We start from the raw sequence: 108774 nt of genomic DNA, 5'->3' as shown, positions 1-108774 counted from the left end.
TGCCTCCACTCCAGCCCTGACAGGATAAAGGTGACCACGGCTCAAGGCTTATCTTGCACAGCTGAGCTCCTGCAGTGATTAATCCTTGCCATGGCCTGAGTTTTAGGATGTTTTCCCTGCTCCTGACACATCGCTGTGCCCTCAAGGTGCACTGCTCCACTGGGCATCAGTGCCAGGAGCTGTGGGCCAGTCACACCCACCTTTCCCACCACTGGGAGCTGCAGCAGCACTGGGACAAGGGGTAGGGGTGCACGTTTTGGGAGAGGGTCACACTGGCCAACACCCACCGGCGGTTATGGCGTCGAAGAAGGAGTGGCAGTAATAGGTGCTGAGGCTCCTCTGCTGTCGGTCCCTGTCATAAAAGTCCGTGTTCCAGTCCTGGAAGTGAGTGAAGACCTTTCCTGGGAGCTGGATAGCCAAGCCCTTGGAGGGCTTCCCTGGGATGGGGCAAGGGGTGATGAGTCCAGAGAAGGAGCAGAGAAACAACTTTTCCCAAAAGACAGGGCTGGGGAACCATCCCAAAACTCCAAACACTGCTTGTCCTACTGTCTGGTTCCTATCCCACTCTGTATGATGGTGGCAAAAATCCCATGGTATCCCAAAAAACATGCACCAGCAGACAAGTGGGCAGCAAATCCAACTTTCCCCGTCCTGGAGAACCTGGTACCTGTCCCACCTCTCCTGCATTTTCCTCCCCAGCCACACAGCGATGGGGCCCATGTGATTGTAGTCCTGTCCCCTTTCAGGGACCTGCTCCCATCCCTACTGCTCGCTCTCCATCCCAAGGAACAGCCCTGGAGGAACCAAGGGCTGCTCAGGGAAGCCAGGCTCACCATACAAGTTCTGGATGGCCAAGATGTCATCCCAGCTGAGGACAAAATCCTTGCTGAGCTTCTTGTAGTAGGGAGACATCAGGGCGCTCTTGACGGGCGAGTGCTCCAGCCCCAGCGTGTGCCCGACCTCGTGGGCCACCACGATGAAGAGGTTGCGCCCTTTGCCGCTGTGCAGGGACCAGCGCTCAGCGCTGTCAAAGTGGGCTTCTCCTCGCCGGGGGAAGAAGGCATGAGCCAGGGCACCTCCTGGGGACACGAGAACCATCAGGGACCGTGGAGCAGCAGGCACAAGCAGCTCTGGTTTGCCCAATTGTGCAGTTTTAGGTGTTTTTGGAGGAGCCCACGTTTAAAGGGTGTTGTCAAATGGGGAGGGCTCCTTGAAGGCCTGTAAGGAACATCTCAGCCGCCTTGCTGGCAGAGCGGGAGGGGGGACTGATGCAAACTGGGCTAGAGGGACAGCAGAGCCTCCATCACCCCCAGCCCAGCCCATCAGAAGCCCAGCCCTCCTCCCTGCCGGGGAGCAGCCCATGTTGTAAAAGAGAAGCTTACGAGGGGGAAGAGACCAGCACCTGGCCCATCGAAGGCGTTGTTGAGTCCATCGTTGTGGTCGCCGTGGAAGAAGGTCAGGCGGATGTCAGCTGGGCCATCCCGCGCCTCCCAGAACACCAGGGAGGACACGTTGCTCCAGAGCTCGAAGGCGGCTCTCACGGCCAGGCGCACCTCGTGCTGGGGCAGGTAGGACGGCCAGTTCACCACGCGGTACGTCAGGTGCCGCTTGTACCACCGCCCACCTGCAACAGGGCAAGCTCAGCGTGCCAACGGCCACTTGGACTTGTCCTTCCACCCAGGGGCTGCCTAAGTGGAGGGAAACTTCCTGGAAATGTTGTGGTTTTCCCAAGCCAAAGCTGGAAGTCAAGGCAGGTGTGCCACCAGCAGCTGCAGCACCATGATTAAATCCTTCTGCCACACCACTAGAGCCCATCCAGGGCTGGAGTTGCAACCAAACCCTGAAACCTCTCTGAGGAGACAAGCTGGGACACTCAGTTTGAACTCCACCCTTGGCTCGCCATCCTCTCCAGAGCCAAATCCAGCATGGATCTGTGATGGAAGATCTCCTGCCTGATGCCAGCTTCAAGTCCAGAAGATGCAGTCCGAGGGCTGGATTTCAGGGAGAGGAATCAAAGCCACCTCTGAAAAGGTGGGACAAAGGCAAAGGAGTGGAAAGGGCTCTCAGCAGCACCTTGGGGCCACCACACCTTAGTGCCTAAGGCTTTCTTAAAAGCTTTCAGGGGAGACAGAGCCTGGATACCACCAGGACAGATGGGGACAAGGATGAAGGGGACAAGCCTTGTGACTCCCCCTAAGCTCCCAATCCTCCTCCAACACAGGAGTACAAAGATGAGAGTTCACACAGTCACTGAGCAGCATCACAGCCCCCTCCTCCTCCTCCACCTCCTCCACCTCCTCCTCCTCCTCCAGCACCCCTTGGCAGCTGTGGGACCCCAGAGCCCTGGGATTGCATTTATGCGGGGGCATCTGGGAGCAGGAAAAAAGCCATGGGGCCCTAGGGGGATGTGGGTGCCAGAGCCGGTGCTGAGGCGTGGGAGTGGTGACAGACCTCCAGCATCTGCCTCTGCTCCAGATGTGCAGGAAAACAGGGGGAACCGAGCTGGCAGCACGCTGGGGCTCGCTGCTCTGGCTCTGAGCCGAGCCTCCCGGCAAACCTGGCAGACCTCCCACCCCAGCTCTGCCTCCTTCTCCCCCACTTCTGAGCAGTCTGTGGCTGGGGAGACTCTGGGCTAACTGGTCACACTCCTGGGGACAGAACCAGTTCTCACTGCTTGTCCTCCAGCTCCAAAGGGACACAGATGAGCTTCCACTCTGCACAGCAAAAGCTAAAACTTGCCTGGATGGCTGCAGCCCTAAAACAAAGCCCTGGCATCCCATCCTTCCCTTCACAGGGGCAGAGCATCTACCACCAAAGAAGGACGGGCAAGGCTGGCTTAGCCAAGTGTGGCTGGCTCTTGGGAAGAGGAGGGCTTGGCTTTTGCCCCGTGCTGGCTCTGAGTGTGCCCCAAGCCAGCGGGATGACGGACACAGAGGCTGCCCAGGGAAGATCCCGCTGGGAGAAGGGTGGATAACAAAGCACTTTGTTGGCTCAGCTGCCAGGGTTTCCTGCTCCAAGCAGGATAAACAGACAAAGCCTCCAGCCTTCCTGGCCAGTGCCAGCAGCCCTGCAGGCACCCCTGCGTCCTGTCCAGCTTTCAGGTACCGATGTGATGCTGCTCCCATCCCCGCTGCCTGTGGCATCAGAGAAACAGCCAGTACCACACAGAGCCCTTTCCTGCCCTTTCCTCGAGCCATTGGGTGTCTCTTGCCACTCATCTATGGATTGTGATCCCCAAAAATGAACCCCATGAGCTGCAGGGCACTGGTTGCTTCTGTTTGCCCATCTCCTGCTGTATGTCCTGTCCTTCCTTCCTTCCTTCCTGCTCTGCCTCACTGCCCGCCTGTCCTAGGCACAGGATGGCTCCTGCAAGGGACAGGCTGCATGTTGGGGCTTCGGAAGGAAATCCAGAGGCTGGAGGGGGATGACAGGGCCCTCCTGGGGCCGTCCATCACCAGCCCTGCCAGATGCACAGACAGCCTGACACGGCACAGGGCCTTTTCTTAATCTCGCCTTCATTTTTCCCATGTCCTAAGCACAGCTGGTCCCGGCCCTCCTGCTCTCTAGGAATCCAGTTACTCATCTGCAAGCCCAAAGGGAGCTCACAGGGGACAAGAGGCCCAGTCCTGGACACACAGGAGCACAGAAGGATGCTTGGAGCAGAGTTAAACCCCTTAACATGGGTGAAATGACTCTTGGGTCAGGCAGCCAAGTGCTGGCAGGTTTTGTGGTTGCTATGTGTCCCTAATACGCATTAGAAGTCCCAAAGCTCAGCAAAACCTGGAGATAACTTCACTGTGTGCCAGCTGCTGCCCTCCAGATCATGCCAGCACAGCTGCGTGTGGGGCCATGGCGACTTTAGCGCTCCCTGGGAGATGTCCCAGTAAAGCCACCCCAGAGAGCCGAATTCCCCCACGAGTGGGAGTCGCATCTCTAACCACTGCTGACATCAAGCCACACAGAACAACTAAAAATAAAGAGGACTAAAAATAACCCACAAATGTGTCCTGGCCTGGACAGCAGCTTCCCCACGAGTCCCGGACGGGAGAGACGAGCACCCCAGACACCAAACCCCACCGGGACCCTCGGTGCCCGTGCTCACCGTGCTGTGCCGTGCGCCTGCGGCGCCGGGCGGGCGAAGCCCGGCGTGCCCCGGCAGCGCGGCTCTTCCCGTCGTCGGTGCCGCACCTCGGCAGAGCCATCTGATGGAGGGTGGGGGCATCCAGCACCCCGCTGAGCGGGAGGTGGGTCACCCGCTGGAAATCCCTGGGAAAGGAAGGGAGATATCAGCACCCACATCCAGACCCCCCCGTGGAGGGGTTTGGTTATGTTTGTGCCGGGGGTTTGGCTTGAGCCAGGATTTTCACCCCACAAGCTTCACACTCTAGCATCAGAACTTCAACCAGTCGGTAAAGCAAGAAGGATTTGGCTCTGCAGCCACAGCTGACCTGTAACTCACCTCCTAGCAGGGCAGAAGTAAATAAGGGAGCCTAAAAACGCCTTTTCCAGTTTTTAACCCCAGTTATGTGACTTTGCCTTTAATTTTGCATTTAGCTTTGTGTGAGGTCAGGCCTGGGATGCTCTCAGAGCTGAGGTGATGTCCCCAGGAGAAGTCCAGGCAGGCGCTGGCGATTTGCCCCCCCTGACATCTCCCAGCCGTCCCCAAGCTCGGCCTCCGCGCAGATTTTATTGCAAGGCTAGCACCGGGCCATAAAAGGCAAATAAAACAGCGAGAGCCGCGTGCCAGCAGCCGGCATCCAGCTGCGGGAGCCGGGCACGGACCCGCCGTTCCAAAAAGGACTGGCTGTGCTTTAGCATCAGACCGTGAGAGAGAGAGCCTGCAGCTGCGGAAAGACCCCTCTGGCTGCAAAAATCCCCTCGGAGTGCTGGCAGCACCCCTGCAGCCGGAGCTGCTGAGTTTTGCCTGCAGTGTTGAATAAAAGGCTCCTACCTCAGCGCCTCGGTGAACTCGGCGGGGCTGTGCGTGCCGGCCCCCTGCTCGCTAAAGTAGCCGTATTTCTCCAGGAAGAGCTGCAAGAAAAAAATGGGAAAGGTGCAGCTCAGAGCACGCGTTGGATTGGGAAAGGGGGAAAAAGGAGATGCGATGGCAAACAGTGCCGCAAACCCAAAATGCCCACTTAGTTTCTTCCTGAGAGCTCTGCACCTCAAGCAGCAGCACCTCCCGTGCCCGGACAGGTTCCTGTGTGTCTCCTCCCCACTATTTTTGATGGCTCTTGGGGTGTTTGGCCACGACACGATGGAGGGGTAGGAGGAAACGCTGCTGCCGAGAGACCAAAACACGCTGCTGCCGTGTCATCCGCAGCCAGAGGCGACCAAACCCACAGCTCTAATCGCCCCGGCTCAACACAGCGATTCAAACAAAGCCCAGAGTGCTGTGGCCGTCTGTAGGGCGGGGTGAGATGGGGTCAGGCTGCAGCCTCGCCCCATTCCCACGCAGGATGTGCTGCTGCAAAGTGGGGACGCTCCGGGGGCAATTTGCTTTGCCAAACCATTCTTCTTCTTATCGGCCATTGACATGGACGGAGATTGTCTCTCTCTGAACTTGCTCCAGCACTTAAATCGAATGTTAAAGAAAATAAACGGCTCGGGCTGCTCCGCAGCTTTTGGAGGAGTTAATAGCCCGGGTCACAGGAATGCTCCACGCCCGCCTGCCCCGCCGCCAGTGATGTCTGCGGGAGACAAACAAGCTGCCCAGCATCCTGTTAGTGCAGCAGAGCCGCGGTTACAGCAATGGATAAAAATCAGAATTAAAAAGTGAAAGCGGCGGCTTCCTTTCCCCGCATCCCTAAGGAGAGGTGGGCTGAGCGCCGGGAATGCCCCGGGCTGACCCAGATAGCGCGGCTGATGCCCTCTGGGGAAGCGGGTGTTTTTAAAGCTGTTTCCCTCCGTGCTCGTCTCGGGGCCGGGAAAAGGAGGGGGTTGGAGTGCTGACCTCCACTCAGCGCTGCTCCTGACTGTGGGTGACCCAGTTCCCCTTAATGTCCCCGCAGAGCAGGAAGCAGCCGTTCCTGGGCCTTGCCACCTGGCAAGGAGCAGGAATGGTTTGTGGATGTGGCAGTCCCGAGGTGTGCCAGGGCCTCTACCTCTCCTCCTCCTGCCCAAACCTTCTGCTTGCCATCAACAATCACCTTCCCGTCATCCCAAACACGTCAGCCCCGCGCTGCCACCTCCCCGCGGGCAGGGCAGGCCCATCCACGTGTGCTCTGCAGACCTCATCTCCTCCAATTTCATCTCCTCCTTTACGCCCCTTCTACCTGGAGCATCCCACTCCGGCTGAGGACCAGCACAGATTCCTGCCTGGACACGCTCTGCACCCAGCTCCACACAAAGAACTTGGCTGTTTTTCCCACCAAAGCTGCCTGTCTCAGCTGGAGGCACCAGTAGCTCGTTCCAGCAGCACTAGGCTGCAGCAGCAAGAGCCCGAGTGTGGCCAGAGTCACCCAGACACCTCACACTGGTCCAGCGAGTCAGGATAAATCAGGCAAGTGCTGCACTGGCAGGGAGAGCATTGGCTTGTTTGTCAGGAGAAGGCACAGGGATGCCCAGGGATGGGCCATCCAGCCTGGACTTGCTGTCCCCCAGCCACACCGGGATAACCCCACCTTTAGGTGGGTACCAGGAGGCAAAATCCAGCAGCAACTCAGGATGAGCATGCAAGGATGGGGGAGCATACTGGGGATGGGTGGCTTGGAGCTCTCTGAGAGCAGGCTGGAGAGGAGAAGGAATCTGGCCCTCTTTCTGTGCAGTTGTATTTGTATAAAGTTCTCCCAAAGTACGAAATCACCAGTTACATGGAAGGGTGCGGGGTGAAGATCCCAGTGGTGACATCACTGCAGATAAATGTGAGCTCAGAACACCTGAATGGAAAGTCCTGGGTCTCACACCACGGTCTGAACCTTTTCTAACACAATTTTACATTCACTCAGCACAACCTGAAGCTGTTTCCTTGCCTGTAACCCAACACAACCCCGTCCTTAAAGCATGAAAATGGTTTTTCCTCACCATGATCTCATTAAGGCTTAAAATTCCATCTGGACACGTCAAGGTGCACTGTGAAAAAAGCAACCCCTGTTCCATCTGCTGCTCTTGAGCAGCACCAGAAGGCACGGAGGCCACTGGCTTTATCATTCCTGCAGCTTTGCAAGTCCCAGCAAAGCAGCATTTTCCCTGTGGTTTCTGGCCTGTGCCACATCGAGGTTCTCACGCACAGGCACCCACTCTGGCTGCAAAACCATCAGGAGAAATTTTATTATATTTTCTAGACACAGCTACGGTCAGCTAAGGGTGATGGTGGTCCTGGGAACACAGAGCTGTAGGAGAGGGATGTGCTGATCCCCCACTCCATCAGGTATTTATCAGAGCTCAGAGCATACAAATCCAGGGAGTTTTTGGAGTCCAGGGGAACCCAAGAGCCCCATGCCACAGGGTCCTGTGCCCAAACCAGTGCTCAAGGCTCCCCCAGTGCTGCACAACCCCCCTGGAGCCCAGCCAGGCTCTGGCACCAGCCCATGAAACCTCTCCAGAGGCTGCAATGCAAAGCCTGGCCATGCTGGGAAAACCCTCTCCCTCCTGCCCCAGACGGGGAAATGCTCTTTTCCATACAATGGGAAAAGAAAAACAGCAGGAAACCAAGAGAAACATTAATATGAAATATGCCCAGCTCCCCCTGTGCATGAGGGAGGGAGCGGAGGACAGATCTGGCTGCCTGGGAGCCCGTGCTGGGGTAGAGAAGCCTCTGGGGCTGCAGCAGGGACAGCAGGAGGACAGTGTGGGAGAGACAGAGGGGCTCTTCCCACCTCAGGGTTCTGATGTGGAGCCTGTTACAACCCTGGAAATCATCCCTGCTTTGGCTAAAGCCAAGGAAACACCTTGCCCTCGACCACAGACATCCCGGGTGGAAGACAGCCAGCGGCAAATACAATTAACTCTCCCTGCCTGGAAACCGGGATAACGAGAGTGCCGAGACAGCAGGCTCCGGTCCTGCCGGCTCTCCCCTCCAGACACTCCAGTTCTGGCTCCTTTCCACCCGCTAAGTACTGGAGAAGCCTCACACTGGGCTCCTGCTGACCGTGGTCCCTCTGCTCTGCCGGGTACAAACCCCATCTGTCCCCTCCATCCCCCGGCAGCACAGGGAAGCGATCCCATCCTGCTGAAGGGTGGGCAGTGCATTGTGTCGTGGTTACAGAGGATGCCACCACAAACTGCACCTTCAAAGTCTTTTGTTTTAAATCATAAGACAGCCCAGGTAGATCCTAAACCCTGGTTCCAGCAGCCCTAGGCTCATCCCACATCATCTCACCACCAAGACTGACACAGTGGCTCCTGCTTTTCATCCTCAGTTTCCTCCACACAGACACAAGGAGAGCTGGCCCCAGGGCGTGTTTTGGCGTGGTCACAGAAGGAGCAGGGGCTGCTCCTGCCCACCGGGTCGCTGCTGCCTGCGAGCTGCCTCCAGAAGATGTCACAGCAATTAAAAACGCTCATTTGCTTCCGCTCATCCCTGCAAAGCCTCAGGCAGAAGCCTCGCGCCGCTTTTGTTTGTGTGTGTGTACAGGTATCTCTATAAACATTCTATCTATAGACACAGGGAGACACATGAGAAGGGGCATTAGCGAGCACAGAGCCTGGCTGTCCTCCTGCTGGAAAGGCAGCGAAACCTCAGCTGATTCTCTGCACTGCTGATGGAGGGTGGTTAAAGCCCCAGGCCCCTGTGATGTTCCCCTGCTGTGTCTAATCCAGTCCTGAAGGAATCTCTTCTCCCACCTACCACTCCTAAAGATCTGCTTTAGCAGCAAGTAATCCACTTGCCACTGAAGAAGCAGAGTTGGGGGTCTTCTAAACTCCTTTTATTTTCACACTCTTTCGAAGCTGAGAAGCAGCAAGCTGGGCCTAACTAAAACCCCTCCTGGTTTCACCAACCATTTGGATGTGGCTTGCAGCAACCTGGTCCAGGGGAAGTTGCCCCTGCCCGTGGCAGGGGGTTGAATGAGATGGGTTTTAAGGTCCCTTCCAACCCAAACCATTCCAAGATTCTGTGATAACTCACTGGGAACCAGCTGGCAGCTTTGCCCCGGCACCCCAAAAACCCCACACCCCGATGGGCTGCAGCACCAAAACTCCTCAACGCGACCCAAAGCACTTGGGGAAAACAGGCAAAACCACTGGGCTTGGTCAAACCTTCCCCTGCGAATACCAGAGCGGCTGACAAACCAGTTCGGTCACGCAGACTGGTTGTGTTTTCGTGTCTAAGGAGAGAAAGGAAACGAGCCTTGCCCTCCACCGGGGAGGGAGCCGGGGGAAGGCGACGGTCCCCGCTGCGGGCGGCCGCGGCCCCTGGCCCGGCGGGCGATATTTGCCCTAACAAGCGGGGATTGTTTTGGGGAGAAGCAGGAAGAAAGGCGGGCTGTTGGTGCTGCGGTGACTCACGGGGCTGTAAATCACACCGGGGGATTGCCGGGTGACTCGGAGCCACTCGCCACATCCGCGCCGGCGGCAGCGGCTCCGAGACGCGATCTCATGGATGCTGCAGAGCCCGGCGGTGCCTCACGGGGGTAATTCCTGCTCCTCTCCCCCTCTCCTTCCATCGCCGTGCTGAACAGTAGGACTTTTTTCACAGGAAGGAGAATTTCTTCGCCTTATTTCAGAAGGAAAATGTGGGGTGCTCTGTGCCCCAGCTGATCTCCGAGCCCCGCCGTGTGTGCGTGGTACCCGGGACCCTCTCTCCATCCAGCTGTGCTCAGCATCCTGCGTCCCAGCTGCTCCCTAAAGCAGCTCAGCCGGGCACTGGAGCACTTCCCAGCACAAACACAGCCCAGAGCCCTCAGTGTGAGACCCTGGTTTGATAAGGGGGAGGATAGTTAGAGTGCCTAAGACACTGCAAGGTGGGAAGGAGGAGGGCAGGACAGGGGGAAAAAATTGGAAGAAAAATCCAAAATGAGAATTATTCAGTCCCTTAGTCCAGCCCTCTGTTCCCATTCCCTGCTTTTCTCAAATTTTTCCCCAGATTTTCTTCCCACCACAGCAGACCTGGAGCTTCTCACACAAACCTCTGCAGGGACTTCATTGTCCTTTGTCCTTGGCTCCACCAGCACCTCACCGTGCTCCTCACTCCCAACACGGGCTGAGATCTCACAATGCTCCCTGTATTTTCCACGATTCCCCCGGGATCTGGGAATCTCGGGCATTACCACACCCCCAGCTGCTGTCTGAGCCAGACACCAGCTCTGCCAAACACTGCGCTCACATCGAGCCCTCTCCTATCTGTAGATGATAAGACGATTTCACATACAGATGTTTCAAATTAAATTTTCGAATTTTCCTTATTTTTTAATTTTTTTTTTAACTGCAATTGATACGGATGCAGTGAAAGCATGGGCACCAGCCAGGAAAAGCACACAACTGGACGTTTTTGCAGTCTTGTGCATCTAACTTTACACAACCTATTGTTGCTAACCGAGGCTTTTTAAAAAGAATTTTTAAAACAAAGCTTTAGAAGCAAAGCCTGGAAGTGCTCTGAAAGCCACAAGTCACCAGAACTATTTGATGTTATGTGAGAATTTCAGCTTCCTCCTAAAAGAAAATTAACTGCTCAGTTTATTTAGACAAGTTCCACGCCCCAGTCTCTGCATTTCCATTGTGTGTGTCTTCCCAAAGCCCCTGGCCAGCACAGCACATCCCCTTGGGGAAACTGAGGCAGGGAGACAGGAAAGTCGTTTTTCCAGCACTCCTCACCTGGGATTTGCCACAATCCTGGGATCTGCTCTGAGGCTTCAGAGGAAAAGAACTCAGAAGTCACCAGCGAGGGATGAAAAGGCAGCTTGGACCTTTTAATCCAGTTGTTCCTAATCAGCTGGTTTCCTTTTAAAGTGAATTTTGAATTATTGATTTCTGAGCATTAAAATCTTTGCAGATTTATTTTCTCCAGGTGGCAGGAGGGGCTGGGCTGAGGTTTGTGCACAGTGGGATAAGCACACCTATTAACGACCTCTCTGAAGCAGCATCTCCCAGCAGAAGAAGCCTGCACATCAAAACAAGCCTCTGAGCATTCCTGTGCCCTTTTCCTCCTAGAACATGTGTTCAAAATCCCAATTAATTCACCAGGAGTTGCTGGCTGGGGTTGAAAATTAAGCATCTGTGCAAATGTACACTGGATGGAGGCCTAAACAAGAAAAAATCCCCAACACGAACCTTTGTTCACCAGCCAAATCATACCTTGCCCTCCCAAAACAAACAGGAACGCACGGTGGCACGGGGTGACAATGACAGCAGGACAAACAGAAGAAATCCAAACAGAGGTGATAGGGACAGCCCTGGGGAGAGGCAGGCAGGGGAAGGACTGGCTTTTGTCCCCTCCTGATACATTGGGAGATTAAAAGGTTTCCTCGTAAATGAGTTCTGTCTTTGGAGCTGTGTGGCAGGGTGGGCTTGCAGGTGCACATCACCTGTGGGGACACCTGGACAAAGGCTGAGAGCTGGGGTTGTTCATCCTGGATGAGAGAAGGCTCCAGGGACACACAGAGCCCCATCCAGTGCCTAAAGGGGCTACAGGAAAGACAGAGGGACTTTGGACAAGGGCAAGGAGAGATAGGACAAGGGGGAATGGCTTTAAGCTGAAGCAGGGCAGACTTAGATTAGATATTGGGAAGGAATTCTTCCCTGGGAGGTTGGGGAGGCCCTGGCAGAGTTCACCCTGAGAAGCTGTGGCTGCCCCATCCCCGGGGCAGGTTGGATGGGGCTTGGAGCAACCTGGGATAGTGGAAGGTGTCCCTGCCCACGGCAGGAATGGGATGAGCTTTAAGGTCCACTCTAACCCAAACCAGTCTGTGATTCTCCGCCACAGCTCCACACGGCACACGTGGCCACACACCCCGGCATTCCAACACAACCCTATGGCACAGCCCCACACTCTGCATGTACCCAGGGCACACACGTGGATGCACAGGCATCAGGAGCCCATGGGCACTCACCTGTGGTGGGGATGTAGGCTGGGGACACATTCGTACCTACGGCACAGGCACACCAGGGACACAGTGACACCCGGGGCGTGGACACACCTGTAGCACAGGCACACAGGGACATGCGCACACCTGGCAGGACACGGGCACACCTATGGCATGGGCACACCAGGGACAGTCGCATCTAGAGCATGGGCACACCTATGGCATGGACTCAGTGGGGACACGCACAGCCGGGGCACGGGCACACCTATGGGCACGGGGACATGGGCGCACCAGGGACACGCACAGCCGGGGCACGGGCACACCTATGGGCACGGGGACATGGGCACACGCGGGGGACGCACACCCAGGACGCGCTCCCGCCCCGCCCCGCCGGTGCCGGTGCCGGTGCCGGTGCCGGTGCCGGTGCCGGTGCCGGTCCTACCTCTGCCTGCCGCCGCTGCCCCGCGGCCGGTGCGGGCCGAGCGGCCGCCAGCAGCCCCAGCGCCAGGGCCGCCCGCAGCGGTCCTGCCATCCCGGCTCCGCTCCCGCCGCTCCGCTCGGCGCCGGGCGCCGCCGCCCCAGCCGCCTCTCCCCGCCCCGGCCCCGGGGGCGGCCCCAGCCCCAGCCCCGGCCGAGGGCCGGGCTCCGCCAGCAGCACCGAGCGGCGGGGGCTGTCCCTGCTCTGGGAACCCCCCCGTGTCACCCAGCCAGGGGCCGCCACCGGGGGAATGATCCCGTGCATGCCCTGTCCCCCGGGAGCATCCCGCTGCCGGTGCTTCTCTCCGGGCTGCTCCTCCCGCCAGCTGGGACAGTGGCTCTGCCCGGTTTGAAGCTGTGGAAAAGAGGAGAAAGCAATTCCAGCTTTTCCTAAACCTGTGTTCATCCACGGCCCAGCACACACGGATGCAGGGTTTGGAAGCCGGGGGTCCTTGTGAGCCAGCACTTGCCACGAGCTCAGCAACACAGAAGGCTGGGCCAGCAATGCAGCCCCTCTTCAGGGGTCTGGCAAAATCTACACGTTAGACCAGTGTTTTCTCAAGCTTTACATAATAACCACACACTCGGGGTTGTGGTTTACACGCTTTATGCTTAAATTTCCCTCCCAGGCACGGGCCGTGGGGACCCGTGGGCAAGGAGGGGCCGTTTGCCATCCAAGGTGACACACTGCACCCGTGTCAGTGTCACAGCTCTCCTGCAGCTCACACACAGCTGATGATCTTGCAGGTTCCAGTGACAAGTCAACAGCTCTGCTTACTCACAGCAGTATTTTGTTTGACTATTTTGTTTTAATTTGACTAAAGCAAAAGGATGTTTTGATTCTGCTTTGGTTCAAGGGGAAAAAATAGGATGTGACTTGTATCTGCTTTTGTTTTCACGCCAGCTTCAACCCCACACCTCTTTTAAAGCTCCCAGGCTCCTTCCTCCACTTCTTAATCATGCCAAAACATGAAGTTACAGAAGCATCTGTTGAGTGCAGCTTGAAGAGAGCTGCAGGGATCCTGTGACACTTTGCCTTACAGCTGGACAGGGATGTAGGGAAGGGAAGCAGGATTTGAAAGAGAGAAAAAGGGATCCACATAACATGGAAAAATAGGGAAATCACTGAGCTACAAATTAAAAAAACATGGGAGAAATAAAGGTTTTGTGGCTGGGCCAGTAAGAACTGACTGAGGAACTGCTGGAGAGCACGGTGGGCAGCTGGCACAGACAGAGGGATGGTGTGAGGGATTCCCCTTGGAATAAAGAATTTATAAAGAATTCCCGAGTATTCACTCGGCCCTGGGAGGAGGGAGAGCCAAGGGATGGCCGCTCCTCACGCAGGTCAGCCTCACGCTTCCTTTCAAAACAAGAGCAGCTCTGTCTGCAAACGCATCCGTGTTTGCGTCGTATCTAGGAAGCAACTGATCCATCTGCTCTTCCACTTAAGAATATGGATGATGAGAAAGTGACTGGCTGGGCTCCAGAAGGAGCAGGAAACTCCCTCCTCTGCTCATTGTAATGTGGGGAAGCGACTGGGAGGGCACCTGCAGCCCCCGGAGCCGCCAGCTTTCCGACCGGGCATTTCCCGGGGCTGCTGCCTTAGTCCTCAGGGGTTTTGGCATTCAGATGGAGAAGAATTCAGCCCAGCCTTGGGGATGCCAAATCACAGCTCTCTGCAGACTTTTGGCTGGGAGTATAAAGATGTTTATCCAGCTGCTGTAATCAGAGCAGTATCAGGAACAGAAATACTATCTCATGGAAAGGTGAACAGACTTCCGGCTTTTGCAGCATTAGGTGAAAGCTCAGAAATGGGAAAAAAAAAAAGTTTCAATCCTCATAACTTCTAGCCCAAAGCTGAAACCTGACAAGTCAAGCCTGTGGCAGAGAACCAACAAAGATTTTAGTAAAACATTCACAAAGAGCATGATAAATAGATCCATACAAGCTCTGGTTGCCTAATCATTCCTGATTCCTTGGGTTTCTAGAGAAAACCCCTTCTCCCTTGAGTTTAACTCAAAAGATCTCAGGGCACTCAGTGAGATTGACTTCCATACTCGTTCTTAAGACACCTCCCAGCTTGGAGATCCAGAGTGTTCCTAATTTAATACCATTTGCATATTGACCTGTAAACACCACAGAGATCTAAATGCCATGACCACAGGTGTGGAGTCTGGAATGGGAGAGGCTGGTTTGTCCATAGGGGCACAGCAAGAGCAGCTGAGCATTGCAGAGAGAAGAGCTGAAGCACCAGCGGATCCCTGTCTGAGGTGAGATCCAAGAGTTCCTAAACCAACATTATGAAACAGCTCTTGTGACGTGAGCTTTCTCAGAGCAGCTCTGAGTGTTTATCATAACTGATAAGCAAATAGCAAGCCCATTACTCCTGTGTGGCAGTTCCTACCCAAGATGGAGGTGATGCACGAGAACCTACCATTAAAAACCTTTCATGCTCTGCACTGAGAACAGGTTCAAGTTGTTCCCTTTCCCCCTCTCAAGAACAGCCATTCTTCAGATGTTTGCTGCTGCACAGCAGCAGGATGGCTCAGTGGGTGCTCAGGAAATGTCCAAAATCCTCATCCAGCTGCTGGAAGGTGGCCAGAGCCAGGACTTCGCATCAGATCAGAGGGGCACTGTCACAGCTTTCCCTCCTAACTCCAGCCTGCAAGAGTCAAATTCTTTACCAAGGCATGAGCAGCTTAACGTTCCTTGGGCTGTCACAATGGTGAAGCTTTTCTGCTCAGACACTGTTTTCTGGGTACTTCATTCCTGCACAGCAAGTTCTCACAGGTCAAGGGACTTTCCTGTGTCCTTAAAATGTGTTAGAAAGTCTGTCTTGCCCTGTGTCCTGTCTCAAACAGAGCCAGGAACAGACACTTAGAAGGGTGTTAAAGAGAAAATGCAAAGTCTGCACAGACTTCCCTTGGCTTTACCTTTTGTGTGTGTGGAGTTCCTGGAAGTCATTGAGGTCAAGAAGCTGCATCCAGCTGGTGAGGCCTCCCACAAACACACCGATGTGTTGGAGCAGTTTGAATCTCCCTGGTATTTGCTCAGCTAACAGCCAAAACCATGCATCTCTTTCTAGGATCAGGGTGGTACCTGAGTTCCAGCAAACATCATCACCTCGGTATGAAAAGTGGAGTTTTAAGCAGTTTTGGGTGCATTCTGACAGTTGTGTTTTATTACAAGCAACTGCTACAGCAGCATTAGCAACATCATCTACTGGGACATCGTCACACGGGCTCTGTTACCCTGGAAATGGGAATTATCAGTTCTAGATTAGCCAAAGCAGCACTGGCTGGACCCTGGCCTCAAACCCCTGGAGACTTGAGAGTTTGGCTTCAGTCACTGCCCCCATATCTCTCTTTAGGACTTATGGTATTTCAGCAACTTAAAGTTGCATTTTTTCTCAGGGTGAGGTGGGTCTGGCTGCAGAGGGCCAGCATGGAAACTATTTGTGTCTCTGAAAACATTTAGCTATTATTTTATAGAGGAGTGGCATTTCAGCTCTGTAAGGATCACATGCCACTCCTGCATTGGCATCTCTCTTTTCTCCAGCAAGTCCTTGTTGAGCTTGGCAAGTGCTAGACCCGTTTTTATAAATAAACCACCAGCATTCCACACAGGACTGATTTTCAAAATGAAACTCTCACCACAAAGAAAATGTATTATTGGAGGATGGAGCATAAACAGGGATGAAGGCAGCAGAGCAGAACTGCTCCCAGCTATGCTGAGAACACCCCAAACAACCCAAACTCTGCTGGGATAAATTCTCCTGGTTTCCCACCTCCTGACAGGACAGATCTACTGTCCTTTCCCTTAGTCTGGAATTTTATTACAGAAGTCCTACCAAATTCTCACACAGCACTGGGAAGAACTAAAATCAATTCAATCCTTAATATACTAAATATTTAAAGCTTTTTACTTTCCTATTAACCTCAATTAAAACTTGTCCTGGCAAACTTTAGGCAGCTATGGAGAAAAACTGCAGGACCAAAGGACTTGGCAGATGCAGTTGGAGGGCAATGACATAGTTAAGCCATCATCTGGGTTTATATTTTTTACAGAACTTCCCAAGCCTCTCTGAGCTAATTTAACTCTCACTGCACCAAAGGCAAGTAAAACAACCCACCAGCTGTTTTACTTGTACAGTAAAACAGTTTTACAGTACAGTTTCTCTGTCCTGCTGATTTCCTGAAAGACCAAACAGCTGCTGAAGGTGTCTTAAAAACCATGCAGGAACTCGGGTTTTTTTACCCCAGCGCAGAACAGAACATAAACAAGTGTTCAGCATCACTGCCAGGCTGGAAAAGCTGAGAAGGTGGAGACAGCTCCAGTTTTGTGGCTCACTTGAAGAATTGTCTACTTGGTAATCCTGGGCAGTGACTCTTTGAAGAGGAAAGTGCTCTTACCCTGGGAGAGAAAGCAGGGTTAGAAGCTGCGCTGGCATTAAAGGCAGCTACAACTGCTGCTCCCAATACTGGAAGTAGCAGCTGTTTGAACCACCAAGCCCTTCTCCAGGAGGGAAAAAGCCAGAGCCCCACTAGGGAACTGGAGGGAGCACAGAGGGGCAATGCTGCACCAGCCCTGGGTTTTCAGCTCAGCTCAGCCATTCCCAACTCTGTGCTCAGCTCTGAGGGCTCCAGGTGCACCCTCAGGAGTTGTTTGTGCAGTGCAAGGTTGTCAGCTCTGCTGGGGAACAAACCTCAGCAGGGACAGAGGCTGTTCTCAGCTGCTGATTCCTGCTTTCCTTCCATCCCATCCAGCTGGCACCATTCCTGCATCTGCCAGCACAGCAGTGGGCAAGAGCACCCTCTAGCCTCTTCCCTCCAAACAGTAACTCCAGCTTCAAAACCATCAGCATCCAACTTTTCTAGGCCAGCAAAACACCAGATACTGATTTCATCAACTTTGTGAAACCTCACACACCATACATTGGATTTTACACTGTCACTAGTACATATATACCTCAAATTGCACTGTTTTAAGAGGAACAAGCAGTGCACAATCCATGATAAATGCCTTTCCCAGCAGAGCAGATGCTTTCCAGGAGAAACCTGAAAAAGGCCCAGCACAGTTACCACGTTTACAGCCCTGGGTAATGCTGATTTGAACCACAACCATGAATATACACCAAGCTGGGGAGGTGGCTCATAAACCTTAACAGAAGCCATTTCTGTTCATTTCTCAGTGAGATATTGCTCAGCTCTATGCCCAGTTTTAACTACAGACCCCAAGAACTTGTATTTATAGTGCTGCCCACTGGAATATTGGACAGTCAGAGGTTCTTTCTCTAAGGCCTGTGATGCAGAGGCAGCACTGACGTGAGCTGACTGGGGCAGTGCCACCTTCTCAGGTTGCTCACCTCTGCAGTGACCTATCTGAGGAGGGGGGATAATTGATCTCCCTTCTTTCCTCTCCCCTGGCTTCACAGCTGAATCCCAAATGCTCACAGTGCACCTGCTGAACCTCACCTGCTGAACCTCACCTGCATCTGACCTCCAAGATGAAGCAGCTGCACACACTTGTTTCCACACATTCCAAAAGCAGCAAGTACAGCAAAATGTAGCAAATATCTTTTTTTTTTTAAGCCATCCCACCTTGGATTTGGAGCTGCTGTGCCCCCTTGGAAGCAGCAGAACGCACCCTGCTGTCTGCCTGCTCCACTCAGGGTGCAGGGCAACCAAAGCAGGTTTGCAGGCACAGGAGGGAAACAGGAAAGGAGCAGGGGACAAGTTTGGGATAGAGGATATGGATAGCAAGGAGGCTCATCACTGACCTGCATGCAGATTTTGTGAATAGACAGAGCTCAGGTCAAAGCTGCAGTGCCACTCCAAACAAGTGCCTATTTACTGCTTAAGCCATACCACAGGAACACTGGGAATATGCAAGGAAATGCATGCAACTCAAGTAATTGAGAAACAGTAGGATTTCACAAATAAAACAATCAGCATTTATTGTTGTATTACAAAACACTTCATATTTTGGCAATATTTTACAGTTTATCCTTTTCCTTCTTAGGGCCTGTTGAAAAGGTATGGGGGGGAAGAAAAGAGGAGAATGTGGAAATTAGGATTAAATTTCAATGTCTTGCTTAAAAAAAAATCCTCCCAAACCACCCCAGTCCCTCCCACCAAAATAAAAATCTAGTTTCACTCAATTCCACTATCGAAAGAGGCCATGGGTGAAGCTGCAGGCAATTTCACTATCAAACGCATCAAGAAGACAAACAAAACATTCACAGTGGTCTTCAGTATGGTCTGTTGCGTTGATCATTTCTGAAATCATTTCTGGAAGGGAAGGAAAAGGTTCTAAGCAAATAACAAATGAAGCAAATAACAAATAGTCCCTTCAGTCAAACATTTCTACAATGACGTCTGTGTGCTGCTCTGTGTTTATAGAGAGCCTCATCCAGAAACATTCACAAAACTCAAGAAACTGAGAGACTCTCTCCAGAAGCTCCTATCTGTAGTTAATATTTTCATGGCAGTTGTGCTTGTACACATAAACAACCCTTTCCCCACAGTCCCTATCAACCCCACAGCCAAGCAAGGGCAAAGGCTCCTCTTACCTTCCTCCCATTTTGCCCCCATAGCCACCTCCCCGGTCCCCGCCTCGGCCGCCGCGCCCTCGATAGCCCCGCTCTCCTCCGTAGCCACCTCTCCCACGGAAATCTGGGCAAAAATACAGAAATATATCAGCTTTTTCAGAAAGATGCAGATGATATGAACACTTTAAACATCGAAGAGTGTAGCTGTTTTTACGCACCTCCTGATGGACGTGAATCTTCTGGTCTGGGCTCCCCGCACTGGTTGCAGGAATTCCTGCGAGCAAAGTTCATGTTGCCACAGGACCTGGAACAGACAAGGATCCCCCAGACTGAGCTGTGAAGATGAGAGCACACATGAAACAGCCCTGCCCAATTAAAATGACACTTACGGGTTAGGACAAACCCAATCACCATTTTTGGGTTCCCCACTTCTACCCTGGAAGCCCCCACCTCTTCCATAGCCACCTCGTGAACCTGCAGACAAAATTATAATCAGAATAAAATTCTGTGAACTGCACATGAGAAACAGGTATCAAAAATTGTCACTGCCTTCAGACCCCAAGTGACAGACAGACTTTTCAGGTGGAAGAACTGTTTAATGCAAATATATTCCCACTATTTATTACAAATTCTTTTTCAGCAGTAAAGGGAAACCTGATCTGCTTGAATTGCCGCTGGGTAAACATAAACACACTACATGCATTAATAAAATTTCAGAAAGATTTAACAAGGTTTAAGATCAGTCACATATGGCCAGATTTAGTCATAGAAAAAAAAAAATTAACAATAAAAAAGTCTGTCTGGATTAATCCCAGGATGCCTCTGACACAGACACGGGGACAACATTCTTGCTTTCTGCATCACAAGATTTGGAACTTTTATACCAGCTGAAATTGCTGAAGAATCCTTTTTCATCAGCCTACAGAACTGCCTGGTTTCAGAACTAGAATTTGCTGACAGTCACCGCCCAAAGCATGATTCCTGAAAAATGGTAATGAATACCCCGTGGATTACTGACAGAACCGTATATGCAGAGAATCGGGGAGATTGAGACGTCCTTAATGAAAGGAATCAGACACCCAACTGCTGCTCCAAGTCAGCAGCAGCTGAATTATGCACCCTGCTTAATACCAGCTGGAAACAGAGTATCTCAAAGCTTTGCTGTAACAAGCAAATGGTCACTGGGAATTCCCCCCTATATATGTGGGGCTGGTACAGCTCAACATTATTGTTACACTCTCTCTTTAAAAGCAACACTGAGACAAAATCTGGAGACTTTCCAGTTCTAAAAGAAAGCGTAAATTCTGTGCTGTGCAGAAGAGATTACAGATTTCAGTTTACTTAACTGGGTCCAATCCCTATTACTCCCTTTCCTGGCAGAATCCCAAAGGCTCATATATTTGATGAATCACTGCTTCAAAGTCAACTTCTCTTTAATAAATCAATCGTAGTGAAAAAGCATTTAACTATGCAAGAACAAGGATTCTACAGATTTTAGTCCCACCTCGACGCCCGCCACCTCCACCTCCTCTCATGAATTCAGGTCTTCTGGTTGCAAAAGAAACTTTGATAACATTGCCATTGAATTCTTTTCCTGTGGGAGGAGAGAAGGGATCAATACAGCTCCCAAGAACACAGCAGCAAGCCCAGCAGAACAGAAGTGATTTGCACACACAGACTGAACACAAAACTCTTGAGACACAGGGAAGCTGCAGGTTTTGAAAGCACTGGTCCAAAGGTGAGACGGAAACACTGAGGTACTTGTTAAACTCTCCACAGACCCACAGATATTTTAGCTTAAATGAGATCTGTAAGTTGCAATTTAAAGACATAAGAATGTTTAAAAGATTTTTGGCTATGCTCATGGAGAAGTAGTTTGGATGTCTGAACTGTCTGTAATTCCACCAAGGCAACAAGGCTTTTAGTAGCACTCAACAGCCAGCCCGAAACTTAACTCCCAAGTGTATTTAAATAAAGTTCATGGTTTTCAGAGACTGGCTTCTTCACAGATACAATGTTTATCACAGACAAACAGAACTGCACATGGGCCTAATATAGTCATATTTGCTTTACCCTCTTAAACAAAAATCAATTTGCATTTTATTAGCAAACACAAACATTAGACAAGCATGCTGTGCCAATTTTTTTTAAGCAGTATCATTTCACACCAGATGCAGAGTATGTCCTTTGGTTTCTACCCAATCTCTCTAAAATTCTGTGAACACACAAGGTGACAGGAGCAGGCACTTTTCCCTCACCCCCTCAAGTTTACTACTACAAGAGTGCCACTGTATTTCCTGAACTCTGAAGAGTTTTACATCAATGTATTTCTGGGATAAATCCATAATTTTAAAACCTTGTTCTTCACTGTGTATATACAGAGCACTCAGCACAAGATTGCCATAACCATCCCCAAACTCTAAAAATGCTCCCACAACACTAAAAAATATCAATGCAACACTGTAGGGAATCCCTCCGGCTGCTAACACAGATTACAGCTCTGTTGGTCTAAACAAGAAGTGACACAAACACCACCTCTTGTACCTTGTGCAGGGGTGACTGAGGTACAGCAGCAAACCCTCAGTTTCATTGTACATTTTTGGTCTAAATCACTATCTGCTGTTTAATGAAATGAGAGAAATCCAACACACACAAGAAACCATGAAATATAGGTCTTTGTTTAAAAAAACCAAACAACCCTAACAAAAAAACCCCAAAACAAAACAAAAAAATCCCAAGCCAAAAGCTAGATAAATAGCAGCATTGGGCCCCCAACAAGGTAATTGATTTGCTTCTTCCACTGCCTGTTAGATTCATAAATAGCCAAAAGAACAGGTAACTCTCACCCACCATCAAACCAGTCAATTGCTGCTTTAGCAGAAGGAGGGTCATCAAAAGATACCGTGGCTTCTCCCTTTGGTTTGCCGGTATCCTTGTCTGTGTAGAGATTTATCATGGGTTTGCCAGTTTTTTTGTTGGTCTGAAAAGAAAGGTTGTACACTTGGCATAGCAGGAACACCGGTGAAATCAGTTCAGAGCACAAACTGTAACACTAAGTATCTTTAGTGAGAATATTTTCTTGGAGCTGGCCTGCAGAAACAGAGGGATTTGACTGAAGGATACTGACTTGCTGTTCTCCATGAAGTAATGATGGGCACAATTTTAACAAAAAAATGAGGTCAAGTGCACAAAATCCTAATTTAGAATTGCAGAAACAGAAGCAGCAGCCACAGAACAGAGGCACATGTGCTGCACTATGAGGGTGGCACAATGGATAGAGTGTCAGGGCTATAAAGACTAAAGAAGAGACACAAAGCAATCTAAATGTCACTAGGACAAAGGTGCGAGTGCTGCCAGCTTACAAACGAGCTGTCAGCTGGGAACCCAGATAAAATATTATCTACAACTGCTGGGGAGTCAGAGAGAACTCTGCTTTGAACGATACCAGTACATTTCCAGTACAACAGCTCGACCAGTTCTCTTCCTTCTGACCCATGATTTCTCATTTCACATACCTTTATGATACCAATCTGTTTGAAATAGTCTGCCACTTGATCTGTTGAAACGTCCTCTCCGAGTCCTTGCACGAAGATGGTGTTGTTATCAGAGTTGTCAGACTCTGAATCTGGGGAAAATTAAGTTACATTTACCAGGTATTTTTGTGGAAGCAACAGCAGCAATATTTTAAGCTCAGCTCTGCGCTGCCCAGTAGCAGACCCTTAAATCCCAGAGACATTTTGTGTGAAATAAAAGAGGAGCAGGGAGCTTAATTTTGAGGTTAACACCATCAGCTGAGTACACCAGACAGCTGACCAGCTGCCTGCCTCACACCCAACTTCTATGCAGCTGGGCATCCCAACCCACCAGAGCAGTGTGTGTTTTAAATAACACAAGCTTAGCAGAACTGTGATGGCAGTGAAAGCAGCTGCTTGGCTCGAGCACATTCAAAGTTCATCAGGAAATTCTTACTTGCTGCATTAACATCCAAAAATTCACATGCACTTTAATTAAATACATTTCTTTCAAGGAAAGCATACTTCAGCTAGCTTTCTTATGAGCCATGGGAATTGCAGCCACATCCATCTTTCTAGACAAACATTTTAAAAGCAGTGACCTAAGAGCTACAATCCACTCCCACTCACTGCTTGTTTCCTTACCAGCATCTGATCTCGGTCCATAATCCCTTTGACCTATGATATGGGTTTGACAAAAAAAAAAAAAAGAAAGAAAAAAGACTATTTTTAGCACAACACATTCAAATGACTTTTTTAGCAACAAGAAAATACATAAAGAATGTATGCAATGCACCTAAGAGCTAAGATATGAACCAGAGATTTAGAGACTATTTAGATTTAAACGTTCAACAGAAGGTGTCTGTAGGACGTTAACGTGTTCTTTAACTTGCAGCATGTGGCAGTTGCCACACTGATGCTGTGCTGGTGTTTGCTTGCAAATGCTGGTTGTCACATCACCAAGCAGTTTCCCACTTTTTTTTTTTTTTCTACCTCTAGTACCTTTCTAAGAAGCATTTGTAACAAAAATTAAAAAAAGAAAAGAAAAAAAATAATCCGGTGAACGTCACTGTCTCCACAAATTCTTTCATGCAATTTGACAAAGTAGAAATCCAGTTTATTGCTACAAGTTTGGCTATTACAACTCGTGAACACACCAGCCTCACCAAAACTCTATAATGCTTCTACTAGATAGTAACAAGATATTGGTGGCTTTTAGATTTATAAAGAATTTCCACTGAAACATTTTTGGATACTCGGCACTTACCACCGTAATTTTTGAAGCCACCACGGTCACCACCACTGCAGAGGAAAAATTGAAGAAATGATTTCTTCCTTAAGTCTCTACGTGCTGAGCCCAAGGCTCAATCTACAGTTAACTGATGACAAGTTGAGAATTACTGTCTGGCAGCTAAAGCACCATCTCTACGTTCTCCTCACTACCCATTCATGTTCAAAGATTAAATTACAAAGAAAAAAATCTCTCAGGGTGCTGCACTGGAGAAGAGAAGCCCTAGGGAGTATTTTAAACTAACCCATACGCATGTGGTTGGTTCAATACTTTCTCCCCATCCCATCAGCCAAAATAACAGCTATTCAGAACTGGGGTTTAAACAAAAAAACGTTATTTTCATGAAGATTAATGTGGGCTTTAATTGTAGATGTAATTGCTACTTTGGAATAATTAGTACTTTAGTACTTTCCCAGAAGTCAAAAGAGCTAAAATTATTCTCCATTGTTATGCATTTATAATACAGGGGATGAATTAGCAGAATGAGCCATTCTCTGAGCAAGGGTCTGTGGGAACCTACTGTACTACAGCACTTGGCATTACAGAGAAGGTGTGTGTATGTGAGCTTCAAAAGCAGAGGCCGTGAAGTTTTATTTCATTCATTCTGAAACCTGTGGCACAAAATGTAGACCAAGTTAAGAGAATACACACATCAATTTTCAAAGGTTAGAAGGGGATTTAAAACAGGTTGTTATGCCTCCAATTATGTGCATGAAAATAAACCCTCACTCTTTTTTCACTGGAAAGGTTTGTACTGGAAGGATTTTTCACAACAGCATTTTTATTTGCATCCATGATACGAACACGAGATAATCAATATTCAGAGCCTTCAGGAAAAATACAACCACTGGATTTTTTTTATAAAGTCAATAACCAAATGTCAGAAGGACTATCTCATACTGCCACGTACAACTGCCTGCCTGTCCTCCTCATCATGAGGGACACAGCTGCCACCTCAAAATTAGGCAGGATCACCTAATCCCAAGAGCTTTCTGAGTATGATAAAGGCAGTGCAAGCTCAAACCCTGATGCAGAGAAGTATCTCCAATCTCTGGAGTTATTCTGCCTCTTCACCAAAGCACTTTATGACTAGAAATCACTCCAGGTGTTAATTCCATCTGTCTGCTCACACGTCAGAGTCCAAACAGGGCATAGAAGCACCCAGCAAAAGGCAATGAAGAAAAATTAGGGAGTAATTTCTTTGGCACCCTGTCCATCTGTTACAGCAAATGGAAAGTCATGAATGGAAGCTGCTGATACTTAACATTTATGAGAGAAAATCTGCCCAAAGCGAGGACCAAACAAGGTTCCAACAGGTTACTATTAAACCTGGATTAAGAGACACTCTTTGGAGGGTGACTGACCTTTTGGGTCACCTTTTGGCACAACAGATAATATCACTTTTACTGGGACTTTTCTTAAAATAAATTTTTGCTGCAGATTTTATTGCTGTTCCACAGAAAAAATCTGAATGCTAAATTGCAGTGTCATTTATTCATTAATTCACTCTGCTCATTAAAGATTTTATATGCAGCATCAGTGCAGGTCTTTACTCGAGGCTGTCTGTTTTCAAGGACTGATGATTAAAAACACAATGGTGATGATAAAATTTATTGGAAATACCTTTCTGCCACCTCCAATTCACTTCAGCTAAAAAAACCCCACTTCATTATGACACAACAGTTTTTAGTAGGATGCCTGTTTTTCTGGAATTTTAACTCAGAAATAACAACAGTGAATAATATCAACCATCTAAATGTTATGAGAACTTTCCAACCCCAGATTACGGTGCCAGCTCATCAGGACCAGAACAAATATGTTTTCTGATGTGGAAGTGTATGGCAGTTAGAAAACCCCAGCCATCTAAAAACTTACACAAAGTAAGTTTGTGTCAACACATCCAGGATTTTACTGGAAGTGAGGGTTTTGTAGGACGCTGGGGTGAAAATGTGTGCACCATGATCCTGAGGAGCTGAATACATAAAATGTAAAGGAAGTCTAATGCCAATTCCTAATTCTGTGATACAGCTGCTCTGCACCCTGCACTAACAAGTGCAATCAATAATTTTAAAATCAGTTTTTTAATTAACATCTATAGAAATACATTTTTGCCCAAGTATGCTACAGCAGGTTATCTTCTGCTTAGTCTTACATGACCAACCCAACAATAACCTGGAACAATCTGCTGATAGATACCTTTGATGATGGATTAATGCTTTCCTACATTTTTAAGTGGCATTTGATATGTGATTTATGGAGTGGCAGTTTTTTTACCTTCCTGCAACTGCTGGGCAAAGCTACCCAAGATTCTCTGGAATCAGGCAGATATCCTGCAGCAAGTCAAACACAGAAATTGCAAGCAGCTGATGCCACAGTCATGGATTTACCCCTCACTGAGACCCAAAATTCAACCTCAGCAACTGAATTAGTCCCCAAATTATCGTCATAAAACATGTGGAAAATACAACTGCAGCATTTCACAGCCCATTGCTTTACCAGGCCTGCACACAGACCTCAGAGATGGGTGACCAGATGGATTTTGGAGTCTTAATATCCTATGTTAGAAACATGAACAGGCAGTTAAAACTCAGCAGTGACACCAACTAAGATATTAAAGAAGAGGCTGAACTGCAGGCAGCCAGAATGTGATCAGGCATCACTCAGTGTGTGTGAACTTGCTGCTATGAAAGAGAAGTCCTCAGATGTTCTTCTCTCCTATAATTCACTCACAGATTTATCATCACCTGCCAGACTGTAACCAGACTTCATCTGGATATTGCTTAATCCAGCTGGGAACAGCTCTTTAAGTTAAAGCACAGGTTTATGGGGAGCTCAACATACAAGCAATACAGTTTTATAAAGTGATCAGATACTGGCAGAAGCAGCACTAAGAATTCGGGACCAAATTTCAGCCTCCAACACGTATCTGTCTCACAAAGTGTGTCCCTAATGCCTAAGAGTGTATTTTACAAACAAGAAAGGAATATTTAGTGCACCAACAGTCACTGACAGATGGGATTTTTCCCTTGCTTACATTTATTGCCTCTGTTCACGTTTTTCCAAAGTCTCTATAAGGCTGAGCTCAAGCATATCTGTTACAAGTCGAAATATTAATTCTGAACACAAACCACACTTGTAAAAAATATCTGCACTAAGCTGTAGTTTTTCTTTGTATCACACTAATTCCCAGTCCTAAGTGCTGATATAACAATTAAGTTGCATAGGTAGCTTTTGTTTATAGTAGACCACCATAAATCTGCACAAGAGTTAAAAAATAATCTGTGCTGAGCAAAGTCAGGATTTCTATGACAAATCCTAACACAATGGCAAATCCTTTCTAAACTGCATGTCTGTAATTCCACCAGCACAGTCTGTACGAGCAGAGCCGAAAGCAAAGCTTCTCTAACCTGCTTTGTTTGCTCCTGTGTTTCCCACTTCCAGGCTTAACCAAAACAGTTCAGTCCCACAACCACAATAATCAATAATTCCTTGTTTTTCAGATGAGGACTCTAAAAAGCTGGGGTGATAACTTAGAGTAAAACACTGCATTCTCAAGACCTGCTGTTCCTGCTTTCTAACTAAAAGATGACTCTCTTCTACTATGGAAAAAAAGGAAATATTTTACTTCTTAGCCAGAATAAAAATTAGTGAGCTCATCAATTTTTCAAGCTTCAAAACAAAAGCGTAGGGAAATTCTACTAAAATCCCAAAAGATGCAATTCAAGACCATTAAAAAAAAAATCTCAAGGATAATTCTCAAACCTTGAGTTATTAAAACTAAAATGTGAACTTCTGACACACGACAAAATGTGTGTTGTCTATTGGACTAATATCAGCTAAGAAATCTGAACAGGAATTTCTCAAAAGATTATCTTCTTCCCGGTGCTGGGTGACTTTGCACAGGCACAAAAGAAAAATGAGGGCTGAGACCATTCAGTACAGTACATGTCCAAGTCCTTCTGGCTGTCAGAATAAAACCATACCTCGAAAAAGCTGCATCAAGTTCTCTCTGTCTTTAAATGTCAGTCAAGGAAGAATTTTTATTATTAGCTAAGAACCAGAGATTCATTCATTGTGGTCTCACATTTGATATGAATTTGTTTGTAAAGTCAAGGAGCAATTTTGTTGTGGCCCTGATATAACTTATTTACGTGTTAAGTTCTAAGCACTATAGAAGTCAAAGCCTACATTACCATTCCATCCCTGGAAGTGCTCAAGGCCAGGCTGGATGGAACTCTGAGCACCCTGGTCTAGTGGAAGGTGCCCCTGCTTGTGGCAGGGGGTGGAACAAGATGATTTTAAGGTCCCTTCCAACCCAAAACCATTCTGGGATTCTGTGATTACAGCATCATTAATGTATCCCTGCGGACAAGGTTTTTAGATTATTTCCTGATGGCTGTGGAATTTTCACAGTTTAGCGTTAAAATGGCACCAGAACAACTGAACATGGTGGCTACTGAAGACCAACCTGATATTCCTACATGTATTTTCCCCCCAAGAAATAAATAAATAAATAAACAGAAACCCAAGAATTTAACACCCCAAAAAAACCCCTACCCTTAAACCCCACATTTTCACAGGACTAAACACGATTTCTTACCTTATCACAAGTTATTTTCCCCTTCATTATAGAGATTGTTATTTAATTTAACCTTTTAAATTTTTCTAATAAGCATGTCTGGTAAAATACATATGTCAGAATCCTCTGTCACAATTATGCAAAAAGACTGAATAAAGATATATGACACTGTAGTTCCAAAAATTCCCACAAAAAATACCACTAAAGCCAACATCACTTAACAGAAGCAGACAGAATTCCTAACAAATGCCTCCCCACTTCACTGTATTTTCCTCCACTCCTTCATTCACTTCCCTACTTTCCCTTCTTTTGGCTTCCCAGCTCACTGAAGCACCATGATCTACATGGATGTGTGAGCAAAAGTTTCCTTACATTTTGGAAAAACATGGCAAGAGGCTTTATTTTCACAGACAGTAATTCATTTGACTTTATCTTGCAAAGAGCCAAGTTTGTTTCAAAGTGACAAAATCTATCAGCAGTGTGTTTTTTGAAGCTCACATTCATTGCTATTATTGAAAGGGCTTGGCTACAAAGTTTTTAAAAAAACAGTTTTTATCACAGGAATATGGAAAGTCCTCATCCGCAAAGAAAATCTAATTAAAAAAAAAAAGTTCAGTTTGAACTGAAAATTAAAATTAACTTAGAAATTATTTTGTTTGTTATTTTTGTTTATGTGAGGTACCATACATTACAGAATTCTTTGTTATATATATTTATGTTTATTTATAGGCTATAAATTTATGTTTATGATAAAAACTACTACAGAAGAATATGCTTTAAGTTCTATTATACAAAACCCCAGCAAACATAAGGTAACACTAATATGCTTTTCTAACTGTGCTACCATACTTAATTAGAAGAGGTAAGAGCCTCCTACATCATTACAAACAAGCCATTAAGTACAATTTGGGAGCATCTCAGAAGCAGACAGATTTTAAATATGATTCAAAAATAAATACCTTTAAAAGTAACCAAGTATTGGATTTATTTAAATCAGATCAGTTCCAACAGAAAATACTGTATAATTATAGAGTTTTTCACCTGGAGTTTAGGAAGAACCCAGAGCTGTGCAGCTTTTTGAAGGCTAAGTGGTGCTGATAAGCAACACCTCAAAGCTCTCTGGAAGCTTCGACGTTCTTGCCCTGCATCAGTGAGCCCCCTCTGCACCCCCAACCACCCAGAGGGACACAAAGGGGAGCCAGTTGTGAAAGTTATTAATAAATAATACGTAATATGTTTAATTCAATAGGCTTGAAAGCCAAGGTCCCAATCACAGACCTCTGCATGAAATCATCTGCAAGCACAGAATTAAATATGTGCATAAATTTTCTTGACAGTACAAGGCCTAAGGCAATGGGGAAAGGGGTGACAGCATTGTTAGTATTTCAGATCTACCCAAAATAAACGTGTTTAGACTGACAAATAAATCAATAATAAAAGATGTGTATTTTAATAGAAGTTTAAAACTGAAAAAAGCAGCAAAGAACAAGTGATGTTACTACTAAATTACTCCTATTATTGCAAGGTCAAAATACTTCCCTGGTAAAATGTGAGCTACCTTAGCTATGAATTCTGTAAATTGTTCTCAATCACTGGCTGTTGGTTTTCTTGTCACTGAAAACAAGTGATGGGCTGGGACAGTTTTTGTATGGCAACTCATGCAAGTAAAAGGCAGCTCTGTGTCACAACAATCAAATGCTTGGTCTCAATCTATGTTAATCTAAAAGCTGTTCCCCTAGGCAAAACCCATTTCTGTGCAGTGCAGAAAGGTTTAATTTTAGAAATCTTCCAGTTTTGGAAATCTAAATCTGAACCACTTTAGGAATAGACATATAATGAACAAAAATGAAAATCAGCTAAATAATAGGAAATAAGGGTAAGGAAGTGCAGGCACTGGAATGAGATCACTTACCTATATCCAGACATATGACCTCTTCCATCCATGTCATATCCCCCTCTACCTCCTCCCTGTGACCCGCCATATCCTCTATTATCTTCTCCATACCTGCTCTTTTCACGGCGATCATCTGGGAGAATGAGTCAAACCAAACACGAGTCAATTGTAGTGGAAACTGCAGCACAGTGAAAATTCACACCCTGTAATTCCCACCTCCCCTTCATTAACTCTGCCATTTACATCTGAAAAGTGTCAACTCCTAAATCTCCCTGACATTCTCTGTGCCATAAAGGGAAAAAGAAAAACAAACCAAACTTTGCTCCATTATCTCCCTTGGCTTCCAGGGTCACTGAGTATATCAGAATGCAAAAACCACTCTGTAATTACACTCCATTTTCCAAACATTAAACACATATTGTCTAAAATATGCTTTCCATTTGACTTCCATACAGCCCTCCCAGTTTGCAAAAGACATCAGTGAAGACAGAACAAGGATAAATAGAGTGGGCTGTGCTGCTGGTGTGAAGTTAAAGCAAAAGAAAGGCTTCATCTCAAACTTCTCCTTCTATCTCACAATTCACCTACACAGCATAAAGCTGGAATGTGAAGTGCAAAAGCTCTTCATGACTGATCAAGACATGTCACCCTCATGCAGGAAGAGGGTTCAAAATAGCTTGGGAAGAAAATTCCATCTAGAATTTGCAGAACTCGTGGACAGACTCTGCACGGCTGTTCTAACATACGTAAATGCAACCATTTTGGGGCCCCAAGTGTTTTAAATCTCCCTATAATGTTTTGAAAGTTTTAACAAATAAAACATCCCCCAAGAATATCAACACGGAAAAGAATTTAACTATTCATCAAATCAATTGCTTGCAGAAGAAAATCCAACCATTTCACATTTCTGCTCAATTTTATTAGCCAATACTGAATTGAACCCGGGAATTTTACCTTGGCTGTTGTGGCTATAGCTTCCCTTCTGAGACTGGTAGGATTGCTGGGAGTGCCCATATGAGCTTTGGTGCTGGTTATAGCCTGACTTTTGGTCATATGAGCTCTGGTGGCCATAGCCCGACTGCTGGTCATATGAACCCTGGTGGCCATAGCCCGACTGCTGGTCATATGAGCTTGACTGCTGGTCATAAGAGTCTTGGTTTTGTCCATAGCTTGACTGCTGGTCATAAGAGCTTTGGTGCTGACCATAGTTTGACTTTTGTTCATAAGAGCCTCTTCCACTTAAAACAAACAGAATTTGAATTAACAGATAAATGTTCACAGAATAGAGATCAAAAAAACGGCTGAAAATTCATGACATTGCTAAAATTTCCTAAACACAGTTACCTCCTTACATGAGAGCATCACTCCTTTCACATATCCCAGTCCAACACTTCATTTTCCCCCTCTCCCCAGTACCATCAATGGCTGATGGAGAGCCTGTGACCTGCTAAACACCAAATCCTTCCCTCTAGACCTGCAGGGCAGAGCCTCAGTGCTCATGTTGTACAGTGCAGCTGAGACTTGCTGCCTAAAAAATCCCAAAATAATAAAATTTTGCTTTTACTGAATTGCAACCTCTCTTCTGGGCATTCTACAATTTATCAAGAATTTTTCTAACTGTTATGGTGGCCTGTAACATACCTGTGGTTCCTCTCACTTTAGTGCCATCTACACTATCCCAGCAACCTTCATCAGAAACACTGACCAGTATCACATCCAGGATACTCCAACACAATGCAGCTCTACATTCCAAGGGGTCATAAACCTTCCCTAAGATGAAGATTAATAACTTTATAGCAACCACAAGGGAATCTCACCTACACCACACTTGCGTAAGCTACTTCAGCATCTGAGGCAGAAACTAAAGTATTTTGAAAATCTAGATATATTTGAGAGAATAGTTCCAGCTGGCTTAGCCTTTCATGGCAAGGCATAATACAGATTTATGAGAAATAAATTGCATCCAGGGAACACCACCAGCTGTTACTCATTCCTCTGTTTTCCCCCAGGTACTTAGTTGTGCCTTAGCTGTCTTATCTTTTCAGTAACAGGAAAGAATCTCTGACCTCTGCCACCCTTTCTCCTCTTCCCCCTCCATGCTTCCACCCTTTTTCAAAAGATGAGGCACTAGATCTGCCACTCTCCAGCCTTTGGTAATCTTACTTGCTAGTGAAAATATCTCAGAAAAAGGAAAACAAAAATGCAAGAGCCTACAGAAAGTTTCCACCAGCTTTTCAAAGCACTTTCAGATCCAGTGCGTTGGGTCTAACCAATCCCAAAATATCCCATTTGTGTAAATACCATCTAATCTGCTCTCTCCCACTTCTAGCCTAGATCTCAGCTTTAACCTTGCTAATCCCAGTGGTAAACAGCTTGTGAAGATTTTTTTTATTACCTTCACTTCAAAAAAGTCAGCTCTGCTTTAGCCTTTGCACCTTTACCAACAAAGGAAGCATTGTTGAAAGCATCCACTATTTGCTATCTTCCTTTCCCTCCCCTAGGATATGACAGCTACAGTTTTGTGGCCACCCTTTTCAAAGCTGCTATCATTGAATTTCTCAGTTTCTCCTTATTTGTTACAAGCATACATGGAGGAGTTTCCCTTCAAGGCCTTTTCTTCATTTTCTAGATCACAAACAACCTGTTGGGAAACCTACGTGCTGCATTTTTATTCTGCTGGACATCTACAGAGTTAAAACCTACATTACTATCTTTGTACAGCTCTAATAAATGCTCAGAAAACAAACCAAAACAAAACTTAACTGTGTACCTGCCTTTGTTATGGAAGCCAAAATGACATCTGAGTGAAAGCACCTACTGCTGGCAGATTAAGATATTTCTTAATATTAAAATGTTTTATAGTAAGAACTACAAAATCAGAAACCAAGCAGAGGTTTGCTCAAGTCCAGATTGTTTTATCACCTTGCAAAAAATACAAAACCATTTGGACCTTGGACATGAGAATGAGGTTTAGTACTCAACAGAGTATTTAAAAGAGATCACGTGGGCCTCAGTAAAGCTCTAACACCAGCAGTAACCTCGGGTGGAGGCACAAAGCTTGTAAAGTAGTCAGTGAAGGTATTCTAGCACTAAGTGGCCTTTTAAGTCATTATGGGAAGTTAGGTTGTTATTTTCCAAGGTACTTTCAAAGTTGTATCATTAATCCTCCTGAAACTGACACCAATACAACATCACAAGCAAAATACATTTGCAATAGCACAGAGTGCAGAATTAAAGTGCAGCATGCACATGCACATTTAATTTACTGGTGAGGATATAAACCCACGATGTTCTGAGGACTCAGCTGGAAAACTAAAATGTGCTTCTTAAATGACACTTTTGAATTCTTTCTCTTTCAAGAAAAGACATTCTGAGCCAGATAAGCAGCCTGCAATCTGAGAGCAGCTCAGAGTTTCCTTGCTAACAGCTTATTTGAAGTTAATAAAAGAGCACTGTAAGTTTATACAAAAGAATGTGATTGGAGAGGTATTTGATAGGTCTTTCTCCTAATCAAAACACTCTACCAAGTCCAATCTTCATTGTAGCCACTATCCAAAGACTTTCTAAAGTCTATGTCCCCATACAGCCTGACTTCAAAACAACTGCACCCATCCTTCTTATATAAAGAAATATTCCTCCTTTACCTCCTGTCTTTCAGACCTTAAAAATGTTTCAAGGATGTGGATTTTCAAGTATTTGTCTTTTTCTCAGCAACATTAACAAGGAAATTTGTTATAGCTCTAGTTAAGAATGTACAACTACTAGACAATATTTTAAACAGATACTGGTAAATTTGGCTTCCTTACCCTCTAGATGACCCTTTCTGCTGCCCCTGGCTGCCATAGGACTGCTGGTTGTATGAGCTCTGATTCTGATTTTCATAATTGGATTCATCATCGTATCCCTGGGAATCTTGTCCATAACCTGGAAATCGAGGAAGAAAATTTTTAGTCAATATTCACCTTTTAAATACTGCCAATGAATGTAACAAGCTAGCCAAACCTGATTGATTTTGTCCATAGTTCCCATGATAGCTTCCATAGTTCTGTCCATAGGAGGAATTGTCTCCACTCTGCCCATAACCAGAATATCCCTGTAATTTCAAGAATGTACTCAAATAAGTGTAACTTCCACAGCAGGTAATTACAGTTTTCCTTGGCTAGACACAACTGCAAACATCAAGCACAGATGAGACTGGAATTCTTCCTGGCCCAGGAACAATTATTTTCACTCAAGGAACATCTGCTTTGAAAGCCACAATGTTTTTTTCAACATACCTGTCCTTGTCCATAATTCTGACTGCTCTGATTGCCATAGGATGAGTAGCTGGAAGAGAAAAATGGATTTAGGAAATGCTTAGAGTGCCCTTCATACAGGTTGGAAAGTAAAGGTATTTTTGGCATCTCTAAAGTTTCTCTTCATTCCAAAATAGGTGTTTAATCCAAACACTGCAGTTCCAGGCATATTAGAACTGCATCAATGAATTAATGGTTGACTGTCAGAAGCCAGAAGAGTTTATTTTAATTTCTGCTGTGTTTCAAGCATAAATTTAAAGCACATGAAACCTGGGTTTGCTGTAATTTTATATTATACTTACTCATTATTCTGCCACTTTAAGCCTTCATGAACTGACAAAAGAAACACGTGCTGAAACTCATCATATTTAGATACAAACCCAAACTCAGGCAGTGCTACATGCACAGAACCTTATGATTTTCATTAGCACAGACAGCATTAGCTATGATTTTTGTACTTCCATAAAAACAGTTGTCTCACTGATTTAAAACAAGCCCTGCAGCCTTGGGCCATATAATAAATACAATAACTTTTGCCTAAAATCTTAGTGAACAGCTTAAGGCAGTCACATGAAAAGTATTTCTCTATGTTCATGACATTGCAAAAGTTCCTACTATTACAAGATATCATTCCAATTTACACCTGACTATTGTCTTCTCTTCAGGAATGTTTTCTCTGTTTTATAAGACAACTTGATAAAGGCCCAGGTACAAGCTTTCCGCATCCTTAACTCCAAAAACATATCAATACTGTATCCTGAACAATCAGTCATCATGCTGGGAATACTAAATGGTCTTTTATTTTGCAGATGTAATTGCTAACAGCAAAACAAAAATCCTCACATACCTCTGCTGGCCCCCAGACTGACTGTAACTTCCAGAATCTAGAAAAATAAATAAGTCATATTGAGAATTTCCAATGAACATTTTAGTCTCTACTTACTGTAAGAGGAGAAAGTTTGGGGAGAGGGAGAAAGATTGAAGTATACTGGATATTGCAACTACTTTCCTTGCAGAATGAAGCTTCCTCTTAATTAACAAAAGAGAAAATGTTAAGGCTGGAATGACAGCAGCAGAGGGTGTGGGGGATACAACACAGCCACAGCCACTTGGAAATGTCCCTTTTGAAGGATCTGAATTCTGTTTTCAAGGAGTCTTTTCAAATACCCGGAACTGTACAACCCCTCTAATGGCTATAGAGTACAGTGTCATCATCAATGAGCAGAATGCAGCAGCTTAATTAATCAAGCAAAGCTAAGTAGGTCAGTGCAGCTGAACCCGTTTCTGGGATGCTCTAAGAAAGCTCTGCTGAGCTAAAGGGCACAAACACAGGCAGAATGTGAGACGAAAAATCAGGGATGGAGGAGCCATGACACTTCCCTTTGCCCATACTGCAAGAGGAAAAACCCAACTGAGAGCTCACCAGCATGTGAGAGATGCAGGCACACAGAACACACACACACTGCTCCATCAGCCTCACATCCATCCCAACTCCAGCTCTGCAGAGGTTCCTCACATCCCACTCTGCTCTCTGCCCTTCCAGCCTCTGCACTGCTCAGCTTCCATCCATCTCATTTCCTGGTCAGGAGCCTCTATCTGCTTGAAATTGCCACCTTCTTGTCAAAACCCAAACACTCAGGATAAGTCCTGCCATTTTTCTTTTCTAATTGCTTCAAGAATTTGTATAAATACTCTCGTGCCATGGTCTCGTAAAATCTATCAGGAACTTCTCATCCCCAATTTCATCCTTTCCCCCATACTCTCCAGCCTCTATACCCAGAACTGCCTAAAATGCTTACACCAAGAATTAATTACAAGGCAGGGTAAATGTCATAAATGACTGCAACCATTTTCCAATCAAAACACTCATCAAATTGCTGAATCTGCTCATTATACCTCCCTCAGCAGGTTATAAATCCAACCCTGCCAGTGGTTACACAGACACTTAACCAGAGGTTTGATGAGGGCATCACCTGAGGTGATGGATGTGAGATGAAGGGGGGTTATCACCCGAGATATTCAGACACGAAGCAGCATTTTTAATGGTGAAGTATCTCCTCAAAGAAACACAAAGTATCAAATTTCATATTTGGTAACAAAAATTAACAATAGCAAACAAGAAATGAAAGGTTAAATCTCACAGGTCCTATAAAGCAGTTTCATTTAGATGTGAATTTCTCCTCCTTCTGCACTGCTACACAAATATTTCATTGCTTTTTCATATTGAAAGCAATTAAAAACCCAACGCAGACCTGCAATTCAAGTTTGTTTTTAAGGGGTAAGGTAAAATTTTTACACAAATTCCATTTAAATGATCACAAAGATTACTATTAAATAGGTAACCACATTGAGAAACATGGTTGTGGTTTAACATTTATATGCCATTAATGCTGCTGATTAAAGAATTTTAATGGTTGTACCAGAAAATTCTTGAGTAGGGATGTAACTAGCTATAAATTTAAGAACTACATTTAATCTCCTTAGCTTCTCCTTAACAAAACTTCCACCAAACCACAACATTTTGGGAAAAAATTGAAAGCAACCAGATAAGGAACCCGTAAAATACGAAAACACACTGAGGAATTTCCTTTATTTGTACATTTTTCTACATCCTCTGCTGGACCTCTTACATACTTCTGATCAATTTATTTTCGTGGGCTCAATGGGGACAAGAGTCTGTAAGGATTTTTGGAAATAACAGTTTATTCTGGAAATTCCTATGCTGAGGTTTTGTTGTTTTTTTTTTTTTTGAATGTTTAAAAAGTTAACGGAAAAAATCCTGTTGATGAAGTGGGACATAGCAGCCTAATCACCTTGCACTAGTCAGGGGGTTTATTCCTCGCAAGATAGAACAATCTGCTGTGTACATTTGAAAACTGAGGTTCTCTTATGAAGTAATTCATATAAAGAAGCAGCATTGCTTCTCAATGTCCTCAAAAGAAAAAGAACCTCATGTCTGAACATCAATAAAAACAGAGGAGAGACTCAGGTGCTTGACTGGTCAGTAGCTCAGGGATGGAGGGAAAGTGGATGTAGTTTACTGCCAAGCTTTACTCATTTAGTAGAAAAAATCATGATTTGGACTCATTTTAGTACCTTTGGACACATTTGCTTTTCCTGGTACATAACTGCTCCTTGCATGAAAGGATTCCTCCAGCACCCCTTGCTTTGTTTGTATTGTCTATCACTCGCACATGCAGCACGAGACACCGCCAAAATGGCTCGACCATAACAAAACACGGCTCGCTCCACAAAGCACGGCCAGCCTTGGAATTCATCCTTCCACTCTTGGGATGCACCACTATCTACACCTATCCAAGGCTTCACAGGGGCAGCACTGCCGGGGGGGACCCAATCATCCACACCTCAAAGGGGATAAGGAAACAGCACTTTGTGCTTGCAGAGGCCCCAGGAGAAGCTGGGCCCTGTCAGGTCACCCGGGAGAGCAGATCCTGCTTCCATGATAAACTAAAGCTCCCGCTGGAAAACAATCCCAGCCAGGGCGTTTTAAAGCCCACGGCAGGGGAATGTGACCAGCACACAGAGTGCAGAGCAGAGGCAGCAGATACTGGGACACAAAGGTGGCTCCCCTGCTGCGGGGTGGGGAGGGCATGTCCCATGCTAAGGGGGGACACGACCCCAGGAAGGGGGTGCCTGCATTTCATGGGGAGTGCTGATCCAAAGGGGGAACACACAAACCATGTTATGGGGAGGGGCACGACCCGAAGGGAATCCACATCTCACAGTGGGATGGGGTATGGGGAGGGAAACCACAGCCCAAAGTCGGTGTCCACACAGGGGAAGGGCCGTGACCCAAAAGGCCCTTCCATCTCACCGGGGGGAAGGGTATCCCAAGCTAAAAGTGGGGGAGGGTTACAGTGGGGGGCATGAACCAAAATAGGGCCCACATGCCACAAACGGGGGGGTACAGCACCCAAGGCGGGGGGCCTACACAGGGGAGCAAGAACCAAAATGGGCTCCACACCTCACACCGGGGGGGGCTGTGGTACAGCCCGAAGGGGGAGCTCGCACATGCGGTGGGGGGGCCTAGACCCCAAAACGGGGGGATACACCCCACGCATAACCCGAGCACAGGACCCCAAAGGGACCCTGCCCCCACGCCCCCCTCACTGCGACACGGGTGGGGGGGCGCGCCCGCCAGGCCCCGCCCCCTCGCGTAAAGGGGCGTGACCCGAGCGGCTCGCGCAGCGGGGCTCCCCGGGGAGGGGGCGTGGCCTCGGCCGAAGGGGGCGTGTCCACAGGGGCCACCGGCGGGGGCGTGGCTCCCCTCCCCCTCACCGAGCGCAGGGGGTGGGGGGGCGTGAAGGGAAAAGCAGGCGCGTCCCCCGCAACATGGCCGCGGCCTTTCCCACATGCGCCACATGGCGCTCGCTTCGCCCGCCCTCCCGCGCCCCACCGCGCCCGCGCTCGGCGGCGGGAAGCGGAGCCGCCGCTGCCCGCTGAGCCCGGTGGGGCTGGCGGCACCTACCCGAAGCCATGGCGGCGGCGCTGAGGAGCGGAGGGAGCGCAGGGACCGACCCGCCCGCCGCGCCGGCCGCGCGCACACTGAGGCACCCGCAGCTCGCGCGGACTGCGGGGCCGGGCGGCCAATCAGCGCGCGCGGCGCCTACCATTCGCTGGGGAAGTGGGGGGGGAGGGAGGTGAGAAGGGCTGTGCCAAGGTACAGCGGGCGGGGGGGGGATTATACCAAGGGGAGGGGGTGCGAGGCTGTGCGCGTACAGCGGGGATCGCGTCAAAGGATTAAATTAGTTAATTAATAAACGCTCAGGGCATGGGCAGAGTGCGCGGAGGGGAATGGGGGGGTTGCACGCTCGACTTTCCGCACCAGCAGCCTCCCCATTTCCCTCAGTACCCCACTCGTGCATCACCATTTGTAGCAGATGCTAAATGGAGTTAGAGAAAACAGCCAAAATCTGGGTCCTAAAGAAAAAATAAGAAAGGTTTGCCAGGGTTTCTAAGTATCCTAAAAAGCCAAGTATCAACTTGGAGAATGGTTTTCTAAAGAAAAGGGTTATGATCTTGGGAGCCACTTCTATGAAACACGAGGGTTTGCTTCAGAGAGGAGGAGTGATGAACTGAGAAGACAGCAAAAGCAACATTGATTATTTAATCGGATTATATTTAGAAGTTGTATTTCTTGTTTCACATCAAACTACCTTCTTGTGAGAGTTGAGAAGTTAACAGTTGCACCTTTCCTCCTGGGGACAGTCTGCACATGTACCCAGAGTACAGTGAGGTTCTACCCTGTTTTCTTATAAAGGCAGTGAGGAGCCTCCTCTGATTTCAGCTGAATGATTTGAGCAGATTTGCAGAGAAGTTGGTTTGTTTCTTTCCCCCCCGGGCATAGCAGCAGGAGGCAAATCCCACTGCCACAGCTGAAAATAAGTTTCTGCAAAACAAGCAGTGACTGGAATGATTAATCAAAGAAAAAAGAAAAAGAAAAAAAAAAAGGGGGTTGAGCTCCCTGCCTGTCTTTCGGTTTCTCCTTGAGAAACTTCATCTCCTCCAGCCACGACGTCTTCTCCCACTCCATGAGCCTTCTTCTGACACCCTGGGACCTCACAAAGGCTGCCTGTGCGATGTTGGGATTAGGGCAGATCCCAAACAATGCTCCCTAGCCAGGGGAGGTGGGGGGATCTTTTGCTCTGAGTAGAGCCTCTCAGTGTTTGTGCATTCCTCAGGGACTGAAGGCTTCTCATACATGAGAAATGGAATTAATTGAGAGAGAGTTTCAGGGTTATGTATCTATCTGCCTGCTGATAGATCTGTGCCATGCTCCCAACCAAAAACTTTGAAGTTGAGATGTGGAAAAGACATCAGCCCTTCAACCCTCTGCTCTTTCCCCTCGGCTGGAAATGATCCCAGCTGCTTTAAGTCCTTCTCCACGTTGCAAAATCAGTGATGGTGTGGGAAGGTGGGTTTCTTCTGATCCTTTATACAGTTCAACTCCCCTGCCACGGCAGGGTCACCTAGAGCAGATGACACAGGAACACGTCCAGGTGGGATGTATGGTGTCAACAGATTTACTCCTTTTGTGCAAATATACTCTTTTCCTACTACAATATCCATAGCTCCATTCCCAACTACAAGCTCAAGAACAGATGCAATTGTGGTTAGTGCTAACTGTGTATAAAGTTAGCCAGTGGTCATGATCACAGGGAATCAGATTAAGTTCTCCCTACTTCATCATCTCCCTGTGCCCATGAAACCTTCAAGAACTTTGGTATCTTCACTTCTGAGCTGCCAATTCCTCTCCTAGATCTAACTAGAACTGGCCAAACGATTAAGCCAATATTGCTGGGGAATTGAAGGCAGACAGTGCACATAATACAAACCTCACACAGGCTTGGCCCGGTGTGAACACAGCAGGAGCAGCTGTGGCGTGAACACCCCTCTCCACCTCCGGCCATCACATTGAAGGGAAACACTCAGCTTTTGAGACCGATATCCAGTTCTGGGGCCCTCAACTCAGGAAGGACATTGAGGGGCTGGAGCATGTCCAGAGAAGGGAACAGAGCTGGGGAAGAGTCTGGAGCACCAGGAGTAGTTGAGGGAGCTGGGAGGGCTCAGCCTGGAGAAGAGGAGGCTCACAGGGGACCTTCTTGTGCTCTACAATTCTCTTACAGGAGGTTGTAGCCAGGTGGGGGTTGGGCTCTGCTCCCAGGGAACAAGGGACAGAGTGAGAGGACATAGTCTTAAGCTGCATCACGGCAGGTTCAGGCTGAACATGAGGAATTCCTTCATAGAAAGGCTGATTAGACTTGGAAAGGGGCTGCTCAGGGTAGGTGGAGTCATCATCCCTGGAGGTGTTTACGGAAACACTGGATGTGGCACCCAGTGCTCTGATCTGGTTGACATGGGGGTGTTCATCGGTCACGGGTTGGACTCGATGATCCCGGAGATCTTTTCCAACCTGATGCATTCTGTGATTCCCAGCAGCCAGACCCCGCGGCTTGGGGGAGGGGTGGCTGCACGGCTCTGGATGGGCCTCCCGCACCCTGGGGCGGCCGCGTGTGGGAACACCAGGCTATACCCCGCCCTGGGCGGGCTCCCGGCGAGACCTCACACCTCCCGCCGGGGAGATTTTCCCCTTCTGAACAGGGAAAAAATAGCAATAATTAAACAAAAATTCAAAAGGGGGGGAAAAGTCCCCCCATCTCCATGGCAACGGGCCCCGCAGCACATCCTGTTGCCATGGAAACGGCCAGGCCTTCCGGCGGCGGCCGGAAGCGGCGGGCGCGCGGGGCAGCAATGGCGGCGCCCTCGGCCCCGCCGGCTGCCGCCGCCCTCACGGTGCTGTTGTCGGTCGGTGCCTCCGCGCCCGGATTGCTGCGGGGTGTCCCCGCCGCCCACTCCGCCGCCGCGCTGCGCCCCGCAGCCCTGCACGACGGGGAAGGTGAGCGGGGCCGCCGGCGGGCGCAGCCGCTGCCGCCTTGGTTCCTCTGCCCACCCCGTTCCGCGCCTTCCCCAGATCCCAGCGGAGCTTTTGTGTCCCCTTTCTCCGGCCTTCTCCTTGTCCTGCCCTGGACCCCTTGGTACCCCCCTCAGCCCCCATTTCTGTGCACGTCCTCAAGCCCGTCTCCGAGTGCGCTGCTCCCGCCGTGTCCCGCTCTCCGTGTCCCTTTTCTTCCCGCTTTCCCTGCGCTTCCCCTGGCCTGCACCCAGCCTGTGGGCACCCATTTCAGTCCCTCGACATCAGGCTGCTCCCCCTCACCCTCATCTCCGTCCTTTGACAGTAAGCCCAGTGGATAACACTACCACGAGCTTGAGGGATTTGCGTTTTTCTGTCCCTGTGGTATTCCCAGAATGATTTTTATTACGCTTTTAATTCCCGTGTTCCAACTTACCCCCGTGCAGTGATTTTCTTTATCAGTCCAGTGCTCTGAGCTGATGGGCAGGTTCCACCATCTCCTCACATGTCTCCAGGGATTGCAGTGCATTGTTTTGTTTTTCACTGGTGTTTTTCTGGCTGTGGAACTGAGGTTGATGGGAGAGAGGTGGAGAAGTCTGTTTCCGTCCTTGCTGTGTGCCCAGGAGAACACCTAAACTTAGAGCTTGGAAGCACTTCTGAGATGTGATAACCTCCAGGCATTTTTGGTGATGAAAATCGGCCTTCCAGCAATTTAAGAAGTGTTTATCTTTTTGCCAAAATCATCAGGACTGTAATAGTTATTTTTATGTCTCTTGCTTTCTCTTTTAATGAGACTGAAATTTACTACAGATGCTGTTGCTTTTTTCCAGGCAGCTTCCCAGGAAGCAGCAAGAGCCAGCCCATATGTTTGTGACACCCAAGATAGCACTTGTTTTCACTCTATTTGGTTATTTATGCCTGGTTTTAAAGGCCTCAGGTTCCTTCTCTTCTATGCCAGGATAGAAATGAAAGCTGTTAATTAATCCCGTGGGCTCACTCTCCCTCTGCTCAAGCACGTAATTGTTTTATAGCAACTCCAGTGCTGTCTGTGGCTGTCTGAGGTGCTGCTGTGCTCAGTTCACAGGTTGATCACCTACATCTTTGTCTACGAGGACTTGATCTCCCTGACCTGTGGTGCTGTTATCATCTGGTACTTTGCTGGCAGCTTTGAGAAGAACGTGGGCACAGTGAAGCACTGCATCCTCACTGCCACTTTCTCCGTGCTCTCCGCCCTCCTGTACCTCTTCCTCGAGCCCCTTGTCTCCAGGCTGTTGGAAGTGGGAGATGCCAAAGGGTTCATGCCAGTGGCTTTTGCCACGCTGGGGGTTTCTACCACCCGCTCGCGCATGAAGAGGACTCTGGTTTTTGGGTGCAGAGTTCCTGTGGTGCTGGTGCCGTGGTTTGGGCTCTGCATAGCATGGTTTGTCCCCCACTCTTCGCTTTTGGGGAACTTGTGTGGGCTTCTGGTTGGGGAAGCCTGTATCCTTTCTGAGTGGGAAGCCCTGGGCCAAAGCAGGATTGTGGTGGGGAGGAGGTGCTGTGGTTCTCATCGCTGAGGTGCACTGGCTTTTCCTGGACTCCTCTCTGCACTAAACCCTCACTGGCTTTGCTCATCCTCGTCCCATCCCATTCTGCATTTGTGTTTCACCTCACCTGCTCCTTCTCAGTGCATGCAGAGAACGTGGAGCTGAGGAGAGCGATGGTCTCTGAAGGTGGTGCTGGGTAGATCCGGGAGAATTCTCCAGGGAAAGTGGTTTGTGGGCAGAGGGGGACTCTGTGTGGCTGTGTCAGAAATGAGTGTGTTTTGTCCTCAGTTCTCCTTAACAAGCTCCTGACTTCAGATGGTCTTGGCTACTGTTTCTGCTTGGATTTTCCAGAGTCGGTGGGCTCTAAGCTGGACCGGGTATTCCCTTTCACTCTGCTAAAGAGGATACCAGGGCTGGAATACATCCCAGGGTCCTTAGCAGAGAGAAGAGCCTCTGAAAACAGCAAGTAAGTACAGGAGTTCCTGTTACATCTTACAGGGGAGTTTTCAGGTGTGAGTAGAGGCATGAAATCGCCTCCAGAAGCTGTATTGTGCCTCTCCTGTTCACATCGTGGGTGTTGTGGGGAACAGAGTCACCCATTGATGTTACACTAGTGACAACATCGTGACTAATAAATCACCACGAATTAACTCAACCAGGTCTTTATTGAAAGCTAAATGGAGGTGGAAGACCTCTCCTTTGCTGCAAGGGCAGTGTGTACACATGGGAAGGTATTGCAGCTGTGGCTGACATGAAAGCTGAGTTGTGTAATTCTGCCTCAGCAAGAGGCAGTTGTTCCTGGCTCTATGGCTCCCTGGGGCGTGATCCTTATCTTTATTCGCCCCACCTCTCCTGCCAGGAATGCTGTGAAGTGAGTTGTGTCCAAACCTATGTAGGAGCAGAGCATTGTAAATTAAGGATGGCACTTACAAAGTTCAGTGCAAAGTTTGGTGTCTTTTAACCTTTCAGCAGGTTTTCAGTATCAAGGCAATGTTGCTTTACAGAGAAGAAGCCTTGGGGCCCACAGGTGACATGCAGGAAAGGTTTTAACACAAACCATGAGAACTCACTTGTTTTCTAAAAGGCTTGAAAATGGAGATCAAATATTTACTTTTTCTAAGGTGTCCTTTCAGTTTCACAAAGGAAAAATAGTTTTCTATTCAGGGTTAAATTCTGTGTATTGTTTAAACCATCGGCTCGCTGTGAAGTTTTATTTGAAGTGGAAGCATTCCCAGGTGTTTGCACTGGCCTCACCCATGGGAAACCATAAAAGCAACCATTGCCTGCAGCAGGAGTGTCCCCCAGATCCATCAGGACACTCAAAACATGTGAATGCTTGCAGGGGAGGCCAGACAGATCCAGAGTCTGTGTTTTCTCTCTCTCCCTCCTGTGCAAGTGCAGCTTTTGGAAGGAGAGGCTGCCTGGCTCCATGCTGAGCCTGTGCCAGCACCAGTCCCATCCTGCTGTGCACAGCACGTCAGTATCTAAACCTGCTTCCTTTGGTGAGGTGACACAGACTGCTCTGACACAAAGGTATTTACATGAACATTTGACTGTCAAGCAGGGCGTGGGAAGGTGTTTCTAGGATGCTTCCACTGCTGCAGCTAAATTTGCATGTCTGTGTCTTGGATAAAACTTCTGTAAGTGCCTCTGGAGTTTAATTTTTATTATTTTGGTTCTTATTTCCAAGCAAGAGCTCTTAATAGTATGGGATTTGTTTTCATTTTAAATTTTCATAAGATTCAGGCATTAAATTGCCATGAGACAGGAGATATTAATCTTTGAAGTCCAGGCCTTGGCATCATGTTTGTGTCCACAAATAAAAAGAAATCCAAAATCAAACCCACACCCCAAATAATTGAAATCTCCAAGCCTGAAAACCCCAGCATGAGCCAGTCTTCTCTTCTTTCTGGGAACTTGGCAGTCATGGCTTCATGAATATTGCCTGGATTCTCAGGTCTCATCCTCAAGTTGTGTGTGGGCTGAGCAGCACTCCTGAAGTCCCAGAGGCTTCAGCTTCCAGGCAGATTGCCTCTCTCCTGATGGGTTTTGGCAGGATGAGTCATGCCTTCTGCTGGCAAAGACTTCCTAGCCCTTGCTTCTGAATGATTAATTTTATTTCTAACTCTCTCTTTTATTTCTAACTCTCTCCTCCTTCCCTTTTTTTTTGCTCTGTACTCTGGGCTCTTACTGGCACCAAAGGCCTTTGTGTTTTCTTGGTAAATAACACTTGGTGGCTGTAACTTCTCCTGATTAATGACCTGGCAGATGTGTCACTCACAGGGCAGGGAGGATGCACACAGGAATCTCAAGGCACGTCGCAGTTTGGCTTGTTCGTTCCTTGCACAAAGCGCCTGGGGCCGAGAACCACGCAAGAACCACGCTCGTTCAGTGGGTGTGGAGTCGGTGTGGGTTGGGAATGGGAACAGCTGTCCTGGGAGGCCACTAAGCCCATTTTTTACTCAAGTGCTGCTTATAATAAGAGCTTTTGTTGTAGTGAATCCCTCTGATGGATTGCAGTGACCTCTCTGAGCTCTGGTCAGGAGGAAATCTGCCCCCAGGGCACTTCCAGCACTAATTAGGCAGTGTCAGTTCTGAGCACAGTGTAACTTTCTGTTTTCCTCCTGCCCAGGATTAACCCTGTGCCTGGCACTTACCCCACCCAGAGCTACCACTGCCCTTCGCCTCTGGCTCTTCCTGCTTCCCAGCACCCCAGTGCTCAGAGCCAGGGCTTGCATCACGGCCACGCTCTGGGATACGGCCACACTCTGGGACACGGCCACACTCTGGGACACGAGGGATTTCAGCAGGGCCATGCTGCAGGACACAGCCTCAGTTCTTCCCACTACCAAGCCAGAGGTGCCTTTGGAGAGTGTCCTGGGCAGGCCCACGCCGGAGCCTCACCGGGACAGTGCTGCCAGCTGGGCAAATTCTCTGTCCCACAGCACGTGTGCCCAGCTCAGCCACAGCCACCTGCAGCCACGGGCCTTCTGGCTGCTGTTCAGCAAGCACCAGGGTATCCAGCAGCACCAGTGGCCTCTGTTTCAGCTGAATTTACCAGAGTCCAGGTGTACTGATCCTCCAGAGAGCAGCAGGACTCACACAGCAGTGCACTGCTGGCATCTTTGCTGTGTCTGGGGTGAGTGTTGGAATGGGTTGGTAGCTCCAGTGAAGGCCATTCCCCTGCTCCCTGGCACAGTCTACTTGAATTATATTTCCCTTATAATTTTTTTTTTACTTCTTGATGTTGTTGGAGGATGGGAACTGTATCACCTCTGTGAACTTCTCATTCTTCTGAAGTCTTTCTTCTTTGCTGCATTTAGCAGCTGCATTTTTCCACAGTGCCACTGGAGTTCCAGTGCACCAGCTCCCCAGGCCAAGGTAGGAACCTCATTGGCAAAACACTGGGTGAATTGGGTTTAACTAAGCTGCAGCAATAAGCACTTTCCGTTTACATTCCTGTCTTTTTTACAGGTGTGATGTAGCTAGGACCCAAAAGGAGTGGGAATCATAGGAGCCTGAGTTTATAACTTAAAATTAAATGGAGGAGGACAGATGTCTGTCCTACTGGTGACTTGTCCACTAAGAGAGTGCCTTGAAAAGGGCTTGTTATACCAACCTGAGGCAAGAGGGTACAATACAGAATACCTTTTTCTGCCCCAAAACACAGCTCTAAAATGCTGAAGGTCTTATGCCTGCATCAATGGATTGCCTTCATTTTCTGAGAGCGCTGCACCAGCCCAGCCTGTGTCACCATCACTTACCAGTAAGGCAACCTCAGATGCCTGTGAGGTAGTGAGAGACTTTTCAGTAAGGGATTTTGGCCCTTTGTGGAGCAAATGGTTATAAATCCAAGGAGCTGGGAGAGACCTTAACAGTGGATTAGAAGAATTAGGAGGAATGTAGCAGTGCTGTTGGGGGTGTTCACACTGCTCGGCTTTAGCAGTCTCACCCACCAATATTAGCACAATCTCTCCCTGTTTTTTTCAGAGCAGGTGGGCAGGTGTGTGGGAGAGGGGAGTTCTCAGCCAGGGATTTGCAATAGGATGCACTTTTTGGTGCTTATGTCTGTAATGAAGGAGTTTGGTCCAGCTGCTGGGATTTGAGCTTTATTCCCAGCTGTGTAGCCCACTGTACAGTGCCCGGTAGTAATCTGCTGCCTCTGCATCTGTAAATCAGCCAGGATCTCAACAGCTGCCCTTGACTCTACTTAAGAGTTTTGCTGTGCTCCAAAAAAAGTGCTCCATGAAGTACAAAGTGCCATTCCTGCTCTTGGAGATGTTCTTGCAGTGCCTCACCCAGCCCCAGAAACTCGACAGCCTCGGGGCTCCTGCCTGCTCTCGGTGAGCCTGGCCAGAGGCAGCTCTGGCAGCTGCACGTTCTAAAGCACGTCCCTGCCTCTTTCCTTTTTCCATCATCAGGGTCTGAGGAAGCCCCACATTGCCATCCAGCTGCTTTACTTCTCCAGGAGCCCCTCTGGAATGACTGCCACAATCCCATGTGGGATGCAGAGGCTTCCTTTTGGAGGAGACCAAAGTCAGTGCTGAGAACTTATACCTCAGATAAATAAGACATGAGTAAGAGGCTCTTCTTGCAAAGGTGAGCACCCCAGGCAGGGCTTTCAGCAGGAGGATGCAGCAATTTGGGAACCAGCCTGGTGTTGAGGGCCAGCTCCTCTGTGGGATCACAAATTGACTTGATTTTATGGTCCTGTTTTTCCTGCTGACAGCAATTGCATTGTTATATTTTTAGTGTGGAGCAAGAGCAGGATAAGGAGCTTGTTTGGACTTTAAAAGCATGTTTTTAATACCAGGAAAGAAATGCTAGAGATAACATTGAAATGTTGATACTCCATTCCCATTAGTGCCTTGATTTTCCTCCTTGTGAAATCCTTGCCTGTAAACCTAGGCATTTTATCACCGATTTTTTTCCAGAAGGGTGATGAGGATTCATAGCAATCACTAATGTTGTGTATCTCCAAATTGTGAACTTGAAATACAGTTCTGAAGGACGGACTGCTGTGCCTCTGGGTTTGTTTATAAGTGGGGAGCTGGAGCATGCCCCTCCGGGTGATGGAATGGGATCAGTGGGATGGGCTGTGGGCGGGATGGATGCAGCTGCGTGTCGCTGGTGGCCTTGGACGCGCACTGAGGACGAGCACTGGGGACAAGCGGTATTGCACACTGGAAAACGCTGGAAACCGGTTGTTTTTCCTGTCCAACTCTTTATCAGTCAATCTGGTGAGAGATTCGCTGTCCCCGCAGAGCTGTCAAAGGGATGGCGTGTTTCCAGGGAATAGTTTCCTGGCTTTACAGCGGTAGAGGATGCCCTGTAAGAGTCACTGCAGTGTCACAGCCAGCAGCGGGAACAGCCCCAATCCCAGCTGGTGCAAACCTCTCTCCAGGAGGGAAGGAGCAGGTTCCAGCCACGAACCTTTCCATGCTGGGGCAAGACAACTGCCACAGCCTTCCAGGTGAGCCCTGAGGACAGGACATGCCAGATGAGCACAAAACTTAAGAGTTTGGATTTGTTTTCTTTCTGCTCTCAGATCTTTTTGGGAGCTTCTTGGTGGCTGTGGCAGATCACTTGGTCTCTCTGATCTCTACAGCTTCCACCATGTCCCCAGGAATGTTCTGAGTCCAGCTGCACCTACTGGTCACGTGCAGTGTGTTGGACCTGCCTTCAGTGCCTTTCAGATGGATGTTTGTGGAGATTTATTTTCTGCTCCCTGCTTTTCTGAGGACATCCATGCCACAGTGAAATGCTCTTGGACAGTGGAGTCCAACAAGTCCCAGTTCCTCAGGGCTGGGGGTAAGTTTAGAACTCATCACCCAGGGAAGTGAAGTTGCTGAGAGAGAGGAAACAGGTTGGGATGACACATTTGCAAATGTGTCTGAGGCTGAGAAGAGGATTTAAATTTGGAAGAGAGGGAGGTCAAAGTCATCAGCTCACTGGGCTTTGGCATCTGCCTAACTAAGTTCACGGTAATGTTACTCATCACACATTGCAGTACCAGCTCGTTTCCTTAGCGGGGAGACAGAGAATTGAAGTTCCTAAAGCAGGAAAAAAAAAAAAGGAAAGAAAAAAAATCAATAACCAGTTCAGGCCAGGATGGCTGCCCCTGGGAACGTGCTGTTCCTGGAGGTTTGTTATTCCGTGCCTCTGGCTCATTCCCAGTAAAACTGCCACAACATTCCATGCCAGGATTGTGTCTGTCCACAGGGTGTGCAGAGAGTCCAGAAAGCCCCTTGGGTTGCCCCCATGTCCTCAGAGGGTCACTGCAGAGTGACAGTCTGGGGACAAGTGCTGGGAGCAGAGCCAGCTGTTCCCTGTCCTTGGAGTAGTGGTCCTGCCATAGGAAGGATGCTCTGGAAGAGCCCAAGTCCATCCCCTCTGGTCTTCAGCTCCCACCATGATGCAAGGGAAAAGGAGTCAGGGATACATGAGGAAAGCAGAACTGACTTGGACCTACATCACTGCCCCATCCAGGAGTGAGAGGGGATGCACGAAGTGCGGAGGCCTGGCAGGAGACATTGATGCTGGAAGGAAAACGGGTCTGTGGTTCTTTGCTTTCCTGTCATTAATTTGTGGCCAAGCACACCCATGCAGATATCCTGACTGGGGGCCAGCTTCCCTGTGCCAGGGCCAGGACACTGGCAAACGCCACCTCCATGGCTGTCCCATGGGGTCCCCTGTTGTTTGCTGGCACCGTGAGGGTCTCGTGGCCAGAAGTTCAGCCTCAAACTGTGGTGGGAACAGAGAAGAGCTGGAGAGGTGGGAGAACTAGGTAGAGAGACAAAGCACTGACCAAACAGGTCTCTGTGAGCTGCAGGACTCTGCTTCTTCCCTCTGGGGGGTTTGAGCTGGGTGTGATGAGACCCCAGCCCCTTCCCTGTGGGGACAGAATGGGACAGGCTGTGCCATAATGCCTGTCCCCAGTCCAGGCACCTGGTGGGATGACCCCAGCCATGGACCTGCTCTGTCCTGCCATCCCCTCAGGGCCACTGGGACCTTTAACCAGTGTCCATTCACCCCACGGGGTACAGACCAGTCACCCCAGGGAGCTTCCATGGGGTCAATCCCAAAACTGATGTGAGTGGCATCAGTACTCAGGTGACCTCACACCCCTCAACCCTCTGCTCAAATGCTGTCACAAAATAGGGTGTCCCTGCAGCCCTGGGCTGGTGTTTTTCGGGTCTTTGCCCCCTCCTCACACCTCTTCTGGTGCCTGCCAGGCCCAGCTTGAACTTTGGACCTTCCCCGAGTCTTTATTGACTCTGGAGCCAGCGTCAACACAATGACAGCGTTAGGATGGTGACTTCGGATGTGCCAGTGTCTGGCTGGTGAAGGGAGGGGACCCAGCCCCGGGGTGACCCCACTCAGCCGTGGGGCTGGCTCAGTGGGGTCAGGGCAAGCTGTGCCTCTGGCTTTGGCCAAGCTGGAAACAGCAGAGTTGTAACTCAGCTTCCTCGCCCTAAAAAAGAGATGAGAGCAGCGGTCCCTGTGGGTCTGGAAGTCTGGGTTATGAAATCTCCCACTGGCGCTGCTGGAGATGTTTCCAGAGCTGCTTGTGCAACTTCCTGGTGTGGCAGCGAGAGAAAGACCACCCCAAAACACCGGAATCATCTGGGTTGTGGTTAAATCAGGAGCATGTGCTCCTGCTGGGTGGAGCAGTCCCCTGGCTCCCAGGGAGGGTGGCAGTGACTGGGTGCCAGCCTCCACCCTGGGGGCCCCCTGACCCCCCATGGGGCCCTGGTCTGGGCAGTGACCTTGGGGGGAACTGGGAGTCCCACAGCAGCACCATGTGCACCCAGGAGTGGCCACAGACAGCAGTCCTGCGTCTGCAGGTCCTGGCTCAGCCCAGAGTTAGTGTCCAAAACTGACCTCAGCACCCTAACTCCAGCCCATGACCCCAAACATGACCCCACAGTGACCCAAACCCTGCTCCCACTGTAACCCCAGCTCTGACCCCACCATGACTCCAATGCCGGCCCCCAGACTCACCCCCGAACTACAATGTTGACCCCAAGCCTGCTCCCCACACTGACCCCCTGCTTACACCCACTGTGACCTCTGGACCCCATTCCTCTGCACCCTGACCTCAGCCTTGACCACCCCAGTTCTGACCCACCCCTGACCCCGACTTTACCCCCGGGCTCTCCGAGCGCTCCTGTCCCTTTAAGACCCCCGTCCTGGGGCTGTCCCATGCGCCGCCGCAGAGGGGGGATCTTCACGGGCAGGCGCGCTCGCCGCCTATTGGCGGGCGGTGAGGGCGGAGCGTGTTCCCCCGCGCGTGTGCCCGGGTGGTGCGGTCCGCTGTACGTGCCGGCCGCGCCGGGGCCGCGGGAGTCGCCAGCGCCAGACGGGCCGGGCCGGCGGTGGGTGCGGGGTCCCGGGGCTGCGGGGTCGTGTGGCTGAGGAGGGGTGGGTCTGGGGGTCCTCTGTGGCTGCGGGGGGGCTGAGCCCCGCCTTTGGGGTCCTCTGTGCTGGGGAGGGGCGGTCCGGCACCCCGTGGTGGGGTTGGCATGGGATGGGGAGCTTTTATTGTATTGGGGGGACTGGTGTGATTGGCTCCCTGTTACGGGGATGATCGGGATCCCCTGTTATGGGCGTGCTGCTGTAAGTAACCCCGCTGTTATTGGCGGGGAGGTCGATGTTAATAGACCTCTTTTTGGGGGAGGACTGGGAGGACCAGAGCCCCCTGTTCACTGGGAGGTCTGGAGTGAGTGGGCATCCTGTTACTGGGAGTTACTGAGATGTTTAGAGATCCCTCTTATTCGAGAGGTCGGGGAGGACTGGGATGTCCCCTGTTATCTGGGGAGTGTGCTGTGACCTGTCCCCTGTTATTTGGGGAGGACCGGGATGACCAGAGCTCCCTGTTACCTGCAGAGTCTGCTGTGACTGCTCCTCTGTTATGTGGCAGGAATTGGTATGACCAGAGCCCTTCTTATTTGGGAGCATCTGGTGTTGCTGAGCACCCTGTTACTGGGGAGACTGGTGTGACCAGTGTGCCTTGTATGGGGGGCTGGCATGAGTGGCCCCCCTGTTATTTGGGGGTACCCCTATCATGCCTATCCCCCGGGGGCTGTGGGGTGGGGGACTGACCAGCACCCCTGGCAGGGCTGAGGAAGGGTGGGCAGCCTTCACGGGGTGATGCCTGCCCTGCCTTGCTTCCACAGCGCTGAAGCGTTGCTCAGACTTACCCCATCCCAGGTTGTTGCTGGTTAAAAGCCTTTAATGAGCTTAATTTTCTGGCACTTCCCTGCAGAACGGTATTCCCAGTATTTAATTGACACCTTTGCTGCAGGCTGGGCTGTTCTGCTGTTGTTCCATCTATTTCACTTTATAAACTGCTGGGGTGTGGGAAGGTTGTTTGCTCCTGACTTTTCCTGATGGAGTTTCTTCAAAGAGTGAAATTACTCACCTAGGGAGTGTGCTTGTCAAAGGAAATAATGGGAACCCCCTCGTTTTGGAAATATTAAGGCTGGAGGGGGCGAAGACATCTGGATGATGGTGTTGGGAGATAGTCATCAGTGTGGAATTGGTTCTTGGAGAGTTGTCTTAGTTGCAGGAGTAAGCACTGCTGGAACAGCTTGGAGTGTGCTTTGTTCTGCCGGTGCTTAGACCTTGGGTAAGCCTGGGTTAACTTTTGGAGTGTGAAAGGAAATGGGAATGCTTAGTGGAATGTGTACAGAGAAGAGGGGTCACTGAGGCTGTCTGATGTGAGTCTGAGAACGTGAAATGGGTTTGTACTTTTACAGCTCTCTTTAGAAAGTAGAAACATATCCAGCTGAGAAGCTGGAAAAGTGCAAGGAGGAAAGAGTTAGGTGTCTGAGTTGTGGAAGTGAATCAGTAGCGTTGGTGGGGACATCCCCTTCACAACAGAGCTCTACACTTTGTGTGGGCTGTCATGAGGAGCTCTGGGGTTTCACAATTTTTTTTGCTTAGTGGGGTGCAGTGATGCACACATCCCTTTTGCTAGATAGAAGGGAATGGGCTTTCTTCCAATGTTTCTGTAATTCTCTGAGAAATCCCGAGGAGCTGTTGCACACATGCAGAGCGGCTGATTAATCTACTGCAAATGAGGAAATCGGTGTTTTGGGGAGGGCTGGTGAACCAGACCCTTCCTGAAAAACCCAGCATTGTCTCAGTACAGGTTTTTCTTGGGCTGGTTGACAGCAGTGAACCGGGGTGTGCATGGCATGGAGTGTGTCTTAGTTTTGCCCGTGGATGTGATTGTGCACAAGAACTGTATTTGCAGAACACAGAGCAGGGAGAATATGGAGCTACAGGAAGAAACGCTAATGAGTGTTTTCTTTTAATCTTTGAGTGTGAAAGCCTTGGAGAGTGAGGTGAAGAGTGGGCAGGAAGGAGGGGGGTAGTGTCACAAATCTGGCTTAACCCCCTGTTAATTAGTCCTGCTCTAATTGTGACAGAGAAGAACCTCTTGCTTGTCACCATCTTGCAGTTGCCTCCTGTTCAGTCAGTAATTTCTGGATTGGTGCCTCCTGGACAGCCAAGTGCCTTCTGCAACTTTTATTTTGTTCCTTGCAGAGCAGCTGGAGGAGCTTGACGGGGCCATACAACCAAAACTCCTTGAACTGTCTCCAGGGAGACTTTCCCTGCTGCTCACCACCCTCCGTGCTGGAGCTCACAGCCCCCACCAGCACTCGTTTGCAGATCCATAGGTGCAAGGTAACCCCTTTCTTTTGAGTGTCACAGGTTGTGGAGCACCTCTGGGTGCGGTTGGGTTTGGGGAGGGTGGCTGGCAGTGGGTGCTGGGAGTGCTGGTTTCTTTACCTGCAGCAAGAGCAGTGTGTGGAACTGTCTGACTGAAATCCCATTTGGTCTTTTCTCTGTCCTTTGCTTGTTGTGATGCAGCAAAGTTTGTGTTTGCTCAGTTCTGAAGGACTGGGGAAAAAGCTTCCCTGCTCAGGTCTGTGCTCCTGCCATCTCCTCCCCTGGTATAAAAGAAAACCACCTTCAATTGCCTCTGTGGCCATTGAACTTTGTTCTGTTTCCTGACGTGGGGTCTCCTGCCTCTAAAAACACAATTCGTAGAACTTGCATAATTTGCTTTCCCAATGTGATCATTTGATCCCAGGGATGAGATGACTTTGTACACGCTGCTGTGGGAGTGAGTCACCAGCCCTGCAGTGACAGGTGCACCTCTGCCAAGATTGCTTTTTTATAGGCTTTGAAATTAAACCGATCAGAACAAATAATTACAGGCTGCTCATAATCTCTTGCTGTTGATCCCCAAGTAAATGTTCAAAGTTAATTGTATGCTGCTATCACCCATGGAATCCAGAAAGACCAGAAGCCATCTCTGGTGGCTTCTGGAGGGCCACAAGTCCAAATTGTGGCCAAATTTGACCCACGGTGGCAGATTACTGTTGTATTTTTGCTTAGTAATCAGCCATGTCCATCCCTCCAGTCACTCCTTTGCAAGGAATGGAGGTATTGATTAATTTACCTTCCTTTCTTGCTGTGTGGAGTAGGACATGGTGAGGTTTAGAGTTAGAGATGGGGTTGAATTTTTCTCCTTGGGAAAATCTGTCTCTGGCAGTGCATGGGAATTCTGCTGGGGAGGTTTAGCAACCAGCTTGGGAAGTTGGTAGGTCTGGCTCTGTAGTGCTGGCAAGTACCCTGGGTCTTGCTGCATGGTTGTTTGTGAAACACATCAATGGACTCTCTTTTACGGGTCATTGCTGTGCCTCCTCTCTTAACTCCAAGCTTTGGAGGAGCAAGTTGATAAAATACCTGTAAGGATTGTGCAAGCCCTGGTTGTGTAACAGGTTTCCATGCATAACTGCTGGAGGTAAGAGGAGCAGCTCCTGTTACCAAGGAACAAAAAACTCCTGTGTCAAATATCTCTTCTCTTTGAGTTGATTGTGCTGGTGAGTTGGAGAGCTTCGTTTTTTTGTAGCTTGGGGCCAGCCCTTCAGCCTGGGGCCCCTGAGTTGTGTGATGTTCTGTGGCCTATGTCATGTTTTGGGTGTGGAATTGATGTTCTGAGGTCTGCTGTGGCCGTGGTTGTGTGTGATTGCAAGGGGCTGGGAAGTTGCCTGTATTTCCCAAATCATTTCAAAAAGGTGAGATCCAGGTCAGATTGCTGACCTGTGGCAGGCAGGGAGGTTTGTAGGGTGATTGACTGCACACCCTTCTAATAGGGCAGCCAGAGCAGGACAGCTCTACTGCTGAGTTACCAAGAGATGCAAGGATCATGCAGTAACACCTCCATTCCCTACAGCAGCGTAGGAGATGGGCTTGTCATGTCTGAAAAGCTCTTGCATCCTCAAGAGGAAGGTGGGCTTATAAATACAAAATGTCCTGGCTCCTCACAAACAGCTCTTGGTTCTCTTGAAATAAATAAATAAATCCCCAAAACGCACTGTTCTGATCAAAAGTCTTGACAATTCCTAAAACTTTGCAAGATCTGTTTAACTCTGTCCCTCTGGTGCTCTTTCAGCTGTTGATTTCAAATGAAACCTCTCAAAAGAGACCAGCATTGGAGGGTTTTGCTGTCCAAACTTTTCCTGGTGGAAGAGGTCAAAGTCTGTGGCTACTGACCTCATCCATAGGGCTCCTTTCCCAGTGGTGGCTGCAGGCAAAGCCACAGCCTGTCACACCAACCCTCAGCAAACTCAGGCACAGGGTGAACAAACAGCCTGTGGGGAGGAGAGGAACTTCCAGCTGTGGCTGTGGCACCACAGGGTACAGAACTGGCAGAAGGGGCTGCTGAAAAAATGTCATCTTCCCTCTTGATCTTAGAAAAACATCTTCAGCAGGATTTGAACCAAAAAACCCATGCCTGGATGGGTTGCTCCTGAGGTTTCACAGTGCTCTGAGCAGTTGTTTGCCTGAGAGGTGCCCATGGAGTTGACAACAGGGAGGTTTACAGCTCCGGCAGACCTGTCCCTGCTCCTGAACATTGCTGGTGGCGAGACCCCTGTTCCTCTTCCAAGTGATGCCTGAAGAGTGCTGCTCTGGATTTGTCCCTTGCTGGGAGGAGAGGCTGGAGAACAGTGTTGGTTCCCAGGGGCTCAATTTATCTGCCATTCTCAGATTTTGTTTATCCTGTAACCCTGAACTCTTGTTTTTCTGTGCTGGCTCTGCGATGTGTGTGAAGGAAGGTGCCCAGGTGCCTAAGCCAGGGAGACACCCCATGTTTAAAGGCTGAGAGTCAGGCTTTTATCTGGTGAAAGGAGGTGTGCAAGTTCAGTAATTCTAGCTTGCTTTAAGGCAGCTTGGCAAGTTTGAATTAATTTGTGTGGGATAATGCCCTGAATCCTTTGGTTCGGTGCACTGAGCTCGCTGCACAGCCCCACCTCAGCACACCCATAGCATAGAGTTCCTTTCTGCCTCACTAAAGCAGTTCTTGTTCTCTTCCTTGCTTTTGCAGCTGCTCTGCTGTCCTTGAATAAGACCCAGGGGCCAGAAAGCATGCAAGTGTGACACAGCAGAAGCTCAAATATGCAGTATTTCAAGATCCAGACTGATGCACACTCTGTGTCTGTCCTGTGCCTAAAATAGAAGTTTTGCTGATGTCTGAGCCGGTGTCTCAGGGTCTGGGTAGAAGAGACCTTTCACGTTTCACAAAAAAACCCCAACAGCTTTTGTGTTCCTTTCCCTCTTTGAGGTGCTGCTGCAGCCAACTCCTCAGTTTGGATTGGGATTTCTGAGCTGGTGGCAGTGTGCAGAAGCACTTTCCCATTTTTGTGTGAGGCTCTGCTGCTTTCTGCCCTTCTTTATTGAGCTGGTTAATGGGAAGCTGTGGGAAATATGTGGGAAGAAAGTGATAGGGAAACTCTAGGTGTAGCAAGCCTTCACACCAGCATGTGTGATCCAACAGAGGCTGAAGGGACAAGGAAAGCTGTGAGGTTTCCCACTGTGCCTTCCTTCCCCAGGGGCCCAGGGACTCCCCTGTGTGATGATTCCCACTTAAAGCAGGGAGCCTGTGCAGACCAGACCAAACAGGGCCACTTGTCTGGCCAGATCAGCATCCTCTTGTTGATGGGAAATGCAATCTCCGTGTGGCAGAGCTGTGGAGAAAAGGCTGAGCCAAGGCAATTGTTAAAGAACCTGGATCTGAGCACGTGCTTCCATGAGCTGCTTTTGTTTTGGAAAGGACTACTTTTCCTGCCAGGTCTCCTTTTAGTAAAAAGGAAAGTAAAAAGAGCTAATTTGAGATTGGCACAGGCTGATGTAAAATTCCTTAGTCTAATTGGTTGCATTCTGAAGAGGAATAAGAGAAGATCTGTTTTTGCCCTGAGGGTCTCTTGGCCCAATCCCACACACTAACATGCAGGAAGTCCTGGCTGCACTGGGGTTCAGAGGAGACCAGGCACAGGAGCCTGGGCAGAAATGCCACCTCAGCCACAGCCCTGCTCTTGCTGCTGCTGCTGCCTCTCCTTCTTCCTCTTGGGCTTGTGTGTGTGGGGCTCCTCTTCCTGACAGCCATCAGTAACCTGCCTGTCTTGTGTCATTAGTGGGTGAAAGAAGAAAGCCCTTGGCTGGTCACAAGACTGCATTCCTGTTAGTGGGCAAGTCTCTTCCTTCTCCTCCACTGCTGCTGCTGTGAGGAGTGATGGGGTCTCAATGCAACTTCCTTTTGGTGCTGCCATCTCTGTGAGCTCTCCACAAACTCTGCAGACCTATGAGAGGTCTTTCTTTTTTCCTCCCAGATGTTTCAGTTGTTTAATTTCTGTTTACAGTCCTCCTGTTTTGCCATTGTGTCTACAGCTCGGGCTGCAGGTCACTGCTGTGCAAAGAATTGGAATTTTCACCTGGTTTGGTTGCTTATCTCTCTTTATCATTTATGTGTCTGTTCTGAGGTTGAATTTTGGGGCTGTGCCATGACACTGGTGGAAATAATTGATCCCTGATTTAAAACTGGGCTTTTTTAAGGCTAATCTGTGTTGTGCCATGGTCAGCACAAGAGAAAGGGCAACCCCTGGGGCAGACAAGGTGGGAAGGGAGGTCTGGTCATGCACACCTGCCTCTGCCTTGGGAATTCAGGACGGTCCTTCCTGGTCAGAAAGAGGGGTCTGGCAGATCTGGTGGCAGCGGTGACATCCCCAGCCACGCAGAGCTCCCAACACTGGAAATCGTGACAGCTGCACTTCCTCTCTGCTCACTACGTGCTGCCTGTGCTGAGTCAGGGACATGAGGGCCACTGTCACATGGCTGCAGGGAGCACGAGGAGTGCTCTCTCTACCAGCGGTGCCCCCTTGTCCCCTGCCCTGTGTGGGGCTTTCACTGGGAGTCTGAGCTGGAGACAGCTGCTCTGAAGGAGCTTTTTGAGTGTGTATTGCTGTTGTATTTGCTGTTAGACTTGCATGAATTCCTGTTTATGAGAAGCTGGAAAGCAGTCCTTTGGTAAGTGTTGCTGGATGGGATGGGTGGGCTGGTGGAGAGGGAATGGGTGCTCCAGGGCTTGAGTTGGCACCGTGGTGGTGGTGTTGTGAGAAATGAGGGGATCTCATTGCTGCAGGGGTGGTTTGGCTCCAAAGCACTACCTGCTGTCCTTGCTGGTGCTCAGCTGAGACAGCCTGGACCTTGCTGGGGGCTGGGAAGGCTTCTCTGCCTGCACCCTGGTGAGCTCCCTTTGACTGGAGCCCGGCGCCGGTGCCAGTGTCGGGCAGAGAGTGACTGATGGCACTGCACGCACGTTTGTCACGCAATCCCTCTGACTCCATCACCGCCGATTCTTTTTCTGCACGTATTGCAAAACAGAGGTTCCACCTGCAGCCCCTGTGCTTATCTGCAGGTGTCCAAAGGGTGCTGATGCTTGGGAAAATTGTGGGTGTTTTGATAGCTCGGGGGCAGCTCTGGGGGTGGCAGCCCCTGTGCCAGCCGTGCCAGGGCAGGCAGTGTCTGTAGGGTGTGTGGGGCTCGTGGAGATCCCTCTCTGGTGTCTTGGGCTGGAATCAGGAGCTCTTTGGTGCTCTGGCTGGTGCTGGGGATCCATTATCAGAGGTGGGAGCAGTGAGCAGCCTCCAGGCTGTGCTCACTCAGCAGTTTTCCTTCTCCTTCCCCTCTGGACGAGGCTGACGCTGCAGGTCAGGGTGTGCTGATGGTGGCACAGGGCAGAGTCAAGCACAGAACTTGGTTGCTCGTTTTTGGGGCAAGAGTCACAGGCTGCAGTCCTGGTTTGGGGCTGGGAAGTTCAACTGAGGCCTGAGGTACTTGGAACTCATCACAGATATTACATTAAAAAACAGGCTACTTCAGTCTCACAAAGAGACAACTTCCTGCCCAGATTGCCAACTTGGCTTCAGAGCCAAGGCCTTTTGGTCACTAGGAGACACCACAATGTGACTTCCAGAAGGGGAAACCTCCCAGCCACGTTTTGTGATTGTGGTGCCGTGTCCCAGAGTGCTTTTAGGGGGCATCTGATGCAAGGAAGGAGAATAGATCTCTTCTCATTGCTGAACACTTGACTTTCATCACTCCCCAGCCTGTCTTGTTTGTTGTAATACTGTTTTTATATCTATATTTAAATACTTTTTAACCTCGTGGCCTTATAGCACCTTTAGTCTGTATGGAAATCAGGGGGGATTTGAGGATGCCTGGCGCTGAGAGTGCTTCCTGTCCTTTTTTTCCAAGGTGTGCATGAGAATGAGGAATAAATTTCATTTAATATGAGGATGAAGTACGTCTGTTTGCTAGCAGGGAGATGTGCAGAGAAGGTCCCTGATGATTTGAATGATTGTGAGCTGCCATGCATCAAGCAAATTCACACATTCAGGGGCTGAAAAGCTGTGCTAAAACACAGCATTGTTTCATTGCAATCTTTCAAAATGTTGTGACTTTTCTGTGTGATGTAAATGCTCACATCTCGATGAGACTGATTGCTGTGTGCATAAACAGGGATCCAGGAACTGGAGCTACCATTTAAAAAAACCTCCAGGGATATGGACGTCTTGTCTGACTTTGATTGAAGATGTAATAAACACTGTGGATAAAATGACCACCCTTGAAACTGTTGTCAGGGAAAGTTTTACTTCTGTATCATAAATTTCCTTTTCCTTTGAAAAACCTAGTTTGATTCTACCAAGGCCCTTCCTGAGACTGCAGGATTCCCAGCATAGCTACATTTCGAGTAAGAGTCAGGTTTCTTTTCACTGGAAGTTAGAAAAGGACATGCATTTGAAAATGAGTTGGTGTAAACTTCTGGAGAATAATTGTTACAGACAACTGTGAGACTGAGATAAATTGAGGGATAATCTTCCTGTGCTGGGTGAAGAGAGTTCAGTAGTTCCTGAGTTATGTCAACCCTTTAAAAACGAGAAATGAGGTCTAATTTCACATCCTTTGCCTTTCTCTTGTTGTGTTTAAGCAAATCTTTTCCTGAGGGTAGGGGTGGTGAAGGGAAAGTAAAAAGAAGAATCTGTAGCTGGGATGTAAGGCTTGAATAACCAAATGTCCAGGACCAGAGGGAGCCCACCATCAAAATTAAAGCAGCTTTTGTGCTGTGTTCCATCATTAGGCCGTAACCATGATTCCTCCCAGGGTTAGAGATCAGCGTGGAAACTTTGTGCTGTGGAGATTGGGAATGAAGAGAGGAGAGCAAACCAGAGCCATAAACCTGGAATGTTCCCTTCCCTGGCTGTGGGCAGTGACTGGGTGGCCTGGCTGCAGCTGCAGGGTTCCCCTTTGAAGCACTGGAGAGTTGCAGCGTGGTCAAGGCAAGGAGATAGCACAGCTTCCACCCCCACATCCACCCAGGCAGCATTCCTGGGAGCTGCCTCCCCGAGGATGCCTCTTTCCAAGGCAGCACTGCTTGGGAGAGCAGACCACCTCTGGAGGCTCGAGAAAGCCAAACCCCTCTGTTCTGGGAGCTGAAGCTCTGCTGCTTTGAGCACAGTGATGAATTTTGGCTGGAGACAAAACCCTCACCTGGCTGAGGAGAGCACAGGCTCATTCTTGCCCTATTCTTTGCCCACCCAGGGCAGCTCATGAGTATCCATGTCTGAGCTATCTGGAGCTGGGAATTGCTGTGGTCTGCGTGCTGCTCTCCTGTCTGGTTTGGAACTCTCCTCCACCTGTAGTTGGTGACAAGGGGGGGCTGCTGTGTCCTGTGCAAGGAGCCTTCCCCAGGGCTCAGCTGCTGCTGGGTTCGGTGCTCAGAAGGGAAGGAGCTGCAGCATCTGCCCCAAACCAGCTCAGCGTGGTCTCCATCAGCCTTGTTTTTATTCATGGCTTCCTCTGAGCAAAGATTTGTCACTGCTTTATGTGCCTTGGGGTTTTCAGGGAAAGTGGGTGAAAGACCCACTGACATGGCCATCATTGCCCTGTATGAGGAGAATTGTCCACCCTTGTGTAGTTTGGGCAATGAAACTGCTACTGAAAAAACCAACCCACCTTGCAGAGTTGGAGATATTTACTCCTGCCTGTGTCTGGGCACTGATTCCTCCACCTCTTTGCAGAGTTGGGCCATGCTGTGCACAGGCAGCAGCTGAGGCTCCCTGGGAACCACGGACCACTGGCCCTCAGGGCTTTTTTTCCCTGAGATGTAAAGAGCAGTTTAAGTGATGAGTGAGATGGCAAGAACCAAAACCCCAAAACTCTGTGAAAGGATGGGTTGCCTGGCAAATTTTGGCTGAGATTCCTACAGATGAGGTGGGGTGGCAGAGGGGAAGAGGAGAAGAGCTTGTAATTAAAATTTCTGGGCTTTCATCAGGTATAAAAGCAATAAACCAGCAATGTTTTTCCCCCATCAGCATATTCCTCTGGTGTTGATTGCCAGACCAGCTCCTTGGTGATATACTGGAACCAGACAAGTAGGAGGAGAGGGATCCTCCTGGGAGCTGTGCCTTTTTGGCAACTAAGCCCCAGTTGTGGAGGCTTTAACTAACAGTTTAGTCTACAGTTGTACAGAAGTAACATCCAGCTCTTGCTTGGCTCCAAGATCCAGCAATGGAAAGCCTGTTAGCAAGGAGGGAGGACAGGGTGACCTGCCTGATGGAGAGGAATGTGCAGTTTGCTTGTGTCACATCACTCTTATTTTTCTTCCAACACCCTGCCTTGGTGCCTTCTCTGGGAACCCAAGGGAAGCTTTGCAGTGGTGTTTTAGTGCCCCTTGTAATGCAGTTACGTGCCAACTTCTCCACCAAATGAAACTTCTTGTGGGGTTGAGCACTAGTTGGGTTGCCAGAGTACCCGTCTAGGGTCACTGCCAGGTGGCTGTGGACTTCTCCCTGTGCTCCACAGAGTGCTTTTTATAGCTGGTGCCCTGTGGCACAGGGCTGTGTGTTGTCTGGAGCTGCACTTCCCTTGTGGGGGTAACAACAAGGGGTTGTTCTTTGCTGGAGGTTGTAGCTGGTGTCCCTCATTAGTGCTCCCTAAGCTTCACCTTCCGTTTTCTTCCCAGCTCCTGAATGTGTTGGCATAACCTTCAGCTTCAGTCACTTTTATTTCTCAGGCATGGCACGTATCCTTTCCCTCCTGTGGCACCACCATGGCTCTGAGTCACTTTTCTGGGTGCAAGTTCAAATGTCCATGGTCTCCAGGCTTGGCAGGATGCCCAAATACAAGAAGAGAGTCACTTTGCCCTTCCAAATCAAGTTTTGAGTTAATTATCTGTTTACTTGGTCAGAGTGTGTCCTTGTGTGCAGGGAAGATAATCTTGCAATCTGGATTAGGGTCGGAGGAGTTCAGAGCTTTGGCACAGCAGTGGGAGGGAGGGAGGGAGTGATGGGTGGCTCCCCAGGGGAAGGACAGGGGCCATAGGGCTGGTTGGGTATTTGAGGGCTGTGTGTTTGTCCTTGTGCTACCACAGACTCTGGGAGTGGTTGTGGGCAAGTCCCAAGTCACTTAAACTCTGCCTTGGTAAGTGGAAAGGAGTAGTTCAAGGAGATGGAAGTTAAACTGGGGGAAATCATGGAGGGAACTGGGAAGCCAGAGGCCCAGAAAGAGATGGATGATGAATCCAATCTGCAGGGGAGGAAATCAGAAATATTCATAATTTGTGTTGTAACAACAACCTGTTGTGGGGATGCTCACGGGAGTTCGTGCCACAGTCCTGCTCTGTGGTTTATCAGCACAGCAGTGGGGCCAGGACATCCTATCACCTTGTGGGAAGGAGGGAGGAACCCCCAGATCTGTGGGGCGGCTGGAAGAGTGGGGTCATCCCCCAGTAACATCTCAGGGGCTCTGTGGTGAATAAGGGCTTTAGTAAAGGCTGGCCATGAATCCCTATTGAGTATTGCTGGGGCATCAGTAGGATTCGGGTTGGGCTCCTTGGCTGGAGTGTGGGGTTGCTCCGATGCTGCTGGCAGAGGGAGAGCAGAAATCACTTCAGATGGATCAGCATGGATGCAGCAGGAAGGGAAAAGCTTGGTGGGACACCTTGGAGCACAAAAGAATCTTAGTGTGTTTGATCCAAAGACTTGTTGGGTGGCCTTGTGCTCCTAAGACTAAGTGTAAAGCAAAAAGCATTTTCTGGATGTCCTTCAATGCTGTCCCATGTGGCTGCTGGTGCTCATTGTTTTTCCTTGCTTGCAGTGCCTCTGACTGCCATGGGGGAAGCCAGCATGGACCCAACCATCTCCTCTCCAGACAGCACTACACAGCAGGACTCTCTCTTCAGCATGATGGATGTGTTCCTCATCTCCCTCATCACCGGCCTTTTTACCTACTGGTTCTTCTTCCGCAAGAAAAAGGAGGAAGTGCCTGAGCTCCCCAAAATGCAGTCAGTGTAAGTAACAACTCTCAGGCTGGGTGGGACCAGTGGAGCTTTTCTCTCTTGCTTGTGGTGGGTTCTGGGAGGCTCCGCTGGGTTGTGGGAGGTCGGTGAGGGGGCGTTTCTCTGCCCTCAGCTGCTGTGTGTTCTGCTCACGATGCAGAAATGCCGGAGGAAGAGGCAGGCTGCAGTTCTGTCTTACCCCACCGTGTGGCCCAAATCGGGAATTGGCCTTTCCCGAGCAAGGCAGGAAAAGGTCAGGCAGGAAAGCCTCTGGCTGTACTTCAAAACTCTTAAGGATTGCGTTGGCTGTTCTTGGTGTTTTCTGATAAAAGTCACATTTAGGTAAATCTGGAGAAAGGTGGACTTGCTTTTAAGCAGGTTTCATGTTGGAAGCCTTATCCACCCCTAGCTATGAAGGAAAGGAATAGTCTTGGGGAGCTGGGAGATAGTTCCTGGGATGAGCCGCTTGGCAGCTCCTGTAAAACTTGATTGGCTTTTGATGCCAGGTTACCACAGCAGTGGGAGGCTGGATTTGGAGAGGGAGAGCTTTGTTCCACCCTGTCTTCTGCAAAGGGCTTGGGGCCAGGAACGAGCCATGCAGGTGGAGATCTGGGTGCACTTGGTTCCTTGTCTCAGTCACATTCCAAACTTAACATCAGTTTTCTGCTGGGCTTTTTAGCTCATTCTTTGTTTCTGGCGTCGCAGGAGTTTGGAAAGTACATTTTCTGGCTGGCAGGGTTTCAAAGGGCAGCAGTGTCCCTGGCTGTGGTACCTTGTGCAGATGGGTGCACACATGGCTGGCAGCAGCCCAGCTGCCTGTGCCTGCTCAGCCTTACCTTGGGAATGTGTTCTGTTGGATTGCTGGGATGCTTTCCCTCTCATGCCTGCCAGACAGGGCTGTGTAAGTGCACGTGGTCGCCTCCAGAGATTTTAAGAAGGGCTGTGCTGCAGTGAGAGCTGAGCTGGCTGGGGAAAGGGCACTGTCTGTCTGAAATTAGATCCTGGCATGGCACAGCCTGGGCTCCCATGCTCCCCATCCTTGTGACTGATTGCACCTACAGCCCATCATGTGCAGCTCTTCCAGAGGCCGTGGTGACCTTGCAGAGAAACTTCGACTTGTGGTGTGTGTTACCACCTTGTTCTGCTGCAGGGCCTCAGCACATGGGCCTCCATCCCAGCCTGGCTGCAGGTCCTGGCTCTGAGCTGCCTCACAGGCACTTTGTTTCCTCTGTGGGGTCTGTGCTGCCTGTTGTGTCCCTGTGAGCAGTGGCTGGGAGGGAGCAACTGCTCCTTGTGGGAGATGTGGAACAGCAGCATCTCCTGTCACCTGTAACCAGAGAGGTGAGGTTGTTCTGCAAGTTGTCTCTCACAATTGCACTTTGGAAAAGTGTCAGCCAGGCAGGTGCAGAGTGAGAGGAGGCTGTGAAGTGGTTTTTCCCTGTGTCCTGCTGCAGCCCTGCTGTGGTCATTGTATCAAGCCGGTCCAAGGGCAGTGTGGCCCTAAAAGCCAAGGCTGTGGCTCGGGGCACATCCATCCTTCAGGGCTGAGACAGTGACTTCCTGCAGCTTTTCAGTTGGATTTTATGGGATGCCTGGAACTGGGAGGAAAATGAGTGGGAAAACAAGCTTGGTCAGCCTTGGGTTTCCTTCCCTCCTGTAATCCTTGAATCTGGGGTAGAGTTTCCTTTCTGATGAACAAGCAAATCAACAAGACACAGGATCACACTGCCAACCTCTGCCTGTGGGTGGCTGGATATGGCAGGTGGGCCCCTGGGCAGGCAGGGAAGCTGACCCAGACCTGTGAAGGCAGAGGGGCCTTGGTGGGGCTGTCTCTGGCTGGAATGGAGAGCCTTGACCTTTAGAGGAGGTGTTTCTTCAGCTCTGCCTGAACCAAACTGCCTTCCCAAAGGGTCCTGAACTGCTTTGTCTGATGGCATTGGGTGATGGTTTGTGTTGTGTCACTTTGGCCCCCCAGCTTCAGCCTCAGAATACTGGAGGATGAAGGTGCTGAATAACAATTCAGACACATCACAATGGCTGCTGCTTTAGTGATTTGTTTGCAGTGCTGAAGAGTGCAAGCAGAGTCTCTGACCTAAACACAGCATCCAGCACCTCAGTGCCCTTCTGGGGTTTTTGGGAGCAGCACACCTTGATAAAACCACATCAGCTCAGCAGGGTCTGCAGAGGAAATGCCACTGTTGTTACTGCCCTTGATTGTGGTAGAGCAGATGCATGGTTGAAATGCCCTGTTCTGGGCTGGGTTCTCTCTGCGTGGCCTGGGAATGGTCATGATCTTGTCCCAGCAATGCCTCTTCAGGTTCAGCCACAGCTCAGTGAAGGGGTCAGGCTGCTGATCACCCTTAAGCCAAGTGGAGCTGTTTTCCTGCCCAAAGTCCCCACAGAAGGGACAGAAGCCAGCGCATGCCGTGGCTTCCTGCATATGAGGTGTCCTGTACCTGTGACTTGTAACACGTGTGTGTGGGCCAGGTTGGGATCCCACTGACTGAGCATTGCTTGTGTTTTGACCATTTTCAGACTTAATTAAAACCACCAGAGCAGCCCTCCCTGCAGCCTGCTCTGCAGATGTCATTAGGGAGAGCAGCTCTGGATCGCCACGCAGCCACGGCCACCGTGCTTCCTCGCAGGGCCAGTGCTGGGGAATGCAGGAATTTATTTTTATTCTTTGGCTGCTCCTCCTCTGCAAGTTTCTCAATCACAGATTTCTTTCCCTTCTAATGTCCCCACTCTGCAGACAGTCATCGGGGGAGATGCAGGCGGGACAGTCATTGGTATGCTGGGTGTCACCCTCTCCCTTCTCCCCCCTCTTTAGCATTGTTTGGGACAGAAACTGGCTTATCTCTATTCTGCAGCTATGCAGAAATCCATTCCCTGGTACTTGTAGGGCTTCCTGTGGCAGGAATTGCTCCAAGTCCTTAGCCTGATTAGCTCTCTGCTGCCTGTGTGTGTGAGAGAGACCATCTCTAATTTAATTTAATGGGATCCTATGCAAAACAAACTCCTTTGAGCTGCCTCCGTAATGGCACTGCCATAGTTACCCGAAGCGTTGCTCACGCAGTGTCTGGAATCGTTTCATTCAGCTATAGCATCAAGCTTTTTTTTCCTTTTCTTTTTTTTCTTTTTTAAGAATATATATAAAAGCAGCTGTGATATAAACAGTTTCCAAGGGAACAAGGCTGGGGGAGGGTTTTGTGTCCCGTCCCCCTGCTCCGCGCGGATGGGAGAGGGACGTGTGCTGCGGAGGATCCTGGGAGGTTTCATTCTCCACTCCTAATTCCTTTCTGCCACTGCTGCCAGATGTTGCAGTTTCTCAGGACTGTGCAGATCCACTCAGTAACTTCCAAAGCCCCACCACGAGGACTGGAGTGGACAGGACCACTCCTGCTATGACCCGTGCTGGGACCTTTTGTGCTGGCTCTCTTCTTCTCAACAAAAGGCTGACGCTCGGTTTTAACGCCCAGGAGGAGCAGAATGGAAAGGCTTGTGTGCGTGTGGCTCCAGAGCTAAGTTAGATCCGTCCCCCCACAGCTCCCCTTGCAGACACACGGCTGCCCTGGACTCTTTGTCTGCCTCCTCCCTGCCCGGCCATGGGCTGTGTGTACTCGGCCCCGCGGGAAGAGCCGGCCATGGCCAGGTGAGTTACTCTGCCCGACGGGCTGGCGGGATCCTTCCAGCTCCAAAGCTGGGTGGAGTGGGTGCCTCCTCCCTCTGCAACAGGAGGAGAAGGAAAGGGAGAGGCTCTGCTTGGAAGCAGGCTGCTCCAGAGGAGACCCTGCTGTCGGTGCTCGGTTTCTCTGCAGCATCCAGACTGCATCCTCACTTCTGGATGGATCTGTGCTTTCAGCAGGAAAGCCATGAGAACAGGAGCTTTCTGAAGGAGAGGTGTTCAGCTGAGACAGACTTTGGTGTTGGGAGCTTCCTCCCCTGTCTTTTTTTTTTTTCTTTCTCCTGAAACTAAAGTGACAGAGAGCCTTGGGAGTCACTTGTGCTGTGGGCCCTCACCAAGTGTGGGAGAGCTGTACAAGCTACAGACTCACTCTGACAATGGGGTTAATCCCCTTCCCTCCACCCAATGCTTCTTCTCGTGCTTGTAGCTGCTACCCTGAGCTGTCTAAGCTGTAAGAGCAGTCCTTGCTGAGGACAAACTTTCTCTTCCAAGTTTCCCTGGCAGTGCAGTGAAAATGAGTGTCGTTTAGTGCCTTTAGTGCCTGTGCTTTTTCACTGCTCAGATTTTCAGGCCACCCTGATGAAGCAATTTCAGGGAGTTGTGTAGTCCTTTTTTATAAAGCCAGGCTCATTATTTCTTCTGTATCTGAGCCACAGCCTTTTCTCCACCACTCACTTTGGTGTGGGGTTGCCTCCTTTGAAAACAGACGAGCTCCATGTGCTGCACCCTTTTCTCTTCCAAAGGGAGCTTGCTGAAAGGATCTAAAAACTTTTCTTTTTCTCCTCCTTTAAAAGCTTTTTGTTTAGTAGTTGACCCAAGTGTTGTTTTAATTGGATCTCATTTGCAGAGGGCAGGAACTAAAGAAGTTCACCAAGGAGCCAAAAACTAAGTGAGAGCCTTGTCTTGAGAGCTCTCCCGAGTCCCTGTCCTTGGCTGCAGCGTGGGCAGGGCTGGGGCTGCTCCCTTAAGATATTTGTGATATCCCAGTTCCCAACAGGGGACAAATGACAACACGGGGAGACTGTTACCTGCTGAGAGAGCCAGGCAGGGGCGTGAAGCAGCTCTCTTGGGAGCATGGCTGCCTCAGGGAGCTTTTTGGGGTTGGCTTTGCTTGTCCTTTGTGTGTGCTTTTCTCTTTTGTTTGAGACTGTTGGTGCTCAGAGCTGTCAGGCCCAGTTATGGAGCTCCTTGATCCCTTTGGGTAGGAAGGGGTGCTCGAAGGGATGTTTTATGACCGTCCCCCACCCTGGTGCTCTGCATGTGTGTGCTCTCCCAAATGCCTCTCAGCACATCTGCAGGATCCCTCCCTCTGGGCTACAGAGCTGAGGAAACTGTTAGCAAGCTCTTCACATTCTCACATGGGCTGGAGCCAAAACCATTTGTTTTTTGCCTGGAGGCTTCTCTCTTCCCACAGGAGACCCGGCCTTGGCCTTGCATTCTTCCATTGTGAAATGGGAATGGGTCCCACGTTCCTCTTCCCTGCTTACCGAAGTTTTGGTGGGGAGGACAGCAAGGGAGCTCCTGGCCTTGCCTGCTGTGAAAAGCTCCCAGCACCTAATCTGACTGTAGCTATGGTCACCTCTGCTTGTGAGGCTCCCAGGGTCCCCAGGGCCGGGTTGTTTTCACTCCATGACACTGAAAATCCAAAGATGTGCTAAGGATAGCAAAGCTCTTCCTGCTCCTTCCCTAACAGGGCAGCCACAGCAGTGGGAATCCCTACCTCCATGTTTGTGGCTCTGCTGTGGTTTGTCCCCCTTCCAAGCTAGGGAAAGCCATGTCCATCCAGTAATGCAAATGTTCTGTGCAGGAGATCTGTCCTGGGAATGGGAACCCGCCTCCAAAGGACCTCAGCTGGCAGTGGTTGCCTTGCCAGGAGCTCTGTGGGTCTGATCAGCTGCATGTGTCTGCTCCACAGGGCTCTCCAGCTCTGGGGCATGCTGTTTTGAGGCTGAAACAGCAGATTTTTAGCCCTGTTTGACTTCAGGTTTGGGGGATGTGTCCTGGGGGAGCATGGCTCAGGACTGATCCTGCATGCCCATGGGGGTGTGGGAAGCAGGGAGCAATCCCTTCCCTTCTCTCATACCATATCTTAGCCCCTGAGACTTATCTAGAGACCTGTTCCTGTGAGATCCTTTAACCTGCTCAGCTGTGAAACCTTTCAGGGCAGTTGATAAAGGTTTCTTGGTGGGCAGGGCTGAGTGCCTGGGCTTTTCCTGTGGGAAGATTCACTGATGGGAGTCAGGCAGGGGCTCAGCTTTTCCCTTCTGCTCCGAGTCCCTGCTCCGTGGTTGTGTGCAGAAGCCCTGTGGATGAGTGATGGCCATCCCTGGGGCAGGGTGAATAACAGTGGTCAGTGGAGATTCACACCCTTTTGGGCAGCTTTCCTGAGGTCTGGAGGCCACTTTTTCCCCACTTGCTTATTCCTGACCTCAAAAATGAATGTGCTCATCTGAAAAGAGTTCCTCTTGTCTTTCAGAGCAGCTCCAGTGAGAGACAGCAGCTTCATCGAGAAGATGAAGAAGACGGTAAGCTGCTTGTTCTGGGAATGTGGGGGAGCTCATGCCCATGCCAGTTTGCTCTGGAGACTGTCAGCAGAAGGATTTGGTTTGGATACAGACACATGCCTGCTGCAGAGAGCATCCAGAGGAAATCTGTGTGAGCAGCCAGGAATAGCTCTTTTAGTCTGTGCCTGAGAGTTGTTCTTAAGAGAAGAAATTAAAGTGAAAATTCGGTGGAAAAAAATAATGTAATATGAGATCAAAGTCAGGAGGGAAATGGCAGAGACTTTAAAGTCATTGGCTGGCAGTTGTTTATCTGTGTGGTTGGTTCCCAAACTGGCTGGCTGTGGAATGGGAATTGTGGTACACAGAACTGTCAGCTTTTGACTCTGCTGGTCTGGACATAAGAGGAAGCAGAGGAAGAAGCAACGGCTGGATGCATTTTCTGTTGGACTTCAAAGTAGCTGGCTTGTGGCAGAGCAGGAGCTCTGGTGCTTAGGCACTTGCTCAGAGCCTTTGGCAAGTTCTGCCTTCTCATCCAGGGTGTCCCCTGTTTCCAGGAGTCACTCCACAGCCTCAAAGTTGAGAATAAATCTGGAAGGTTTATTCTTTGCTTTGGGTTTTAGTCTGACCTGAGCCTCCCCTCTGAGTCATGTTCTCATTAACAGTTCAGCCTTGAGTTTTCTGCCAAACCCTTGGAGTCCTGCACAGGCTCAGACTCCTGGTTGCCTTTAGGTTGCAGTCCAGGATTCCTGATCCCAGGCATTTCCTTTGTCTGTACTTCATCCACGCATTTGCCAAATGACTAATCACCATTTAAAAAGGATTTTTCTTTCTCTCCAGGGCCGAAATATAGTGGTTTTCTACGGTTCCCAGACGGGCACAGCAGAGGAGTTTGCCAATCGCCTCTCCAAAGATGCCCATCGTTATGGCCTCCGGGGCATGGCAGCAGATCCAGAGGAGTATGACCTGGTAATTTAGCCCTGAACAGCCTTGGGATAGTAACAACCTTTCAATGCCCTCTAAAAAAATAACAATGACCTTGGCCAAAGGATAATTGGCTTTTTAGTAGTGTCATCTAGGGGAGAAAGGATCAGCCTGAGAGATGCAGATACGGGCTCGGTCCTTGCCATTCTACCTTCTCCTGCTCCCTTAAAGCCTTGCATGGAAAATCCCATTGCTTTTCTGGTGGGGTAGATATACTGACTTGCAGTCCAGTGAGGGTGGTTGGCTTTATTTTCCCTGCCATTTTGGGTGGCTTTGACCTTTCCCAGCCCCTTCTGTAAACGTGTGGTGCTGTTCACACACCTACACTGAGGGAATAGGAATTGCCCAACAGCCACATTGTGGGATCCTTGAAGATTCCTTCTTTCCTTTGGTTGCAGTCAGACCTGAGTCGCCTCTCTGAGATTGACAAATCCTTGGCTGTGTTCTGCATGGCCACCTATGGAGAGGGGGATCCCACGGACAATGCCCAGGATTTCTACGACTGGCTGCAGGAGGCCGATGCCGACCTGTCGGGTCTCCGGTTTGCAGTAAGTGGCCCCATTCCAGCTTTTGGGTTGCATTTGGGCAGAAAGGCCAAGAGCCCTCCAGTGTGGCCTGGGGAGAGGCCCAACACGATGTCTGTGCCTTGTGTACCTTGTCTGGGATGAGGTCCCTGCTGTCTTCCTGCCCAGGCTTTGTGGACACTTGCAAATGTACATCTGGAGGCTTTAAATGCAAATGTCAGAGTTCTCTCTCCACCCTCTAAATCATGAGGGCTTCCTGGTATAAACAGCCCCAAACAGCCCTGCAGGCACCGAATACAAGTCTAAATGAGCTACAGGCTGCTGCTGCTCTTCAGAAGCTAATTGAGCAGCCCAGGGCCAGATCTTCTCCCACAGATTAAGTCACTTGGAGGAATGTGTAGCTCTCTTCCTGTGCTGAGCTGAATAACTGGCTGAGAAACAACCACCTCACCTAAACCCTGGCCAAATTCCTCAGGCAGCATAATAATTGCAAATGAGAATAAAATCCACTGGTGGAGATGTGAAGCTGCTCTGTGCGAAGCAGTGAGCAAACATTTACTGCGTGGTTTGTGGGAGGCAAAGGCCAGCAGTGGCTCTCCAGGCTGTCCCACGAGGAGATGTGCAGGAGCTCTTGGAAGTGCATCCAGCCTCAGGGGAGGTGCTGGTGCTTCCTAACCACACACTCTGCAGTGGTAGATTCTTACTTGAGAGCTGATGGGGAGCTGGGAGAGGTCTCGCTGTCTTTCTTCAGCATCCTTTGCTGGGTGCTACTTGGCTGGGTGATAATGGATGAGGAGAGTCCACCTCCTGTTTCTCTGTGCTCATGAGTGTTCCCTACCAGGTCTTTGGGCTGGGGAACAAGACTTACGAGCACTTCAATGCCATGGGGAAGTACGTGGACAAGAGACTGGAGGAGCTCGGAGCCCAGCGCATCTTCGAGCTTGGGCTGGGAGATGACGATGGCAAGTGAGTGCCTTGGGGTGAGGGGCTGCTCAGAGCTGGCTGAAAGCATCTTGGAAGGGGCCTTGACAGGGAATTGGTTCTACTACCGAGGCAGAAATAAACTCCACAGGGCTCCTTGTTGGGGTTGGCACGTTTTTGAGCGTGTGTCTGCTGTCTCTCCCACAGTCAGATCCCTGTGCACAGGGAGTATCCGAAGGGATCCTGTGTCTGGGAAATCCCACATCAGCTTTAAATGCCCATGCCCGTGGGTACACACAGGAGCAGGCTTTGCAGCCTCCTCTGCCCTTGCCCTGCTGCAGCTCCATGGCTAACCCAGCCTGTGTGGATAAACTCGCCCATCCCAGTGAAGGAGGCAGATTAATCTCCTTGGGAAGCATTTTATGGTGGGAAGCAGCAATTTTCCAGCTCAGACAATAATATTTTCTTTTTTTTTTTTTACCTCTTTGTGCTCACTTGAGCACCTTGGGACATTACATCGACCTGTGGCTCTACCTCTAAGGTCTTCAAGGCCTTATGGGAGGGATATGCCATGTATGGAAAGCTCTGAGCCCAGAAAAATTAGCAGTGCCATGGTGGAATCATGACCTTTTAGGAAGGTCACCTGATGGGTGGACAATAGGGAGCTGAGTTTTTTAAAGACTGAGCCTAAATATCAAAGCCTTCCTTGGCAGACCTGGTGAAGGGAGGGGTGTCTGGTGTAGCAACAGTTCCCACTCAGTGCTCTGCCAGCACTTTCCTGGTGATCTGTGGGCATGATCAAAGGTGCCTGGGTCTAAGGCAAATGCCTTTTCCCCCAGTGATGGGAGGAAGACCAAAGGGATCTCAGATGGCTCCTCTGGGAATGGGGCTGGGTTATTGACTCTCTCTTCTGCCCTGGCTAGCCTGGAAGAAGACTTCATCACCTGGAGAGAGCAGTTCTGGCCAGCAGTGTGTGAGCACTTCGGGGTGGAGGCTACAGGAGAAGAGTCCAGGTGGGTTTGGGAGCAGCTCCTTTGGGGTGTCAGAGACTGGCCACCTCTGACTGGTGGCTGTGCTGTCAGCCCTGGGCTGCTGTTCCCTTTCCTCTGCCTTGCCTCCCCTTCCAGACTTGAGGAGGGCATGAGTGAAGTAGAACAGGGATGTTTGGCCTGAGCCCATCCAGGTGTGAGTTTGAGCCCAGCTCTGGGTTCCTGTTCTGAGTGGGGAGGTGATGGGTTTGGTTCCTCTGGGGATGGCTGTGCTGGTTGTGAGGCTCCAGGGAGGCTGAGGGTTCCCCTTGCTTTGGGTTTTCTGCAGTCTGCCTGGTCCCTCATGTCTCGAGAGGGGCAAAGGGCTGGGATTTGCATTTGTTTTTGAGCTGCAGCAAATCCAGCAAAGGAGATGATGGTTCCAGCTGTACCTCGTGGGTTCCAGTTTGATTTTTTTCTCTCCCTTTTCTCCCTCCAGCATCCGGCAGTACGAGCTGGTGGTGCACACAGATGTGAACATGAACAAAGTCTACACGGGGGAGATGGGCCGGCTCAAGAGCTACGAGAACCAGAAGCCGTGAGTGCCACACCCCCTGGGCAGGGTGTACATGGGGCAGGTCTTGGCTGATGGCTCCTTGATGTGTTTCTAACAATCAAGTGCCATTTCTGCAGCACAGCAGGTCTCTGCCCAAGAGAAATGGGCTCAGATCTCCAGTGGGACTCTGAGATTCCCCAATTAATGAATCATTCGTGGTGAGGAGGTGGCTCTATGTGCTGTTTGGCTGCTACATCCACAGCATCTGTCCTGAGCCTTTCCTTGCCTGGAATGGCTAGTGCATGATGGCTGCTGGCAGTATTGCTGTGGGGAGATGAGCTTTAAAAATTCATTCCAGCCTGAAATATTCCTTTGAGATGTTGTGACAGTCCCTCCAATCCAGTTCTGTGTCATGTGTTCTTAATGGGGCAGAAGCTGTTGACTGCTGGGCTGTGCTGAGAAGGAAAAGGACCTGTTTTCTGTGCCAGTGTGGGGAGCAGCAGATCATAATTTGGTGTGTGCTGTGGTGCAGTGTGCTTTGGAACAGGAACCACATCATGGGAGCCTGCTCTGGAGGCAGAGGGAACATGCCTGGATACAAGGAGCTCCATGAGCCTGCAGGAGAGTAACCAGAGGGCCTTTGTCTTTCCTTCCAGCCCGTTTGATGCCAAGAACCCCTTCCTGGCTCAGGTTACAGAGAACCGCAAGCTGAACGAGGGTGGAGAGCGACACTTGATGCACCTGGAGCTGGATATCTCCAATTCCAAAATCAGGTAGTTCCCTGGAGGAGACTACTCCTCTGTTTTGTCAGGAGCAAAGAACAAGGATGTGCCACCAGCCTCATCCAGCACTTCAGAAGGGGACCTTGCTCCTTTAAACTGCCCCTCTGGGCTTCTGTAGCAGGCACCCCCTGTCAGGACTTGCTCCCACCTTTTGCACTGCTTTGGGTCCATCCCACACCACATCCCTGTCCTACCTGAGCAGTCTCAGTTGCAAGAATTCTCTAGGAGTCACTCAATAAATGAGAGGGCAGCAGAGCTGTGAGAGAAGGGAGAGCTGGGCATTGCTCTTGCCTGTGTTTGCCTGGCTTAGGTGTACAAGCATGAGGGAATAAAGCCTTGTTCTTAAAACCCTCTCACTGGCTCAAATTCCTTAAATTGTTAGGAAGTTGTGAATCCAGGTGGCTTAACATAACAACTGCAGAGGTTTTGAGGAGCTTTGCTCTGTTCTGTCAGGAAATTAACCTGTCCTTACTGGAACTCTGGCAAAACTGCTGTCACCTGGGAGGTCCCTTGTAAAAACCCTGGGAAACCGTGATCCCACAGTGTCACTGCTGGCTCTGTGGATGCTGATGGTGCAGGTCCTGGGCATCAGACCTCAGTGTTGTCCTGCTGCCTCTTGCACCAGCCGCCTTGTCTTCTGGCTGAGCTGCTAGGGGTGGTCAAGAAGTGGTGCGGGTGTTGCACGTGCTCTCCTGCTCTCTGCCAGGTACGAGTCCGGGGACCATGTGGCCGTGTACCCAGCCAACGACTCCTCCCTGGTGAACCAGATCGGTGAGATCCTGGGCACAGATCTGGACACTGTCATGTCCCTAAACAACTTGGACGGTGAGTATGGATGACCCCTAAGGGTCAGCAGTTCTCCTTCAGCTGTGGCCTCTGTCCTTCACCCTAAGATCCCATGGGGCACCTCCAGATGTCCTGTGGCCACTCTTCACTGCAGGGGCTCAGAGCCTGCTTGCTGAGAGCAGCTGAAGTGGGTCAGTTGTGAAATGTGCTTAGTGAGCCCATTCAACAACAAATTATGTAACAGCACACTCCTAATTACGGAGCATCAGCCCACCAGAGCATCCTTCAGCAGCCCCAGAGCTCCTCAGAGCCCTGAGTGAGATGTTCTTGTTCAGTGCTGGGAGGAGGCACAGGCTTGGGGGCTGAACTGCCAGGAGGGAGCACTTGTGCTGATCCAAAGAGCTCTTTCCTGGGCAGCATTCCCAGCAGAGCCAGCCTCTGGCAGGAGGGAGATGGCAGCTGCTGCCCATCGCACTCCTGGAGCAGCACAGCCCGACCTGAGGCATCAAATGAGCTGGCCCAGAAGCTTGAGAGTGCTCTGGGTTTCTAGAGAGGAAGTGGATTTAATGCACTGCTGGAGCCTGTGGCCCCCTGTGCAGTGTCCTGTGCTGTGCAGCCTCACGCTGTCGTTCCTGTCCCTTACGGACCTCTCAAGGCTGAGCAGAATGGCTCCAGCCTTGACCACTGGCACAGCTGTATGTGGCTGACAGAGCCTAAGGACAGTTTTGAGGCCAGATCTGATGGAGGTGTAAGTGCCTGAGGCCAAATTAGCCATGGAGGGGAGCCCCTGCTTAGCCTGGGGGTTTGCTGGGCTGTGCATGGACATCTCGGGGCAGGGAGCCCGTTGAGGAACCCAGGGCGTATTTTTTGCTGCTGAACTGTCAGGCAGCATCTGTGAAACACAAAATGGGCTACTGGGAGATGCAGCTGCCTGGGGAGGGAGGTGATTCAGTGTGGAGCTGGGGCTGTGACCCACAGGCTGCTCTCTCCTCCCTGAAGCCCACTCTGCTCTGTCTCCAGCCCTTACTGTGTCGCAGCCGGCGCAAAACCTCTTAACATAACAGCGTGAGGTGGATGATTTTAAATTTTTCTTTCTCTCCCACTTCTCCAGAGGAATCCAACAAGAAGCATCCCTTCCCTTGCCCCACATCGTACCGGACAGCCCTGACTTACTACCTGGACATCACCAACCCTCCCCGCACCAACGTCCTGTACGAGCTGGCCCAGTACGCCACGGACGCCAGCGAGCAGGAGCGCCTCCGCAAAATGGCCTCGTCCGCTGCCGAGGGCAAGGTGGGAGCACTGCCCTCCCCAGCTGGGCTGAGCTGGGTGCTGGGGGATCCCCAAAAGGCACCCGGAAAGCCGAGGGGGTGTTTGCCAGCCGTGTGGGGAGGTTGTCATGCCCTGTTTGCCTGCAGGCGCTGTACCTCAGCTGGGTGGTGGAGGCCCGCAGGAACATCCTGGCCATCCTGCAGGACATGCCCTCCCTGCGCCCCCCCATCGACCACCTGTGCGAGCTCCTGCCCCGCCTGCAGGCCCGCTACTACTCCATTGCCTCCTCCTCCAAGGTGGGTGTGCTTCCAGCAGGGAATGTGGCTGTGGAGGGACCGCTTCAGCTGCAGCTGCTCTCAGCTGGGGTCTGGGCACGGCGAGCTTCTCCTGGTGACATTTGCTGTGAGAGGGGCAGGTTTAGTGATGTCCGTGCATGGAGTTATCCCAGCTTCCACAGGGTCTGTGGAGAGTCCCACGCTGTGCCAGCTGTGCTCTGATACCATCACACTCCCTGCAGCCCTGCTCCTCTTTGCCCGTTTGCCTGGCAAGGTGGCATTTTAGGGGCTGGTCAAAAGTCACTCCTTGTGCCTGAAGCCCTGAGGTTGTTGGCAATATCCAGGGAAGCTCAGTGGCCCCATGATGAGTTGAGGACAAGACAGAAGCCCCCTGAGGAGCATGCAGGGAGGAATAGCTGTCCCAGTGTTAATGTTAGGATAAACTTCTCCCCATTCCTGGCACAAGGAAGCAGTGTGGGGTTGCCAGGGCTCCTTTTCTGCCTGGTGCCAGCATCTCTTCCTTGCAGGTTCATCCCAATTCCATCCACATCTGTGCCGTGACGGTGGAGTATGAGACCAAGACGGGCCGCCTGAACAAAGGGGTGGCCACCAACTGGCTCAAGAACAAGGTGCCTGACCAGAACGGGAGCAGCTCCCTGGTGCCCATGTACGTCCGAAAGTCGCAGTTCCGGCTGCCCTTCAAGCCCAGCACACCCGTGATCATGATCGGGCCGGGCACTGGCATCGCCCCCTTCATCGGCTTCATCCAGGAGCGGGCCTGGCTGAAGCAGCAAGGTGAGTGCCCAGGAGCTCCCCTGGGGGCTGGAGCTGCTGCAGGACTCAGTGGGTGCCTCCAAGGTGCAGCTTTGCTGCTCCTGTTGCTGGTGGGCCCAGCCAAAAGTAGAGAGGTGGGGCGGGGTGAACAGCAGCCGAGTGGTTTTGCCCACAGGAGGATGCTTGGTCCTTCTCTTGGCCTTGGAGGATGCTTGGGGGTGGATAGAGCTGAGACAGTTCTGTGACATCTGCCACCACCACACCTCCGAATAACCACAGTCAAGTCACTCAGACTCAATTCTGAAGCCTGTGGCCACTTCTGGGAATCAGTCTGGAGCTTCCCCTTATAACCAGAAGCCCCATCATGCAGCTCTGTGAGCCCAGGGGAGGGGAGAGCACAGGGCTGGGGGCTGCTGGGAGTGGCAGGACAAGGGGGGAGGGGGGAGGGGACAGCACCTGGGGCTGACAGGGGCTGTGTGACCCTGCAGGCAAAGAGGTGGGTGAGACGGTGCTGTACTATGGCTGCCGCCATGAGCACGAGGACTACCTGTACCGGGAGGAGCTGGCCCGCTTCCAGAAGGAGGGAGTCCTCACCCAGCTCAATGTGGCCTTCTCCAGGGACCAGGCTGAGAAGGTACCATGCTGTTTCCCCTGCCGCTTATTCCTGCTGCCCATCCCATCCCATGGCAGGCAGGAGCACCCAGCACTTCCCCTGTTTCCCAGAGCCGTGAGCACAACCTTGGCTTCCTTCCCCCTCCACAGCCTGTGGTGTGGGGGCTCTGCTCCTCTCTCCTCACTCCCACCGTGTTTCCTGCCAGGTTTACGTCCAGCACTTACTGAAGAAGAACAAGGAAAACGTCTGGAAGCTGATTGACGAGGGAATGGCTCATATCTATGTGTGTGGGTAGGTCTGGGGGCAGGACAGGGATTTGGGGACAATGTTCCTATTGTCAGGAAAAGGAGCGACTCAGTTTCCCCAGCTGTGCCTTACAAGCCCTGGGAGGGTTATGCTGTCCTGGTTGAGAGGAGGGTGGGGGGCTGGGGTGAGCACAGCCCCGTGCAGGGCAGGAGGTGCCAGGGCTCTGTGGCTCTGCCGTGGTGTCTCACTCGCGCTCCCCATTTGCAGCGACGCCCGGAACATGGCCCGGGATGTGCAGAATGCCTTCTACGAGATCGTGTCCGAGTTCGGGAACATGAGCCAGCCCCAGGCCGTGGACTATGTAAAGAAACTGATGACAAAGGGCCGCTACTCCCTGGATGTGTGGAGCTAAGAGCGGGGCTGGCGGGGCCGGGGAGAGAACGGGTCCCCAGGCGCAGGCCGGGGGAGCTGGGCAGTGCCTGCTCGCCCACGGCTGCTGTGGGTGACGGTGTCGTCCCCAGCCCGCAGCTACCCCGGTGTCACTCCCAACCCCTCCTGGGCCCCAGCAGCCCCTCGGGGCAGGCTGTGGAGCCAGGGGGTGGAAAAGGTTGAGAGGGGCAGGGGGGTAGCTCCGGCTGCTGTCTGGGTGCCACCAGCACCTCAGGGTGCACCCCGTGGCACCAGCGTTTGCCGTGAGGCCAGGGGCATCAGGGACACAGCCGCTGTGGGGCAGGAGGGATGGACACACTGCCAGGGAGCTCCGGGCTCCTTCCCTGAGCACAGGTGTTGGGCTGGAGCCCACCCTGGCCTGCAGGGACAGCAGAGGGGTGCGGGGGCTGTGCTCGGGTTGCGCTTGAGGCTGTGCCTCCCTCCTGCCACCCCAGTGTGCCCGACTGTAGGGTGTGGGGCTGGCAGCTGGCTCTGGGCACAGAGCTGTCCCATGGCCCCACCACATCCCGCTCCATTCCCGCTCCAGCATCAGCGGGAAGGGGGTGGCTCCTTTTCCCTCGGGAACACGCCCGGTTTGGGAGGCGGGGTCTCCATCGGGCCCTGCTCGCTCCCCTGAGCCCAGCCCCTCCCTCATGCCGTGTACGGTCATTTTTTAAATACTGTTTTTATTTTGAACATCTTTGTGATTTAATCGGGGGGGGGTGGGGGGGGGAAACCAACAAAAAACCTAGACTTTCAGGCTCTCCAATGATTGTAAATTATTTAAATACATTTGCCCTTGGAATAAAAATACTGTGTCTGGAGTTTGCTTCCTGCATTCTCTCTGCTCAGCCAGAGGGAAGAGGGAGGCAGGAGGAGCAGTGGGTGATAACTGAGAGGAAATTTGGGGATGCGGTGGCAGCTCTGGGTTTAGGTGGGGGCAGCCCCTCCCCTGAGTGCTGGGCTCTGGGAGGGGAGGGAGGATGGCAGTGGGGGGCTCTGGACTGGGGTGCAGCTGTGCCCGACCTGCGCTTTGGTTCTTCCAGAGTGCTGCTTCTCCCAGTGCTGGTACAGCTGGTACAGGGTGTCTCTTCCCCACCTGCAGGTCCTGCTGGGCTCCTTAGGTGGCCACAGCTTGTGCAGGCTGGGGTGCTGCAGGAAGGAGCCCCCACCTGCACCCCAGGCTGGTGGAAGGGCACAGGGAGATGACTTTTCATAGAATCATGGGCTCATTTAGGCTGGAAAACCCCTCCAAATCATTGAGTCCAACCCTTAACCCAGCACTGCCAAACCCACCACTCAACCATGTCCCCAACTGTCACATCTACGTGGCTTTTAAATCCCTGCCGGGATGGTGACTCCACAGCTGCCTCTGCCAGGGCTGGACAACCCTTTTATGTGACATTTTCCTTAATACCCGATCTAAACCCCCCCGGTGGAACTTGAGGCTGTTTCCTCTTGTCCTGTTGACCCCCACCTCCACCTTCCTTCCAGGGAGGTTGTGCCAGGACCCACTTCCCGATGAACCAAAGCCGCAGAGCAGAGTGTGGAAGCTGTTCCCAGACTGTCCCGGTGCCCCGGGGCAGCTCCTTCCCTTTATTTCCACATGTGCACCCTCAGGAGATGCCAGCCCGGGGTGCTGCTTGCACAGCTCCAGCAGGAGGCCTCAACCAGGCTCCTGCTGCTCCCACCCCTCCCATGCCCCAGCTGCCCCTTCCCTGCGGATTGGAGGCGAGGGAAGAACTGGGGCACAGCTGGAATCCAGGGCTGTGCACAGCCCCAGTGCCCTGGGAGTGACAAGGCTGCCCCAGGAACTCTGCCTTCAACTCCCAGGGGCTGCCCTGGGTGCAGGCTGGGGGGAAAAGGGGCAGCCTCGAGCACCCCAGGAGCTGCGTGAGGCAGTGCCTGGACGCTGCCTTGTCCCAGGGGCGTGGGGAGCACCAGTGTCCAGAGAACATCCCAGTACAAGGGAGAGGAGTGGCTGTCCCAAGCAATCCTGCTCTTTGGGTGTGGAAGGCAGCCAGGACAGCAGGTGCAGGGTGCTACTGACTCCAGGTGAGTGACTCTAGCACGGATCCAGCCCCATGGTGAGCACATGGACTGTCCAGGAGCAGGCCCCAAGCTCTGTCCCACACGCAGGCCTCGAAGGAATGGGATGAGACGCCAGAGTCCGGACGGAATCAAGGAGATGGGGATAGGGGATGGAGCCAGTGGGGAGAAACAGTCCAGGCCCCCACACTGCCCCACTTCAATTCTCCTTCGTGTCCTTGTTCTTGTTCTGAATCTTCTGGTGGACGACGCGGAGGGTGGTGAAGAAGTTGCCCAGGAAGAGGATGAAGAAGGGGAGGCCGCACATGAGGACCTGTGGGAGGACAGGCAGGAGGCAGCAGGAGCGACCTGCCTGGGGCCACCCCCTCCCAGGGCATTCCCAGGAGCCTCCTTACCTGCCACTCCTTGCACTCAGGGTGCTGGATCATGCGGAAGAGGGTGATGGCGTTGTAGAGCTGCCAGAACTGCAGGAGAGAGGGGATTCAGGGGCCTTGCTGCTTTCAGAGGCTCAATCCCAGGCTGATGCTCACCCAGCTGCTACCTCTGAGTGTAAACCCCACACTGACCTTGTGTGAGGACAGTGAAACCCCACCCAGGCTCAGGGCCAGAGGGGCTTGTTCCCAGAGAACCCCAGCCCTGGAACATCTCCCCTGTTCCAGGCCAGCTGGAGCCCAAGGGCCATGAGGAAGCCTCAGACCAGCCTTTGGCCATCGACCTCAACCATCTGGCTGAGGAAGGACTTGATCCTTCGCAGCAGCAGCTCCAAGCTGGAGCTCAGAAGGGCTTTGGAAAAGCCTTGGAAGGGTTCTCAGCTCAGCCCCTCTGCACTTGAGCACATAGCAGAACCACCCCAGCTCCTCCCTGTCTCACCTCCCAGGTGGGTGCCTGGGAGGGAAAGGCTCAGCACTTGTTGGAAGTGTTTCCCTGCCCCACCATCCCGTGTCACATGGCTGTGGCAGCCTGTGGGGCCTGTGCCACGTCCAGGCCACTGAGCACAGCCGGAATGTGGCACATCCCGCTGCCACCCGAGGCTCTGGCATCATGCAAGGATGGGTGCAGCCTCACCTGCCCAAAGAAGAGGAAGGGAAGCAGGAACGTGAGGCCTCTCCACATCCAGGACTGGAAGCCCTCTGCAAAGGACGAAGGTTTTTGTGAGGACCTGGAATGGGCTGGTGGAGAGGGGATGGAGCCCAGCTCCTCCAGAGGTGGAGGACAGGGAGATTCAGTGCCCACACTGTGCCTGGCTGGGAAGTTCCTGCCATTCCAGCCTCATTGTGGGCACTGGTGGGGGGGACAGTGGCAGGGACTCCTCATCCAACACAGGCCTCTGGGCTCCAGTGAGCCAGCCCTCAGTGTCACAGGGGCCGGGGCGGTGGCAGCCCTCAGTGCATGGGGCGTTGGAGGACGTCTCATGTCTGAAGGAGCTTCCTGGGGAAAGCTTGGATGCCCAGAGCCACATCCACAGCCACCTCACATCCTGAGGGAGCCAGCTGTGGGCTGGTGGTGCCAGCAGAGCAGGAGGAGGGGGACAGTCAGCCTGTGGGGTGGTGCTGCCCTGTGGGAGATGCTGCTCGGGGAGCTTTGGTTTGACTTGTAGCTTTTACTGTTCCTGCCACTGATAAAAGTGACCTCAAACCAAAGTGTCACCGTTTCCTTTAGTGGAACCCACAGATCCCAGCCAGCTGAGCACTGGCCTGGAGCTGGGAGGAGGCTGCTGGCAGCCTGAGACCACCAGCAAGGGGACACCCCACTTACCCACGGTCAGATCCATGTTGTGCCTCTCCCCCAGTGCTCGCAGCCGGTACAAGCACCCGCTCTGGTAGTAATACTGCAGGAACTGCACAAAGCCTGCAAGGAGAGTGTGGCTGCTGTCAGCAGCTGCCCAGGGATCGCCTTCAGCCTCAGCATCATCCCACAAAGGCCACCTGAGCTGAGAGCTGTGAGCAGCTGCAGCTGGGTCTCTGCATGCTGCAGAGCTCTGCAGGTGCTCAGCACCTGAGGCTCAGTGCCTGTCCCAACACATGTGGCAGCACTTACTCTGGTACATGGAGAAGGAGAGAAACTGGTTCCTGAACATCTGGTACATGAGCCCATCTGGCCTGTGGAGAGAAGGTGCTGGCTGGGGAATGTGGGGCAGGGAGGGGACAGCCAGCCCTGCCTGTCCCACAGCCCCTATGGCCCCTTGGCCAGAGCTGCCCATAGCCCAGGCAGCCCCCCACGGGACAGGGGACACAGACTTACCATGTCAGCATGACACCTGAGAGGAAGGTGGAGATGTAGTGATGGAAAACCCACCAGCCTTTGATCCTGGAGGGTGGACACAGAAGTGGTGTCAGGTCTGGAGCGTGAATCCAGAGCCAAAAGCACCCCAGGAGAGTGCAGCAGCCCAGCTGCAGCCACCCCACAGCTCCCAGGGCTCGTTAGGAAATGGAGCAGGACCCAGGGCCTCGGGGCCAGGCAGCACCAGGGCCCTTCCAGCTCCACCTTCCTGCACCACCTCCACACGGGAGGTTCCTCCTGCCCCCTCCTGCAGCTCCCAGCAGGGTTTGCCACACACCCTGAGTAGGAGGGAGCTGCTCCCCTGTGATGGGCCCCAACTCCCCCAGCCCTGCAGAGAAGGCCCAGCCCGCTGCACGCCCCTCCCCAGGCCCAGGGGACTCACTTGGAGCCGTTGTTGATCAAGATGCTCTCGCGGATGGTGAGGGTGCAGTAGTACCACACCAGGAGGAAGTTAAAGACGGCGTCTGTCACCCTGGGTCACACAGAGCAGGGTGTAAAGGCACGTGCTGGGGACACAGGCACCGTGACAGCCCGTGGGACACCCACCCCCCAGGGCAGAGACCTGCTCCTCATCACCCACCATGGCCACAAAGGCCACCTCACCTCCAGAGCAGTGTCCAGATGCTTTATCAGGATCTCCTGTTCAGCTCTGGCCATTCCAGGATGGGAGAAAAGGACAAGGGGGCTCTGGGAGGAGATTTCTGCCCAGCACCAAGCCAGACTCACCTGGAGTTGAGGAGGAACCGACAGGAGAAGGAGACAATGAGTAGGATGATGGTGAGGTAGAGCTTGAACTTCTCATACTCATCTTTATATGCAAACCTGCAGGGAAACACAAGGACAGCCTTGGAGCAAGGGGGCTGCTGGAAGTTTGTGTCCTCCCATCCCACCTGGCTGGATAGAAGCGATGTTCTGTTGGGAACTTCTGGGACACACTCGGGAAAAGCCTTGCCTTGGGGGCATTTCTGAGACCAGAGAGCACCAGGCTGCTTCCACACAGCTGGGATACCTTTGAGCACCCCAGTGGGTGGCCCTGGTGGGGAAGCTGGGCAGACTGGGATCTGCACAGGTCTCCAGGGGGAGGATTGGGGAACAAAGGGGACACAGGCTCCTGGCTGGGCACCTCTGCCATGGGTAAGGCTCTCACAGGCCCAACCCAACTTCTGGTGTTTCCCCAAGGGAAGAGGAGGGGACTACACTTTCTGTCTGTCCTGGAAGTCCCTAACAGGGTGGAAACATGGACACAGCTTAGGTGAAGCATCCTATTAACTCATCAGCACTAATGGTCCATCCCAGCCCAGTGGCAGCAACATGAGGGGGAGCCCAGAATTTGGCTGATTCTTGGGAAACGATGCAGAAAACAGCTCGGGAAGGGAATCTACACCAGGTGAGCCAAGCCAGCCCCGTGTCTGCCCAAGAGGAGCTGCTGCTCCTGGTGCCAAGGGGATCCCAAGCCAGGAAAATCAGAGGTGCAGCGAGGAGGGGCCGTACTTGGCCTGTTTGCTGAGCAGCGTCACGTTCACGTTGCCGAGCACCAGACTCAGGTACAACCTGGGGAGAGAGCAGAGCGTTAGGATGGGGACCTGCCTGTGGAGCTGTCCCCTCTTGTGCCACCAGCGGGGCCAGGGATGAGCCAGGAATGAGCCCCCAGGTGTTTCCACTCAGAGCTGCCAGGCACAAACCCCCTGGAATCCCCTCCCACAGGCAGGGGAATGGGTGGGAGAGCACACACCCCACCTCCCACAGGCACTGGGGTGTTCACCGGGGCTTCCCCTTGAGCACAACCACTGCCCCAGGGTGGGTGAAGGCCATGAGCAGGAAGAGGAGTGAGGGGCAGCACTGCTGGCTCCTGCCCAGGCATCCTTGGGGAGCCCAAGTGGAGCAGCACAGCTGTGACACCGCCAGGAGCAGGGTGACAGCTCTGGGGTCTGTGCCTGTGGGGATGTGGAGGGTGGCCCTGGTGTCCCACGCGGAGCTGAGGTGCCTCTCACCCGTTCTTCTTTGGCAGATAGGCCTCCATCTCAAAGAACACGTTCTGCCTCTCTTTAATCAGGCTCTGGGTCTCTTGGATGGACGCTTCCTGCTCGGGAGTCGCTTGGCCTTTGCATCTGGGGAGGGAACACAGGCGCTGGCATCAGGAGAGCCTCTGTAATGTGATCAGCACGTGCTGGCACTCCACAGGTGACTGGCTAGGGCAAGGACACCCCAAGGACAGGGAGGGTGGATGGGAGGCAAGTCCACAACTCCATCTGCAGGGCGAGCTCCTCTATCAGGCTGGGATGTTGCCCAAGAGAAGGGAGCAAGGTGAGGCCAGGTGTGTCTCTCAGCCTCAGGAAGGATGGGGAGAGCTTTGTGCAGGAGGGGAGCACTTCATGGTACCTGCAAAGCCCTTGCAAGCTCTGAACTGCAAACGGGGCACAAATCAGGGCAGAGGAAAGAGGGGCTGGGGAAGATCAGCCTCCCCACAGCACTTGGCTGCAGAGGTTTGCATTTGAGACATGAGGTGAGCTCAGCAGCCCCATCCTTGCTGCTCTCCCCTCCTATGCTGTCACAGAGCACTGACTCACTTTTTGAGGGAGAGCGACAGCTCCTTCAGCCGCTTCTTTTGCCGGGCGATGGAGCTGGAGATCCCATCCTGGAGCTTGGTCAGCTCCTCGAGTTTCTGCTTGTACAGCTTGTGGTTGTCCTGGGAAGGAGAGACCATCACGCATTAGAGCTGCCTGCCCAGACGCCCCTGTCCTTGGGTCCTCTATGATGCTTCTGTTAAAAAACATCCTTAATTTCACCTGTGCAGCTGCTGGGGGAGAGGAGGGGTGGCTGAAGAAGGCCAGGTGTGTTTGGGGACAGCCTGCAGCCAGCCCTGCTTCCATGGGGATGCCCACCCCCAATCCCAAGCAGGCTATCCACAGGATGTTCCCATGTTTGGGACACCAATGACTGCACACAGCAGATAGGAAAGATTTGGGAATAAATGCTGTTTGGGCCAGGGTACAACTGTGGCAAGAGCAGTGCCTCTGAGTGCTGGGACAGGATGAGCAGCTCTTTGTGCTTCCAGGTCTCTCAGCCCCAGCTCGTGGCCTTGGGGCTCTACCTGAGCACCCTTGGGAAGCTGGAAGGAGCCTGTCAGTGAGCTGGACAAAGAGGACGGGCTCCCAGCAGGGCTGCAGCCAAGTGCCCCGTAACCCAACCGCACCTGGATAAGGCTGGATGCATTTCTCCACTATATTTAGTAAGGAAAGAGGAGAGCTGCTGGATCAATGCTGCTGCTTGTCCAGGTCAGCTGGAAAACAGCCTCACCTTGGCCACAGCAGCCTGGACACCACCTCCAGCAGGGAACTACAGGCTGCTCACAACAACCCTTGGACTAGACCTTGGCACACACAAGTTTTAACCTCTGTAGCTCTTATCAATCACTCAATCACTGGATCTTAAAAGCTGTTCCCAAAGGAGAAAGGTGAAACCGAGAGCAGAGGGAAACCTTCCCCCTCTGGTGACAAGCAGAGGCAAGGAAGGAATGAATCCCAGATAGTCCCGGCTCCACAGCAGTGATTTATGTCCCTGATTTATCCCAGGACATTCCCTGCTTGACCATCAAGCTTTCCTTCTGCCATCTAGAGCCACCTCCTTCTGGCTCTGGAGTTAACTGTGAGCAAGTGGCTTTTGTGACAAGTCCTTCAGCTGTGCCAGCATCGGCGCTCCACGCTTGGAGACAGCCTGGGTCAGGAGCCACCCCGGGAGAGGTTTCCAAAGGGAAGGGCCGGCGCTGCGTGGCTGCACGCAGGGCTCGAAGTGGGTGACCCGGGACATCCACGCAACCCTTATGGAGCAAGAGGAGGTTTCTCAAAGCCTCCCTTGCCCCAGATCTGGGCACAGCAGCGACGTGTCCGCAACAACATCCGCTTCGCCCCGCTCCCGAGGGGGAAGGAGGGGGAAAGGGAACGGGTGCAGCTGCAGCCGAGTGACCTGAGCGGCAGCAGGAGATGGTTGGCCAACCTTTCCCTTGGGTGACCCTGTGTGAGCTGAACCCTGCCCACTCCTTCCCCGGCAAGGCAGCGCCCTGGGGATTACACAAAGCAGATGGAAGCACCTCTGATACCAGTCACCTTCCTGGCACGGAGCTCCCGGCCAGCCCCGGCGGTGACAGGGTATGGCAGTCGGGACAAGGTGCCTGGCCGAAGCGTGCTTGGGCTCCGGGAGACCTGGGCTCCGCTGGCCGCTTTCCCTGCGGGGCTGGCTGGCTCCGGGCTGCCTGGAGCAGGGCTGAGAGGAGCGATAAGGAGTGAAACGGCATCTGCGCACCCAGTCCGGCCGTGCCACGCCAGGCAGTGCCGCTCCCTGCTCGAAACCGGGAGATCTGAGGTCTCCACGCCACGTCCACGGCGGGCCGGGGCATCAGACCGGGGCACCCGCTCTTAGCGAGCCCCGTGCCCTGGCACAGCCTGGCACCCCTGCCCTGCTCCGAAACGCTTTGCCCCAAGGCACAAGGCTCGTACCCGAGGGCTGGGACACGGCGGGGAAAGCACCCGGACTCCAGAGGAGAGAGCCCGGCTGCCCGCGGTACCCGCTGGGGATGCTGCGGGACACCCGCGGGGGATCCCCCACCCCGCTGCCGGTAACCCCGGCGTGCCCCGCTCGGCCGGAGCGCTCCCTCGGCCCCTGCCCGGGGGTGTCCCGGGCCCGGTGGTACCTGGATGCGCTGGTAGCCGTCCTGCAGCTCCTCCCACTCGCGCAGGCACTCGGCGAGCGAGGCGCCCCAGGCCATGGCGGCGATGGCGGCGGCGACCGGCCCGGCCCGGCCCGCGGCGACCGGCGGCGCTGGGGCCCCGCCCCCTTCCGGACACGCCCCGGGGCGGGGGCACGGGGCGGGGCCGCCTTTATTCCCTGCTTCCCCCTCAAGCGGAGCCCAAAAACGCCCAGTTGCCGTAAATCGCAGCCCTTCGGCGGGAGCACCGGGCTCTGTGAGGTGCGCCGGGCTCGCTGTCAGCTCGGGCGGCTCCCGGGGTGTATTCCCGGCCCTGGCCGCGTGTGTCAGAATGACGAACCCAAACCCATCACTAAATCCCAAACACAGAGTGCGGCAAAGCCCGGGAGTGTTTCTTCTGACATGTTTTGTCATGTCAGAGAAGAGAATTCGGAATGCTGTAAGAGAGAGGACGGCACTGAGTGTAGGTTTCATGTGGCAGCACTGAGGCTTTAAAATTACCAGCTGTGCCCAGAGGTTTGGTTATAGGATTAGAAGGCAACAAATGGGAAGGGTGGTGGTGTCAACAATCCAGCCAGCGAATCAGTGAGAGGCCATCATATCTGTGGGCAGCTGAGAAGGCACTCCCAGAGCACAGGGACTTCTGAAACAGGGACATTCTGCAGTCACCTCTCCGGGCTGGAATTGGGCACAGGCTCCAAATTTACTCCAAATTTACATTCCAGACCATGGATAACAAACCTTTACAGAGATAACCCTACTGACTGCCCCACAGATGTGGTCATAATCCCCTTTGCTTACAAAAGAGTCGAGCTGTGTCTAATGGGCCACATCCTGCAGCACTTGAATCCCCCAAACTGCCACCTCCTACAGCCCAGGTGAGTGCCCGAGAAGGCTCCAAATCTTGACCCAAAATGACATGGAGCTAAAGAGGAAAGCTTTTCTGTTACATTTGGGTCTTTTTTTCACACAGCATTCAAGTAACTTTCTCCCCAGAAAGGGGAAGGGAAGTGGCTTTCCTTGTGGCATGTTCTCTGTCAGTAATTTGGTCCAGAGATGTCTGTGGCTGGGGCCCCATAGATTTGGGTCTCCCAGGCTGAGAGCTGTTCCACAAAGCCCGGGTGTGGTCTTATGTTCATTTGGCATTTCAGAAGGTATTTCCAAGCTCTCTGTAAACAGAAGGAAAATAAAGAAGTGTTAGGAATTGAGCAGAAAGTGACTCTCGGGTATTTTCACAAAGCAGCTACGCTTCAGTCAACACAGCTTTGTACTTGCTCCCTGTGCTGGACAGCAAGAACCTGCTGAGAGGAGTTTGGCTACCGAAGTGGGGACAGGCTGGATCCAGATGTGGACTTGAGAGAAGCCTGTCCCCTTCATGCTCTGCTCTCCTGGATATGAGGACATCTCAGGCTGCTTTCACTACCTGTCAGGTATCTTGTCTTACTTTACTCCGATGGAGCAGAGCAATGCAATCCTGGATTTTCTACTCTAAAATGCTGTTTCTTCCACAGATGATAAGCAAAGCAGTGAAGTATCAGCTATAAAGGTTATAAAGCAACAAAGGTTATCGCGTTTTCGTATTGGTGTGACCTGATGTGGCAGAGCAGTTATGACCCTGCAGTTACCCCACTGTATTAATTACAGCCATCTTAATTATTTGTTAGCTCCAAGTAATCACCTAGAAACTCTGACACACACAGGGCAGATCCACCAGCATTACTCCAGCTGCATCCCTGGGTTTTCCTGTCAGTGCTCATCTTCAGGCTTGTAAAGGAGCTTGCCCCCTGCACTTGGGGGGTTGCGTAAGTGTAATGAGACCAAGGGTCAGCAGATAGTGCTCCATTGGTTTGTTCTTCTAATCTTGCTGATTCTGCAGGCTCTGAGGCTGATCTTCCAATATTTACTCCTCTGGGTCCACAGTGTGGGTGTCTCTAGTTCCCCTGGACTGAATAGATCTCCTCACATGTTGATCACTAATAAAATCAGGGGCTGCACATCCCAAATCTGCCTTGCTTTTGCCTTTTTGGAAGCTTTCAAAGATCTTTGCCTGGATTGGCTAGAGGATCACACGGGAATCTGTTGCACTGCTTTCGTCTGCAAGAAACAAACTTGTCTGCCATGGTAATCCCCCAGGAAAGCTTTGCCCAGCCAACAGTGGGCAAGCACTGCCCTGTCAACCTTCCAACCTTTTTTTTTTTTTTTGGCATTTAATAAAACTCTGAGACCAACCTGTTGATGCCAACTGAGAGGAATGGCAGGGCTCAGCCTTTGACTTTTGCACTGCCACTAGAAGCACATTCTGTGATTCAGTGAGTGAGCGGCTGGTCATCAGCCTGCAGGAGCAATCACAGCCCTGTTAGTGCAGGGACTGAACCGTGTCTGAGCCCTGCTGGCACCCTCAGCCTCTAATTACCCACTGGCACACAGCCATGGAAAGAGCTTTCTTCTTACATTGGATGTGTTTGCACAAAATCAATCACCTTATTAGATACAGACCCAGCTTTAGTGAAGTTTGGATCAATCCTTTCAAGCTCCCAAACGTCCCAAACAAGGGTGAGACTTTTAAGGAGAGGCTGGGTTCCCAAGGGAACTCTCCTGCTCCATGTTGGGAGGCACCAGCAGATGATGCCTGTGTGGTATGCAAAGGGAGAAAGGCCTGGCACCCAGGGCAGAGGCCACCAGGCTCTTGCACAGCCAGGCCATTCTCAGCCATCCTTCATTCATTTCTTTCATCATTCAGAGCTATGGAACAGCCTGTGCTGGCCATCTAACCTGTACATCCCTCCTGGGCAAGTATTATCCCATTCCAGATTTCTATACAGGAGTGTCTGTGGGAGGGGATTGCTTCTAGAGGAATAAAATAGGATTTTGGAAGAAGTCAGTGCTGAAGTCAATGGTAAATGAGAGCCCTGCAAACACTGGGTTCTGAACTTCCCTGTAATGCCATGGAATTAAGAGATAGGATTAACTGCAGTAGCTGCCACTCTTTTCCTCAAATCCAGGAGAGAAATACCATGTTCTGTACCCACAGCTTTACTTTTATAGCCCTTTAGCTAAAGTAGGGAAAACAAAAATATCACAGGTTCTAGAGTAAGGACTCACGGATCCAAAATCACACCCAAGCCACCCCCTTAATGGTCTAAAGAAGATGCAATCCCAAATCAAATAATCAGTTCCATTATCAGGTGGATACTGTGCATGAAATCACAGAGAAGGTCTTATTACTACAGTGATGGGGCTTCAGGAAGAGAAATAAGTGCAGAGACAGTTTCTGTGGGGACTGTGCCAGTGACATACCTGCAGGGAAAAGCGGCAGGAATGCATCAGATAGGCCATGGTGACTGTGCTGCACCGGCTTATCCCCAGGCTGGAGAACACCAGCACTGCTCCCACGTCCAGCTGAGCATCTGAGGCAAGAAATGCCAATCACAAATGAGTGATCTGGGAAATGGAGCTTCCCGTGGCACAGTCAAGTACTAATTTGGTGACAGCTGACAAGAGGGGCTGCAGCCTGAGTGACAGGAGCCCTCAGGAACCCTGACAGCAGCAGATGGGCACTGCCAGCTCCCATTTCTGTAAGCATTTGCCTTTCTTAAAAATCCACAGTTAAAACACGGCCTCGAAGAGCAGCACCAATGACAATGACCCATCAGTGCTTCATTACACATCAGTGTCACCTTCACATCAGGCATCTGAGGAAAAGTAGTCTTTCATGACCTATTAGCTGTGGTCAGCATCACAAACTCTCCCCACAGGTTTAAAGGTATTGAAATTTTATTTTGCCTGGAAGGTTGCATATTTAATTAATAACCTTTTAATTCTTTCTCTCCCTCTCTAGACAGAATGATGTTTTTAAAATATTAGCAACTGAACTTCAGAATTCATAGAGCAAAGCCTTTTTCTTTTAGTGTTGTCAAGATGTTTTGTTTGTTCTTTCTTTTTTTTCCCTCAAGCACTAAACCAGCATTTTAAAACTTATTTCTATTGTGAGATACTAGTTCTGTCCTAAGATCTGAGTAGAACTGGCCTCACTCCAACATACACTTGGCATGAGGACATGCACACTCCTCTTGGCATATGTGGAGAGCTTTAGTCTCGTGTTCTAGTTTGTGTAATCTGCTCTCCACTGCCAAGTAAACAGTTCCACTATCAGGTAAACACTGTAACACTTCCACAAGTGCAGCTAATAGACTCTTGCAGCCTGGTTTGGAAACAGCCACAAACTGTGTGTGATGTGAGAAGGAAACTTCTGAAATACTACTGGGAAAAAGCATGAGGCACAATGAAAGGCAAGTAAGTGAATGTCAACATTTAGGTGCACCAAATAATGACATTCAGTTCAGGAGTACAAAATTATATCCTCGAATGTTGTTTCTTTGTGTGCAGTTGTCATGTCTGATATTGTACTTGGATTAAGGTCTGTGGGGACAGGGTGGTCTTTTGCTTCTGGCTCTGTCCGACACAGCTCAGCAGGGCCTTGGTCTGTGGCAGGTGTTATTTGATAAGCATGATAAAAGATAATGACATGGTTGGACAGCATCAGGATGGAGCTGCAGGAGCTGTGTCTGCCGTGCAGCTGCAGGCACTGAGCTGCAGTGTGTTTTTTCTTGTCCTATCTGATGTAATCGGCTGAAGGCAGGCTGATGCTGTCCAACCTGAAAGTCTTCCTGGGCCCTACGGTGGGCCAGAAATCACAAAGATTATCAATGCCTCCTGCTGAGTTCTCTAATGTGTGTCACACTCTGGTTCAAATAAAGCTCTGGTGGCTGAAGATTTGGGCTGCTGAGAGTCAAAGGGCTGTTGCAAAGGAACAAGAGGGAATCCAATGAAGCCCTGGTAGCAAAGCCTTTTCAGATTGGGTGGAAAGCTTCCTGTTATCAGACTGAGGTATTCTTTAAAGTGAGCAGGGACATCAGAGTCAGATGCCCTGTAAAATCTCCTCTCTGTCCATCAGGCTGGTTAGTGAGGCAGCTCTGGTATCCATCAGGGTGTGGGCTTGCTTACCCTCCTGTCTGGGCTTTCTGTCACTCCCATCTAATATCCTACAGTGAGCAAGGTCTCAGGAATTCCAGATCACGATCCACTCACCTATGAAATGAGAAATGGTGGGGAAGGAAGAAAAAAGATCTGCTTCGAGTGAATCTGGAACAGATACATGGAGGGATTCACCTTCTTCTGCAAACCTGGAAAAAGAGCACACAGCCCACATGGAGCAGAGAAGCAGCCTTGACAAGATGTGTTTGTTGGAGGCAAGGTGATCACTTTGTTTGCTGTTACATGTGTGAGTTTTTCATCATTGTCATCATTAACATGATAAGGGATTTGTTATGGTGAGACAGAGATGTTTGTAACACAGAACCAGTTTAATCACTGATTTTCCATTTCAGTGGTATCAGCATTGATGTCTTAACCTGCAGCTGAGAGATAAATGAAAACAGATGAACTGAAAGCAGGTGTGCTTTCAGAGTGTGTGTTGGCAGTTTTGTGGAACGCCCCAGATCACTTCATGTGGTTTTCTATGGCAGCATCTCCTCCTTCCACAGACTCAGAGAACTCACAGGGTAAAAACTTGGTGAGGAATTTCCAAAGTGTGAAAGCACATCATGTAGAGGGCATGGGAATATTACCCACAGTGCAGAGACATTCCTCTGGAGCCAAAGGCATGATAAATGTCTGCTGGTGCACCTGTCCTGGGGTGGGTAACTGGATTTGTTACTTTGTGTGGGTCACCACCTTGAGAAATGTCACTGGGTTTTTCACTGTGTGAAATTGCATTTCCAGCAAGGCCTGCAGACTGAGCTGACTAGTCACGGACACAGTAGGTAAGGAAGGAAGACCAAAAATGTGACATATTGGTGATTTAGCTTTTGCACTGATGTGTTTGTAAGATTTTGCTCTGAAAGCTATTTGGAGATACAAGTTTTTCCTGAAGCGTGGTGGTATGTGATAAACTTGAAATACCAAGGGCTTCCCAGTCCTCCTCTTACGCAATTCACCCGTGGCATGGTCAAGGGCTGCAGGACTGTGTTGCTGTTGTGCTAACTCTGGAGTAGAAATTAGAAGAATGAGCATGAAATGGCACTGGAATCTGCACAGAGGTTTCCTTGGAAGGCCACAGGCACTGACTCCTCTGCCAATAAACTCTGTGTCACCTCATTTTCTCACACCACAGACACTGGTGAGGGTAAGCCTTGAACTGTTTAACTTACAGTGTTACAGGCTGTTCACAGACGTTGACCAGTGCTTTGATCTTCAGATCTCTCTGAATTTGTTTGTCACTGGCCTGCTTGAAATTGCCCATATATAACTTTTCAGGCAGTATTTCTACAGGGTATGGCTGGAAGGTGTCTAGCTCCTGCCAGAAAGAAACCACAGGCTCAGGTTAGAGAGTGTCTTTGCTCCCATTAGCTCGATAAGTTCTTAAACAGAAGTCATGTGAAGAATTGGACAGGCACTTAGTCAGCAGCTCATGACATATTTTAGTGTAATGATTCATTCAATCACCTGGATTTGCTGTATATTGAAGTCTTTGCTAGTTTTACTGAGAATAATTAGCAGCCTTACTGTTGTTGTGACATTACTTGAAGCAAGCCCTAACTAAACAGGAGGTGGAATATATCCTTTCCATTGTCTGGAGGGGCTGCAGCATGACAGATTCATTTGCTGTTCCCCCTGGTTACTGTTTGCAGGGCTAAATGAAATCATCTGCCACCTGCAGAGCTGCAGGTGCCCTGGAGTAGCACAGTACAAACCTGCAGCTGCATCCGGTGTCAGCAGCGTGGAGGCTGAGAAGGAAAACACACGAGTAAGCAACAGCGCCTCGACATCCCTAAGGGGTGCTTGGATACTTGGATACTGCTCCAGGAGCACAAAGGAGCAGCTGAAAAATTTAAACCATCACCAACAGCTTCCACTGAGGGGCAAGGAGGTGCTCTGTGTCCAGCTGAGTCTGAGGGGGAAGCTCAGCAGTGAGTTGCCCTTGACAGAGCAGCACAAAGCGAATCGATTTTCTCTCCTGTGCTGTAGCATCCGCAGGTTAGCACCGTGTCATGGGCTATTCCCTGGGAACCAGAAGGGAACAATGGGAACAAAATGCACCTTGGAATGAAATGCTCTGTTGTCCAGCACCTTCTTAACCTGCTCTGCCTGTCCTAAATGTGAAATAAAGGGTAATTGTTTCTCATAAGCTAAGTAGATTGATGTTTATAGGTGAAACCGAGTAATGAGGACACCAGTGTTTGAGTGGATGGCTGTTGTCTTCCTGGGCCTATTGAAACAAGGCACCAGCACTTGCTTTGTGACCCTTCCCGATGAAAAGACATGGATCACAGTGCTTGGTAGGAATTGTACTTCTGTTTGAAAACATCTGCTGTGTACTATGCCAGATAACCACGTGTGAGAGAGGAGCCTGCTTCTTTTCATCATTTGCTAATGTTTGTTCAGTTATCTGTACTCTCCATAGGCCAGTTTCAGGGTTATCAGGGAAACATTCCCAGGTTGCTTCCATGAGCTTCCTTTCACACAACAGAAGAGGAAAAAGAGGCTGTAAAAGAACCAGTGGTGAGACTCAGGGCAAGCACAGTAACTCAAATTACATTTAATTCCTTTGTCTGAAATTACTGTGATATCAGGTTTGCAACACCATCTAACTTGAATTCACCAGCCATCATCAGTTGAATACGAATGTCTTCTACTTGCAAATTAGTCTCATCTCACCTGAGGCATCCACAGTGTCTTCTGGCTCTTCAGGAAATGGTAACAACCTGAAAAACGCTTGTACCCTCCCTTCAGGAGGAGCACGGGGTGGCGAGTGAAGTGCTGCAAGTTTCTGGCATGGTGTAAGGCATCTCCTTCCCCAGTATCTAAAGAGACCAAAGAGCTGTTTGCCAGGGCAGGTGCAATGTCTCTGTCTGCCTCCCTGACACCCACAGCAAACCCCTTTCCATTCCATCTAATGCTCTGGAGAAAACTTTGTTAAAAGCTCTACTTATTCTTTACTTGTTGCTGCAGGTCAGTTACAGGTGGTGCTGCTTTTCACCTCTCATCCTGATCTTTTATTCCTCTTCTGGTTTCTTTTGTAGGTCTAGATTTTTTTTTCCTCTCCCCATTTTTCTTTGGGAAATGCTTGTAATAAGTTCCCATAATAGGGAAATTTTATTAATTTAAATTTAATAATCTTAGTTTTATGGAGGCCCTTTTCTTTAGTCTGCTTTAGGCAAACAGGGAAAAAAGGAAGTGTCTTAAATTTTTCACAAATGTTTTAAACACTCCCCTCAGTGAAGCAAATTATGTGAGATGGCTGCTCCTCCTCCCAAGGAATCCATCCTGCTTCCCTCTAGCTATGTCTGCTTTAGAAATAAATCAGCACAATAGAAACCCAGTTCTGATTCTTCACACCTTCCCTTTACTGCCTCACCACTGAGCATTCAGGAACCTGCTTGCTTTATTCATACCCCTTACACCCTCACTTTTTTTTTTCTTTAAAAAGTGATGTGAATCTTTGCTAAAACTCCTGTAGCCTTTGTAAAGCTCAAACAAACATACAGAAGTAGTTCTGCCCACAGAAGAACTCCTTGCCAAAGGATGTGTGAAAACCAAACACTTCCATGGTTCAAGGAAGACTGAACAATGATAGGGAAAAGTTTCCAGTGCTTCACATTTCTTGGTGAACTCCATCAAATGACCACCCCCATCAAAGGTAAGTCTTTTTAAATATCATGAAGTGAAAGCCTTCTGTGACCCTCAAAGCAGGAAATACTCACTCTGGGAACACATGGAACCTGAGCCGATGGTTTCAGGCTCTGAAGCAGCACTGCTCCCTGAAAGGCAAGCGTTGGACAAGCCAAATCTCAGGGAAATGTGGCAAGAAAAGATTCCTCACATACAACAAGGAGCTTCAGAGGATCATCCACAGATGGGAAACCAGGGCTGCCAGGATGCTTTGAAATAAAACCTGGATTTTTGAAGCCTGAGAACATAACATACACAACAGTGAAAAAACAGAGGCAGAGCACAGCTTTTCACTAAAACTGGGAACATTTACATCTCCTCCAATGAGCTCATAAAATTAAATGAGGAATGGGAAGAATTTCCATGCAGCAGTGAGGTCTTGACTGACATAGGTCACACGTACCTGTTTCCTTCTTCTCCTCCTGATTGTCACTGCAGCCCAAAAAGCCGGTGTCGTGGTCATACACCACGCAGTATCTGACATAGTCCAGCTCCTCAGGATTCGGGATCAGATACTCCCCCGCAGGATTCTACCAAAATCACAGAGGAATTCCATCAGGAGCACAGCTCCACTCTTCTCTGGTGGCATCAACGCTCCTGACATCTTGCAAGTTACAACTCCCTAGCTACGTGTTGGGTTTGTTCCTGTGGGTGGGCACGACACTGACAGCCCCGGTTAGAAGTCAGGAATGATGCAAACGACGCTGATTGCTCCATCAGCAGCAGCGATGCAGATGCCAGCACTGTCCTTGTGAGGCAAGGCTACACTGTGTGAGCTCTTGTGCAATGTTTTTCCTGATATGCAGCTCCTATGTGCCAATCCTTCGGGCTGCTGGAGCCACCTCTGCTTTGTGACAGAACACATCCCCCCAGTGGCAGCCGCGGAGCACGGCTGAGGCAGGGCAGGGGCTGGGACATTTCCCGTGGGTTTCAAACCACTGTTGGCTTCCTGCTAATTGCTAAATCCAGGGACGGTTCACGCAAACAGCAAGCCCCTCACCCGCTCAATCCTTTGGGCTGTAATAATGTGGCTCGCATCGAATTCACGCTGAGAACGGGCATCTGAAAAAAAAAACCAACCAAGATAGAGCAATTGGCTTTTAAAGGTGGAATCCTGTTTGTATTTTGGCAGGGGGAATTCAGGCACTGGCATCACTCAGAGAAAGAGATTTGGGGATGTGGCACTTGGCAATATGATTTAGGGGTGGTTATGGTGTTGCTGGGTCAGCTGTTGGACTGGATGATCTTGAAGGTCTCTTGATGATTCTGTGATTTGGGTTTTTTTTTTAGAAACTGAGGCCTTCTGGTGTGGGTATAACAAACTCCAGGGCTGATGTGGGTCTGTGTGTAACACCACGTGATAACCAGCACTGTTAGTCCTGACCCAAGTGTGCTCCTGTAGCATTCCCAGCATCAGTCCTGTGCTCTGCCCTGACCTCGGCCCAGCAGCTCTGCCTCTGCTGCTCTGGGGAGAGGGGGACTGGAAAGACCCCACCACCACTCCCAAACTGGCTCCCTTACCAAAATATTTAATGACATTGCAACATCAGGCACCCTTTTGGGGGTATTGGCACTATGCAAAATGGAAGTGGTTATCAGGAATCTTTGTGTAATTGTTGAGAAATCTTGTCCAGCTCTAACACCTCTGGGAGCAGCAGGGGAGAGTGTGTATCCATGGGACTGATCAGAGCAGGGAGAGTTGGACCTGAGGAAAGCCGAAGCAGCACCAGGTCATGGCACCTGAAATGGGATGGGAGGAAGGCCCCAAGTGCAAGGCCCCAGAAATTACGAGAAGTGATGTGTGTGCTTTTCCTCACGAGCCCAGTTGGCTCAGGATATCTGCCCGGGCTGAGCACAGTGCCTGGCTGCAGGCAGGGGCAGGGACAGCAGCAGCAGGCAGGGGCGGGCAGGGGAAGACAGCAGCAGGCGGGGTGAGGCAGGGGCAAGAGCAGGAACTGGGGCAGAAGAAGCAGGCAGGGGAAGCAGCAGGCAGGGCAGGGGCAGGCAGGGGCAGGCAGGGGCATGAGCAGGCAGGAGGAGGGACAGGGCTAGGCAGAGGCAGGGGCAGCAGCAGGGACAGGCCTGCGCTGCGGCCTCACCCAGCAGGCACAGGTAGTTGGGCTCCGTCAGCCGGGATCTCCACCGGTACTGGTTGATGATGTTGTAGAGGTGTCGGGGCTCGCAGACCATCACCCCCGCCATCCCCCATCCGCTCGGCTGCCGCCGACTATCGCGACACCCCGCTCCCCCTTCCCGCCCGGCCGCAGGCAGCGACGCCCGCCGGTCTCCACGGTTACCTCAGGCGGGATCTCGCGAGACTTTCCCCCCCTTTCCCTTTCCGCCGCGGGAGGAAGTCTCGCGAGAGTTGAGGGCGGGGCCGCGCAGGCGCCTTGCAGGCCGTGGAGGTCGTTGGAGTCACCGGTGCCGCCGCAGCCGCCGCTCGTGCCCGCCGTGCCCGCCGTGCCCGCCATGCTGTCCCGCCTCAGCACCGCCACCGCCCTGCGCCGCGGCATCGCCACCTCCGCACAGGTACCCGCCCACACCGGCCGCACACGGGCACCGCTCCCCGCCGGTCGGGGGGAAGCCCCGCGCTTCCTCCTCGGTTCTCGGGCTGCTGCGGAGCTTGGGGAGGGCCTGGGGAAGAGCCCCGGTGCTGCTCGGTGAGGGGGCTGTGGAGCACAGGCTCTGCCCGGTGAAGGGGTGCAGGGCGGGGATGCAAGCCTGGTCGTTCTCCGTTCTGGGCCTGCAAGGCCAAGGTTGGACGCAGTTCCTCCTCCGGGGCTGCAGGGCTCGGGTGGAGCGCAGGCCCTCGATGAGGGACTGTGAGGCCGGGAGGGAGTCCCGGCCCTCCTCGGTGAGGGGCTGCGGAACCCCGGCTCTCCTCGGCGACGGACTGCAGGGCTCGAGTGGAGCCCAGACCCCTCCTCGGAGAGGGGCTGCGGGGCTCGGGTGGAGCCCGGTGAGGGCCGCACACCCTCGGTGAAGGAGCCCGGGGCCTCAGTGAGGGGACTGTGGAGCCGGGAACCTCCCCAGTGAGGGGCTGCAGGGCTCGGGTGCAGCCCAGCCCCCTCCTCGGAGAGGGGCTGGGGGTGTGTATCGGTGTCGGTGCTGGTGCCTCAGGCAGGGCAGGGGGTGCGGGGAGGTTGCGGAGCGGGGCTGGGCGGCTCGGTGCTGCTCTGCCCGGTGACACCGCCGTTCTGGGGCAGGGGCCGTGCGGGTCGTGGCCCAGCAACTCCCGCCCTGCTCCAGGCAGCTGTGAGTGTGATAATCCTGTATGAACTCCTCTCTCTGATGGTGTGCAGAGGGTGATGGGTTTGCTGCTTCCTCCCTCTAGTGCAAATATGCCCCTGCGTTGCGAAGGTGTTAAGAACTGAAACTGGCTGGGGTTTAGCAGTAATCCTTCTTGTGCTGAAATCCACTCTGCTGGCCCCAAACCTCTGCTGCTGTGGCTGCATGGATAAGACCGACCTCTAGCTAATGTTAATAGTCCCGGTGGGATGTAAAAGAGTGATTATTGCAGCTATAAAGATGTGCTGTACAGGAGAGCCTTGTAGAAGTCTTTTAATGGGAGCTGTATTTATTAGCAGTGAGGTTTTGACCCCACGGTGTCAGCTCAGTCACAAATGGGGCTCAGCAGTGACTCATGCCAGACTTTGCTTCCTCTTAAGGACTTCTATGCAAAATTATATTTCTTACAATAGCAAGAAAACTGGGCTGAGGTTAGTCTGGTCCAGTTGCTGGGTAGATCATTTCCCATCATAGCACAGTAATTAAGCTGTTCATGAGGGGACGTGGAGCTATTTATTATGGCTTTATCTGGTGATAAAGAATGGCTTTCTCAGCAGTAATTGCTTGTTAGATCTCCACAGGAGTTTTCCACCACACTGGCAGAGTGTTGCACTTTAAGGTTTTTCTGGCCCCTGGAAGTAGCTTTCCTCTTGTGTAGCAACACTGTGCAAACAGGCATTTGTGAGAGAAATTACACCCTGCCAGTACCTGAGTGAGGATAAAATTGGTTCACCAGGCAGCCAAGTAGAGTGGATTTTACTTGATTCTCAGCCACATTATCAAACCTGGAAATTGTAGTCATTTAAAGTTCTCAGTCCTCAATGTTGGGGCATCTGCAGGTGCTATTTTGAATTTACTTCAGGTGTAAACGTTTTCTTCACAATGTGCACAAAATATGCAGTGGTTATTACATTTACTGCAGTCCATTAAATGCATTGATTTGCCAAATGGAAGGCATATTTTTTTGATACTGGCAACATAAACTAGAAAAACTGTGGACCACATTTGCCCTAAATCAGGCCTGGGCCCACAGGGTGGCAGGTATTGGTCTCAGGCAGGCATTTCTCTTGGGAGAAAGGAGATCCTTTGGGTTCCTTTGCGTTAGCCTTGCTTCCCTTTTGAGCTTCAGATCACAAATAACCATTTCCTCCAACTCGTCCTACCAATAAACCTGAAGGATCTCTGGGAGGCTGCTGTGAGGGTCATTTCCTGTAGGCTTAGACTATCAAGTTTACACAGTGCTTGGTAAAAAATTGAGAAATAGAACTAAAAGTAAAGAAGGAATGGTGAAATCCCCAAGGTCACTGTTGGGGTAACTGCCAGAACACCTCTACAACGTGTTTGTTGTCTCTTTTGCACAGAACAATGCCAAGGTGGCAGTGCTGGGTGCCTCAGGGGGCATTGGGCAGCCCCTGTCCCTGCTCCTGAAGAACAGCCCTCTGGTGAGCAAGCTCAGCCTCTACGACATCGCTCACACTCCCGGCGTGGCAGCTGACCTCAGCCACATTGAGACCAGAGCCAGTGTCAAAGGTACCATGGGAATGGCCTGTGTTCCACAGGGATCCTCCCAAAGGGGTGGCTGACCCTGAATGCCCCTTGCTTGTGAGGGGAAATCTTCACCCACTGATCCTGAAGCCCAGTATCAATTTAAGTAGCTTTTTCCTCAAGCAGTGAATGATTAATTAAGGTTTAGCTGATTAGATTGATGTGTATGGAGATGAAAATGGGCTGTGGTTGCACTGTTGAAGGGGAATTTGTGATATCTGGCAGGAAACACTCAGTGAAATTATCTCAAGAGTGTTGAATTTAAAAGTTTGTCTACGAGCAGATTTAACACTCCGTGGATGTCCACGTGAATTCCATGTGCTTCTTTACTCTTAGATTCTGATGAAATCAAAACTTAACCTGCTCATCTTTCTTTTATCTGAAGATCACCAAAAGGTGACATTTTACATGAATGTGCCTGTCTGCAGTTCTTTGGGGGCACTGACTCTAGTGCCAAGGCTTTTGGAGAGTAAATACACATAGCAGGAGGAACTGGGAGTTTGGAAAACAGGTGAATGTGAGATTCTCACCACTCTCCTTCTGTAAGTTTTGAAACAAGGATAAAACATCAAATGGGATCCATCCATAATTGCACTTCTTTGCTTTTCAGCATTAAGTCTGAATTGAAGGTTAAATTAATAAAAGGGCTTGGATGCCTCTGGGCATGATTTTGTACTTCAAAGTGTCAGCTATTTAATAACTGTCAAAAACATAATGCCTGACTGTCTTCCATTTCAGGCTTCATGGGACCTGAGCAGTTGCCAGAATGTCTGAAGGGCTGTGATGTTGTTGTTATTCCTGCGGGAGTTCCTAGAAAACCAGGTATGTTCCCTTTGTTGGAAAGCCCCAGGGCTGCTTTGAAGTGGATCTCTGCAGTTCTGCTACTCAGATGGAGGAGCTGTGTCTCTTGGGGTCTAAGTGGTCTGTTAATGCCCCTGCCCCAGAGCTCCTTGTGGTGTCAGGCAGCTCATTCAGCCTCTCTTAGACTGTTCCCTTTGAAGTGGGCTGGACTGATTTCTGGAGTTCCTACTTGGGGCTGAGCTGCAAAGATTCTTCATGCAAGTGATCCTAAGTCTCCCTTAGTGTTCTTGTCCCAGAGCAATGCTCAAGGCATAAAAACTGGTTCTTTTGTTTCATTTCTCAGCAGAAGAGAAAGAATCCATTTTGTTTTGTGTCCATTGTACAGCAACTTCTTGGGGCATCGCTGAATAAATGCTGTCTAGCCTTCCTAAAATGTTTCTGACCTGCTCCATTTCCACTCTGCTTTCCCGTATCCTATTAGGAACATAACAGAATTCTAGACTTTAATGCCTAGCTCTTCCTGAATCTTCATTTTTCATGGTTAAAGTAGTTGCTGCAATAGAAATGGGGGGGCACTTACACAACCAGCAATATTTTCCACGCAGCAGTTGGCATTTAAACTGTAGTTGTGGAAGTGACTTAGGGAGGAGAATTCATCTTGAGAGCAGTTGTGCTGCTCTGAGCACCACTGGTGTGGGTTGTGTGGTCACAGTGTACTTCAGGCAGCCTCAGTGAAGTCAGTTCTGACAATGGGCAGTTGGGCTGGTTGTTCCTGAAAAGGGCTGATCTCTTTATTAGTGAGAGGAGTTACATTTGGAGCCAGTTCATTACTGCAACTGGACAATTTGTTCTTGATCTGTGAAACCAGAAGCTGATGTGTGTCTGTCCAGAGTAGAATATTGGGTTTTGATTAGATTTCCTGCCCATGATGGTAGCTGTGGGTAACTTACAATCCTGCCCTGGCTGTGTTTTAGGTATGACCCGTGATGACCTGTTCAACACCAATGCCAGCATTGTTGCCTCTTTGACATCTGCCTGTGCAAAGCACTGTCCAGAAGCCATGATCTGTATTATTTCTAACCCAGTAAGTGTTTTCTGGAGACCTTGGAATGTAGAGGAAAAACTTCACCAAATTCCAGACTGAGAGTACAGGAGTAATCCAAATTCCTACTAATTTTCAACAGTATCTTTAAGGTCTGCAGTGTATTTGCAGAAAAGCACTAAAAGCCTGGTTCTACTAACCCATTTTTCTTGGCTATATTTAATTCAGAGGAAACTTGGATATAAAAGTGCTTAATATCTCCAAATCTGCATGACTGGTTATAATGCAAGCCGGTGTATTAGCTGGGATAAAAGCCTTAGCTCACTGAGGGAGGAGCCTTTGTAATGGGAATGAACAAATTTATTGTCTTAATGGTTATTTAAAATTAATTATTTTTATTCCAGCCTGGCTGTAAATTGCTCTTCAATTTAGGCATTAAAGTAATTGGCTACAGTTGATTCCAAATTGGAAGTATAGTTCGGGTTGTTAATTGGCCTGTTAAGTTCATGCTAAGTTTATTAAACTGCTTTTATTCAGTGCTTGCCTCTTCTTGCTCGTAGGTAAATTCAACCATCCCAATAACTTCAGAAGTCTTCAAGAAGCACGGTGTGTATAATCCCAACAAAATCTTTGGTGTTACGACACTGGACATCGTCAGAGCGAATACTTTTGTGGCTGAACTAAAGGCAGGTCATGGTTAACATGCAGGGGGAGGGATACTGCCTGCTTTGATCATCAAATTATAAAGAAATGCTTTCAGAATCACTGCAGAGAGCTAAAGGAGCTGGGATTTCTGTGCAGCTAGAGGCAAAGGCAATGATTCCTTATCTCCCTTATTTAGAGGAGCCTGAAGATAAGGTTTCTTGCAAAATGTGGTTCAAGAGACTTTGACCTTTCCTTTTCATAGCTGTGCCCTGCAAGTGAGCTACATGTTGGCCTTAATTCCCTTGGCATTCCCAACCGTGCCATGCAACCAGAGGAGAGGGTTGAGCTGTAGTGTGTGTTTGCAAGTCAAGCTCTGTGCTGTGTGTCACAGGATACTCTGCAAAGTATCAGGAGCTGTAACAGGTTACTGCTCTTAGTAGCCCTGGTGGTGTTTATGTTGTGCTGCTCTTTATCCAAACCTGCAGTAGTAATATCCTGTGCCTGCATGAAGTGATCAGAGTAACCTAGAGTTCCTCTCTGTAGATGAGGCTTTGTCCCTGGAGTGTAGCTGCCTCTGGAACTCCTGCCCTGTGTGTCCTGATATCCAGGGCAGAGAGTGAAGTGTGGTGTTTTCACTTGTTTTTCTTGCCTGTGTGCTTCAGGAGCTGGAAAGTTTCATGTTTCCTTTAGGGCTTGGATCCAGCTCGAGTAACTGTTCCGGTTATTGGTGGCCATGCTGGGAAGACCATCATCCCTCTGATCTCTCAGGTAAGTCAGGGTGACAGCTGTGTGTGGCAGCACACTTGTCAGCGTGTTAGGGTTGATGTAAAGTGCCTTTGTGATGGCAGGTAATGTGCTAGGATAGAGCACAGAGAGTCTTCGCTGCTTTCATGGCTGCTTTCCTTCTGGGATGGGATGCAGGATGAGGTGGAAGGCAACAATCTAAATCTGAGCCCCTCTGGGTAGTATAAACAGTTCCAGCTTTCCTCTAAAGGAGTTTGGGATAAGAACTGAGAGGGAGTGTGGGTGTTCAGGTGTCTTGGCACTGTTTGTGACAGGTATCTCATGACAGGAATACCTGGCTTCAGCAGAAAAATTGAATTGATTTTGCTGTGAAGGACTGGAAACCACTTGAACCTCCAGCATTGAAAGGCACAGCTCAGGCTGTGCAGGGAGGCCTGTTCAGCTATGGCTGGTAGTCAGTCCCTTCAAGCATCTCAGCCAGGCTGAAATGCAGTTCTAAAGCAGGTGCAGTCTCATGGGGAGATGCTGGGATATGGCCAAGGAGCAATCTGTAACAAAGGGGGAAAAGCTGTGCTCTAAGTGGGGAGTAAAGTATCCTTCACAGAAGGATTTTCTTAGGGAATAAGAGCAAGGGCTTTGGAGCAGCTGAATGCTGAGAGGTACTTTGGTTAAACAGTCTATTGGGACAGACACAGCTGTGCTTAAGCTACTGGCACAGCTGTATGTGAAAGTTCAGTGAATTCCTAAATACTGCTGGGAAACTGGATCGACTTCCAGAATGCCACAGTGACCCGAATATTTACAAGATGGCTTTTTGAAATTCCTAATGCTTGGAGGGTGTCTGTAGTGCACAGGACTACACAGCAGTGAGGAACCATGGCAAGCCCTGGTTTGGCTGTGAAGCTGTGGTTTGTCCCTGAGGAAGCTGGGCACGGCTGGGTTCCTATTCCAGGCCATGCAGTAATCCCAGCCCTGATGACTTTTGCAGCTGGTCAGTGTCACACAGGCTGTGAGCTGGGGAAGCCCATTTGTCTGGTTGAGAACTGTTGGTAACAACTACAGTGATACAAAAAGTATTGTGTGCTTTATGCTAAATCTGGAGGGGTTCTGGTATTGGTAGTAACTTTTTTTTCCCCCCCCATCCAGTGCACACCAAAAGTGGAGTTTCCTCAGGATCAGCTGGAGAAGCTTACAGCAAGAATTCAAGAAGCTGGCACTGAAGTTGTCCAGGCTAAAGCAGGAGCAGGTGGGTTCTTGAGTAAAGCTTCCAAGTAATTCATGTTGACTGTCTGTAGGGGTGCAGTGCTCTGCAGTGTAATCTTATTTACAGGTTATGAGCTGCTGGTTGCCAGTCCAACTGCTCCACTCTGTCAGCTGCTGCCTGGGCTGTGCTACTAGAAACAGCTCAGTATGTGAGACTAAATATTAACTGGTCCCACACCACCTATGAGTTTAAAAAGAATCTTCTTTGTCAAATTAAGCTGTTTCTTTTATAAATCTGGTCAGTTAGATAAATGTAGCTGGCCAAAAGCTGCTGCTTTATCCAACTAGCCATGAGCTTGAGGTCAAGGACACTTCATTATTACAGCTCTGTAAACACACCAGTATGGAAACCTTTGATGCTAAAGGAAGTATCAAATTTCAACGTGAGCTGTTCTGAAAGTGGTTTAACTCTTCCAGGATCTGCCACCTTGTCTATGGCCTATGCTGGTGCTCGGTTTGTGTTCTCCCTGCTGGATGCCATGAATGGAAAGCAGGGGGTTGTTGAATGTGCCTTTGTTCGATCGGACGTGACAGAGAGCCCGTACTTCTCTACACCTCTGCAACTGGGGGTATGTCCTTTACATCGTGAGCCTCATAAACAGCAGCTACTGGTTGTGTCATGTGGGTTTTACTCAGTGGTTTCAGTTTAGCTGAATGCCTGGTCTTGCTGGAGTTAACACCTGGGTGTGCCTTTAAGAGTCTGGAATATTTGGGTATGGCATTTGGGCACATAGCTCAGCTTGACAAGGTTGCTGCTGCTTTTATCAGCTCTTAGGCTGCACATCAGTGAATAACCAGCGATTCAGACTTGGCTTAAGAGGTCACGCTTGCCTCAAGTCAGGCCTGTTTACTCTGGGCTTTCATATGATTAACCAGAGTCAGCAATCCTGTCTCCTCAGCTTGATCTGCTACAAGCAAATCTTTCAGAAACTGAGGCACATGGGGAGCTACAGCATGGATTAGCATTAATAGCTTGCTTTCAGGACCTCTGCTGAACTCTGAAAGAAGTGTTCCTTTTGTCACTCATACCCTGGTGGAGTGGTGGAAAGCAATGATGCTGCAGCCCTGTTGTGGCTGCTGGGATGCAAAGGGTGGTGTGTGCTGTCTTAGGGGCAGGCTGTGAGGGGGTGCAAGCAGAGGGATATTAAGAGGGAATGTAGACATCTTGAAAACCTGGGAGTGCCACTCTGAGGCAGTTTGAGATGGCAAGCAAAGGACATACACCAGAGGAGATCTTCTTGCCAGATGGTGGGTCTGGAGTTAGGAAGGATCAGTTGGTGTCCGTCTCCTCTTGAATGAGCTGCTGGGTTGGCTTCTGGTTTCACACTTGTGCACAGTGAATGAGAAGTTTGTGAGGGCTGTAGAAGTTGCCACAGATAGTAAGAGGCTTCTGAGGCTTTCCAGGAAGCACAGGGTTGGCAGACTAGAGATGACACAGGTCCCAGGCTGGGTCTGTGTCTCAGCTGGATAATACTTAGAGCTGTTAAGCTACTCTTTAGGTCATTCAATGAATGGTTAATCCTTAAATCCTCTTTCCCTCAGAAAAAAGGAATTGAGAAGAACCTAGGCCTTGGCAAGCTCTCCCCCTTTGAAGAGAAGATGGTTGCTGCGGCCATGTCTGAGCTGAAGGCTTCTATTAAGAAAGGAGAGGAATTTGCAAAGAACTTCAAGTGAAGACTTGACGATGGGGAGGAATTAACTTCCTTAATTTATTAAGGCATCATGTCACTTTACAACTTCGGATTCAAAGCTCATGCTTTGATTGAAGTCTGTCTGTATTAGCTTGATGCTTGTTGCCAGTGCAGAGTCTAATCATCAATAAAACAGCCTCAATTTTTCAGTGTACCCTCTGGAGTTGTCCTGATGTGCTTGTCCTTTGGAAAGTGGAGGCTGTAGGTCTCTGAGAGGTGACTGGTTTCAGCAGGGATGAAATAGCCTTGGAAAGTGGGTGAACTGATTACTCCCAGCTCTGCTGCTGCCTGGGTTTGTGCTCCTTGTTCAGCACAGCCTCTGGGAACCAGGTGTGGTCAGATCAAGATGGGTGTAGGGGCTGCACAAGGGATAACTGAGTGAAATGATCCCAGAGGTGTTTTTTCTGGAGGTGGCATTACCTCTGTTACCTTGTGTTACCTTAATCTCTTAAGTAATTTGATTTTAAAGG

At 50.4% G+C, this 108774-nt stretch overlaps 7 protein-coding genes across 12 annotated transcripts in view; 3 read left to right on the top strand and 4 right to left on the bottom strand.

Moving 5' to 3' along the window:
• MMP28 (matrix metallopeptidase 28) overlaps window positions 1–12498 on the bottom strand; it is a 15991-nt gene extending 3493 nt beyond the window's left edge. Inside the window, 6 exon segments of the mRNA XM_039563091.1 lie at window positions 288–437; window positions 834–1079; window positions 1403–1624; window positions 4103–4266; window positions 4952–5031; window positions 12403–12498. Coding sequence (XP_039419025.1) covers window positions 288–437; window positions 834–1079; window positions 1403–1624; window positions 4103–4266; window positions 4952–5031; window positions 12403–12492 — 952 coding nt within the window. The 5' untranslated portion in view covers window positions 12493–12498.
• A 5869-nt stretch (window positions 12499–18367) lies between these two features.
• On the bottom strand, window positions 18368–39154 carry TAF15 (TATA-box binding protein associated factor 15). Of its 2 annotated transcripts, XM_039562813.1 has the most exons (16): window positions 39048–39154; window positions 35406–35442; window positions 34541–34589; window positions 34266–34356; window positions 34070–34187; window positions 31218–31501; window positions 30282–30396; window positions 23767–23801; window positions 23145–23177; window positions 22503–22612; window positions 21838–21967; window positions 20492–20581; window positions 19377–19461; window positions 19206–19291; window positions 19009–19111; window positions 18368–18727 (listed from the first exon to the last, which is right to left on the bottom strand). In XM_039562813.1, exons 1-16 carry the CDS (start codon window positions 39055–39057, stop codon window positions 18688–18690), a joined length of 1416 nt encoding a protein of 471 aa, XP_039418747.1. In that variant the 5' UTR covers window positions 39058–39154; the 3' UTR covers window positions 18368–18687. The 2 variants fall into 2 exon arrangements, with proteins under 2 accessions (XP_039418747.1, XP_039418748.1); XM_039562814.1 differs by lacking the exon at window positions 23767–23801 and having other exon boundaries at window positions 34070–34356; window positions 39048–39148.
• A 2641-nt stretch (window positions 39155–41795) lies between these two features.
• On the top strand, window positions 41796–48532 carry RHBDD2 (rhomboid domain containing 2). Of its 2 annotated transcripts, XR_005603410.1 has the most exons (5): window positions 41831–41975; window positions 43068–43469; window positions 43832–43982; window positions 46149–46655; window positions 47938–48532. XR_005603410.1 is itself a non-coding variant. In XM_039563036.1 (4 exons), exons 1-4 carry the CDS (start codon window positions 41831–41833, stop codon window positions 46591–46593), a joined length of 1143 nt encoding a protein of 380 aa, XP_039418970.1. In that variant the 5' UTR covers window positions 41796–41830; the 3' UTR covers window positions 46594–48532. The 2 variants fall into 2 exon arrangements, 1 of the variants encoding a protein (XP_039418970.1); XM_039563036.1 differs by having other exon boundaries at window positions 41796–41975; window positions 46149–48532.
• A 3274-nt stretch (window positions 48533–51806) lies between these two features.
• On the top strand, window positions 51807–80348 carry LOC104691103 (NADPH--cytochrome P450 reductase). Of its 4 annotated transcripts, none has more exons than XM_039562870.1 (17): window positions 51807–51894; window positions 54076–54211; window positions 64028–64220; window positions 70370–70418; window positions 71235–71363; window positions 71777–71926; window positions 72744–72868; window positions 73747–73836; window positions 74291–74389; window positions 75004–75120; window positions 75836–75954; window positions 77027–77208; window positions 77334–77483; window positions 77990–78257; window positions 78725–78870; window positions 79055–79140; window positions 79363–80348. In XM_039562870.1, exons 3-17 carry the CDS (start codon window positions 64042–64044, stop codon window positions 79505–79507), a joined length of 2034 nt encoding a protein of 677 aa, XP_039418804.1. In that variant the 5' UTR covers window positions 51807–51894; window positions 54076–54211; window positions 64028–64041; the 3' UTR covers window positions 79508–80348. The 4 variants fall into 4 exon arrangements, with proteins under 4 accessions (XP_039418804.1, XP_039418803.1, XP_039418805.1 ...); XM_039562869.1 differs by having other exon boundaries at window positions 51816–51894; window positions 54071–54211; XM_039562871.1 differs by lacking the exons at window positions 51807–51894; window positions 54076–54211 and adding an exon at window positions 58738–58897.
• A 721-nt stretch (window positions 80349–81069) lies between these two features.
• TMEM120A (transmembrane protein 120A) lies at window positions 81070–88640 on the bottom strand. The gene is made up of 12 exons (XM_039562873.1): window positions 88541–88640; window positions 86421–86539; window positions 85845–85961; window positions 85345–85404; window positions 84580–84675; window positions 84236–84325; window positions 83815–83880; window positions 83611–83672; window positions 83329–83421; window positions 82639–82703; window positions 81969–82037; window positions 81070–81886 (listed from the first exon to the last, which is right to left on the bottom strand). Exons 1-12 carry the CDS (start codon window positions 88613–88615, stop codon window positions 81773–81775), a joined length of 1026 nt encoding a protein of 341 aa, XP_039418807.1. The 5' UTR covers window positions 88616–88640; the 3' UTR covers window positions 81070–81772.
• A 42-nt stretch (window positions 88641–88682) lies between these two features.
• Window positions 88683–99597, bottom strand: STYXL1 (serine/threonine/tyrosine interacting like 1). The gene is made up of 9 exons (XM_039563026.1): window positions 99385–99597; window positions 98286–98347; window positions 97689–97815; window positions 97318–97374; window positions 96272–96417; window positions 94765–94910; window positions 93644–93738; window positions 91853–91962; window positions 88683–89724 (listed from the first exon to the last, which is right to left on the bottom strand). Exons 1-9 carry the CDS (start codon window positions 99485–99487, stop codon window positions 89593–89595), a joined length of 978 nt encoding a protein of 325 aa, XP_039418960.1. The 5' UTR covers window positions 99488–99597; the 3' UTR covers window positions 88683–89592.
• Window positions 99598–99623: 26 nt separating this feature from the next.
• MDH2 (malate dehydrogenase 2) lies at window positions 99624–108463 on the top strand. Its single transcript, XM_039563025.1, has 9 exons — window positions 99624–99814; window positions 101935–102103; window positions 102857–102940; window positions 103894–104003; window positions 104522–104647; window positions 105297–105374; window positions 106497–106596; window positions 107031–107182; window positions 108156–108463. The coding sequence occupies exons 1-9, from the start codon at window positions 99755–99757 to the stop codon at window positions 108285–108287; spliced, it is 1011 nt and encodes a 336-aa protein (XP_039418959.1). The 5' UTR covers window positions 99624–99754; the 3' UTR covers window positions 108288–108463.
• Window positions 108464–108774: the final 311 nt, after the last annotated feature.

This window comes from Corvus cornix, chromosome 19 (assembly GCF_000738735.6).
Source record: "Corvus cornix cornix isolate S_Up_H32 chromosome 19, ASM73873v5, whole genome shotgun sequence".
Lineage (NCBI taxonomy): Eukaryota > Metazoa > Chordata > Aves > Passeriformes > Corvidae > Corvus > Corvus cornix.
This window is presented reverse-complemented; position numbering and strand designations above follow the sequence as displayed.

Excerpts from the sequence above, each read along its gene's own strand:
- TAF15 (XM_039562813.1), bottom strand. Across the intron at positions 31,502-34,069 it reads CAGAAAGGGTCATCTAGAGG|TGGAAGAGGCTCTTATGAAC; the intron begins GTAAGGAAGCCA and ends GTTTGTTTTAAG. Across the intron at positions 23,802-30,281 it reads GGTCATATGTCTGGATATAG|TGGTGGTGACCGTGGTGGCT; the intron begins GTAAGTGATCTC and ends TTTCCTCTGCAG.
- RHBDD2 (XM_039563036.1), top strand. The coding sequence starts at position 41,831 with ATGGCGGCGCCCTCGGCCCCGCCGGCTGCCGCCGCCCTCACGGTGCTG. Across the intron at positions 43,470-43,831 it reads GCTTCTGGTTGGGGAAGCCT|ATGGTCTTGGCTACTGTTTC; the intron begins GTATCCTTTCTG and ends TCCTGACTTCAG. Across the intron at positions 43,983-46,148 it reads AGAGCCTCTGAAAACAGCAA|GATTAACCCTGTGCCTGGCA; the intron begins GTAAGTACAGGA and ends CCTCCTGCCCAG.
- LOC104691103 (XM_039562870.1), top strand. The coding sequence starts at position 64,042 with ATGGGGGAAGCCAGCATGGACCCAACCATCTCCTCTCCAGACAGCACT. Across the intron at positions 71,927-72,743 it reads TGTCGGGTCTCCGGTTTGCA|GTCTTTGGGCTGGGGAACAA; the intron begins GTAAGTGGCCCC and ends GTTCCCTACCAG. Across the intron at positions 78,258-78,724 it reads GGCCTGGCTGAAGCAGCAAG|GCAAAGAGGTGGGTGAGACG; the intron begins GTGAGTGCCCAG and ends GTGACCCTGCAG.
- TMEM120A (XM_039562873.1), bottom strand. The coding sequence starts at position 88,615 with ATGGCCTGGGGCGCCTCGCTCGCCGAGTGCCTGCGCGAGTGGGAGGAG. Across the intron at positions 85,405-85,844 it reads TATCTGCCAAAGAAGAACGG|GTTGTACCTGAGTCTGGTGC; the intron begins GTGAGAGGCACC and ends CTCTCTCCCCAG. Across the intron at positions 83,673-83,814 it reads TCAGGTGTCATGCTGACATG|GCCAGATGGGCTCATGTACC; the intron begins GTAAGTCTGTGT and ends TTCTCTCCACAG.
- STYXL1 (XM_039563026.1), bottom strand. The coding sequence starts at position 99,487 with ATGGCGGGGGTGATGGTCTGCGAGCCCCGACACCTCTACAACATCATC. Across the intron at positions 98,348-99,384 it reads CAACTACCTGTGCCTGCTGG|ATGCCCGTTCTCAGCGTGAA; the intron begins GTGAGGCCGCAG and ends TTTTTTTTTCAG. Across the intron at positions 91,963-93,643 it reads CACCATTTCTCATTTCATAG|ATGCTCAGCTGGACGTGGGA; the intron begins GTGAGTGGATCG and ends TTCTTGCCTCAG.
- MDH2 (XM_039563025.1), top strand. The coding sequence starts at position 99,755 with ATGCTGTCCCGCCTCAGCACCGCCACCGCCCTGCGCCGCGGCATCGCC. Across the intron at positions 102,104-102,856 it reads GACCAGAGCCAGTGTCAAAG|GCTTCATGGGACCTGAGCAG; the intron begins GTACCATGGGAA and ends CTTCCATTTCAG. Across the intron at positions 105,375-106,496 it reads TCATCCCTCTGATCTCTCAG|TGCACACCAAAAGTGGAGTT; the intron begins GTAAGTCAGGGT and ends CCCCCCATCCAG.